At 50.0% G+C, this 144,179-nt stretch overlaps 1 protein-coding gene across 16 annotated transcripts; it reads right to left on the bottom strand.

Moving 5' to 3' along the window:
• Positions 1-43,772: 43,772 nt before the first annotated feature.
• Positions 43,773-140,781, bottom strand: FGFR2 (fibroblast growth factor receptor 2). Of its 16 annotated transcripts, none has more exons than XM_045191334.3 (18): positions 140,281-140,781; positions 136,112-136,397; positions 115,426-115,692; positions 114,483-114,560; positions 104,200-104,369; positions 92,754-92,877; positions 77,262-77,452; positions 74,661-74,805; positions 72,493-72,695; positions 64,808-64,959; positions 61,842-61,963; positions 59,872-59,982; positions 56,921-57,111; positions 51,537-51,659; positions 50,905-50,975; positions 49,114-49,251; positions 47,527-47,632; positions 43,773-44,805 (listed from the first exon to the last, which is right to left on the bottom strand). In XM_045191334.3, the coding sequence occupies exons 2-18, from the start codon at positions 136,272-136,274 to the stop codon at positions 44,641-44,643; spliced, it is 2,520 nt and encodes an 839-aa protein (XP_045047269.2). In that variant the 5' UTR covers positions 136,275-136,397; positions 140,281-140,781; the 3' UTR covers positions 43,773-44,640. The 16 variants fall into 16 exon arrangements, with proteins under 16 accessions (XP_045047269.2, XP_045047270.2, XP_053778132.1 ...); XM_045191335.3 differs by having other exon boundaries at positions 72,499-72,695; XM_053922157.2 differs by having other exon boundaries at positions 74,712-74,805.
• Between the last annotated feature and the right edge of the window lie 3,398 nt (positions 140,782-144,179).

Genomic DNA, 144,179 nt, shown 5'->3' with positions numbered 1-144,179 from the left:
GGGAGAGCCACCCTGTGAAAGAGCCTCTGCATAGAGAATGGCTTAACTCCGAGCAGGGAGGACACGCAGCCTGCACTTCAGCTCCACAGAGACCTTTGTCCTCATGCTCTGGGGTCAGAAGGAAGCCCCGAGGACCATCTTCTTTCACATTTTCCCAACCAGCAGGTTGTGGATCAGACCAACCTTGACCCCACTTCTGACTGGAGGGCAGAAATGACGGTGAGGGCACGCGTGGAGGTGTGCAGAGGTGTGTAAGTGTACAAGCGGATGTGCTCAGGTGGTGAGGCGGGCAAGACCCAACAGGAGCTGAGCTGATGGACAGATGAAAAGAGACAAAGAACACTCATCACTGTCCCCCCCGCTCCCAACCCACTGAATCATCAGAAGTTCCAACTGCGTCACCAACCAAAAGAGGTTAGAAACCTCTAATACAGCAAAAGCCACAGCAAAATGATGCTGAGCCTTGCTGGAACCCAGCTTTGCAGGAAAACCTCATGTACTCATTTGTCTCTGAAGAGTATCCAGTCCCACTTTTTCCATTCAAAGAATTTTCAAATCCATTTCCTTTTGCAAACATCTTCTGAATGGGTGCATCATGTGGAGATTATGCTAGTGGCCATGCTTTCTGGATGTGTGTGTGTGTGGGGGGGGGGGGTTTAATCACGATGCCTGCCCTTTTTCTGTGCTTGAAACAACCTTTTATGGGCATAAGTACACAAGCCAAGTCACAATTTGGCGGTCCCGAGGAACAGCACCACAAGGTACTCACCCGGCCAATTTTGCACCACCAGAAAAAAAAAAATAGCTTTGTACTTTGTACTTGGTACTGAGCTCTGGGATGAGAGCAGGAACGTTCTGGCCTACAGTACCACCTCAGAACCACAGTGCCGACAGCACAGGGGAGCAGATACAGAAACTTGTTTGATCGTCTTCAGTTGCTATAAAACAAAAAAGAGTTCTGATGACCAAGAAACCAACTGGGTCCTAAATACTTGTTGCAAAACTATTCAAAAGGACTTGGATAACACTGAGTTCTAGTTCTTAACAGCTTCAGCCAGGGCTGTGGACATGTGTCCATGGGAATGATGTCTAGAGCCACTCCATGTTAGAGCTAAAAGGAACTTCAAACTACGAGGACCATCATGGTGGCCTCTGGAGAGAAAAGGGGGCGATGACCAGGAGGGGCATCAATGGTGGCCTTGGGGTGCTGGCCTTCTTCGACTTGACCTGGCTGGGTTGACACCACATACTTCCGTGTTTACTTGGTAGAAATTCATGTGTTCTGTGCACATTCTTACATCTATGTTATCTTTTTCTCTTAATTTTTTTAAGGGTTTTTGTTCATTGTTTAGTCCCATCCCTCCATGTTACAGAACAGCAAATTGAGGCCCGCACAGCTGATGAAGGGGCAGATGGGTGATAGAATGACGTGTCCTAACCACCAGGACAGAGCTCTGCCCACCACAGCTTAGCGCCTAGCACGCGGCCTGCTGTGTGAGACAGGTCCACTGCACGGTCCCAGAAGGTGGGAAACTGTCAATAAGGAACTGGGTCTTAAGCTTCATGTCACTCGTAGGTCCCTGCACCACACACACACATACATACATACATACACACACACACACACTCATGGAGCTGAGATCACAGTAGATACCATTAATTTACCCCTGGTCTATAAACCAAGCTGAGCATCCCCTACTTGCTCTGGTTAGTATGAAGGAGTGACCCTATTCTAGACCAGACACTGGTCCTGCCCTTGAAGTTGTTCTCTTCTTGTCTCACTGGCTAGTCTCCTGCTTTCAACACCTACCAGTGGACTCCTTTGGCTTGGGGCCCTACATCCTGCTTTGTCCCCTTCTCCAGTGGCTTCTCTGGGCATCCTCACTGCCATGGATGAGAAAATGCTCACACCGGTCCTGGTCACCCCCTCCCCTGGTCCAGCCAAGACCCACCCATTTCCGTGAGTGGACGTGAGTAGAGGTGGACGGAAAAGAGAGGGGAATCAGCCAAACAATGGATCAATAATTGAGGACTGATCACATTCAGAAACTAAGCTAAGGTGGATAACTTCAAAGTAAAATGTCCAAGATGCTGGACCCCTGGGAAAGACTTCTCAGGAAACAGCATGGATTGCTTAAGAAAGAAAAGAATGGGCCCTGGCCGGTGTGGCTCAGTGGGTCGGGCATCATCCTGCAAAGCAAAAGGTCATTGGTTAGGTCCTAGTCAGGCCACATGCCTGGGTCGCAGGGTTGGTCCCCAGTCAGGGCACATACAAGAGGCAACCGATCGATGTCTCTCTCTTACATTGATATTTCTCTCCTTGTCTCCCTCCCTCCTCCCTACCCCTCTCACTAAAAATAAATACATAAAATCTTTTAAAAAAAGAATTGGGGGCAGAACGGGAGTTGGGAGGCACTGACTGACACAGAACCTCAGAGCCCAGGGGGTGAGCAGAATGCTCCATTGGCTAAGGGCAAGGGGCGTTCACACAGGACCGACAACCAGAGGGAAATCTAGAACCTTCCCCAAGGCTTTCCTACTTTGGCTTTATTCCTCAAACACCTGTCTCCAACTGGGACGCTGAGCTACATAAACTTGAAGTTCCCCTATTGCTCTCAGGATCTCCTCAATTCAACTAAGAAAATAAAACAAAAATGAAAATACCGCAAGCGACCAAGAAAATATGCATTTCCAGGGAAGAGCTTTGCCTGGTGTGGGGGCTCCGTGCCCCATAAAAGATGGATTTCTGGAGAACCAAGAGAGATGTAAGATGCAGAAGGAAGCTAACTGGTATGAGACTTGGGAGTTTTCCATGCAAATACTCTCCTACAAACCTCCTAATCAAACTTTTTTGTATATTTGGGCTTCTTCAACCAGGGCTTGCTTACACTCAGGAGGGTCACCTCGGCTACCAGGGTCTTAAACAGAGTCAGAATATTGGCCCTTACACGTTGGTCTTTATATGCACATTCAGCTTTTTTAAATGGCTCCAGTCCTTTGAAATATCAGGCTAATAGAATCCAGGAATTCACTCCTGACTTCCACAGAGCCAAAGACAAAGGGCCCGATTTTGGCCTGGATTCCAAACAGTAAAATTCAGCATCAGTATTGACACTCTACATTGCTAATTCAACTTTCTGTTTTCTTAGGAATGAAATCTACCAGCCTTTCATTTCTGGGAAGCTGAGCCATCCAACTGAACTTTATCTTGTAAGGGTTAACAGGTTCGAGTCCAAATATAGCAGTCCTGTATACCTATCAAGATTTATTACCTATTTAAGTCCACGTTTGCACTGACATCGTTTTACAGCCTCTGTTTTACCAGGAACCATGCAGACCCAGATACTGTGGTTTTGACGACGTTGATATTGAGAAAAAATATGTTATTTCTCCAGTGTTGCTCTGGAATGAAGTGACCACATGTGAGTCTGTTTCTTATAAATTTAGAGGTTGCTAAGAAGGATGAGAAGCCTGGGCCAGTCCCCTCGTTTACAAAAAAGGAAGCATGCTCAACATCACACCTTGTCAGTGGCCAAAGGTAACGAGAACCTCTGTCTAGAGTGCCTCCCAGCATGCTGCACTGCCCGCTCCACCTCGCCCGTGAAATGCGAAGAAGGGCGTCTGCCAGAGGGGGCTTGTTGCACAGCAGGCGTGTTTAGCTGTTCTACTCAGAAGCTGTATTCAGTATCCTCCACATGGCCCTGCGATAGGGCCACCCAAGTGTGATGTATTGGTACCCGAGACCACTTCTACCCTCCTTCGATGCCTACTTGAGTTGCAGAGGCTAGAAAGCCAAAACTACATTCCCCAGACTCCCCTGCAACTACAATTCCACTTGTGATTTAGTCTCAACCAATCATAATACTTCTGTTGACTGTCCCGACAGATAAGCTTGGCCTTGCAGCCACTTAGCTGCCTGTGACAGTTCTAGGGTCTCTAGCTTCATGGGTGTCAGAAAGCAGAGTAGGGGGCATCCATTTCACTGGTGTGGGTTACAGCAGATGTGGTCCTGGCACTGGTGGAAGCAGCGGTGGCCCCCTGTTCAGGGTGGCTTCTGGACTGCAACAGCCAGTGGCTTCCTTGTCGTAGAGATCCCCCATTTCCTTGGCATCAGCTTTGTACCCTAGATCTGGGACTTGTTCTCCAATGGTCAACTCAGGGACTGTTCCCCAGCCTTTTCAACAATCCTATAAGCCACTGAACACTTTGAGAAAAACAAGACAAAACAAAAAACCCTTTTTGCCTAAACAGCATGAGTTGATCTTGTTCTCTGCAACTGAAACGTGAGTGATACACTTGGAAAGGAGGCTGAGACAGGAATGACTCCCATTTAACCCTTACAGACAGAAAATACGAAGGAAGGCTGAAGAGGTGAAAGACCCCCGCAAATTCCACAGCAGCCGGCACAAGAGGAAGGGAGACACACCTGGCTCCCAACCTGGTTTCGGGATCATCATTAAATGTTCTGAAGTGACAGAGCGGAGCACAGGGACCTGCCTGCCCTCCTAATCCCGACTCTGCCACTTGGAGCCAATCGCTGACTTCTTTGTACCTCGGCTTCCTCACCTGTAAAGTGAGGACGAAATAATCCAAGACTATAGGATTGCTGCGAAGATCAAGTAAGCTAACATGTAAAACGCTGGAATACAGCAAATGTGAGGGGACCCTTAGCTGCCACTAAGGATTGCCCCATCAAGACTGGGAAGTGGGACTTTAAAAAGTGCATGTAAGCGGGTCCATTGACCCTTCCGGACACGCTAATTCGTGTTCAGAAGGGGTGTCAGACTACCCAGGACCCTGCCAATATTAAGATTCAAATGTCCCCGGCAGAGACAGCTGCAATGTAACAGTAAGACCCTACACTTGGAGTTTCTGGTCCTAGATGTCACTCCCTGTTCTGTATCTTTCTACGCTGGTGACCTTGACCTCAGTCTCTTAAAATCTTTGAGTCTGCATTTCTTTATTTGTAAAGCTTACATTCCTGTCTAGCTCACAAGTTGCTCCCAGATTAAATGAGGAGGAAAGGCCTAACACAGCTCCAGGCAGGACATTCCAGTCGTCAGGCTTTCGCTCCATTCAACAGAGATCAGCAAAAAGCGGGACTTGCTGGCTGGTGGGTTCGAGCAGGGTTCGCACAGAGAGCACAGGACGAGCAGAGATGGGCTGGCTCTCCCTCTCCTTTCTCTGCCAGGGTTTCCACACCGGCACGTTCGCTCTCACTAGACACTAATTTAGAGCTTCAGTCACAGAGAGAAACTGGCTTTGATGCTCTCCCTGACCTGGGAGGCCAACAGCCTCGTTTTTCTGGGGACTGAGTCTCCCAGCACATGGAATTTTGGGAAAGTCCTGGGCAAACTGGGACAAGTTGGCTATGCCCCTCCATTCCCAAATCCCAAAGTAAGCGACTGATTAGCACAGCTTGAGTCAGGGGCCACCCGGTACTATCTGACAGTGGCCAGCAGGTCAGGTCACACTAGAACATGTCAGCTCCTGCAGTAGCCATGTGAATTTGGGAGGGCAAGATGTCCCCAAGATGATAAGGGAGGGGGACACCAGACAGAGAATTCCATCAATGTCCACCTTGGACCCAGAGTAAAGATTCGATGAAAGGTCATGTATTTTTGAATGCAATATGCATCACAACAATCCCGTGTCCCTATCAGACAAGGCTGAGGAACTCAGTGGATCTTGACACCAGGAATACAGTAAATACAGTGCATTTGCATGGGAGATCTGGGTTTCAAGGGCAGAACAAAGACTGAAAATAACAGTCAAAGTGCCCATGTACCTCTAGGCCTTGCACCCTCAGTCAGCCCAGTGAGATGCTCCCTTGAGAGAGGTAAGCTGGAACTGATTGTCACCTCTCATCACAAAGTCACATCAGAATATGGACTCACTTACCCTGACTGGGTGGCTCAGTTGGTTGGAGCATCACCCTGTAACTGAAAGGTTGTGGGTTCGATTCCCGGGCAGGGCACATATACCTAGGTTGCTGTTCTATCCCCCAACTGGATGTGTACACTCCCTGGTCGGGGTGCATACAGGAGGCAACCAATCGATGTTTCTCTCTCTGCCTTCCTGTCTCCCCTCCTCTGTCTATAAAACAAGTGAAAAAAATAAATGTCGTCAGGTGAGGATTAAAAAAATTAGAGAAAAAAGAATATGGACTCACTGGGTGACAGTTGGTGGGCCACCCTACACAGTCAAAATAGCTGCTGCCCCCATACCCGGAAGCAGCAGGCAACGTGGTTTCAGATGCTGGACTTCAACGGGTAAGGCCCTTTGACCTGAGAGGGCCCACCGGAAGAGTTACCCAGCACTCAACTGTCAAAAATTAAAAATCATTTAGGTGAATGGAATGACGCATTCATCCTCTGAAACAAAGAGCATTCTAGGAGGGGAGGGGCCTTTCCGTATAGAGAAGAATGTCCCATGGTGATTCTGTGTCATTCATCAGAACAAGTCACCACAGCCAAGGACTGATGCAAACAGTCTCGACAGTGAAAAGCCCGCTTTCCCAGGGTGAAGGCACATTCATTCCTGTCTGAACCATCCTGGGCAGCTGCACACAGAGCAGATATTCAGAGCGACAAAGAGCGGAAAGCTGATTGGAACAGAAGAGCACCACCAACAATCTCGATTCCTTTCCTACCTTCGGGCAATTCCCCCAAAGTTATTTAATACACAGCTGGGTGCTGCTTTTAGAGAAAGGTTTGAGGGTTTGGCTTTGGCTCTTCACCCCAATTTACCTGAACAGGTAGGAAGGAGGGTCCTAGGTATGCTTGCCATAAGCATCTTTGCCACAAGCATTTTATCACATTTTTACGAAATAACTGGTTAGTCATAAGGCAATTTTGCTGTAAAAAAAAAAGATAGAATCACAATAAATAAATAAAAGACAGACATGAAAACGTACATAATGAAATATGAAAAAAATAAATGAGAAAATTTAAAAGATTTTGTTTAAAACGTGTAGATTTGTGGCAATACTGCTCATGCAACCGATGTTATTTTGTGGGGTTTTTTAAGATTTATTTTTTTTTAGAGAGAGGGGAAGGGAGGGAGAAAGAGGGGGAGAGAAGCATCAGTGGGTGGTTGCCTCTCATGAGCCCCCAACTGGGGCCCTGGCCCACAACCCAGGCATGTGCCCTGACTGGGAATCGAACCAGCGACACTCTGCTTCACAGGCCAGCACTCAATCCACTGAGCCACACCAGTCAGGGCATATAACTCATGTAAGTTTGCAGCTGCACCTAAGCGCTGGTCTTTGGTCAACAGGAAATGTGGGGTCAACACTCACCCACTCTGAGGGCTCGCTGAGATTCATGTATAATATAAAAGTGGGCGTAATTGCGGGAACTTCATCAGTGGAGAAATGAAACCAAACAAAAAAACGTTATTTTTCCTTTTTTACAGCAAAAGTGCTTACAGTTAGCTAGTTATGCAGAGAAAATATCTGTAGCAAAAATGCTTGCAGCAAAGATGTCTACAGCTAAGATGCTACTGTGAAAACCCAGGACTTGAGGAAGGAGGTGCGACGTGTTCCTACCCATCCTGGTTCTGATCTGCTGGTGCTGCCTGAAACCTGGTCTCCAATGACACTGCTCCCTGCTCCCTGTGCCTCACCCCAAAGGAAGTCTGGTCATCTTCCACACCTCGTGCGGCTTTGACCCTGGACCCTCCTGAGGCTTCTAGACCACCATCCCTCTGTCCTCAGGTAAACAGGTTTGTTCCACCTTTCACCCCTGCCAGTTCCCATCATTTACAGACCTCACCGTTATCCTGGGAGAAGCTTCATTGTGCTTCAGTGAGCAGCCCTCCTACTCCTTCCTCTGCAGATCCTTCACTTCTTATCTCCATCAGCCACTTCTCCATTCCCATTAGCCACTGGTGGTCCGCCCTGCGGGAAGGCTGTACCTTTGAAACCACAAATTCAGGCATTTCTGTCTCGGATTGTGGCTTCCCTTCCTTTCTGCTCACCCTTGCAAGGACTCCCAATTCTCCATTCACTTGCCCTCAGAGGGTCCCATTGCCTACTGCCCCCCCCCCCCCCAGCAATACACACCTTTCTCCATTATTTTGTTTCCCTCTGTTCAACTTGGGTCTGATGATTTATTCAAACTTTCTTTCAACAACAAGCTAAATTCCTCACTCATTCTTCTCCCTCTCACCAGGCTAAACTTCAACGTCAAGTCCACTCTTCTTCCCACATGTACCCAGACTGCTGAATACTGTTGGGAGTCGATGGCATGTCCAAACAGATCAGTGCCACCGTGAAGTCACGCTCACCAACACCACCGGGGCTTTTCATTCTGCCTGATGATCCAACTGTGTCTCCTCGGGCAGTCCAACCTTCCATTCCTCATAGTCATGTCAAACTTGCATTCCGCAGACTTCCCACCTCCTCTCCCCCTCCTCTCCCCCTCCTCAGCAGGTGGCAGGGAAAGGCTTAGTCAGCAAAGAACGCCCTGTAGGTCCACCAAATCTCCCAGCCTGCTTGTCCTTCCCATTGTCCCCCTGCCCATCTTAAAGGCCACAAGCTATCAACTCATCCTATCACCCAGCACCCACCCTGCATCCTCAACCTCTCTTCCCTAACAGCATTTAAGCTCCCCAAGTCTCCTATATCTTAAAACAAGTCTTCCCTCAGCCCCTTGTCACTGCCAGATGCCACATTTATAGCCTCCATTTATGACCCAACTTCTTCAAAAATAACTCATGTTTCCCAGCCTTTATCTTCAGACCGCCTGAATCATACTCATCCAGGAAGTTTACATATACACACACAGAGAAAAAGAAGCCAGATGCCAAGTCATTGTATGATTGCACTTACATGAAATTTCTAGAAAAGGCAGAACTATGGAATCAGGAAGCAGATGAGTGGCTGGCGGGGCCATGGGTGAGCGAGGACTTACTGCGAGTGGGCACAAGGGAACGCCTTGGAGTGAAGGGAGTGTTCTAAACCTGGATTGTGTGGCGGTTGCACAACTATATAAGTTTTACAACTGTTCATGTAACTGTACACTGAAAATGAGCAAATTCTATAACATGTAAGCTATATCACAGCAAGACCATTTACACATACAGTTTTTCATACAGGAAGCAGAGGGAAAAGGAACCTCAAAAGCTTAGGCCTGAGAAGACCCGACAGGGAGGGCATCAAGCAGGAGTCTGAAAGCAAACAGGAGGAGTCCAGTCCTTTTGCTGGATGAAGATTCCCCAGGCGGGAGACAGGGAGAGTCAGAAGGAAAGGGGACTTAGACAACAGTGGGCTCCTAGGGAGTCCCAAGTCCCCCACTCCCACTCCAAGAATTGACTGTGGCGGGAAGATGAGAAAATCCAAGAAAGATTTGTGGAAGCTTGGAGTGGAGGAACGTATGCCCATATCCTGGGCAGAGCCCTCAAAAATGTAGCCGAACTCCAGCTGAAAACATGACTGTACTGTGTCGGGGTGGGGGAGCCCAGCCTCACCCTAGTGCCCCTCGCCCTAGTGCCCCTCGCCCTAGCATGGTGTGAAAACAGCAGACGTCTCCAGGGTGCCCTGAAGTGGCACCGAGAACCATCACCGCTGCGGAGTCTCAGGAAAGAGAATGAGGACGACCCAGCAGCAATGTCCACGGGGGACAATGGACCATTCAACAGACGCCGGTGTGAATGGGGGGCCTGGTCTCCACAACCTCATGATCTTTGTGCTTCATCTGTCCCTGGATTTTCAGACTCAACCCCTGGAAAATTTTTCCTGAATTGGTAAAGATTCGACTTCTGCCATTCTGGGGTCCAAGCTAGATATCAGATCGAAAGTTTAGCTAAATGGAGGAATTCATTTTTTGGACATTTGAGTTGATGAACCCCTACCCAGAGGGCTGGGCAACACCCACAGGTCAGGCAGAGGGCACGGAGGCAGCAAGGAGACAGAGCATCCCAGCTCTCCCAAGTGAATCAAAGCCGGGAACTTTATTTTTTCTAGATTAATTTAGAGAAATGACATGGGAGCTTCTTAAAGCAACAAGGAGAGTCAGTGCTTAGCCCTGGGGGTTTTCCTTTTCCTACCAGTCAGTGCTTCCTACTAGTGCACAGCTGCTAGAGGGGCGAGTTATCTGGGAGAGATAAGGCAGAGCTTGAGAAAGTGGAGATAGAAGGGGAGCTGGAGACAGCGGGAGGGAAAGGGCCCCGGCCTGGGCCACAGTGGCAGCAAGTCTTACCCCAGACCCAGGGCCCCCAGCCAGCCTGAGAACAGAGTGGCACGTGGGGGTGAGCAAAAGGCACCAGTCTCCAGTGCAGAATCCCAAACCTCCTTCGGCCAAGCTCAGGTGAAATCCTGAGTCCTGAGCAGGTTGCATGGCAGGGTCCCCATGCAGCGGGAGAAATCCAGCAGAGAACAGGCTCTGCTCGCATTTAGTCATGTGACTCTGGGCAAGTTATTTCTCCCAGTGTCCAGTTTCCTCCCTGGTCCCTAGTGGGGACAGCGGAGACAGGGTGACAAGGACAGACGTAGATGATCCATACAGTGCCTTAGGGTTGAAATTCTGATTCCATCTCAGACATGGCAGCCCAGGCTTCCGCGGCCTCCACCTCTCCCTGCCCCCCCCCCGCCCCACGTCTGAAGAGGAGTTTGTGGTAGCATCCCAGACACGTGCCCCTCCCATGTCTGCGATTTCTGCCAGTGCTCAGAGCTGCGTGCCACGCAGGAGACCGCTCCCCTCCGCCCTTCTCAGTCACACAGGCCTGGGGCGGCTGTTTTCTTCCTACGCCTGGTTGTCAAACAGTGTCTCTGGCAGGGCACACACTGCAGATACTACCTTTTCTCCAGGAATACATTGATTAAAACGTTTTTTTTTTTTTCTGAGCTCGAAAATGGGACATTTAACCAAAACGATACAAAATCGACCTGTAGAGTCCCCACTGAAGAAAACAATTCCCCCAGCAAATAATTTCCTTTTTCTCTTATGAGAAAGCATTAGGGCAACATAAATATATACCCCGGGGCTTGGCAATTCATTAGCACTACCTGCCCAGCCTGAAGCCCTGGGCTGTCTCCCCCAGGATGTGAAAAATCAATAAAGGATCAAGCAGAGAAGGATTAGTGAGCAGGCTAATGGCTGGGGAGCGGGTGCCCAGCCCGTAACCCCGACGCCAACCACAGACCCAGCGTTGCAGGGCACACTTCTGGGCGCTTCCTCGTCAGCTTTTTCTCGTTTGCGTATGTGTGTGTTGTTTTCAGGTTCTGGTTCTTTTTCAAAGCTAGCAAATATTTTCTCTTCTTTCTTTCTTTCTTTTCTTTTTTTTTTTTTTTTTTAATACAAACCTGTACTATTCCACTAGGAATAACCACTTATCCAACTGTGGTTTGGCCATTTTTTTTTCTTTCAGACAGGGCAACTGTAACAAAAATTCATACCAGCACAAAGCTCCTCTTTGGCAACACAATGTGTTAATTCCATTCCAGTTGACTCAGTCTGCCCAAGTGGATCTTCCGAAATGGTCTAACACCCACTTTATTAACATTAGGGCTAATTTCTCTTGAAGGGAGTTTAAAGCAGCCAGGGCTTCGATTCTGGGGTTAATTGGTCTGTTTGCCTCGGTTTGTCAGAACTGTCTTTAAAGAACATCTTCAAAGGCTTCTCTGAAACTGGCCCCTGCCTTGTCTGAAATGCCTCAAATGTCTTTATCAATGCCAAAAATGCAGTGAGTGAAAGGGCTTTTTACTTAATTATTTCTGAAAACCAAAAAGGGGATTCCACATAGACAGATAATGAGAACTGACACAGTGAAATTAAAATGCATGTTCAGGCAAAGGAAGCCAGGGGAGCTGAACTTCCAACTAGAGCCAGTTAGCAGAGAGCCTGTCCAGCCCTGCAAGGCCCACTGCAGCAGAGGTAGCCAAGGGAGCTTCATTTTGTCTCTTGGACCAGTTTCCATTTAAAAACCCCTGCTGATTGGGTTGCACAGGTTGCTTAGCAACCCACAGGCCAATAGCATTTGGTTTTAAAATGCCAACATCTGCACAACGTCAGAAGTATAATTTTTAATTCGAACACTTATGGCTACAGACATGGAAGAAAGTGTATCTTTAAAGAATAAAACAATATTTATTCCCTTATACTATCCCCTCCCCCACCCCAAAGAAGTCATGATTTATGATGCTACTTTTCACAGCTGTGCATCTAAAATCCTTTGTAGACTCTGCCTCATCTATTTCCAGTTTCTTTTTGGGATAGAGATAAGAAGAAAGGTGGGACAAAGTGGGACAGTTCTTCAGGGGTCCAGAAGAGAAGTAGAAAAACATGCATTCCACTTTAAATGTAATTAGGAACACTTTAGAAGAGAATGGAAAAATCGTTTGGTCTCCGTTTTGTTGAAAACATGGTCATAGTGGATCCAAGTTTCAGCCCAAGTCGATAAGAATCAGGAGATGTCTCCTGACCATTGTTCCGTGATGGGCATTTGGTCTACAGGAGGGCCTTGTTTACATCTGGAGAACTCAACACTACCTCCCCCCGCCAAAAAAAAATAATAATAACCCACCTGCAACTCCAAAATGAAATCAGAGAAACCAACTAACAGAAAAACTCAGATGCCCAACACTTAATAAAGAGTTAAGTTCATGATCTCCAAGCATGGATCATATTTTCAGGACCTCGGTCTCAATAGCGAACCCGGACGTGCCCGGGGTCTATTTTCCATCTGACATACCTTGGCGATTGCACCTTGCAGTGCTCGCCACTGTCAAAAGTCCCGGGCATCAGTACATTTGCATGCTGTTGGGTAACAGGGCAACAGAAACCCCCCCGAGGGGAATCAGATTTGGAAAGAATAAGGGCAACTCCAGAACAACACCTTTCTTTTAAAACATCCAAATGGCATTGCAAACTGATGCTATCATTCAACTGGCCTCTGCTTGAGTGAATTCATTAGCCTTCGCTCCTTCCAATAGAGAGAGGTCATGTTACCTGCTGGAAAGCAAAGGCAGCCCTAAATCATTTGATGCAAGGAAAAATAGCCAAGACGGTCAGAGCGAGGAGAGGGAACTTTAGGTCTCCGTTAGGGCAGGGTCCCCTTAACCGGACAACTTCTGAAGTTGCTCTTAACCAGGAGTCTGGCTGAAGAAGGGGATTGGTACTTCATTCCGTAAAACAAAAACACACGTACACATTCCCCTCGCCTTTCAGCATAACACTGCTACCCCTTGTGAGGTTTTTGGCCATTGGTTTTTGCCCAGAGCAGGAGATCTGATTACTGTTATCTCTGCTTGCATAACTACAAGTGTTATCATTACCGCTCAACTGATATGGCTGTGTTTTACTAACACAAAGGAAGACTGTATGTACACTTGCCCTCTCACCAGAAGGGCTGGTTTAAAAGGAAAAAAAAGGAGAGAGAAGAAAAGAGAAGACGGGGGCTGGGAACCGAGAGGGGCAGGCCTGCTGAATGAGCCTTTCAGAAAGAATTATGTGATAGGTTTTGTGTGTGTGCGCTTTTTTAACAGGCTGCTGCCAAAGCTAAGAATTGAAAAGTATTCAATGGGCATCATGTCAGAAACACAGTGATTTATTTTGCTGGTTCATTTTCAAACCTGCACTCTCTCCTTATTCCCTGAAATGTGTTTTGGGCCGAATCTTCAAAATAGGAGGAACAGAAGTTATGCCGAGAGCCAGGTTCGGTTCAAGATAAACAAGGATTCGAATATAAATATGACCGTGGCATATCCCTGGCCTCCAAAGAGCCTCATCTGTTTGCCCAGACTGCAGGCGTTTTCTCCATCCAAAACTGCAGGGTAGGAGCGGGGTCCCCTCGGGCCAGCCCTCCCCAGCACAGAAGGCATAGATTATTCGCCCTCCCGGCTCCATCATCACCTGTCATGTCTGGGGGAGGCCTGGTCCTCTAAGCCAGAGTTGGTGCACACACGGCAGGTTTGAGTCTCAGTTCATAAAGTCAGGAGTACAAGAAACGCTACTGCTTCGTTTTCCTGGTGCCATCCAACAAAGCTGAAGCCTTGTCACCATTAATTCCCACTCTTCCTCTCCAGCCGCACCAGAGTTCCTGGAGGCTCACTCAGGCAGGGCAAGGGTGGGAGGGGGGATCCAGCCCTTTTCTGTTTGGCTTCTTATAGAATCCTGTGCCTAATCTTTATTTTTCACAGCGTATTTTTTTTTAATTGAGGTCTAATTCACATAGCATAATTCCCACCCCCTTTATAGTGCACAATTCAGTGGGTTTTAGTATATTTGAAACTTGGGCAACCATCACCTCTAATTCCAGGACATTTCATCATCCCCAAAGAAACCCACCTGTACATAATTTGGAATTCATCCTTTTGCATCCTGTTTTCTAAAAAAGCCCCAAATTGTTCAAGCCTCAAGCTCCATAAAAATTACATTCACCCCCAGATACAGAGATCTCCTGCAAAGCGACCTCCCTAGCAGCCATTTCTACCCCAGAACCAGGCCGCCCTGGAGAGGAGGGGCTCAGATCTCCTGGAACTCGGGTCCCCCACCTGCCTGGGAGGCTGGAGTCCCTTCTGAAGGGCCCAACTGATCCTAATCTCGCCTCCTTCCCTGGGGCCCCTCCCAGGTCTTGATGGCCACTGGGGTCCTATCTCTTAATCTGTTCGTTGGTTTAAACTCAAAAGGCAAGAATTTGCCTCTTTTGTTCTCTGAATTTTGTGTCCCTTCCCTAAGGCTGGGGAGAGAAAGCAGTAGCTGCCTCATCAGAGGTGAGAAAATGACAGAAAATAATTGGTACCCAAACCCCACAGGCTTAACTTAAGCAATTACCACGGTGATACAGGCGGCCCCAGGTTTTCAGAAGTGTGAAGGTGACTACCCATGCACTCCTCGGACAGAGGGGTCCACGTGATGCCAAGTGACCTGGTAGCAGGGGCCCTCCTGGAGAATGATGCCACCTTTCTACATAAGGAAGTGGCTTCTTTATCCATCTTATAAAGGGGTGAGGGAGGCCCAAGGGGTTATGCAGGGGCCTCTGTGCCAGGAAGCCAATGAGAGGGTGGGGCCGGGAGCTGTGAGTGAGGGAATGGTCCAAGGCAGCCCAGGCCCGGGCTCTGGTCTACCCTGAAATCGCCCATTTGGGGCTATTTATTTACTTCCTCATGCTGAACTTCGGTTCACCGCCTACAAATCGCCAAGCTTCAGTGCCAACCCTTTGTGGGATGTCTTCTCCCTTCAGAGCTACGCTTGGTTTGTGTTTTTATTTGATTGCATCTAATTAAAAAGTTTAATAAATAGATAGGGGCACAAAAGAGCCCAGAAACTCCCTAGAATAGCCTAGGCTGGGGGTCTTAAAATACAGGGTCTGGCAGAAGTAACTCCTGCTTGAGTGTGATGGGTAGGGTAATAACAACATGGGTGTAATAATTTATAGTTTTAATTCAAACATTTCACCTAAAATGTCATATGGTGTGCTTGAGTGTGATATTGTTATGGTACAGAATTACATGCTTATGATTTTGTAATAAAAAGGGGGTGTTATTTGTGCCGGACCCTGTATATTAAAAGGTGTGCAAGCCTGCTCATATTAAGAGCATTCCAAATTAAAACTACCCATCTGGTTGTCAAAGATCTACAAGGATCAGCAAGGATGTGGGGAAACACAGTCTCCCCAGTGCTGGAAGGCGTGCCATCCGCTCAGCCTCCAGGGAGAGCAATTAGCCAATCAGTCTCTGGTCCTGCAATTCCACTTTTAGGAATCTGGCCTACAAATACGCCCAGATAGGAAGTGGTTATATACAAGAAGGTTCGCTGTAGTATTGTTTCTATCAGTAAAAGATTGGAACTAACCCAAATATTGGGTCTGAAAACTGGTTAAATAAACTATGGAACAGAATGTTAGGCAGATATTTAAAAGGATGCAAAAGAATGAAGTTGGATTACCTCACACTATGTACAAAAGTTATATCAAAATGAATCAAAGACCTAAAAATGTAAGAGAGAAAACAATCTCTTAAAAGAAAACACAGGGGTAAATCTTTATTACCTTGGATTTGGCAATAGATTCTTAGATATAACAACAAAAGCACAAGCAACAATTTTTTTTAAAGATAAATCAGGCTTTACCAATACTAAAAATTTTGCATATCAAAGGATATTATCAAGAAAGTGAAGAAATCATCCACAGAAGGGGAGAAAATATTTGCAAATCATATACCTGATAAGGGTCCAGTATGCAGAATATGTAAAGAACTCCTAACTCAAAACAACAAAAACAACAAACAAACCAATTAAAAAATGGGCAAGAATCTGAATAGACATTTCCCCAAAGAAGAGACACAGATGGCCAACAAGCACATGGAAAGATGCGCAGCATCATTAGTCATTAGAAAAATGCAAATCAAAACCACAACGAGAACCCACTTCATACCCTCTAGGATGGCTCTAATAAGTAAACAATGGAAAATAAGTTTTTAGCGAGGATGTGGAAAATTTGGGACCTCAAACATTGCTGGTGGGAATGTGAAATGTTACAGTGCATTTGGAAAACAGCTCGATGGTTCCTGAAAAAGGAAACCATAGAACTGCAGTGTGACCCAGCGACTCTACTCCTCGGTGCATATGCAAGGGGTGGAGAACAGGTGTTGGAATGAACTCTTACGTATAAGTGTCCGTGGCAGCATTACTCATGGTAGCCAGAAAGTGAAAACCACCTACACGTTCGTCATCGGTGGGTGGAAGGAGAAGCGAAACGTGTTGTGTGCCTGCAATGGAATACGATCTGGCGTGAGGAAAGAAGAACTGATGCGTGCTACAACGTGGCAGAAACTTAGAGACATGTGTAAGTGAAAGAGGCCAGTCAATTTCCAGTCTGTTACAGTTTGTAACAGTTTGTGTGTTGAAGGCCCTGACCCCCAATGGGGTGATGAGAGGATGTTGGGTCTTTGGGAGATGATTAGGTTTAGATGAGATTCTCGGGGTGGGGGAGGGAAGACCATAATGGGATTAGTGTCCACAAATGAGAAGAGAAAGAAATTAGAGCTCCCTCGCTCTGCCATGTGAGACACAGCCAGAAATGGTCATCTGCAAATCAGAAGCCAGTCAGCAAATCAGCAAGCGCACTAACCTTGGACTTTCTACTTCCTGAATGTAAGAAATAACTTTCTATTGTGTAAGCCACCCAGGCCAAGGTATCTTGTTATAGCAGAGACTAAGAAAATCTCAGAGAGGCTCGGAATAGAACAAAAGGTGCAGGTCCACCTGCCTGCACAGGTGTGGAATCAGCGTGGACTGGGAGCCCAGTCCCCTCAGTTCTGGGCATCTTACCATCCAAGTGCCATTTTAGGGTTAAAACATCAGTATTTTTCATTTAGCATGGCACATAGGTCAGAGCCAACTACTTCACCTGGTGCTCAACTTAAAAAAAAAAAAAAAAAGGGTTATCAGTTTCAACCCTGGAGGAGAAACTAGTTGAAAAGAACTTTTTGAGAGACCAGCAAAGTACTGTACTTTAGGGGCACTTTGAGGAATTCTCAAGGATAATTTTGACCATATGTGATCCTCACATCACGGGATGGCTTTACAACTGGCCCAAGTTAGCTGTGACTCCATGCAAGACAACAGAGCACAGCTGGCTTCTGCACGTAGGAAACGAGAGCCGAGACACAGGGACCGTTGTGTGCACACTAGCCACACTTCACACTTCCCCCACCATGCCCTCCTGCCAGTGTGGGCGGATCACCTCCATTTCCCGGAAGCTCAGGGACGAGGCTGCGTATGCTCAAAACTTACTATGTTCCTGGTGGTCTACACAGAAGTCTCGTCCAAATTACTACAACTCAAGAAGGCAGGCAGTCTTGGCCTCGTTTTACACGGGTGGGGAAACTGAGGCTCAAAAAGGCTAAGGAAATTAACTGAAGGCAAGGGGGAGAGTCAAGGACGGCCCGCAAAGAGACCCACAGCTCTCCCTCTGTCTTCTTCACCACTTTGCCTTCAAATCTCACTGATTATCTCAGCTCACTAGCTTTTTTCCCTACACTAATTTACTCCTTTAATTTACATCCATTGTAGACCCTTCTAGGGCAATTTCCTGTCTGCAGATGCTTGCTGGGGAGATCTTGCAACCACGGCTCCCCAGACCTAGGTTATCTAAGCACTCAGGCACAGGTACCAAGCAGACCCGCCAGGTCCCTGAAACGATGCTAGCACCTGCTGGATCTCTTTCTCCAGCAGCTTCTTAGCCATTCTACTGACACTTCTGGTCTCTTTCCCCCCCACAACCCCTCGCGATGTTCCCGATGCTGCTGGCTTCTGAGATGACCTGAAGCTCTTATTACCTTCCTGTTGTTGATTTCGTGCTGAGGTTTCTAACTCCCCACCGCAGATCCCACATTTCCCTTTGTTTCTCCGTCCTTGGAATCCGAAATATCTCCCAGTTTGCTGCCATCTGCTACCTTAATTAATAGGCTGTTTACCTCCCCTGTAAGACCTTGCAGTGATCCTCTTGGACTCCATCCCGAACTCTGTGCATGTTGCAGGCTCTCGTTAGTCTTGGTTTATAACCCAGCTTTCAATCTATTTGACAGCTCTCATCTCCCAGCCAATTTGAATTACATTTTTCTCATAAGGTTTCATAAGACGCAAATACACTTTTTGGAACCTGGAACAAATTACATCTACTACATTCCCTCTGTCCACTCCTTTTATAATTTGAAGGGCACACACACATACACACAAAAAAACCAATCTGACTTGTTTGATACAAATTATATAAATTCACTAGTTCTTTCTTAGCATGAAGGGCTCGGGTTTTGATGACCAACCTCCCAGACGTTCTCTTCCACATAACATGATGCGCTACCTTCCTCTGACCTCGCTGTGTCCCCAGCCCCTTGTTGGCAGATTTAAACTGCATGCAATGCAATTGTACCCAAATGTATAACCAGATATGAATAAACAAAGTGAATAATTTTATAACTTAAACTGCAAAAAAAAAAAAATCACTTGCAGCTAGTTGCTCAAAATTTAAAACAACCCGTCATTAGATTTTCTTGTTGTTTTTATTATATGAAATAGCCCCTCTTGCAAGAGTTCCTTAAAATGAAATCACCCTCTGTTCTTTTTTCATAGGTACAGTGTAACGACGTGGGAGGGGCAGAGGGCAGATTCCCATTCATCAAACTCCTGCTCTGTACTGAGTCCTGAGTTAGGGACTGGCTGTATAGGCTTGAGTTCAGTGATGAGTTTTAAATCTGGCTTCATCAGCAGCACCTGGGGATTTCAGTAAAGATGCCGACTTCCAGACCTCACTCCTGGATTTTCTAAGTCAGTAGTTGTGGGGTGGGCTCAGGCATCTCTGTCTTTCAGAAGGGCTACAGGCACTTTTGATTACTAAGTAAATTTGGAAAGCACTGCATCCTCAGAGCAGCCCAGAAATAAACTAGTACATCACAAACCCAGCACTGAAGACGAATCTGTAGGATTCTGGAACCTGTCCTCTCTCCAGGATCCCGCAGAGCCTCCATTTTGACGGGAAACTTAATTTTTTGTTGTAATTGGAGATACCACAGCATCATTTCCATGACAATGAATATTTACTCAGCACGGCCAAAAGGCATTTGCTGTACACTCAGGTTCGTAGCTGCATGATTCACAGGAGCCAAATGTGGAAACGACCCAAGTGTCCATCAGCAGATGAATGGACTATTTGTATAAATTCAGCCATAAAAAGGAATGAAATTCTGGGACGTGCCATGCGGATGAACCTTGAAAACATTATGCTAAGTGAAATAAGTCAGACGCAAAAGTACAATGATTATGGGATGCCGCTTCTATGAAGTATCTAGAATAGGCAAATTCAAAGAGACAGAAAGTAGACTGGGAGTTACCAGGGGCTGGGGGAGAGGGAGTGGGGAGTTAGGAATTAATGGGGGCGGAGCTTCTGTTTAGGATGACGACACGGGTGGCGGTGACGATGACACAACATCCCGAGTGTACTTCAGGCCACTGAATTGTCCACTTAGAACGGCTAAAATGGCAAACTTTATATTCTATTTCATCACAGAAGAGCTAGCGAAAGACATTTGGAAGCAATGGGAGAGGAAGCCATACACAGACAGACCCCGGCACACACCACCTGAGGGAGCTTGCAAAGCACGCCCCGAGACTTCAACTCCCCCTGAAGGTGAATGGAAAACAGACTTCTGGTTAACCGGGGGCTCCAGTTGGCCACAGCTACCCTGTCCTTTACTCTTCACTCCCTTTCCCTAGCAGAGAGAGGAGGGGAGCCTCTGGCACACAGGGGATGAAGTGCGCCTGTGTGGCTGGGGCGAGTGCGTTGTGTGGGGCATCAGGAGGTGTGAGGGCAACTCTGCAGTGCCCCCAGGAACAGCCAGAGTCATGTGGATGTTCCTGGACGTACAATGTCTCCCCTGTGAGAGCAGAGGGCCGTGGTGCTGATGAGCTCCCTGCCTACCTGTTTCTGTTAGCATTGCTGTGCTGGCTGAGCACGTGAGCCAAGTTGAGCCAAACGGAGCCCTTCTCCAGGGTTTCTAAAAACTCTACACACTGGAAACACCCCCATTTTGTTGTTGGCTACAAGGTCCCATGCTGCAACCCCAAAGGTACAGGCAGCGTGGCCCTTTGGCATGGATGAGCTTCTAAGGTTGTAGGTGGGGCTGCGGGGAGCTTGAGTGGGTGGAGCCCCCCTCTTCGAGAACCTGCTCCTGAGACCCAGGAGCGGCCCAGCCTGGGGACCCCCTTCCGTTCTGGGGGGCACCCCTGGGTGTTTCCTCTAATGTCTGTGTCTTGAGCAAGTTTCCGGCACCTGCTGCCCAAGGAGTCCTGACCGCTGGGCGCACGTTTGGTGAAGTGACTGCTGGACCTTCTTTCACAAACACGGTTTAGCTTTATTGAGGTGCAATTGACAGCGAAAACGTGTACGTGTTTAAGATTAGAGCCGGATGTTGGGCATGTGTACACATTGTGACATGGTCACCACGACTGAGCTGATTACCGCATCTGGCACCTCACACTTCGTGTGTGTACGTGTGTGTGTGTGTGTGTGTGTGGTGAGAACACAAGATTTACCCTCCGAGCGAGTGCAAGTCGGCCACGACGTTGTAGACCATTCCTGCCGAGCTCACTCACCTTCCATAGCGGAACGTTTGTGCCCACTGACAAACAACGCCCACTCCCCCACTGTCCAGCCCCTGGCAGCCACCATTCCGCTCTCTTCTGCTGTGCGTTTGACTATGTTAGACTCCGCATGGCAGTGAGGTCTTTCTGCGGGCAGCCTATTCACTTAGCAAGTGTCCTCCGAGTCGGCCCGCACTGCCGTGAAGCAGCAGGGTCTCCTCCTTTTTAAAGGCTTCATCATATTCCGGTGTGTGTGTGTGGGGGCCAGGTTTTCTCCATCCATTTGTCAATGGGCATTTAAAATATAAAAAACGGACATTTAACACACGTTTTGTCGTTTTAAATCTGCCAGTTCTGAGACAGTCATTCCATACCAATTTAACCAAATGAAAGGTTTCCCTTTGTGAAGAAAGTGTCTCATTGGAGACACAGGCTGGCCAAAAGCAAGGAGGCTGAGACCCTTTACAGCTCCGGAACTTTCCCATTCAAAGACAAGATGAGGACGGAAGATAGAGAGGGAAGAATTAGGGAATGATGCAAAATAATTAATTTACGTTTTAATTCAGTTGGAGGAGCTATTTAAGGGTATTTTCTCCCTTTCTGTACTGTTGTAGATGATTTATATCATCAAGGAAAATGTGACTGCCTCCTCCAGATCAAAGATACTGAAAAGGATGCCTAGAAAAGAAAATTCCAGGCACATGAACATTACGATCTGCATGCGTCTGCGATGAAAAATGCAACCTGTTCTTTCTGAGAGAGAAAGGCAGCAGGAATGTCCGGCACAGGCCCAGCACTGGGCTCCCGCAGAGGGAGTTACAAGTTAGAGAAGAGATGCAGTGACGGTCAGCCCCCCTTCCCCTGTGGCTGGGACTCTGTTCAGCCAGTGGTGACGAAAGACACGCACTGACCAGGTAGAAAATGAGCAAGCTAATTTACCAGCTCCCTGAAGTCAAACACCATCAACCCAGGCAGGGAAGGGAATCCACCTGAGCTCTCTGGAGAGCCAGGGAAAGAGCCAAGGCTCACAGAAGGACCTGCCTATGCAGCAGGGATGGTGCAGGCTTGAAATCCATGTCAGGCTTTGTTAGAAAAACTTTTTGTCCTCTTTTAATAGTTAACCTGACCCCAGTGCAAGAATCCAAGATACTGAGTAGTCTATTGTGCACCTGGAGAAAACTTTCAAAACCTTAATTACTTACAATCTCGGTTGCAGCAATAATCTCGGTCATGCTGCTCGAGCCCTCCCCCGCCCCTTACAGCTCCCGATGCTGCCCACCAACTTCTATCGCTTATCTGCGGCAGGAGACTCTGTTTTTTATGATTTTAAAACATAGCTGGAAAAAGTCTCCATCTTATCTCGGAGCAGAAGTGCTATCACTTGCCAGCCCAAATATCCTAGTAAGAGTTTTCCCTCTCACTCAGCTGCCACAGCTGTCTCGGCCCAGCCAGACTCCTGCTGAGATAAAAATACAACTCATTTAGGTCAATGATTAAATAGAAAGTTATAATATTACCAATTAAAGCTTGAGCAAAGAGAGAACCAAACACACACACACAACTAAATTCTTTGAGAGGGTCACCACAGTACCTTTCCACCCACAGCACCCCGCCGTCCCCAACCCAAAAGCCAAAAGCCTTATGAAAGCCTCCCCGTGCCTGGTCGCCAGGGTCTCTGCTTTCAGTCACAGAACAGCCACTCATTGTCTCCCGAGCACGTGTTTGTCTGGGAGCCTGTGTGCTCACGGGGCCGAGGAAGGAAACCTCCAGAGTCAAGTGCATCTCCTGAGACCGCCAGCCTCGAAGGTGCAGGGGACCGAGATGCACGCAGGTGAGCAGAGCACACTGAGCATCATTTCTAGTGTGTGTGACTCAGGTGTAGGGAAGACAGGTGACACGTCTGAAGATTGAAGCAGCTGTCAAGCGGGCTCTCCAACCTGGGAACACGCCCACGCCTCTCTCCCCGCCCAGGCGTTCATCTCCTAAAGGACCCCATGAGACTTGCAACCAGGGGAGCAGTGGGCAGCAGCAGCTCGTCCTGGGCTGACCCCCTGAACCTGTCTCCAGGCCCCTCTTTTCTCGACTTCTCAGTGAGCCAAAGCAGCCCTGCCCAGGCTTTCTCTTATTGCTTCTTCTATCCCAAGCCCTCCCCTGTTTCACTGTCCCCAAGTTTTAATAAACATACCCTCAAAGACAATCAGTCAATCAATAAAACAGATATCGAGGTGAGGCATATTTTACAACAGGGTCAGGACTACGGAGCCGCAAGCAAGGCGCCCCGGATGCATAAGGCCCTCACCCTCAGGTACGGAGCCTGCACTGACTGTACCTTCTTCAAAGTGGCACCCTAGGTGACTCTCTGGGCTCACCATAGTCCCAGCACTGAGGCCCCCGGGTCCCCAAGAACAAGGATGGCAGTAACAGGTTCTGTCCTCCAGACCTGGCTTGTTTAAAAGAAGATGGGGGAGGGGAAAGCGTGTCACAGCAAAGAGCTTGTCTGTCTCGGTGGCCCACTAACAGTTCCCGCCCCCCAGCCAGCCACATCTTCTGACCCATCCCACAGCCACGAATGCTTTCCAGTCGGGTTCCCAATGCTAGGAAGTCCCAGGGGGCCTGGGCAGAGAGCTGGGACACTGCCCAGATCTCAGGACAAGAGCCCCTGCCGGCAGACACTTGGAATTCTTGCTTCATTGTGCTGCAGAGGGGCCATTATCCCTGCGGAATGGGCTCATGGTTCTCAAGTAATTAAACAACACCAGGAGTCTTTTAAACAATCCTCTAATTACTAGTCTCAGCGCTAGAATTACACCCTCCAAATCCTCGTTAATGCTGCAGTAGACTATTGGGAGCTGCAGACAATGGGAGAAAGATCCAAGGAGAAGTCTCAAGAGGAACCAAGATGCCTGAGTGGGAGCTGTTCCCCAGTACCCTGGCACCATCAGGGCAGTGGTCCAGGGGTTCCCGCTGGACTGTCCCAGCCCCCAAACCACACAGAGCCCCTGGCTGATGCCCAGACTGGCAGGGGGTTTTTGTTTGTTTTTAAGAGCACTTTTAGGTTTACAGAAAAAAATGAGGGGAAAGTACAGAGAATTCCATATATCCTCTCACCCTTCCCTCTGTTATTTCCCCCCTATTATCAACATTTTGCATCAGTGTGATTCATTTGTTACAACTGATGCACTGGTATAGATACATTGTTATTAGCTAAAGTCATTCGCATTGTAATTCCCTCTTGGTGATGTACATTCCCTGGGTTTTGGCAATTGTATAATGACATGTATCCACCATTACAGAATCATATAAAATACTTACACTGCCCTAAAAATCCCCTGTGCTCCACCTCTTCAGCCCTATCATCCCCCAGCCAACAGGGATGTATTTTGATTTTCCATTCGTTAGAGAAATGTGTATATTTTTCTTTTTCCCTCAAAAATAAATGATGGTAATTCATTCAGGTCATAGGATCATCAGAGAGCTGAGCTCGCACATTCCCGTGAAGCGTGGTCAAGACCACACATGCCTCCTCCGTGTCCCCTGCACAGGGTGGAGATCGCAGCCTCTCGCCAGGAGCCCCCCGGCAGAGCCGAGCCCGCTGGCTGCCCCTGCCCTAACCCTCACTCTGCCCAACAACAGGTGGGCATGCGTGAAGTCCAGACTGTGCTGGAGACAGACAAGAAGTAGCCAGAAACTTCAAGAACACAAAGAAAGGACAAAGCCTATCAACTTAGAGCAGTTTCTCCAAGGATCGCCCAGGTACCCCTCGGGTTTAAAATGATTTTTCTAACAATACTAAAGTGTTATGTGGGGTTTTCACTCTTATTGTCTTAGAAGTATATGGTGGAGTGTTCCAGAGCCTACGTGACTTGTGGTATCACGACCCATAGACCACATAACAGACAGAAGAATCCAGCTGTCTTCTATTACGGTGAACAATAGTTTTGCAAACTATAAAATAATGCCACCTTTTTGTTGTTGTTTTGGAAATATAGTTAATTTTCATTAAAAAGTCATGTTTTATATGTGATGGGTTTATTATTATTTTATGTGAAATAAATACTTTTATGTTTTCCCCCATTTTAATTTCTAATAGGATGTTAATAGATAGAGCCCACGTTAACCAAAGATTTTTGGAATCCTATCATTTTTAAGCATGTGGAGGACTCCTGAGACCACAGAGTTTGAGAATTGCTGATTTATAACAAAGGGTTTGGAGTCAGACCTGGGTTGAAGACCTAGTCCTGCCATTTGCATGAGTTATCTACCCCCCGCCCACAGCCACCACCCCCCCAGGGCCTTGGCTTCTTTATCTGTAAAATGGTGATGATAATATTTACTTCATGAGGGTTGCAAAGATCGAAGACCTGACATAAAAAAAGCAGAAAACACCCGGCATGGTCCCTGGCTAAGACGAGGCAATCAATGAACAGCAAGGGGTGGAGGAGGAAGACAATGTAAAACTTAGTTTCCATTCTCACCACAGCGGGGTTGTTCTCATGTGCGTCAAACCACAGTAAGTAACGGAGGGCCCTTCTCCCTCCCTTCCCCCACCCCTTGTGCAGCAAGAAATGGCAGACTGCAGCTGGTGGTCCTGGAAAGACGGGGGAATTTATTGTAGGTGAGCAGAAGGGAAGGGCATTTCTCGTCTGTTCTCGCAGGAAGTTAGCATGAGTGAAGCCTGGGAAGGAGCAGTGAGCAGTGTCTTTCCACAGATGTGCCCACACTCACGCACACCCACACACATCGTCCATACTGAATGAGCGGAGAGTCATGAGTGACCGCACCCGAAATCAAGCTTCTCGCGCAATCAAATTACCATCAGCGGGACCTCAGTGTGTCAAACCCCACGAACGCACAGATGCCAACCATCTCCTTTGTTGCTTTTCAACCATTGTCTGCTGGTCCAAATCCCGGCCCCACCCAGAGATCTGGACACAATAGGCCTGGGGCAGAACTCCAGCCTCTGAATTTCTATACAAACTCCGGACAAGAAGGCCACTCTGGGCAAGCAGGGTAGAGCTGAGTGCTTCTGCCTTACGGAGCACGCAGTAACACAACTGCTGTGAGCAGAGTTTGCTGCGACCGAGAGGGAAGACCGGAAAGACAATCACAGGCAGTGTGACGGGAAGGAGAGAGGGTCACAGACCGAGGCATCATGGGGATCTCAGTGGGAACCAGAAGGCAGACTGAAGATAGGATAATTCCAGAAGGGTGTGGGCGGCATAAGGGGAACCCAGCAATGGTACAGAAACCACATAACCCTTACCACCCGGGGCACAGTTTCTGAACCCCCGAGGAGCCTAGGGTGCCGAGCCCTTGAAAGGAGCTGGGACCTGGGGTCAAGTGGCAATGGCAGCCTGAAGTGACCTCATGGGAAGGTAGCTGGGGATGGATGTGGAAGGAATCAGTTCCCCAAACTCTGTTGCCTTTCTGTGGTCACAAACCCACTCACTGAAAGCCAGCAGCCCGCTGGTGTGCCCACACAGTCAGCCTCTGGGGCAGAGAGAGGTGGGGAGGGTGGAGGGAGTTCCAGAGGGGCTGATGGACAGTGTCAGCCCCGCTCGAATGCGCAGAGAAGGATTCCGAGCAATTGTTACGTCTGGACTCTCATCATTTCCTGCCCATTCAACTAACAATTATTTGAGCGGGGCCCATATGGGAGCGACTGGGGGCCCCGAGGAGACCCAGAGAGGCTCAGACCCTGTGCTGGTGGAGCTGCAGGGCACAGAGTGTGGGTTATGGAGGGTTTCATCTTTATGAGGCACTGTTAGGGTTTTAACCCCACATCTCAAAACTGGAAAAAAATGGGAAAACCCAAGTCTAAATGCCCCTCTACCCCACCTTCCTCCCATGTACTGGGGGACTTTACTCTGTCACACCCCTCCTCTGTGACAACACTCCCTTTCTCTCTGGGACAGCTCAGCTGACCCCACCTTATTCTAGCACCAAACACTGGTCTCCCCATCCTCGGGCCAGGGGGACCTGGAGTGAGCCCCTTGCTGGCGCCATTCCCCTTTCACATGTTAGGAAGATGCCCATGCTCTCCAGGTAAGAGCCAGGTCAGAGAACGATTTTGTAATTGCCCCATCCTGCTCCTGCACTGTGGGGGGTCATCAAAGAGAGGCCAAGTCCCCAGCGTTTCCAGGCCTGGCTGCCTTAGCGCCATTCCTGCCCCTGCTGCTCCCGGTGGCTGTGTCCCCACCTCTCTGCTCTGAGCAGGCACTCCTGGAAGAGAACAGCAGCTGAGCAAGCCCTCCAGCCCAGGTTACTCTGAGGGAGGGGGACCCTCACTCAAAAAGGCCACTGCCCTCTTCCTTAGGGCCCTGAGATAAATGTGCCCAGCTCCTGGAAAAGGGTGGTGGGCCCCAGGGAGATTACCTGATCAGTTCAAGCTTCTCTGGCTCTGTTCTTGGACTCTAAGCTTCCCTGGTTCTCTTGTTGGATTCTAACTTCATTTCAAGAGAAAACAGCCAAGGACCATAGGTTACTAAATTTCTTTTTCTTTTTTCTTTTTTAACTTTTTGTCATCAAGGTCAGGCTTTTTTTCAAATGGACCATATCAAGGGGTTGCACAATCATAATAGCTAGAAGCTTTTCAGTACTTTGAGGCTTACCCAGTATGTGTCTGTGTGTGTGTTTGTATATATGTATGTTTTCTTTTATTTGATTCTCAGGTCCCTTTTAGGAAGATAGGCATCAGAAGTCTATCCATCTTACAGACCAGTAAACTAAGGCTCAGGGAAGTTCAGTAGCTGGCCCAACGGGAGACCTGGGCTTGAACTTCAAGTTCAAACCTACCACACACCATAGCCACCACATGCTTGTTAAATTCTACCTCTGCAAAGCATAATTTCCACTTCTGATGACTTTGTGGCCCCAGAATGGAACCAAGTAAGTTGTTTGCTTGGCAAGTGTATCAAGAATTTCTGCACAGGTGCAATTTGAGAGTTAGCCTGGAAAGGGAAAGTGGGGGCCAAACACGGGGGTCCAATGGAGAGAGGACACAACTCATCACTGATCCTTACTGTACGTAGGGTGTCCGTGCTGAGCCAGAGCCCCGAGCCGGCCCTGAGCGCTTTCCTCCAGCTCTGCAGAGAGAGGGCTCGAGGGCCAGGGACGGAAAACAGGCCCACGGCCTGGGACTTGGAGGACCACCACCAGGATTAGCAGGTAACTGAGCTGCTGGGCACAGAGCAGCCAAGGCCCAGGTGGGAATTTGCCATTGCCAGGGAATTTTAAATTCTTCATTCTCAAAAACCTCAGCCAAGCCCAGCTCGTGACAGCCCGCCTGACCCCATGTAGCAGGCGCTCCACCAACCCCCGCTCCCAGCAGCCCTGACGGGGCGGAGGAGCAAGGTCCTACGGAGACCCCACACTCTGGTGTGTGCTTGTGCGCACACACTGACACCCCAGCCTCTTCTGCAGCGTCTGTCCTTGTTAAATATTCAAGCTTTACCGTATTTCTCAGGGCGGAGATGCAAGCCTGGGGGTCCCTCAGAAGCCAGAAGGGTGCTCTCAGGAGACCCTGTGGTTAAAACCCTTCACCTACAGCCTTCCACTATGTTTTTGTTTCCTTGTTTCTTCCCTGGGAGAGTGGGTGGATAAGTCCTGGTGTGTCCACAGAGCTGTGCACACAGGAGGGGCTTAATAAATGGTGGCTGGTAGTCTCTTGGACTGTGAGTTAGTTTGATGGTACCACCTCGGGTGTTGCCTTCTACTCTCGGCCTCAGTTTCCCTCTCAAAAGTGAAAAGGTTGACTTGGGGCATCTCTGAGACCAGCTCAGCTCTGACCCTGAGACCTCTCCATTTCTTCCCAAGCTCAGGGACCAAAGTTTGGTTTACCTCCCTCTCGTTATCTGCTGGTCTTTTATGCCCCAGAACTTCAAAGGTTAGAGACCTTGCAGTGAGTTCTCATAAATGATGTGATTGACACCCCTTCCCACCCCACACACCCTGCCGGCAGCATCCCAGTGGGGTGGGGCTGTGCTCTGAGGGAGGGGCCTGAGCCCACGAGGCTGTCATTTCTCAGCCTCCGTCACACTGGCCCATCTCCCAAAGCCACCTTTCAGTATGACCAGTCAGCCTGCTGCACACCAGTGTCCTCGGGTCTGCCATCCTTGAAAATGCAGCTGGGCCGCCCTGGTGTCTGTGAGAGGAAGACAAGACCCACGACCAGAAGACTGAAGTCTGGCAACTCCCCCCACCCCGCTCCCCCAACCCCCAGCCTTGGCGCCTTCCCAGCACCAATCGGACATCATGCTCTGCCCCTTTCTCTCACTCCCAGCATCCAGATGCCCTTTTGGAAACGTGGATGCAATCTGGTGAGACCAACAGTTGGGGTGCCCTGCCCTCCCCAAGTCAAGAGCGGGGCACTGAGTCCAGCTGAGCCCGCAGCGCAGGGTTTCCCCAGAATCGTGAGCCAAAGATAACGAAGCAGGAGGTGGTCGGTGCCCTTGTTCCAGAGGCAGGGCTGGGGACACCGACCACCAGCGTCTCCCAGGCAAGTCGGAGCAGCCCAGGCTCCAGGCCTTTGGCCCTGACTGTTCCACCTTCTGTCTGATTGTGCACCTCTTATTCCACGTCCTATTCTGATGCCCACATTCAGAAAGTTCTATCGGATTCACGCTCCAAACCCCAGGGCCAAGGGGTAGAGACCACACACCCCCAGGCAGGACCCCTACCTCTTCCCGAGAACCTGGCCTGCCAGCGTGGCAAAACCATGGCCTGAGACCTGACTTTTCCGAACCTGTTTCCTCGTCCCTAAAATGGGAGAGCTGTCGACCCGGTGGGCTTCGGGCACGAGCTGGTAAAATGCAGAGAGCACTGAGCACCCGCAGGACATTGAGGGAGGGTCAGTGGTTGTTTTTGTTGTTATTCTGACAGGAAACGCTCCTTGCTTCTCATCCATTCACTCCAGGATGTATTGGGAAGACAAATTGGCTTTGCTCAGATTCCCATGCGCTGGAATCACCACCTGTTTGGTGGCATGAAACGCCGAGACGCCAAGAAGCCTTCCCAAAGTCCCTTTCGAAAAAGGGCTGCTTTTTCCTAACTCGAAACAAGGAGTCATTTGCCAAACTGAAATAGCACATAAACCTTAGAACCCACAGATTTGAGGGAAATCTAATCTTAGCCAAAACTGGCAGGAGTGAGGGGGTGGGGGAGGGGAAGGATGAGTCAGAGATTCCACCCTTCCGAGGGGGCAGCCTAATATGGCATTGGGGAGCCACGAGAGACGACTTAGGTATGCCTGGACTTTCAGACTGGAGCCACGGCTCTGGCCAAGACCCAGCACCCCCCCACCCCCCACCCTCACAGACACACGAAGCGGAGCCTTGGGGTGGTGAGCCAACACGGGGAGCCCGGATCAGGTTGGATGGAGCCAGACAAGAGACCAACGGACTGACCCCTGAGTGATGGCAACCACCACTCCCCAGCCTGCCCGGGTCTAGCTCCAAGGTGGACCTGACTTTCAGGCAGAACGGGGTCCTCGCCCAGCCGACCCCGAGTCTGTGATGCGGCACGTAAGCGTGTGAGTAAGAGGGAGGCGTCATCCCACATAACCTTGGAGATGCAAAATTCATTGTCATCTCTGGAGAAAAGGACCGGGCCGGGGAGGACCTTCAAAAGGTGAGGGGAGATGTCTGTTGCTAGAATAGTTTTATAATGTAATGAAAACACTGGGATGCCCCCTCAAATGGTGTCGGCGGAAGCAAAGCCAAATTCTGGCTCCTCACTAGCTGTGTGACTTTGGGCGAGTCACCTTGCTTCTTTGTGCCTATTTGGAGGATTTTTTTAATCATCTATAAATTGAAGGAAGTAGAAAGGACATTCCTAGACTGGAGTGTTCGTCATAATTATCTGGAATGCTGTGGCCTGGGCTCTGGCTGAGAGTGTCTGACTCAGCAGGTCTGGCAGGGGTAGGACCTAACACATTGCATTTCTAACAAGTGTTCCGGATTCAGGAGTCCCCCAGCACGTGCACAGGGAAAAGAGTCTCGTTGTCCTGACCCCAGCACAGGTCCTCTGACTGAACTGACTGCGGTCTCTTGTCCACTCCTGACCAATGACTGCAGCTGGGGGAGCCAGCAGGTGCTGGTCGGCCTGGCCTGGGGGTCCAGGCGGTAAATCCACGTTCCCAGGACCACGCAGATCAGGAAAACCATGGGGACTGTTGGAAGAAATCAGGCGAGGGAATTGTGCTGGAGGGACAAGCAGCAAACACTCCCACGGTGACACAGCCAGCGCTGAAGCCCAGGGGAGGCCTGCTCCCATCTCTGTTCTTCCCAGCACACCTGGCCATTCCCTTTACCCTCTAATTGAGGGGCCTCGTTTGCCTGACCCTGGCTTCCTGGCCAGGTGGAGTAGATCTGGGAAGAGCCCTAGTTCAGGTCCCCACATCCAGGGAAGACTGTACCACAACACTCGGGACAGGTGAATCCCATCCAGATCCTGCTGGGAAGAAGGTAGTTACCACAGTTCTCCTGACTGGTGTTCCTGGGGAAACATCAGCCCCATGGAACAGTCCCACTGAGTCAATTGCACCCTGGACAAAAGCACAGAAAACTATTGTTCACCCTTGGGCTTGCAGACTGGCCCAAAGTCAGTCTCTGACCTCAGAGAGACTCCCAAATAACGAGGGCGACGGCGAAGGGGTCAGTGGTCCACGTGTCCAGGCAATGTTTGCTTAAGCCAGGGTTTCAGGTTTTAGATGATTTGTTCCCAAAGGCGAGCCAGCAGTTTATCAACCTTGCTAGCAGGCCGCCTGTGGCTTACCCAGGGCTGGGAGCCAAGGAGGTGACAAGCGCAGAGAGATTAAACCTTTGGTCCATAGTCTGAGATGAAATTTGTAGGGTCAGGGACGGACCCGAGGCTTGAGTCCCTGCTGTGACCTTCACCTCAAGTCTATTCCAAGGTTGATCATGGCACTTGACTTGGGACTCATTTACTGGAAAACCCAATAATGTCAGGATTCAGCCAGATAGTAGCAGTCCCAATGCTCAGGTGGCTTGGCTTCAATCTGGGCTGTGTGGCCTTGGGAACTCACATAGCCCCTCTGTGCCTCAGTCTCCTCGCCAGCAAGTGGAATTCTAGGAGTGCTTACACCTCAAAGTTGTCTGGGAAAATTAACACGTTGAAGCACTTGAAATGGTACCTGGTGCATTCCAAGCATTTTATAAATATTAGCAATGACTGTTCAATGCACAAGACATTGATGGAGCACCTCCAAGGGGTCAAGCCCTGTATTAGGTGACAGGAATTCAGAGATCAAGAAAGATCCAGGACCTTATCTTCAAAGTGTTCATAGTCTAGGGGAAGATAAGACTCCAAGAAAGATAAGTCACGATATGACAAATACTCTCCCCGAGCTTTGCATAAAGTATTGACTCCACCTGGAAGAGATCAAGAAAGCCTTCAGAGGGATGTGACGTTTGATCGGGCTGTGCGTTTGCCAAAGGAAGATGTCTGGGGCAAGCCCTTCTGCATACAGAGAACAACAGAGTGTTGATTTTAGGAAAGGGCCTGGTTGTCCATGGAATGATGGCTTCAGGTGACAGTCACACACAGTACCTAAGGGGGACGTGGTACATGACAGGTCTGGAAAATTGATTAGTATGTCATGCTGTCAAGCTTGGCTTTCATCCTGAGACAGCAGAATAAGCAAGACAATGGGATGAAGTGTGACTTTTTAGGACTAAAACTTATAGCAGAGTGGAGGTCTGGCTGGAGAGACCCAGGTGCAGCCAGGCCAGTCAGGAGGCTGAGCCCAGGTGAGAGGATGAGCACACGGGTACGGCCATGTCCACGGCCATGGGAAAGAGGGAGCTGGAGTCAGGGTGTTTTCATCAGGACAGGGGACAGGAAGTGGCTGACCGGGTCCTGGAGGGGAGGGGAGGAACCAAGGCCATGTACAGTCTCCAGCTTCGGAGCCTGGGTGCATGGCCTCGGCCCTGTCAGGGAACACAGGATGCAAAGCCAGCGTGAGGAGGTAGGTGTGAGTGTAGCAAATGGAGACGCACTGGGCGAGTGAAGTTTGCATTTTGTGTAGGCCACCTCTTCACACCTAACACACCAACGAAGTCTTTGAAAAGAGAACGTCAGTAAGTGATACAGAGCATGTTTTCAAAATTTTCTGAGAACAACCATATCAAGACTCGATAACTAAAACAGTCACGATAACCAAGCCAAATCATAAATGCCTACGAAGGCCAGGCAAGGCTCAGAACAAGAGCAGCCAGCAAAGCACAGCCAGGGATGCAGCCTCCTCTTAATTCATAGCTGACTCATGCCCACTCACCTCTGTCGGCGCACGTAAATTAGCACACTTAAGAGACAGCCACTCTGGGCTTCCGCCAAGGCAACTGGGAATGGCAGACAAAGCCCCCTTTTATGCAACCCTCTCTCCATAAGAAAAAGCGAAAACATCCATTTTAACCATGGAAATAAATATAGGAGATGGTGGCTTTAAAATGAAAGGTTGGAAAAAATGTCATGTAGCAAAACCCCAAACCCCAAATGCGGGCTGGAGAGGCGCAGACCGCACATATTTGCACTTCAAGAGTGAAGGATCTTTTGAAAGAGTCCTTGAAATAAAGATTCCCAGGTTCCACTGGGGAAGGACCAATTTTGGTTCAAACACACATCTTTATGGCCGTGTTTTAAAGCCCAGGAAAGTGTTCCTAATGGAAATGCTGACCAGCCTGTCCACACACACCCCCCACCCCCAGCGAGATCTCCACTTTTTAAGAAAATAAGACTTTCCTTTGCAACCAGGTCAACTGGGAGAGAACGCGAGCGTTCCTCCTGGAAAGTCTGTGGGTTTCACCTGGACGTTAGGAAAATAACTTCATTAGGGAGTGGGGTGTCTCACAGCCTTCACTTTCACCTGAAGCCAGCTTAGCTCGTTGACTGAACGAAGAGGCAGAAAAACAGGAACCACCTGTTGTCCAGGCAAGTTGTCTGACAAGCTGAGCATGGGCAAGTCCCACTTGGGTGTCATGGACTCAGGTGCCCACTGAGCCCTAGGGAGGCGCATCAGCGAGCAAGGCCGGCCAGGGGAGGGCTGGCCCGGGGAGGGCTGGCCCGGGGCAGCGCACGAGCTTGGTCTACGGGGAACACAGGCCAATCCCCTCTACTGACTGTGGCCACGTAGTGCCAAGGACTCGTTTATCATGCCCGATCTTGATACTGGGAGACAGGGGCTTGGGCTCCTGTCTCAGCTCTTTGATCAGTGGCTCTGCGTGTCACTGTGCCAGCTGCCCCCTTTCTCTGGGCCTCGATTCCCTCCTCTGTGAAGAGAGGGGACAAGACAAGGTAAACTCTAAGAGCACCTGCCCTTACAGCCTCCGAGTCTGGGCTCTCAGCTCATAGAAACCATTCAACATGAAAAAGGAATTTTCTGGAAAGCAGAGGCCACCTGCAACTAATGGTGAATCTGGGACTTCTGGTCGGGGAAGACCAAGGTACCGTTCTCACAGGTACTGTGTGATTTCTCATGAGGTTTCCTAACCTCCAGAGGGAAAGAGAGCTGATAAATCGAAGGCCCTGTGAGGTATCAGGGATGGGTGGCCTGCAGGGCTCCCAACCCCGGGCACCCTAGCTGGGTCTGCACAGGTGCCGACTCTCAGCTCTGTTGTCACCCCGTCTTCACAGTAAGCCCAGGAGAGGGGCACTCTGGGCCATTGTCTTGCCTGCATTTTGAATATCAGGAGACAGAGGCTCAGAAGTGCTAAACATCTCACCCCAGGTTACACAGCAAGGAGGCAGCCATGGGGAACTGTGGCTGGTCTCCATGAGCAAAGGCAGCCCATTTCTGGGCCATAAAACCCCAAATGGGCCATTATCAGCATCTCCTCACAAGGCTCCTTCTATAAGCCCCCAGGGCCACATAAAGTGTGGGCACTGCCTCCGGCTGGATTGCAGTCTGTCCAATGCTGAACCACATTTCTGTTCTTCTGAAAGACTCGCTTCAACCAGAGCCCATCCCCCTTCCACATAACTCAGCTAAAAAACAAATCAGATTTATCACCTGCAAAGAGAATGGCGTTTTCTCTCTTAGAACCCCAGACGTAGAAAGTAGAAAAAGAGGATGGTCTGTGTGTACCTGACATCTGCTGGGGCCAGGCCTGCCTGGCCCTCCACATCCTGGAGCATCGTGATGTCAGAGAAGACACAGGAAGCATGCCCTTACCTCCAGAGAAATGGAAGTCCTCCATGCCCCGAGAGAACTGAGATTCTCGTTCTCCAAAACCACGTGCCTCGAGCAGCCAGACCAAGCTGGAGAGCCTGTGGCAGGCTCTCTGTGGCAGGGGGCCTGGCCCACGGCATGGGCACTGACCGGGCCCGGAGACACAGCTCTGTGGTGTCCACAGCTCAGCCAGGACCCTCAGTCTGGACACAGGCTTCTTCCGGGCAGACCCTGTGGTTTCTTCCTTATACGCATGCTCACAGGAACCCCTTCCACCTGTACCGTGTTTTTCCTTTCTCCAGGACTTGCCCCAAGTTCCCTGACAACAGCTGTGTCAGGGAGGTGGGGCCCAGACATTGCAGGTGAGAAACCTGAGTTTCAGAGATACTAGTGACTTGCCCGAGGCCACCTGGCTCGCCAGGGCTGAGCTGGGTTTGAAGTCCGGCTCCTGGACTCCACTGGGCGGGGCTGCAGGCAGCTCGAGAAGGCAGGGCTTCTATGGGGAACAGAGAGAACATTCCATGTCCCTTTCTACCTGTGAGGGTGGGGAATAGTCATGATCAGGAGTGATTAGAACTTCTGTCTGGTGAGAAGGGCTTAACATTGAAACTACTCAGGCTAACCAGACCTCTCAGTAGCGGTGGGCCAGGGTGGGGTGGCTCAGGAGTTTTGATGCTTGTCCAATCTCCAATCCCTCAAATGCAACAACACAACAAAACCGTTGATTTACATAAAAGCCTTGTGTTTACTGTGCAAAGCAGCTCCAAGTCAATTCCCCAATTCCCAAACCCCTTTCAAGGCCAACTTCAGACCCTCGACTCCCACTCTGAAGAAATTCTGGAACCATCCATGCCCACACCCTTCCTTCTTTCTTAATAGCTAGCATGCTCCTCTGTAGCCATGGAGCTGGTTAGAACTCTCCTCTCAAGGCGCACTTGGACCACGAGAGACCTGAAATAACCAGGAGGCCCTACGTCACTGGGCCACCAGCACCCTAAATGTTTCGATTGTTCTGCGAAGCTGTGAAAAGCCTAGTCTACGATGGTATCTGTGCAGACACACACTTGCAACCACAAACACCTGCCCCACCGCTGCTCCGGGCCCCTTCTCAGGTTCTCCGTGGGCCCACAGGTGCCGTGTAAATCAGGGCAGGCCAACAATGTGCACCTTTCAAGGGGTGCCACTTACACCCCTGCCTTCTCCCTGGCACCCTCCCCGGCCTTTGAAAGGCTCTAGGCTTTCACTCTGGGGATCTGCCAGAGGCTCTGCTTCCCCAGAGCAGCTATGCACGCCCAGTTTCCTTTCCCAGGAGTCCCCTGCCTCTCACATCTCCTGCACTAGACTAGACTCACCTGCTTGCAGGTCAGAAAAATAAGGGCTTAGTGCTTGATTGGCTTTAAACCTCGTTTAGAAGACAAGGGAAAAGCTGAAACCGGATCCAAGCATTTTTATTACCAGTCTCCATTACCTGTACACAGTTATTGCCTATGGAAATTTTTTTTTTCCTGGATCTGTTTACGTGGGGAAGTTGCGTGCTGATTTATGAAGCAAGTGGTTGTCATTTCAAGCCTACAGCAATCTGACCTTTAGCGATGATTTTCACTCCAGTTATCGGGAAGCAAATAGAAGTCACACTGAGCTGTGTGTCTAGGTGAACTAAGGTGGCCCCAATGTGAGCTGCCCTGGGACTGCCTTTGTGTTCCCAGAAGGGTTCCCAGAAGGATGTGTGCCTGCTCTCTCGCCCGTGAAAATCTTCATGCATGCAAGATCACTGGAGCGATGGAAAATGAAACCTGGCGAAGAGGACTGGGAAGCGAGCCCCCCGCCCCTGAGTGCGGTATGCCAGCCCTGCCCAGGCACACAGAGCGCCATGCTGCAAAGGGACTCCTTAGCTGGAAGAGATCAGACTCCCTTCCTGCCAAACAAGCATCATTCAACTCCGAATGTCAACCTCTCACCTTCCCTCCTTCTGGAAGAACCACATTGTTTATTTAGCCTTTGGTTTGCGGATCTCTGTGGCAACCTTGTTTGGAAGGGCACTGGGCATGTTGCTACACGGAGCTCCAGGGGAGAAACGGCGCCAGGCAGGCCCGTTGAGACACATCACATTGGCCACTAACTGTCTCCAAAAGATTTGAAAACATCCCGCCTGGCCAAAGGGTATTATCTTTTATGACTTTCATCCCAGAACTCTTTCAGGTGGACCCCAATCTTGAAAGCGTCACCCAATTTCAGGAGCTTGTTACCTGCTGCTATGCTTGCCCGCAAGTCACCTGCATGGGCCTGGTCCAACTGGAACATCATTACCTAAGCCAGCGGTCGCAAACTTTTTCGTGAAAAGCAATAGAGGGTAGTATTTTCAGCCTTTGTGGGCCACGCGGTCTCTGTCGTAACTCCCTAACACAATACCTAAAACATACACAATGCATTTGTGAGCTTGCAGCTGTGTGTCAATAAAACTTCACTCATGGGCACTGAAATTTTCACATGTCACCAGATGTATCTTTTTTCTTTTCTTTCAACCACTTAAAAATGTAAAAGCCTTTCTCAGCTCACGACAGCAGAGAAGCAGGCACTGGGCCGGAGTTGGCCTGTGGATCTTAGCTCTCCCACCCCCAATCCATGTACCCCAAAGCAGGATAGGCCCCCACCCCCAACCACAGACCCAGCCCAGTGGCACAACTGCCCTTTCTGGGGTTTAATGTTCAGGCTTGGCGTTTTTCTTTCATGGCTCTGGCTGCTGCTGGGTGACAGCCAGCGACAAACCAGGACCCTCTGCGTTCTGGTCGAATCCAAATCTAGTGCACAGAGCCCAAAGGGCAAGTCTCATGCGGAGTAAAGACGATGCCAGGGAGGGATCAAGGTGTCCGGTTTCCTCTCCTGCTGTGTTAGCGAATACAAAGATACACTTCACCATCTTCCACAAGGGCAGCGGTCAGGGCACCGAACAATGACAAAGGGACTCCCACTGTCTTCTCCCACATAGGCCTCTGCAGGGCACACTCAGGAACGAGAATGAGGGAGGGAGAGAGAGAGAGAGAGAGAGAGAGAGAGAGAGAGAGAGAGAGAGAGAGAGAGAGAGAGAGACCCCTGTGGTCGACCAGAACCCCTATCGACCTTGCCCATGGAATGGACAACACTTATTTCAAGCTCTCCACCCTGTCCGGTAACGCGGCAATCTCACAACTTCCCAAGACTCTGTGGGACCGCCCCTGCCCAATCTGCAACTGGAGCCTTTGCAAACTCAGCGTCGGGCCTCTTCTAACTTTTCCATGTGACATTTCCTTTTGTCATGGCACCCGTTTTGATTTGCTTGTAACAACATCCCATGCAGAGCCAGAGAGGAGCTTCCCCACTCTGGTCTGCTTTTCCTGCCGTGACTTAGACACTTAGCCCAAAGTGGCACTTAGGCACGTGGACCATTTGCCAGTTGGATGGGCACAGTCCTGCTAGTGCTGCTTTGTCCCTTAAAGCTCATATGGGGCACTGCCTGGCAGCAAGTATAGAGCAAACCCTTTTTTTTTTTTTTTTAAGGGAGGGGTTCCCTGGCTGATGTGGCTCAGTGGATTGATTGCTGGCCTGTGAACCAAAAGGGTCACCGGTTCAATTCCCTGTCAGAGCACATGCCTGGGTTACCAGCCAGATCCCCATTTGGGGGCACACGAGAGGCAACCACACAGTGATGTTTCTCCCCCTCCCTTCTCCTCTCTCTAAAAAATAAATAAAATCTTTTTTAAAGAAAGGAACATAACAGGTTACCTATTGTAAACATTATTTCATGACTTTTAAATATTTTGATCATTATTTTTACTGACTTAAAACGTATTAAATGGGTTTTTTTTTTAATAAAAAGAGGGGCAGACATGACCCTAGAGAAATTCGCAACTGACTTGCAATTTCATAAATTTCTTCAGTAATGACAATTGTAAATTACACACACACCCATTTTTCTCTGTGTGTCTCCATCTCTACAACCGTGAGCATGTCTACATCGGCCCACAGGGAGACAAACCGGCTGCAGCTGCCTGCGTGCTTGGGGCAGGCCCTGTGCTCAGGCCTCCCCAGGTAAGATCTCGCTTAAGCCCAAATGGCGGATGTTGTCGCCGCTGCTCTGTATCAGCTTCAGGTGTATGTACAGCGCAGTGGTCAGACAGGCAGAGCCTTTCCGAAGTGTTCCCCTGATTTTCCCCGTGCCCACCTGGCACCATACAGTTATCCTCAATTTATGACTCCATCGGGGTCCTCTGCCCCTTTCCAAGTACGTCTTGCTGAGGATTTTGACACAGGAGAGATCCAGGGTCAGTGCCCTCGACTACGGAACTAGGAGAGGAGAGACGAAAAAGACACAGCCCCAAAGGAGGCGGTGTTCGGAGCCACAGAAAGGAGCTCGTTACCTGCGCACGCACTTCGAGCCTAATTCTGCTCCAGGAGGCGGCTGCGCGCAAGAGAAGACACCCACCACCTTTCATTTCAAAGGTGCTCAGGGGATGCCGGGCCTGTGGGAGTCCCTAAATGGCTGCCACTGACGGTCCCACGTGCTGTCCTCTACAGCACCTCCTGTGACCTCCGAGACAGGACTGGGAGGCCATTTGCAGGAGCCCATCGAGCTCCCTGGCAACCCCGAGGGAAAGAGGACACAAGAAGGGCCCCATTCCAGAATGTCACTTAAGACTGGAAGGCCTCGCAGTGCCTGCCAGCCAAGTCATTTCCAGGCTTCCTGGGTATGAAATGTGAGAGAAGATAAACTTGGCCTTCATCTTCAAAAACATCAAAAAATAAATAACATCCCAATGCAGGCTGGATGAGGAGGGCTCTGAAGTGCATGCATAAGCAATATTGTACTGCCAGTCCCGGCGGGTTGCTCACTAGACTTTATTTGGAATAAAGCTGGGACACGGAGCAGCGATGCCCTCGTGAATTCCAGCCAGGAAGAATCGCTCACCCTTTGCATCACCGGGCACTGCTTCCTCTTCTCCGCCAAGAGGAAAGAGATGGGACTGATCCCCTTCGCAACCCCTCCACTCCGTGAGGCTCCACGGAGCCCTGTTTGGTCTTGTTGGCCACTTTGTAAGTACGAAAGCCAGGCCACGTAACTGAAGTATACCTTGTCCTAGAAAACGCAGTAAGGTATACGTATCTTTGATCCGGGATCTGAATGATATCTCAATGATTAAATTAGGAAGACATTTCACACCCACTGGGAAGGTTATAATAAAAAATATGGACACATAACAAGCACTGGCAAGGATATAGAAAAGTTGCAACCCTCCTACATTGCTAGTGAGAATGTAGAATCATGCAGCCACTTTGGAAAACAGCCTGGCAGCTCCTCAAAAGGTGAAACAGCTACCCCGTGACCGAGCAATTCCACTGTTAGGTAGGCAGACACCCAGGAAGAATAAAAACACGTGTCTACACATAAACTTGTTCGTGAACCTTCACAGCAGCACTATCCCTAATAGGCAAAAAGGGGGCGCAACCCAAATGCCCGACGACTGACGAGTAGATAAACAAAATGTGTATATATCCACACCATGGAATATGATTCAGCGACAAAAATGAACTAGTGGTACCTGCCAGAACAGGGACAAATCTTAAAAATTAGGCTAAGTGAAAGAAACCAGACATGAAACTCCCCATACTGTACAATTCCATTTACGTGAAATGGCCAGAACAGGCAAATCCAGACAGAAGGCAGACGGGCTATTGCCAGGGGTGAGAGGAGGAGAAAGTGGGGAGTGCTTGCTAACTGGTGTAGAACTTCTTTTTCTGGGTGGTGGTGAGGGTTGTACAACCTCGTAAGTACGCTTCTAAAAAATCACAAATGTACAAATTCTTAAGGAGAGAAAACCATCGAGTGCCGTCTGCCGGAGCTGAGCGAAGCTCCCCCAGGCAGCCCTCCGGGTAAGACCAGGAGGCTGGTGATAACCAGTCTCACAGTTGACAAACGAAGGTCCAGACAGAATCCGTGGCTTGTCCAGTATCACCCGGTTGTAAGAAATAAACGAATCCAGTTCTGTCCCAATCCAGCACCCATTGTCTTTCCTGTACTAGTGTTTGTCGTCTTGGCTACAAAAGTTTTAGACCATTTCCCAGCCACATGACCCTCGGGAACCCCAAGTTTCTATAATCTGTCATAGCAGAGACCTCTGTATTGCCCCTCCTTTCTAGAACCTGAGTTGTAAGTTTAAACTGGCAGACCGACTTGTTTCCAGAATTGGTGGTTGGAAATTGGTGGCTTCAATCCATGGCTTGAAGTCTCTGCAGCATGTTTTACTGTAACTGCAGGGTTTTGTTCCCTGGCTGGGATCCAGGACCTGCCCACAGGGTCTGGGGGAGGGATGCTCCCTGAGGGAAGGCGGGATGAAGCGTGGACAAGGCACCTGGTCCCGAGGGACCGCACAGAATTCTCCTGAATGCCTTTCCTCTCTGCCTCCTCATCCTGCCCGAGGTCACCACCAGCTGAACTTCCGGAGTTGGCCCCTTGAACACACCCTTCCCACCTGGAGACGGCAGGGCTGGGCACTGCCCCTTCTGCACCAGGATGCCACCGACTCCATCTCATGTTACCATCCAACTAAAATCCCGTGGCTTTCTTAGGTCTGGGGATGGGGAGGGGGTGGGCATACCCTCCAGGATTCTTATCATGCCCCGCTTCTGTTTATTCGGGTAAGTCTCAAAAAAAAAAAAAAAAAAAAAAAAAAAAGGCCGTACTCCCACCTTCTCATGGACCATTCTGCCTTCTTTCCCTTGATGGCAAATCTGTCCCTCAAAAGAATTCTCAAACTAAGGTGGCCAACAGTTAGTGTAAGATCATAATCTACATTGTCTGCTAAAACGCCATAACCTACCCCTTCAGTCTTAAAAGCATAGAATATACAGCACTGATCTCCAGAGAAGCGTGAACACGGACGTGAAGCCCTGCTTTAAACACACCTGCAGGCCCGGCAAGTCCAGCCTTGCCCCTGGGCCAGGGGGTCCCACAGGTGAAACCGCCCGGGGCTGCACAGTTATCGCCCTGTATACGTGTGATGGAAAGCTGCTTTCACTTATTTTAAAACATCACACACTTTGGGGTGGGATTAGAACCCTGCTCTATGGAACATAAATGCTAGGCAGCACAGGAGCCTGGTAAATGCAGAACCAAGGTGGAAAGCCCTCTCTGGATGGCTGGCAAAGCTCTCCCTCCGGTAACAGCCTCCACCACCACGAAGACCCCGAAGATGACCGGTTTTGATCGCCAGCGCCCCCGTAAGGTTCTGAGAGCGTGGCTGACGTTCAGGACAAGCCAGGCTGCTTCTGTCTCCCTTTGTTGGTGTGGAGACTGGCAAGCAGATACAATAAAACCCTCAGTCACAGATTCGCATTTGTTAACAAGCAAAACACTGCTTCTCTCTTCAGATTCTCAGTGACACGGAAGTTAAGTAATTATTTTAGAATTTGTTCAGGTTGGAATCAAATTCTCTCTGTACGTTATGATGAAGCCCGCTGAAAGGCTTCAAGGTCCCCAGAATCAGGATCTTCTCATGGTCTCCCCTCTGCAGACCTCCACCCTTACAATGCCTCCCGGTTGTAGTCTCTCCCACACCACTTTCTCGCCTGTTCCCCTGGGAGCAGTGGGGGCCCCTGCAGCCCCCAAAAGCAACAGAGCCAGGGCTTGAGCCAACCTCCTCTGATTTCCCATGGGGCCCTATGTCCTAGGCATTGCGGCCCCTGCCAACCCCTCCGGCAAGTCACCCCTTTGTCACGAACAAGCACTCCCCAGCTCTGCCTTTCCCGCAACCACACCGAACAGCACCGAGCCCACACCTCCGAGCACAGGAAACCATTTGGTGAGACACGAGGGTTAAAAAAATAAGCTGCGTGACATTTATTTTGTGTTGTTAACATTAATATCTGTAGAAACATTTTTATTGTCAGTATAAAAATTAACAGGTTTTATTAAATACTTTCTCCAATTTCATTGACACGTAAAATCAGTGTATTCTGCATTCATGGTGCACAGGTACGGCAACGTGAGCAGGTGTTTCGGAAGCAAAACGCAGTCCTTTCAGACGGAGTGAGCGTGGCCCTGCTTTGTCCGACACCGGCGTCCGGCAGGACCTGTTGGTGAGGTCCTGCCAGCAGCGGACGGAAGCAATTCCTTAAAAAGATGGACGTATCCCCCAAACTATCAGCAGAAGAACTCAGTGTTTCCATTTTCTATGATGAGTCGTGAAGATGCTAAAAGGCTTCTCCAACGCCAATAAATCTGGAAGCCATTATCAAAACTCACTGAAGAGAACAGGCTAATCTGATTACTGTGCAACTCTAGGGCAGAAGGCCAGCTGCCGGGGGAAGTACATTCCGCTATGGTCTCAACCAAGGTCCATCCTTGAGGGATGGATTAAGGCATCTTTTTAAGAGAACGCGGTCCCATTTGTCTGGGGAAGTCCAGTTAAAGGTCACATGGGCCCAATGACAGCGCTGCACACCAAAAGAGAAGGCCTGTTCTTTTACAATGGGCGTGTGGGTGGCTTCAGAACAAGAACAACAGCAGAGTTTAAACACCATTCAAAACTTCACTTTCCCCAAATTAGTCATATTCTGTAAATATTTCTCTTTTCAAAGGATCTGACAACTAGTTAAGTCCGAGCAACAGATTAACTAGTCCGACGCACTGTCTGCATAGAAATGCACTTAAATTACAAAAAAAAAACCCCAACAAAACTATAAATGATTAATTGTTTTGTATATTAACCAATCCATTAATAAATTAACGTTATACCATTTTCCCTGAAAGCAAAAGTACTTTCCACCTCTGCCTGGTGAAAGTTAAGAAACTCCGTAGAAGAACAGCATTTAGCAAATAGCTATATTTTTTTTCTTTAAAAAAAGAGAGAGACCAATTTTCTAGGTGCATTGGGACATCCATTTAAAATCAATACAAAAAATAATTCCTTGTAAATATATAATATATATTTATACATAATTTGAATATATTTACATACATCCAGCACCTATATACTGCAATTGTGCTCTGTAAGTGTGTGCTGACATATATTTTCTCCCATTATTACAAAATTCACAAGGAAGGCAAAACAACAGGTTTGCCTTGAGTCCGGCTGGTCCACAGCCAGTACCCCCAGCGGGTCACGGGCGTGCGTGGTGGCCCGTGGCAGTCCATTGCCCCAGAGACATTCCCCTTCTCCTAGTGACGATGACAAGTTTCCCACCGTATAAACTCTTTACATGTGTTCTGCTTGCTTTTCCAATTATTTACTCCTCTGACCCATATATACACGCGGAGACAACGAGCTCCTGGATGAACTGGCCTCCCTGCTCAGTGTTCCCGGTGCCGCCCGCTTGGGGCCGGGGGGTGGGGGCCAAGCTCACTCATGTTTTAACAGTGCCATTTACATGTGGGAACTGAGCAAGGCTGGGCTCGTAAGGCAAGGGGTCCGGAGAGAAAACAGAATCGTCTCCTGAAGAACAAGAGCTCCTTGTGTCAGGGTAACTAGGTGAGTACTGTTCGAGAGGCTGGCTGAGGTCCAAGTATTCCTGAAAGAAGGGAAGAGAGACGTTTTATTTCATCTTGGGTCAGGATAACAAGGTGAATACGGTTCGAGAGGCTGACTGAGGTCCAAGTATTCCTGAAAGAAGGGAAGAGAGACGTTTTATTTCAAACACAGGCTCTTGAGACACTGGCACGGGAGGTGGGACGGACGGGGGCACCCCTTGAAGGTTTAGAGACCCAGCACACCCTGGCTGCCGCAAGCCCCTCCTTGACACCCCAACCCCATTTACTGGAGGCTGCCCTTTCCTTGACAATCCATCGCAGACAAACCACGGACAAGCAGGCACCGGGCTGACCTGTAGGTTCCCCTCCCTGGAGCACAGGGTTCAAAGTCGAGCCCCAGCACAATGGAAAAGCCTAAGACTTGGTTCCCAGGACCCTTTACATAGTTTAGACCCCAAATATTTATTTTATGAGTTACATTTACTATTGCAGTTTCTAGGACAATTGAAGGGGAATATGTCTTCATCCAGCGGGAAATTTCGCAGATGTAATTCATTACTCTCAGAAGCTCTCTGAGTTCGAAATGTAAACAGGTTCACGAAAACCTTGGATACACTCTTGTATGTTAAATCCACAAAGGACTGTTAAGAAAAGTTTAGGAAAATACAGGATGGCCCATGAGCTAAGGGTGGTTTTTAACATTTTTAAGTGGTCAGGAAAAAAAAAATCTAAAGAAGATGACTATCTCATGGCACTTAAAATTATATAAAATGACAAAATCCACATAAAATGTAAATATGAGGGTTCATCGAGCCTCCTTCAGAACACAGACAACATTCGTTTACACGTTGGCTGTGGAGGCTTCCTCGACACAACGCAGAGTTGACTCACTGCGACACAGACCATATGGCCCTCGAAGCTGAAAATATTTACTGTCTGGCCCTTTACAAAAAAGGTTTGCAGACCCTTGCTCTGAAACTACGGAAAGATTTCTCAACAAGGGGAGCTTCGGGGTCTCCCTGCCTCATCCGGGCTACCACCTGGGGGTCTTCGGCTCCCACACAGGGATGCCAACGACCGTCCTCGGAAGCACGGCTTTGCCCACAGCCGGGCAGAGAGTGCAGAGCCCAGAGCAGCCAGCCGCAGCACTATCAGAAAAGAGCCCACAGAATGTTGGTCTCTGTACATTTGAAAAGACAAAAAACCCCACTATAATTTATCACCAGGGTTGGCAAGGGAAAGAGTCCCCCTCCGAGAATGGGGGAGGTGCCAGTTCCAACAACATCGGCATTAACCGCACAACTGGAAACAAACACGCCCACCACATCAAAGAATACTTTTTGCTTACAATGATAAAAATGAAATTTCGTCCTAAATGGAACCACTTTTCTTGAGCATATGGTAATGATTTTCAGAAGGAAAGAAACTTCGATTTTTATATCCGTTAGACAATATGGCATTCTGCTTTTTTATTTGAGGGCGCTGGATGTAAATTTCAGTATGAATGGGCCCACTTTAAATGTAAACATATAAATATATAGCATTGAGCATGAATGTAAGATCATTAAAATGGAGCTTTAGTGATTTCCCTGTTTCTAAATGAAGCCATAAATGTTCAGATCTGATAGGAAAAAATAGGAATATCAGTGAATTCCAAGTCTAGGGTTAAAGGAACTTATACTAGAAACAACAATTTTGGCAGGAGAATAAAGTTGATTTTTTTTTTCCCCCTTGAACTGTTCCTTTCCTTTCAACTTCGGAAGGTCAGCTGTATTCATTTAAATGCAATCTCTCCCTTTATCAGCCACAGTCAGGCTCACAAGATAATGTTGCTCTTATGGCTTCATATCACAACATTTGACTCTTTTTTTTAAAATCCCTCTATGACTATGAAAGGAATTATTCAAAAAGAAATTAAATGTACTGTTGTCTTTCTCAAATATTCAGGCAATGTTAACCTTTGCTGTTGTTCAGGACAGCTGTGGTTGGCTTGGTGTTTTTCCTGTTCGAAGGAACACTCCTCTGCCTCCTCACTCCGTGTCTCAGATTCATTCGCTAACACTTTCTGTCCGTTGCAGGGTCTCTCTGGCCTGGGTGGGCTCATCACCCTCCTGTTTGGGTCACACTCTTGCCTCAGTGACAAAATCTACTCTATGTGCACACGGCTGAATTCAGACAGTGAGTGACAGCTGGTATAGATTATACTTATTTTCTAGAAAATACATATTTTAGCAAAAGGTACAAGTTTTCCCTTACAAGCCGCAGACGTCACTCACTATGAGAAACGGTGTGCATTTACACACAAACAGATGGACAATGCCCAGGCCGCTTGACGTATGGATGCTGGGCGGGCCGGACCTCAGTGCATCCAAGTTCATCGGTGCCCAGACATCAGTGGCTCCCCCACTGATGACCAGAAGCCACCCGAGCTCCTTCCCACGCACACCCCGAGCCTGCAGCTGGACATTTCTTTCGACTCCCTGCTTGCCTGCACATGTCCGCGTGCTGAAGGGGGCCCACCCGAAAGCCACGGTGAGGGGCAGCCTCACGTAGGGCCCTGGGTCTTTGGTTTCGTGAGTCAGAACTCTCAAAAGGCAGTTCTGAGAAAAACCAGGATTTGGGAAGAACACATAGTTTAACTCTGTCTGACCCCCGTGGAAAAATGATAAGCCACACCGCAGACTCCAGTGGGGGAGTCTGCATGTACAAAGCCGACCTGGTTCCCAAGCAAGGACCCCGGGGTTCTGGAAGGAGTGTCTTACCTCATTGGTTGTGAGGGTGAGGATTCGATCCAAGTCTTCGACCAACTGCTTGAATGTCGGCCTCTGGGAGGGCACTGCGTGCCAACAGTCCCTCATCATCATGTACCTGGGAAAAACAGATGCCCTTGGTGAATTAATTTTTTAAGTACCAGGCTCATGGCTACCAGCCAGCTTTAATAGGCAATCTGGAGATGTGCCCTAAATTATGAATATGTCTCAGAACTTTCAGGCAACTAAATTAGAAGGGGGTTGTTCACTTTCCTAAAATAGTCACTGCTTGGTTTCTCGAAAAGGCAATTTGATTTACAAAAACCTCTCTACCTGAAATGTTCAAGGAAGGTGCCTATACCCCCAAGAAAGGCACGTCTCTGTGTTTTCAGTACCACGGGGATCTCTAGGATCTGTGCCTGATACTTTGGGTTTCCTTTGAACAATTCTAGTGGACAAAGCTTCCTCAGTTTTGTTTTGGTTTGTTTTTTAAATGAAGTTTGGAAACCACAACTTTAAGGTACGGTTCTTCTAAATTAATCTGCCATCACTGGGCTGCCCATTCACTTCCTGATTATCTCTCGGATGGACCCAGGTCCCCAGGCCTTAGCTTGATTATGGGTTTCGACAGACCTCCTATATTAGAAAGGAGGCCACAGGAATGACAAGGAGCACAATAAATGCCTTTACATAACGTGCTGTAAGACGTGGCCGCTCATCAGACGTATACTGCACACCAAGAAGCCCTCCTGGGACTACAGATATCAAATCCCCGTGAAACAGTACACAGCAGACCACAGGCTCCGGGATAATCACCCTTCGTAGTGAATCTCGGGGGGGGAGGGAGGACAGAGTCCTTTATGAAGCATCTATTTTGCTGCACGAGACACATGTCACCAATACAACATAACTCCACTGACAGCGCAGGGTAGGTTTTTCTAGAAACCGGCCCACAGTTTAACAGTCAGATCTGGCTAAGGACGGACGGCACCTGGACAAATGTTTGAGTCTCTGCACCAAAATGTGGGTCAAACCACAGGTCACCAGACACTCGTGTACTGGCTCTTAGGAAATGCAATCAATGTCGAACTATCATAGCAGTTCCCAGTGGTCACAAAGAGGCTGCAGAAGCGCCCGCCCTCCACATGCCACAAAACCAGTGACGGGAGGCTGTGAGGGTTCTTTGATCCCAGCCTCTGCCAGGCAGCCCCATGGCTCTCTGGCCTGTGTGTGAGGGAGGGCCAGAGGTATCTTCCTGTTGCCCTGAGGCGAGCCAACAGCAAGGCACAGCACAGTGACACAGGCGGGTCACCCGGATCTCTCTGTGAAGTCAGGGGACCCTGGCCAGGCAGTCTGACACCCTCTGGGATTTAAAGCCCCCTGCATACACCTCAGAATGACGTTCCTCCTCTTAGAATGAGGGGCACGGCTGTCGGTGTAGCTATCTATCTATCTCAGTTCTGGTACTGAGCCCAGAAAGCTTCAGCGATTCTTTCTACAGCATGTTCTGAAAACCGGGGCCTTAGATATCTGACTGAAGTCAGAAGCGTGATGGGCGTGGTGGGCCCACAGCATTTCGGGACAGACAACAGCCCTTACAGCTCATTGGTGCAGTTTGCCGGCTTGTCCATCCTGTGTCCTTCCTTAAGCAGCTTAAAAAGTTCCTCCACGGGAATCCCTGGGTAGGGCGAGCCTCCGAGAGTGAAGATCTCCCACATTAACACCCCGAAGGACCAGCTGCGAAGAAGGGAGAGAACAGAGCGTTACAAACCCGCCGGAGTCCCCAAAAGCCAGACGTGCCCCGTTAATCAGAAAACTCCCATCACTTCCTGTGTTCGAAGGCATGGGACCTGCGCCTGCCTGCAGGTCACCCTAGATGTGTCTTCCTGCCCCGACAGAGCGTCTCCAAAACATGACGACGTTGGGGATGTTCCCATGGAATTTTCCATCAACGAACAATAGACAAGTGATGATGAACTGTCACCTTTTTTCTCTTTTTGGTGGAGGTTTGGGACAGTTGGGGTTTTTTTTCTTCCATCACTCTCAAAGTTATTCATTTCAATTGCGGTGTTAGCAACATGAAGGTGTCAATTCCTAAGCTCCTGTCCAGCTCTTCCATCATCCTATGTGCCAGGAGGCTGTGCCCTACCAGGAGGGGCAAAACTAAGGCCAGCAAGCTAACTGCGTGAGGTAACAGATGCCCAGCGTGGCCAGCAGCGGAGCGCTTGAGGGCACAAAGGTTCCAGACTTCCTGAGGTCAGGCAGGGGGTCAGCCCCGGGGAGCTGGGATGGAGGAGTCCTGGGCTCCAGGGGAGTTTCCTCCAACAGGAACTAAAACGTCTCCCAGGGCACAGTGCGAACCTGAGCTTGCAGGGAGCCACAGCTGGACTTCCTGAGCCTCATTCCGGAGGCTCAAATGCTGGGATGCTCAAGCCGAGAATCCTGCATTTATCTACGCCATTGTGGCTCTGGGAACACACCCTTACTGACTCTATTCAGGTGAGTTTCTGAAATGGAACTGTCCCCGGCTTGTGCAGAGCCAAAGAAGGGACATGGCACACACAGGGGGTGTCCTCACTGCAATGACATACCCGGTGACGCCCTCCTCCTGGGACTGCCGGAGGGGCCCCGCACCCAGAGCCCCAGAATCTGCCCACTCACTCAGAAAATAGCTCCACGGATTGTAACTTTTTATTTTGGAATAAGTATAGACTCATGGAAACCTGCAAAAACAGTACAGAGCGTGCCTCTGTACCTTTCCTCCAGCTTCCCACTACAGTAACACCTTTTAACCAAACTGCTAGATGGACCACTCTAAACCACCAGTGGTAGCCTGACCCTGACAGCACGCTTCAGGGTATCACAGTAGAAACAGTGGATCATTTTCACCACAGTTCTGTAAGGATCCGGGATGCTAAGACAAGATCAGAGGGTTTTCCAAGGACACCCAGAGTGAGCAGGCCCTGCAGAGGCCCCCTGAGCAGCACCGCGTCCCACTGAGCCACCCTCTCCAAGGACAAGCCTGGGATGGAGGGAAACTTTACAAATCACCCTCAGGGGGAAAAGGGTCAGGAACCCTTCATGAGGGGAGTGAAGAACATGCCAACAGCTTGGCAAATTAGACAGCAGCCTTGAACAAGTTCAAGGGGCAGGACTTCAGCTCCGACACCAGGAGCTGAGGGGTTTCGCGTCCCACGTGCTTTGAGGCCGGGCAGACTAGTAACAGAGCACTGGTTCCCAGCCTACCATAAAATCCGCCCTTTCTACGACAGCTCCTGCACCTTGTGTGAACGTGTGGGACGCAGCAGCAGGCACCCAAGAAGGCAAAGACAGAACTCTATTTCTGCAACTGGACCCCGTGGAGAAGCTGGGGGCAAGGGAGTTACTCACACATCGCTCTGGTGCGTGTACACTCTATCGAAAAGGGCTTCTGGAGCCATCCACTTGACTGGAAGTCGCCCCTGCAAATGTGGAAGAAATGAAACAAACAGTACGTTGAAATCAGTTTACCTGGGCAGGCTCCGCCAGCCTGGGCCCTGTTTTACAAGCTGACACTAATCATTTTCCCTGGTCAGCGGTCAGAGCAGAAATAAGCTCCAACACGTAACGTGTCAGGTGCCCAGATGTGGGCACACTTTTAAATTGTCATTGCCGTGGATCCCCAGTATCATGGATCTCCCTGGCACACACACACACACACACACATACCCTGACCGACTTCTAGACAGAAACTGGCCCAGAAAACTCTCAAGCTCTCATCTTCGCTGGGAAAGCTCCTGGCAGCCTGACGAAGGCCCCAGAAGCTGCTGATTATTCTGTACATAAGAGTTTTACAGACACAGCAAGTTTCTTAAATATAGGCTGAATCTGCTCATTGAGAAGAGTAAGGCGAAAGAGCAGACATGAAGGGCAGAGGAAGGAGCCCTCGTTAGTGCTTCTAGCTCTGAACATCCATCACCTTTCTTCCGGAATGTTCTGGGCCACCCTTGCCCCCCTTCCCACCGTATCATGGCCAGACTTACATTGGTGGTCTTTTTGTAATAGTCTATATTGTTGATGTCTCTGGCCAGTCCAAAGTCTGCTATTTTCATCACATTGTTTTCAGTCACCAAAACATTTCTGGCTGCTAAATCTCGATGAATACACTGAAACGGAGGGGAAAAAAACAAAACTCATTTTAAATTGCTTCAAAAAGAAAAAAGAAAAGTATTCATTTCTTATAACATCTTAAGTCAAAAACTCGTATTTCTTTTATAATTAAAAATAAATGTAAAACAACCAAGGCCCCAACCCTTCCAAAGAGCACAGGTGGACTAAGTAACTACATTCTCTTATCTGCAGCCGACCACCGACTCGGGCACCCCCCATACAAGATCCGTATCAGGTTACCATCCTCAAATCTTTTATCCGACACTTGCTCTCCTATCCTCTACAGCCGAACCTTCCCAAGAGCTGGCTGAAGCCCAGCATCACGTGGTCTTCACCTCCTGGCCACTCCTCAAGCGTTCCACCGGGTCCCATGCCTGCCCCTCCTTGAGCTGATGAAGCGCTTCCAGTCACACTCAAATGTCCTCTTCTACAGCCTCGATCTTGCTCGTTTTGAAAAACTGTCCCCACACTGAGTTCCATCCCATCCCTCTTCTCTCCCCACCTCCTCGGATTCCTTGGGCACCCCCTCGCTTCCTCTGCCCTCCGAGACAGAACTGTCCCATCAATATTGTGTATTTTCATACATCCTCAAGGCTTCGATTCTTAGATATGTACAAAAGATACGCATATTCCTTTCTCAATAGGGGCTGCTCTCCTGGGACCCAGGCTGGGGGGATACTGCCACATCGCTGTCCCTTTGGCTCCTCAAATTCAAGGTCTCCTCAACCCTAATTCTTATCCTCTTGGCCTCTGAGAGGTATATACCAGAATCCTCTGCGTACTCCTCCCATGTTCTGCTGACACCCCCCACAAATGCCTCTCCGGTGTGGCCATGCCACTGCATCCCCGCTGCTGATTCCAGGCTACCGTCACTGCCGGCCCCTCACACCCACGGACGGCCACCCTGTCCACCGAACAGGTCCCCTGCGCCCGAACTCAGCTCCACTGTACCTCTAGGCTGCATGCAAGTGGCGTTTCTGAAAATACCGGCCGCGTCCTGTCCTGGTTTGTGTCACGGCCAAGGCCTGTCTTATCCACATCCACACAACGCCTGGCCCTCACGAAGGGCCCAAACCGTGTCCGCTGCACACGTGCAGGCAAAAAGGCGGGAGGGCCTGCTATGGGGCAGCTGGTTTATAATCCCAACACCCACTCTTCGGTCTCAGGAAGGTCTAGCTTTATACCTTCGTTTTCCTTTTCTGCAAACGATGTGCTTTGAAAGCTTTCTGCGCGTTTTAGTGGCACTGTAATTCAGGTGCCAAGATTTCATCCGACGTGTGGTGGCAAGTGGCCCCAATCCTCACCCCCATCGTTGGAAAAGGTATAAACGAGGGAACAAACATCCCTGGCAAGTGCTTTCACACAGGCCCCTGGCAAAGGGTAACGACCGTACAAAGAGAGTCCCTTCAATCACGTGAAGTGGGGCTGATTATTTCGATGGGCACTCTGTGAGATGGCCAGTTAAAAGAGGAGCAAGCCCAACTCTCTCTGAAGCAGAAATCAGGAGATGTTTCCCCTGCCCACCCCACCCCACCTCACATTTCCTCATTTGATATGCATCTATGGCCCCCTGCATGGCAGGCGAAGATGAGAAAGGGGAAGCGGAAAGCCCCACCAGCACACTGTATCCAACCAGAACTGAAGCAGGAAACCCAAGAGCCCCCAGCTGCCACCAGGGGACCCAGTTCCTGCTTTTGGAGGCCTCTCCACATTGAACCTCCAAGCCCTGCGCCCAACTCTCTGGGCAGAGAGCTCTCTGCCGACACCAGCTCTGTGCTTTTGGCAAGTGTGTGGTTGGTAGAATCCTGCCTCCCACGCACTGGGCTCCGACCGCACATTAGGGCTCCACTCAGACACACCACGGCAGCGACCTCCACCCTCTTTTTGGGGAGGACCAATCTAGTGCCCACCTCCTGCATCCCTGGGTGCTAGGAAACACCAACGCCCACCCTCTGGGCTGAGCAAGGACGGACTTGGAACCAAACCCAAGACAAGGAAAATAAAGTCAAGCCAAGTTCCCATCCCGTGCAGAAATCTGAGTTGCTCTCCACTGCGGAGCTGACCGATCTACTGAGCTGAATTCACAGTCACTCCCCCTCAGTAAGGAGCTGGAGAGCTCACTCACCAGGTTTATTTTGTTGTTATTTTCTGCCCTTTCCTTCCAGATGCGGGTCTCTATCAGGCTTTACCACCGGCCACTGGGAGGGAATGGGTGTGGGAAGGCCAGGACTCCTTCCTGCATCTTCACACTCCACCTCCAGGAATAAGCCCTCCATTTGTGGAAGCTGGTTCCCTTCCCAGGGATCATTAGGATCTTCACCCAACACTTCAAACCTGTCCTAGGTCCTTAAGTTGCAGGTGGCCATCAGCCAGGGGCTTTGGAACCCTGCAAAGTCCCAAGTAAACAAGACTGGTTCTTCTTCCCATCCCCTCCTGTTAGTGAGCAAAGCCCGACCCAGGGCATCTCAGGGGTCCTCCCCTCGGACTAGAGAGAGGTAGGCGAGGATTAATTACCTGAGAGCGGGACTGGCGGTGGGGAAAAGGGTGGTGGATGGAGGACCACAGGCCAGGTATGCAACCAGCCACTTTGTAGACCTAAAGTCCCCATCTCCCCGCACCCTTCAAACAACCTCCTCTGTTCCCAGGGCTCAAAACTCCACCCTCCTCCACTGGCTCAGGACACACAGCCCAGTACTCACCACCGGGCTTCAGCCTGGAGCTTCCTGGTGGACACCTGCCCTTGAACGATTCTCAGACATGTTCTAAACACACATCTACATTTCCAATGCCATCTCTTCCAGCCATCCGCCCCCAACCACCCCCTTCTCTTCCTCCTCCTGACAAGCTGCACCACCACCCAATTTCTCAAGCTGGAAACACAAGAGTCGTCCTTAACCTGTTTCTCTCCCTGTATCTAAGCAATCCATTAACTGTCCGGAGAACAAAACATTTCCCAAATCAGCGTACTTCTCCAGTGTCTTTGGAGCCACAGCCCCGGCCCACACCACCATCCCCTCGGAGCTTCCGACCGGCCATGCACACAGCGCACAGCGAGCTGGACGGCACGACCCTGGTCGCAGGACCTGGTCACACAACCCCTTGGAGGCTTCCCACGGAGCAAAGAGGGCCGTCCAGAGTCCTGGCCTGGGCCTCTAAGACCCTCAATGGGCTGGGCCCACCTGTCTCCTACCACATCTCATACCCTCCCCTGCTCCCTTGTCCCAGCACACGGGTCCCTTTGTGGGAGTGCCCACCAGCCACCTTCCCTCCCGAACCACCTGCCTCCCCACTGCTCTGGAGCCCACGTTGGCTTCCTCCACAGAACTTTCCTCAGCTTCTTACACACTTATTTTTATTCCCACCTTTATAGCTGATCTCTCCTGCTGGCACCCACGGCCCCTGCTCTACAAGGTCAAGGCCTCTGTCCATCCCAATCACCTCACATGAGAGCCTGACCTAGGGCCCAAGGCATTCGAATCAGGAAGCTCAGGAATACTCCTGGAGAGTTAATAAAATGGTCAGGCCAGGCCCTTGCCTGTTTGTATCAGGAGCAGCACCTTCCTCCTCCCCGACAGAGAAGGGCCAGGGTGACGGAGACCAGAGGGCCAGAACAGGCAGCCTGCAGAGAGGCAGCCCTCCCCGGGGTTTTATTTAGGAATATTTCAAAGGTCCAGAAAGGGTGAAATGGAACAAGGAATACTCATGTCTGTCACTCGCTTGGTATGCTTACTTGCTCTTTCTCTCTCTCCCCGCCCAACCCCACTACACACACACACACACACACATTTTTTTATGGTGAACCATTAAAAGGGAGCTTGCAGACCTCACTGAGACTTCACACCCACATACCTGAGCGTGTACCTCCTACCTTAACGCGATACCACTGTCTCCACACCCTGGATTTAACACCGACAGTCCTGTTACCTAACGCACGGTCCGTGTTCAGATTTCCCTTGTTTAAATGTCACTCACAAAAGCTGTTCCCCCACCTCCACCCCACACAGGACCAAGTCCAGGACCACGCATGGACACGCGGTTGTCTTTTCCTCCAGAACTGTCTCCCCAGCACATTTTGTCTTTCGTGACACTGACATCTGAAGCCACGTCTTGTCACACATCCCACATTCCGGGTCTGATTGTTCCCTTGTGCCAAAGGCCTTTCCAGGGGCAAACTCCCCTGGGGCACCTGCGTGTGTGCGCACGCCGCTGCGGAACAGAAAACTGTGCCTGCGCTCCCTGATATCTACACACTGAGAGACTTCGCAGGGAAAATTCTGAACGAGTCTTCCACTCTGGACTCCCCTGAAAGTGAACAAAACAGAACAACATAGGACACAGAACGTGTGGCCGCTCTGGCCATATCCCTATGCAGCCACCCCACCCCCACCCCGCCCCTACGCACCGTGTGATCTGGCCAGGGCTGCCTCGCTCGCTTGTGACTGGCATGGCCATGACCCAGCCTGGCCCCCAGGTGACAGCAGGTCCACGCCTGCTAGAGGCTCTCTCTTCTTTGGGGACCTGAGGAATTCCTGAGGCTGCAGTGAGGTTAGGAGGGGACCCCAGCTGTGTCCAAGGAGGTAGCTGTACAACCCCCCCACCCATCCAAATAAGGGCTGACAACGTGTCTCGAGTCATCCTAAATGCCCCCGAGGACATCTGGGCACCTGTGTAACTGCTCTCGGAATAACTCAGATGTTTAGGGTTCCATTGCAAGTGGCATTCCTGGAATGCAGGGGGTTCACCTCAGGGGACCCGGCCCACTTCTGCCTGAAGAGGGTCATCCTGCTAAATCAGACAAAATAAACCCAGCTAATACCCAGGACTCAGTGTTACTAAAATATCCCTTCTCTTGATCTTTATTTTTAGCGTATTTCAGACTCAAAGCCATAAACGCAACACCAGACTTCTATATTCAATGTCTCAATAACCATGAAACAAATTACGCCCCTGAACCAGAAGAATTAAAGGCAGCGTGCCCTAAACCAGCCGTTCTCTACCTGGAAGGCTGACTCCTAGGATGGTCACGCCCAGCCCTGCCTCAGAGAAGAGGCATCTATTCAGCTCTGCAGTGTCACTAAAGGATTACAGGGCTGCTTTGGCTTTTCGCCCCGACGTGAATAATGCAAGCAATATTTTCCAGGTTGCACAAGACAGGCAAGGGCTTGATTTTGCAAATGAGCACGTCCAAATCGCCTGTTTTCTTCAAAGACATTTTAAACTGGAATCCACCCAACCGAGGAGAATGTGAAGAACTCACTTTCTGGGAAGCCAGGTACTCCATGCCTCTGGCCAGCTGGTAGGTGCACGACACCAAATCCTTGAAGGTCATCTGCTCCTCGGGAACGCGGTTGATGTCATAAGAGTATTCCATCCCGGGTGGCCTCCGGGCTCGGAGGTACTCACGGAGGTTGCCCTTCGAGGCGTATTCGACTATGACGTAGAGTGGCCCTGGGGGGGGGGGGGAATGTGAGACAAGCTCCCTAAGGTGGCGAACCCAGAATCTGCCCTTGGTCAGCTCAGCAAAGCAGTTTCATAGTCACTGCAACCCAGGACAGTTTTGTTTTTGTTTTCTGGTTTGTTTTGATTTAAACACACAGAAAAGCACACACAAACAGAACACCTGCTTTCTAATCTCCCCAAAATGATATAGCCAACGATTGGTCAAGAGAAATTAACCAGAGACACTGAGCACCCTTCCCCGGTCACTCCCGTTCTCACACCTGTGTCCTCTGGAACGCAATGGCTGGCGTAAATTTGCTCCTTCTACCTCATTTCAACTATTTTACATGCGTGTATGTATCAATAAACAGTGTATTATTTTAATCGCATAAATGAATAATAAACGTATATAGCTCTACACCACCTTCCCCTGCACGTTACCTTCATGCAACCCAGGTAGGCTGATAACAATAGACCCCCACCATCCCTTTGAAGCCGCACAGAGGCTTCAAACACCTTGTTTCTAATTGAGCTTCCCTTGACGGCCCCTCACAGGTACTGCGCTTTTTCACAAATGGAAGGCCGGTGCAACCCCGCGTGGGGCAGGCCTATCGGTGCCATTTTTCCAACAAATCTGCTATCTTTGCATCACATTTTGGTAATCCTCGCCATTTTCAAATATTTTGTCACAATGACATTTGTTGTGGAGATCTGGGAGCAGTAATCTTTGCTGGCGCCAATATAATGGTTTGGGGCATCACGCCAACATGAGATGGCAAAGTGACTAAGTGTGGGTATGTTCTAATGGCTCCCCTAACCGGCCATGGCCCCACTCCCTCCTCCACCCCGGGCCTCCGTTTTCCCTGAGACACAACAGTATGGAAATTAGGCCAATTAATAGCCCGACAATGGCTCCTAAGGGTTCAGGTGAAAGGAAGAGCCCATCAGGGCCTCAAAGTTCATTATCATCTGATGTTAAGGAAAAGTCGCAGCCACCCCGGCCTTCAGCCACCAGCGCCCGGCCAGTCCCACCAGCAAAAAAATTACAACTCGCTGAAGGCTCACATGATGGCTGGCCTTTTTTAGCAATAAAATATTTTTCAATTGAACTATGTATAATTGTGTTCTAGTGCACACTTAACAGGCTACAGTGTAGTATAAACAGAATGTTTGTATGCACTGGGAAACCAAAATATTCACGTGACTTGCTTCATCCCGGTGGCCTGGAACCGAAACTGTGGCATCTCTGACGCATGCCCGTTCATCCCCTCACATACGCACACCCCACTGGCTTACCCATCCCTACGGGCTGCTTCCAGATTTGGCCATCCCAAACTGTGCACAATGAGCCTTCCCACACACAGCTCCTCACACACCCACGTGCATCCACTTCTCCATCTATGCCACAGACCAGGGGCTGGCACACTACCGCCCACAGGCCAAATCCTGCCTGCTGCCTGTTTTTGTAATTAAACTGTTCTGGCTCACGGCCAGGCCCACTCATTTCTGTGGCTGCTTTCCCACTACAGCAGCGGCCACAGAGCTGAAAATATTTACAATCACCCTCCAGACCTAGGTAGAGAAACTCCCCCGACCCCGGGTACAGACCTAAAAGAGAACCCGCTGAGGCAAAGGGAGGCACTTTCGAGTTTATTCATTATCGCCAGACGGGTTCCCAAAGTGCCAATTAGTCCTTCGATGAGAGAAGAGGGGCTCTCTGCCCCTGAGGAGGACAATGTGTCCCTTCATACCTCTCTCGTCTTCTCAGCTGTTCCAGGGCGCCCAGGCATCTGCTGCCCACAGCAGGACCAGGCTCCCTCAAGCCCCATTTTAAGAGAACTTGTCAACCAAAACATAAGACCTTGTTTTGAGAAATTCCTCCTACTGCTCACCACACAAAAACCTCAGGGGACGGCCTTTTCCCAACACCCTCTGGGTCGTGCCCTGCAAAGAGCAGAACCCTGCGGGCCCTCTCATCCAAAGTCACCAAACACCCACTCTCCCCTGCCCCCCAGGTACAGTCACAAAGTCTCCTTTGTGTCCAGGGCCAGGAACATCTTCCTAGGAAGAGCTGGAAGAGAATCTATATTGAGTTGGCCAAAAAGTTTGTCTAGCTTTTTTTCCCCCCATGATGGCTCTAGGAGTCCTTAGTTGTCTTTAACTTCATTCGAAACAATTTTGTTAGATTGTATCCTGGCAGCTATCATATCAGAGTGCATTTTTTTAAAAAAACTTATCAAAACTGGCGATTTGCGGGGGGGGGGGGGCAGTCATTTTAAGATTGAAGATGGAAGAAAATACCCAAGATATTTGGCATATTGTACTTTACTAATTTCAAAAAAAGTAAAAATGCAACTGATATGCAAAACAGATTTGTGCAGTGTATGGAGAAGGTGCTGTGACTGATCGAATGTGTCAAAAGTGGTTTGTGAAGTTTCTTGGTACTACTGACATTTGGCCAAATAATTCTCTGCTGTGGGGCTGTCTTCTGCATAGGAAGACATTTAGTAGCACCCCTGGCCTCTACCCACTAGAGGCCAATAGCAGGAGACAGCCAACATAACTCAAAATATCCAAGTCAACAAAGTTACTGGTGAAAATGAAAAATGTGTGTTTTATTTCACAGAAAAAACTAAACGGACTTTTTGGCCAACACAATAGACGCACTTGAGATGCCCTAGGAGCAAATCCAGAAGTCCAAGCGTTCCCCAGATGACGTCAACCCTGACCCGTGGAGAATCAGGTGAGAGCATCTTCCCTCCCACTCACCGTCCTGAGTGCAGGCTCCGAGGAGATTTATGATATTTTTGTGTTTCCCAATCATCTTCATCATCTCCATCTCTGACACCAGATCGGAAAGGTCCTTCTCCGTGGCATCATCTATGAGCATCACGTACACAAAACATCAGTGCGGTCCCCTACCCCACCAGCCACCGCTGCTAGCTGCCCAGCACTCGGCTGAAACAGCATGAAATTGAATGTTAGAACCAGAAGACTTTTCCAAACCATTTCCCTCATTTCATTGGTCGGGTGCAAAGGCCCAGACAGGGAAGTGCCCTGCCCCGTGTCAAGCTGCTAATTTGGGGTCAACAGGGTCACAAGTCAGAACTGGAATGAATGCAGGCCTCTGATGTTAAGGCCAGTTCTTTTCCAGCAAATCTCACAAATGTGGGGCATTTTAACTGTATTGTGAAATAATTCCACCCTCTGGCAGACCTGAGATGCCTCAGAAAACCACACTGAACTTCCCGGGGCCCGAAAGCAGCCGTGAGAACATCTGGAGAGGAAGACGAGGCATCTCACATCACCACAGAGCTTCCCAGACCAAGGGCCACTAACTCCAGCCTGCACAGCCCTCAGGGCATTCACAGATGGTTCGGCAAGTCGGGGGGGAGACCCCACAACTGTGTACAAAAGTGTGGATGTGCACACGTGTGCACATGCACGTCCCAAGTGGGTGAAGGCCCGTGCCTTCCATCTCCAAAATACTCAAGCTTTATAAACCTCAGCTCTATCATCTCAAGCAAGAATGGCTGAGATCCTGGGCCCCTGGGCTCACAGTTAGCTCCTAAAAGGTAACAAGTCTCTTCCCATGTGCCTCCCTGAGAGCTAATTCCATATGGAAAAATCTGGGCTGAGTAGAACAGTGAGATAAGGGCGTGGCTTCGAGCCACGTGGCAGAGAGCTTCTGAGGGTCACGAAAGGCAGAGCAGCACGACTGACTGGAGGCTGAGGGGGGACCCGAGCTCCACCCACCTGCACCCACCATGCTCAGCTCAGGGTGTTTTCTCCTCCAGGCTCCGGGGCTAATGTCCTCCTCCATCCTAACAGGGGAGGCTGGCCCAGGTGGAACAGGAAAAAAAAGAACTCCCAGACCTCCCTTTCTAGTATGTCCCCATGTAGTGCTGAGCTCCACAACCCAAATCAGAACTTCTGCTGAAAGAGACAGGAAGCCTGGGCCACCCCCTGCTCACTCCTGGTTCACAGCCAGGGGCTGCTGCTCCCTGGACATGTGGACGGTGCAGGGTTGGATGGGTGAATTCAGAAATGTGCAGATTCCCCACGAGACGGAGCGACTTGTTTCCACGTCCCAGAAGGCTCTGCACCATTGCCGATCCTATTGGTCCCTTCCCAGACCAGTTCCTCCCACAAAAGAGAAGGTAAGCTGTGATCTCTTCTCCCTAAGCCTCCTTGCTCCATCCAAAAATGCCAAGTGTCCTCAGCTTGTCAATGAAGGTCTGGGTCCAGAAACCCACGCACCAACGCTCATCGCGATGAACCAATTACACGTGAGCTGGTGTTTTCTAAGCCCATGCAAATACAGGGTGGGGGAAGCAGGGCTACAGTAGTGTGTGCATGAAACACAGAGCTCATTCTCGTATTACTACTTGCTAAGTATTGCCACACTTTCCATACAAACGACCGTGAGCCTCCTTCTGCCCCACCCTTGTAGGGAGGGAATAAAGAAGCACAGGGAGCTGAAGGACAACGATGGAGGTGGCTACCACGTTGACAAAACTGCATTTTCTTTTTTAAACATGCACACAGCTCAAGATAAATAGTCTGTCCAAGATGCTGATTTATACTGAAAACTCCTCAACCCCTAGGTCAACTATGTGCTCTCTGACCCCCTGCCGCCATAGAGTTCACATGCCACAAAAGGAACATTCTTGATAAGGCTTTCCACCCTTGCCCCACCCCCATCTGTCCCCACCCCCACCCGCCCCCTCCCCACTCACCTTTCAGCATCTTCACTGCCACAGTGACGGCCTCCTTGGGCTTCTCTTTGTCGATTCCCACTGCTTCAGCCATGACCACTTGCCCAAAGCAGCCTTCCCCCAGGGGTTTGCCCAGCGTCAGCCTAGATGCGTAAATAGGAGATTAGCACGAGGCTTCTGGTGAAGGGTGCAGAGAGGGAAATTCCAGAACCAAATGTAAAATCTTCCAGCGGCTTGCAGAGCACGGGGCATTGGTCATATGGAACTAATGAGACGTGGGGCACACGCACGCCTGAGTATTTTCTTAGCGACGTCTTAGAGAATGTCGGTTACTGGTGGGGCAGCTACTAAATTTCACATTTGTATTCTGGATTTATTTTCTTTACAGAAAGTATCCTTGCGGATGAGGTAGTCAGCTTTCCTACGTGCTAACAGGGCGGATATTCAGTATTGTTATACTGAATATTCGTAGTTTAGAATGCCTCAAGGAAAACCTCAAAGCTGTTCTTACTTTTTTGTCTTTCTTTAAAATTGCTGTTACGCAAATACCAATGGGTTTTACGGTCACATGCTGCAGCCAAAACACAATGTGACTCTTAAACGCCTATCAAGGAATCCCTAATTTTTCATGAATGGCAAAAAAACAAAAAATGTGAAAAATCGGGGGAATTTTTTTTGATGTAACAATCCAGAAATCCTTATGACTACCTAAAATTAATAATAAAGAAAATCCAAAGTGAACACAACAAACTAAATTTCTAAGCTCAGAAGCTCTACACACATCCTGTTAATAGCCATATCTTGTCCTTGGGCATTACAGAAACCAAAAGAATGAGGCAGTCTTTGAGATACGTATGAATGTGGTTTTTCACTTATGCAAAGTACTGAGCTGACCTTAGTATAAATAGTATTTATGGTAAGTACACCAGGGTTCGCAAAAGCTGAGCAAGAACTGAGGGCAATGTATGCGACACTGAGGTCATTCCATTTCTACGCTGAACTAAAATTAAATTTAATGTCTTGGCAGAAAACAAACATTTGCATTGGAAAAAATGGCTAATTTATGTCCTATTGCCCTGCTACTACAAGCACAACAATCCTTTCTTTGTGTAACTTCTGCCTCCGATCTAATAAACTGCTCCTAAATAGCCTTCATTCATTGGAAACCTGCTCCACCTACGTTTGCGCTGAATACTGTTTTGAACGCTTAGCACTCAGACTTTCCACACTCGGGGTACCCTCGAGTGGGAGCGAACGGGTCGGCGCACACAAGACTCGCACTGTTGACGGCGCTGTCACAGGTGGCAAAAACTGCAGGCTGAGCCCGAGAGCTGCAGTTTCTCACAACATGGTCCCCGCTCCCCAGCCCAGCCTTGTACACACAGGAGTGTGCGTGTGAACCTGCCCACTTGTGTAATCAAACCAGGGAGCCAGGAGGGCTCACGAGAAACACCCGCTCCTTCCTCTCTCCCTCCACATTCTACAGGTAAAGAAACCATTCCTTATGTTTTCCTCTGGTGCCTCCCTTGGAAATGTTCAGTAAACAAGTCCTGAATGAACGGATGGATGGATGGATGGGTGAATGAATGGTGTTGTCACTATGGTATGCAAAAAAACTGGAAATTACCTCCACCAACACTCTAACAGCATATCTGTGCGATCATCTGGTTCCAGCTTATGGTGCCCATTAATATCTCTACTTTGGCTGCTGGGGGACAAAGAACTGGAGTGGGGCTGTGTGAATCAAAATGACAAGGGCCGTAGACGCTCCCTCTCCTTCCAGAGCTCATCAGCCAGTCTCCAGAAAAGCTTATCTCTGTAGGATTTCCAGACTTGCGTATGAGTTTGTCTACAGTAATTAAACACTCTGACAGAATCTCGGGGCGCTACTACAACGGCAAGACAGAGTAGGTGGGCGTCAGCAAGTCAAGGGCTTATTCCAACTGACTGACCCAGATGTGGAGTCAGCAGCCTCCACCTTCCGTTACCCGCAAGCTGTTTGGACTCTCATTACCACCAGAGGGTCTCAGAAGAGAGCAGACAACCGACCCTTCCGTGACCAGGGGACTTCACTTCAGAAGGTGGGTCTGGGAGTTGGTCCCTGCCTAGCAGACAGAGGCTGGGAGCCCCAGGTCCTTCCCACGGACCCTATGCCCAGCACCATCTCGCTGAGGTCTGCGGTTCAGAGCTCGCAGCTTACCGATACACGAAGGGAAGCAACAGGAGACGCACACTCACAGGATCCGAGAACTGCGCTCCATCCTGGGAGGTCTGTACCGTGGCCTTCATTTTACAGGAATGAAGGCCACAGCATCAGGTAACCAGAGCCCAAAGCACTTGGCCTTAAAGCCAGACCAGGAGAGAAGCAGTTCCCTCCGACGCCTTCGTCAGCAGAGCCCAGGTGGCCACACTTGGACTGAGCATGACTGGGACACCCCTACATCGTCCAATAAGGAAATTGTTATGGGTCACAGGAAACCCAATGTCAGGTACCGTGTCTGAAGCCCTTCAGCCCGACAGGGCAGTAATAACCATCAAAACCAGCAACATTGGGTACAGATTCGTAAGATGACTGATTTTCTTCACCTAATTTCTCCAAAGAAATGAACAACAGAATGGTCATGTTCTCAGTGATCTGAAGGCAGAATGCTGGAACTTTTTAAGAAATGTGATAACCCTCTTTTAGTCGATGTGACTGGGCTGGAATCGTCTAGAAAGTTAGAAAGAACAAAACGCTAATTAAGGTGCCATCCCGTTGAGGGACCAGCCATGCCTTAGAAGCTCCTGCTTGAAAAACTATTTTAAAAAAGAGAGAATCGATTCCTTCCTGAGAGTTGGTTACTTAGAAATATAACCTCACTCTTTTTTGATATCCTCACAGAAAGCCCTTTGCAAGTTTGGGGTCATAAGAAGGAAACATCACTCCGATACCCCCATCTACACCTGTGTCTCCGTCCACTCGGGGAGGTGCCCACAGCAATACTCACTTATCTCTTGGAAACTCCCATTTTGGGTCTTCCGGTAGCTCGTACTCAGAGACCCCCGCCAGCATGGGGGTGTCTGCTGTGGAGGAGAGACGTGTCGTTATCCTCACCAGCGGGGTGTTGGAGTTCATGGAGGAGCTGGACTCAGCAGAAACCTGGATACAAAACGCAAAGACGCAGATGTAATCCTGGCTCCACCTGAGAAGGCTGGACACCGGCCAGAGCCCAGCCAGGTGGTCAGCTCTTAGGAAGGAAGACAAGCAGGGGCAAGCCAAAGTCACGAATTTAAGACCAAAAGCACTATCCTCCCATCTAGGCAGGACAAATTTTCATCCAAGTTACATGTTCCTAAGACCAGGCTTTCAAACATCTGTACACAGAGCTGGATCAAAACATGCCTGCTTTCTGTCCCGATCCTGCAAGACGGTCACCTGAGGACTAGAGACAGCCCCCAAGGGCTCCACTGTTGCCCCTGGTATTACCTGTGCTGGAGCCCCAGGTAATCAACCTCCCCAGGGACCACGGATCATGAAATTCCATACACACTTTCAGACAATCTACCTCCAAGAACCAACTCCAGGCAGGATCTGAAAGTAAAAGGCATTCCAGTAGCTCCCAGTGCCTCTTTGTTCAAGGTCACCTGAGACCCAGGCACAGGGTGCAGGCCCTGCTTCTCCGAAGCCCTTCTGGGAACTGGTTGACATACAAGCCATTCAGTGAAAACTCGACAGCCTCTTGTCATCTTTCAGAAGCTAGTGGATTGGACACGTGGGACGAAGAGTCAAGGGAAAGAAACGCACATCTGTGTTCACAACCACCCGGGAAAGCTCCTCCCCCACCTGGCGGCTTGCGGGGGCTTCGCTGCAGTGTCTCGCTGACCCTCACCCATCTCAGTCTGCGCCTGAGAACATGGTCATTTCTCAAATACACCACCACCCCTGGGCTGGTTCCTACGAAGGATAATGTGTGCAGAACCCACCGTGTGACGGGCCACCTCTGAGGATCCCTGCACAGTCTGGGCCCATCGCTAGCTGCCTGACCACCACCTGACTTTAAACCATGAACAGGACTTTGGCCCAAGACAGTTGGAACATGGGGTTGACCATGACCCGTCAAAGCAGCTCACCTGCCCACCTCGGGTCTGTGACCTGCATGATCGCCAAGGTGAACTGGCCTCCCCAGCTGTGCTTGCAAACCCCATTTACAGCAAGGAGCAAAGACTGAGTGCAGACAAGCAAACTGATGATGAACTTTCATAAGGTGGAGCCTGGACCCTTCCCAGAACACCTGCACTTCCCGGCAAACATCGTCCTATTTGGAAAACCTCGAATCTCTCCTGCATAAACCCAGACTGCTGTTAATGGAAACCTGAGGAGATGACCGAGAATACATGGGGAGAAGTCATTTTACAAATAGGACACTGTCTCAGTAGTAAAATCAAGAGTTGAGGGAGAGGTTAGAATATGTCTGTTTCAGAACTTGGTGGGCCATTTGCATTTTATTACCATGCATACAATTCTTCTGTGTTTTTTAACAAAAACGTTTTTTAGGATAATAAAGACCTGAACTAAGGCATGTCTCCGAGTGGGAAAGAAAACGAGGAGCATGTGCTTAAAATATACTGGATTCTCAACTGGGTTAAAAATGGCGAGATCATTGTTTTCGTCTCTTCCCTGTGTGTCAGGCGGAGCTTTGTGGCGCCTCTGATCCCTGCCTGTGGGCACCCCAGGGACGGCCCCCAGCCGAGCCGCCAGCCCTGATGCGCCTGTCCTCTGGTAACTGTTTGTAAGTGGGACCCCGTGTCGGGTGGCGGCATCCTGACCAACTGTACTCATGGGTGTGATTGTCGGGGACCCCATCCCAGTTCTGAAGCTTGGTAACTTGAGACCGGCCCTTCAGGAAGTCTCTTAAACTTCCTAAAGCTCGAGATTCCTTACCTGTTCACAGGAAAGCGGAACAGTTTTCCCCACACAGCTACAGTGAGATGAAACGCAGTCACACTGCCCAGGGGTTAGTGCTGAGCCTGGCTCTGGCTACGAGCTCCATTAATATTGGCTACCAACATCACAATCACTTTTCCTAGCACCTTTTTAGAATCATGTGCTGCCCAGATTCAAGGGTCCGTATGATGGCACCTCCCTCTGGGGGACTGAGAGCATCTAGAGCCCAGGCCTCTTCTGTATGAGAGATGTTGTTACACCGTGCGCCACAGGGAAGAAGGAAGACCCCCTGGTCTGACAGGTGGCTGCAGAAGAGGCCCTCTGCTCATAGCCAGGGAGGGCAGGGGCTCCAGTGAATGAAAGAGCAAACCCAGGAAATAAAGCGTCCAGGAGCCAGGGGACACAGGTCCTGGGAATGGCCCCAGGACAGAAGCAAAGCTGGAGAGTCAGGATGTCCTAGTAACAGATGCAGCTTGGAGGCAGCACAGAGAAACTGAACATTCAGTGACAAGTTCACTGCTCTGCAGCTGGCCTAGGACCCCAAAGGAGTCTTTGCCCACAACCCCCTGGCAAGAGTTCTCCCACATATCTGCTTCCCCCAAACGGAGGGTCTCAACAAGGTTTTTCTGTGGAAGCTTATAATGCAAAACCTTTACAAACGTGGTTGCCATCATTACTATTAAAATCTAAAAATCGTGTTTATGAAAAGGATTACTTATGGAGATTTTGTTCAAAGTATAGAGGTTTACATTCAATGGACAAATCTGGAAAAAACTTCTGTAACACACACACACACACACACACACACACACACACACACACACACAGAAACAAGGGAGAAAGAGGTAAGAAAATGCCCAAAGTATCAGAAACGACAGCATTCAATCGCCCTGTCTATGGAGGCAGATCTTAATTTCACCTCCATGCATTTTTACTGTGCTTTTAAAACCCCCTCTGGGGCTGTAAAGTACAACTGGCATTCTCTTCACTCCGTGTTAATCGGGGCGCACACGCAGGCCCAGGCCCGGCGGGGCCTCTCGCAGATCCTTCCACAGCTCGGATGCCACTCTCGCCGAAGCGTCTTTCCTCCACACCAAGGCCCCTCGAGGAGTTTCGAAATCCTGTGACTAATTCAGCACTATCCGACTATCACTTTTTTTTTTTTTTTTTGCACAAAGTCATCATCTTCCCTGTCAGATACTCTTTTTCAATTCCAGGGTTTCCTGTTTATCTAATTTAAAAATATTCCATTGATGGTGATAATGAAGTTATTTATAAACAACAAACGCTAACACTCTAAAATAAACCGTCTTCCCACTCCCAGATCCTGGCTGGCAGTTGCTCAGCATGCATTTCAGGCTCCACTCGGCTCCCTCGCTTTCCGGAACCTCTTTACCATGTGCCATAAATCAAGCTTTTAACTAAATGTGCTTTTTGTGTATTTCCACAGTACATATGGGAGATTAAGCAAGGAAGTGGGGTTTTTTTTTTCTCTTCTTTTTAAAGGGCCACCAAGAAACTGTGTTACCTCTTTGTACTCGATCAGAATGAACAGCCAAGGGGGACCTCACGGAGAACACAGCCAGCAGAAGCGGAGATGCCAGGGCAAGGGGTGATGAACGTTTGTGTATTTACTCCTGAGGACGACTGACAAACGCCCCCAGGCCCCATCCAGCCGCAGAAACTGGACTCAGGCTGCGGATCCCTGTTCCCGAACTGGAACGTAAGGCTCTGGACTTAACACGTGTTTCCCCTGAGCCCTGCCCACCACTCCCGTCCAGCCAAACCAAAGGCTCTGCCGGTCTCAGCCAAATGACTGACATAAAGGTTCAAGGGCTTGCTGAGCTTGGATCTGTCTTCCCTCCCTCACAAAATGTAGGTAATTAAATAGTTCATCAGACACTCGCTTTTCTCCCCGCGCAAGTCTCTGCCTCACCCAGGACTCTAGTGAACCTATCGGAGCAATGGCTCCCATGTGCCAGACAGACTGGCTCTTCCTAGAAGATCACATCAGCCAAACTCCAGGTCAATTCTTGGTCAAGTTCTTTCCAAGGCCGAGAGAACGGCCCGCTGGGGGCCAGGCAGGGCGAGGCACCCACAGGAAAGGACAGATTCCCGGTGAAGCCATCCATGACCATGCCAATTACCCAAATGTTTTCTGGAACCAGGCAGCTTTCTTTAGACCATTTGATTGACTGAAATACGGGACATGGTCCGAGAGCACGATGTTTAGCTGCTAGGTTGTAAACGAGCTTCTAGAAGTAAAACTGCCCTTCACGGAACCTGGTGTATTTAATAACCATTAATACACAACCCTGAGAACTGGCTCCTGAATCGCACGCACTGACCCCGCTTCACCTTGGTCCTGTAGGTGCCGCCCTTGGGAACATACTACTGGCCTCAAGCGTTTTGTTATAAAACATGACCTTGACTGCCCTTGATTCTTCTCTGGTTTTCAACCTACTGTATCAGCAACCAAAAGGTGACACTAAAGCCTGAGGGGGGGAAACCCTGCAGCCCTTTCTGAGATGCCAGTGCCCTGCATGCCTGCGTGTGTCTCCTCAGCCAGCAGATGGGTTCCTCTGTCTGTGGAGACAGTTCGGTCTCTACCCTACCCCACGGAAACCTCTGGCCCCAGAGAAAGACTCTGATGTATTCACTGAAAGACCCATGCAAGGAACCCAGCCCACCACATGCCTTTTGCACAAATGCCTTCAGGTCCCCTCACACCCCTCCCCCACCCACCTAACTGATTTGTGTGAAACACGGAAAGTGAAGCCCTGCCTGTAACCCACAGATGGGCAGGGGCTGCTTTGCAAGGGCCACGCTGCCCACTCGCACGCAGCCCGATCTGGGCTGGCTCTTGATGGGCCCCTTCCCATGCCGGTGGCAAAGGAGGGGGAGCAGAGGAGTGAGTGGCCGGCATGTGGCTGGGCCCCGGCACTGCATGTGGGGTTCACAGAAAGATGCCACGTGCCACCCCCCACCCTACCAAAAAGTTGTTTCTTTCTCCAAGTGCCACAGGCCATCGAGAGTCTCCAGAAGCCCACGGTGACTGGGAAGTGATCACAAGGAATCTCTTCAGTACTGGAGAAAAACTTTCGACAAAGAATAAACTGAAATGTCTGTACCGGTGAGTTCAGTACAGATTAGTAAATGTCAGGAAGGAAAAACTCACAATGGAATCAAGAAAAAAAGAAACTTCCCTTGTTCTAAAAACAATTAATTGACTGAGTTGAGTGAAATGCTGTCTGATGCGTGCGTGTCAGGGAGGGGCGAGGGGCGGGGCCAAGAAGACAGAATTCAGACTCCACCACAAATACCTAGAGCACAACCTGCGTGATAGAGGAGGCCGGGCAAATACAGCAAGAAAAGCAGCCTCGTAAATGCCTAGGGACAAGCCATCCTCAAGGCATCTGATTACAGGCTCACCCGTCGCCAGGTTAAGGCACGCTTGGCATCCCTGTGGTATTTTCTCTTTCATCAACATATCTGCCGGCCTTTCTGGGGATTTCATTCCAGCTACAGTCCAATAACCTCTTTTATCCAGATACCTGATAGGCATCTCTCTCTCCACCAAAGGGACCGTGCTTACTGATCAAGTGCTCTTTGTGAAGAGTCGAGCATCCCTTGCGGACATAGAGGAGGGGCTGCGATATGTTCCCCCCAAAACAAATGGACCTCCCAGAGATGTATTCCTCTGGGGGACCAGAATTTGCCCGCCTTCCTCTGGTTTGTATATACAGTCTGATCCCACTGAAACACAGGCAGTTACATTTCAAATGAACCCTCCACCACCCCATAACCTCGGAGCCCTTGGCAAAGGCCCCAGGCCACATCTCACATGGAGCCTGCGGGAGACCAAGCACTCAGAAAGCTAGGACACGAAAAGGCAGGAGAGCAGGAAGAGGAACTCTCGAGTTCCCTGGGGGTGGGAAAGTGACCAGCTGAGGTGGAGACAGACGTGACACAAGGCCCAGGGTTGAGTCAATGGGCTTTTAAGGGCATCTGCTTCTTTTATACTAAGCGAAAAGACGACCATTTTGACAGCGGCAGGAAAAAAATGATAAAATAATTACGAGACAGTGGTCTGGCTGCACCGCTCACAGGTTTCCTCCTGAAGGCAGCCTTTTCCCTGTTCGGAAACAATAATGACAGAGATAGGCACACCACCCCCCTTTCTACCCCCAAGGCCAGGTGCTCATGGTGACGGCTGTAAGAATGGCTCAGCGGCCACCAGAAAGGGAAGGGGGGACAGGGGGTGGCCAGATGACCTGAAGGTCACCTTCAGACCATATTGGAGTCACCTTAGGACTGAACTCTCCCAGAGTGAGGCAAGGGGCCCCATCATTGCGTTCCTGGCCTCAGGAAAGAGAACGCTGTCATTTTAATAATGATAGCATTCCTGGTTGCAGGGGTGTCCCCGGGGACCCCTTTCCCCTCATTCTTACTTAATACAACCTGAACACTCGCCTGCACCTGACATGCACTCCAAAGGCCGCCCTCAGCCTCCATGGAGAAAGACCTGCTTGAAACCTGGCTTCAAGGAAGTCAACAAGGACCCACTCAGGCCGGAGTCTGGAGCCGGGGTTGAGAACGGCCAGCTCCGTGCCAAAACTGCTGCTGCCCATCTGGTCCCTGACCCTTCCTAATGACTCGTCCAGAAGATGGCATGGCCACCTCAAGTGCCGAGAGGCGCACGGCTGGGGTTAACCCAGTTTTTCCAAGTCTATTGCAGAATCACCTGCGGTCTCCCATAAAATGCAGATTCCTGGCTCTGGGGCTGAGACAAAGGACCCTGCAATTTCAACACGCACCCTGTAAATTCTAGCGAAATAAACCACTGAATCGGAGCCAGTGCATTAGCCATTTTACTTGGTGTTTAAAAAGAAAAGAAAAAGAAAGACCTTTTATTGAAACCAAGTTTCAAATTGGTTCGTAAACACTTCGCTCTCACATCTGCCTTTAGCTTCCACGCTGCTGGACAGCGGGCAGAGACATTCCTGGCCCATGAGCTTCGCAGGGCTCTGTCTCAGGCACAGGTCCAGGCTCTATCTTCCTCCATCTCCCCAAAGCGAAGTCAAGCCAATCTGGGGGCACATACAAGCGAAAAGGAACCGCCAAAGCCCAAGCACGAGGGTGACGACAAATCTGCTGCCTATTCAACATGGCAATCGCCCCAGCACCGAACCGCAGCCACACTTGTGGACGAGCGGCAACAACGTAACACACGCATCCAGTTCTATTTTGAGACTCAGAGCAGTGGAGCCAAAATTCAGCTTGGGGGCACAGGTGTCTGACCCTGATTTAAAAAAAATAACTCAAAAAGAACTAGAGTCCCTCCCCTTCCAACCAGTGGCATGCCTGTCTCAAAAAAAAAAAAAAAAAAAGCATTAGATCACAGGGGACAAAAGGGGCCCATGCTTCAAAGACACTGCTACTTTGAGTCTCATCAAACACACAAGGGCCCTGCCTCCCCGCGTTATTTCCAGTCCTGCTGATTAGCCCTCTGAGTCTCACCCTTGCGCTTTCCTGCCCTGGCAACTTGACTCCACTGACCCCACCGAAGCATCAGGGCTCGACTCTCCCAGCTCCAAACACTAATTGGATGGTCACAAGAAAGCACGTTGGAACCGCTCACTCCATGAAGCTCACAGAGGTAGGGGGCATCGAAGCAGAGGCAAAGACCCAAGAGCTGGCTGGGGTGTGCGGGAGGAGTAAATTTCTTCAAACTCTTTATCTACTTTCTGTTACCTGTCTCCGCAAGGGGATGCGCTTGGTGAGCTTGTGCACAGCCGGCTGGCTGCTGAAGTCCGGCTTCTTGGTGGTGGTCTTCATCCGGCACACGATGACTATCACCACCATGCAGGCAATTAAGAAGACCCCTATGCAGTAAATGGCTATCTCCAGGTAGTCTGGGGAGGCTGGGATCTCCTTTTCTCTGACGGGCGCTGGATTGCAGATCACAGGGGTGGAACAGATAAGCAGGCCACAGAGTTAGGACACTGGATTGGTGCATCCTGGCACAACTAAATATCAAACAGCAATTCGCATTCCCAAGGACGGGCTTCCCGACGACTCGGTGCTGTGGAGTGGCACGGGCCTGGGCTGGCTGTGCGCCTCTCCAAAGTGAAGGTGGATGACCCCCAGGGCCCAGGTGGCCACTATCTACAGCCTCAGTGGGCCTCTGCATTCCAGTGATGGTGACGGGTCGGCTGCCACCAGGCACAAAGGGCAGGCTAGGAGACCACAGACATTTGGGCAGAATAGGACAGCCAACCACACCCACAATAACAGGACTGTGTTCCACGATGGTCTCTGAGCAGACCATACTCTTAAATGTGAACAATTCCCACTTTGTTCCTGAAGGGACAATGCCTCCGCCTTATTTGGGGTAAGCGTTTCCGAAGGAAGATGCGACAGGCTGGTTTACCAGAGATGAACACAGTTCTATATGAAATGAAATATTCGTCTAGTAGGTTGGCCCCCCAGAGCATCCAATTTTTTAATAAACAAATGCATTCATTTAATATGAAGACAGACTTGCTTATAATAGAGAATCATTATGTTTGTACCACAAATAGTAATATTTCTTAATAACTATTAAAATTTTTGTGTATCTGGTTATACTGATACATCGCTACAACTTTTAAAGAAAAAAAAAGAAATGGTATTTCGTGTGAGTAAAATTACTCAAGTTAGAACATTCTTACATTAACTTCCAATAAAGTCTGCTCCCTCCTTAGTCCTCAATGGTCAATCTGTATAAGCAGTGAATTTCCAAACAGTATTTTTCTCAAACTGCATTCGTAGGTAATGGGCTAGTACTGTCAGGCACACTGGTGGCGGAGGGCCAACCAGGCACCTGCAGACTGCAGTACAGCCGGTCAAAGCAAGCTCAACATAAGAGGCATCTCACTGTCTCGCAGCAGATATTCACACGGCAGATTCGCGACAACAGGAAAAACAGATGCGATGGTATTATTTAAAGCTCACACATTTTAATCAGAAAAATGTTTGCAAGACAGTCAAAACTCTCAGCAGCACAGCACAAAATGAAATGATCGATTTACTTTTATGACATATAAAATAAGCATGCAGGTAGGTACCGTACTCTAAAAACAAGGCATTAATGGCTGGAGGGGAACAGAAGGAGCTAGCATACCACAGTCTACGCAGTTTCACAATGGCAATGACAAAGAGGCAGATGCATCAAAGTAGACAGTGATTTTCGAGAACATTTGACCAGGATAGAGATATCGGTTAAAGATTCAGACAGCAGCAATATTTAGGCAACAGGGCTTCACTGATGTTGATTTCTCTGCAGGGCGGAAATAACATCAAGCCCAAGAAGGCAAGAGCATGCTTTGCAGTGAAAGCAAACTGACAGCCCATTCTATTGCCACATGCAGCAAGCCACCGATTCCCAAGGTAGGTACCACACTGCTTCTGTACACCCTACTACACGCAGGAGCCTCTCCCCGGGCACCTCAACATCCATCCATCTATTTACATCTCATTAAAAATGGAAAGTGGAGTAAAAATACATAGGGCAGTTTAGCAAAATGGAATTTGAAATGAGTAAAAATTACTTTGAAGTTTACAAAGTAATTTCAACTTCTTAAGAGAAATGGGGATGGGCGAATTTATACATTGACTCAGTGACTCACTGAAAACATGAGGTCCCTTCGGGTTTCCAGGGTGACATTTCACTCGATCATAAATGGGAGTATGGGATCACATTGTAAGTGAATTTCCAAGGCAACATTTCTATCCCTGGGGGATGGTTTTAAACATTTTTTGAAATCTTTATGCAAGGATAAAAGGGGCCATTTCTGAGAACAGAAGCTGTGTTAATTTTACGGCAATCAACCAAGAAAAGGAAAAAAACCATGGAGAGAAAGAGCAGTATATACCTGGCAGAACTGTCAACCATGCAGAGTGAAAGGATATCCCAATAGAATTACCCGCCAAGCACGTATATTCCCCAGCATCCTCAAAAGTTACATTCCGAATATAGAGAACCTCAATTTCTTTGTCCGTGGTATTAACACCGGCGGCCTAGAAAACAAGGGAAGCAAGAGACACGGCTAGAGGACACAGGAATGATTGTGGAGGGGGCCACGGAACCACGAGGCATCGCACCAGGGGCTCCGGCAGGTGCTGGCCGCAGGCAGATTCCAATCGCAGCCCATCCACAAAGCCCACAACCGAGAGACACTGAGCGACATGGAGCAGCTCACCTCCACAGGCCCGTCACCACACCAGCTTCACCACCTAGATAGGCATGCAATCAAACACATGGAAAAATCGACCCACAGAGATCTGTTCGCTGGGCCATGGCTTTGCTCTGCTTTGGCTTTAGGGTGGCTTTCCAGAAGTAGAGCACCCCAAAGTCCAAGTTGGGTCCTGGCTCTGTGGGCTGCAGACCCCCACCTTGAGAAAAGGATGGGCCTGTCGCAGTAACCGTGTTGTCAAAATCCTACAGGTGAGTCCAGGTAGACCCCCTGCACACTCCTCTGGCCCTGTGGGCACCGGCCAGGGTGGAAGGCCGCCTCGGTGACCCGGCTCCGGTTACTTTTATTCCTAAGTAACCACCGCGACGGGTGTTCCATTGAAACAAAATGCAAGAAGGCTTGATCTCGGTGGCCAAGGAACTGGGCTTTTTTCCACCTTTTATAAACATCAGCCTTTGAACAGGAGTCATGACAACCTGCTGCCCTCCACGCCTTCCGGCCGCACATCCACTAAGTGGACTAGCCCCGCATCTGAGACAGCAAGGTCAAAGACAGCATCTGGTAAGTTATCAGTTACACGACCAAGGAAACGATGCCTTGTCGGACCATGCCCGTGTTTCTCTGAAAACTGGGGGTGCGAGGAGGCATGAGTCCTGCTGATCCGAAATGCCACAGACTCAACAGGCATGCAGGTGAGTGTTTCAAACGGCGTCTCTGGGCAGTAATGTCGGGAACTGCGCAGCCCAAACGAGATGTACCGGAAGGAATGACTTAAACACTGGGTGGGGGGAGGGTAACCTCTAGAAGAAATTAGAGCAAGCACTTGGAACATCGTGGGCATTTTTCCATGGCAGCTGGCCTTCCACCAGCTGCATCACCAAAGGAAGATTACGATGGATATACCGAGTCCACAGAGTTATCCTACAAGCTGCCTGCAGTCTCCCAAAGCACCAAGTCTTTCCAGCTTCTATAGCCAGCCTTCTTATTAAAAAAAACAAAAACAAAAAAAACAAAAAACAAAAACGTTGTTACCTTGCTGTTTGGGCAGGACAGTGAGCCAGGCAGACTGGTTGGCCTGCCCTATATAATTGGAGACCTTACATATATACTCCCCAGCGTCGGCCTCAGTCACATTGAACAGAGCCAGCACTTCTGCATTGGAACTATTTATCCCCGAGTGCTGGAACAGACAGAGAACAATATAACGGCCAACCAGGAAGGACTTCCCCTGCCTAGGGTCCCACCACCAACACACCACAAGAAAACAACTTCCATGTGTAAACAGCAGTATGGAAGGGCTACGGGTTTCGGAAGAACAGGGTAGGTTAACAGTGGACAACAGCAGCAACCCGGTGGACAGTGGTGAGAGGCTGTGATTGACACCTAGAAGGGGTTAGCAGTTTCCCCCGGTTAGTCACCTTCTCCGCCCGCTCTTTGGACCCTGAGTGTTCTCAGCTGCAGAGAACACCACGTGAGTGGAGAGCTGTTAGTGGAACCACCTATGGTTTTATTGGAAGGCTGTTCTTTCTAGGGCCTTCTCAATGAGTAGCTCATTGTGGGAGACAGCGTGGGAGTGGGCTAGGACATGGCCCAGGCTTAGCTTGCTATCACCATCCTCAACAGCAAGACAGATCTAAAAAATAAAGAGGCTGATGCTATTAAAACCGGGGCTTGCAAGGAACAAGTAAGAAATGCACGGAGACGTTCTCCTCATGTGACATTTCATGGGCTCACACCCACCTTCTAAAGCTTACTGTCTAAATCGCATGTGAATGAATTTCAAGGGTTAAGGGATTTCTTTGAAAAGGAAATCTACATTTGTTTCCAAAAGGTGGCTATGAAAGTTTGATCCTAATGCCACATTAATGGAAAACAACATCAGCATTAACAATAAACATCGGCCCTACGCCTAGAGTTTACAAAGTTCTTTCTGGCTACTCCCTCCCATTTACCCAGCACGACCAGCCCTGGAGGGGAGATGATATCACCATCTCCACTTTTATGGATGGGCAGCTGAGCCTATGCACCTCCCCAAAGCCCTCAGCGCTGATAACTAACTGAACTATTCTGACGCCAACGCGAGCAGTCCCCTCCACCACCCTGAAGTTCCCTTCTGAATTTTTACTAGCAAGCCTCCTACTTCCCCAATACACTCTATGCCAGCCAGTCAAATAAAAAGATGGTCTTCTCTCAAATTCAACAGGAAATTGAGGAACCCGTGGCCCAACCCATTCGGGAGACCCCCAATCGGGGGTCCCTATGGCTTCAGAAAGTGCTCACCTTCAGAACCTTGAGATAGGGCAGCCCATCGGGCCCGTATTTACTGCCATTCTTTTCCACGTGTTTGATCCACTGAATGTGGGGCTGGGCATCGCTGTAAACTTTGCAGACGAACTCCACGTCGCCTCCGACCACGGTGGAGGCGTTGGCGGGCAGTCCGGCTTGGAGGATGGGCCGGTGTGGTGATCGCTCTGGTGGAGAGAGGGAAGAGAGGGGAAGTGGGGGTGGGGGGGAGATGGGGAGAGACAAATAAATAAGTTGTGTTGTCCAGAAGGCCGTTTGTGAACTCAAGCCAAAAAGGTCTAGAGTCTGCTGGCTGACTCCTTTGAAATAACACGGCCGCCCAATGCAAAACAAAAAACGACTTCAAAGGAGAGACTGCAAGAGAGCCACCCTCGTGAGAAGAGCTCTTATTTAGAAAACTGAGGAAAGAACGTACTATGTCTCAAGTTGTTGGTAGTCCAAGGCCACCTAGTGAACAAGGGAAAAAGTTTTACTTGGACAATCTAAACGAAAAATGGCAGGGGTACGGGTACCTCTCGACTTACGCTGTTGGGGAAAATACTAGAAACTCACCTTGACCTTAAGCTTAACCTCACCAGCAAGAGACAAGACTTACTTTAACGTCACCCCGGATACCAAAAGTGGCTCCTATACACACAGTGTCTCCCGATACGTTTCTAAGATGCTCTGAGGTGACGTTTATCACGTGTGTTGAAAGAAAATAAACTAAAAGCTAAAGCCCAAGGTTATGAACAGACCAAACAAATGGTTTTCTCTCTTCACTGTGGAATTTACTCTCTTCATTCTTTTTTTTTCTCCTCCAGTCATTTCCTTGATAAATATTAAGTGTTACTGTGTGCCAAGTGCTAGATGCACAAGTAAGCAGTCCTTGGTTTATTCAGATGTGGCACCGAATAAAACACATAAAGACACACCAGTTCCCGACTGTTGGCAGTGTTTCAGCAGCCTTGGAGGGGGCCCCCGTGCAGGGCAGGGTAGGCTGGCGATCGCTTCCCACCCTCCGTGGCCTGATCTCGCTCTCTCTCTCTCTCTCTCTCTCTCTCTCTCTCGGAAAAGCTTCTCCACAAGGCATACCCTCCTCTAGTCCTACAAAGGTCCCTCTCTGATGTACAGGTGGCCTCTGCGGAAAACCCGTAGAGGCTACCACATCCTGGTGCGAGAGCAGCTAAAAACAGGGTTCTCAAGGACCAAGTCCCAGCTGTGTGACCTTCTCCACAAGGCACCCTCACTACAAACTAACGGGAACCTTCCTACGTGGCAGTGGAGTCAAGGGCCAACCAACCAGCCCAACCGACCACGCACGTTCACACACATCAGCCCATCCCCACACACCTGTGGGTACCAGCCATCGTCCTTCTCTCCCTTCCCAGAAAGTGGGTACCACTGCCTTTAACCTCCACTTAAAAACTGCCAAGGGAAGTGAAGAGATGTACCCCTGACCAACACGCCAAGGATGTCTCCCCGCTGCCCCTGGCCTCCCTGGGCAATGGCCTGGGAACAGCGACTTAGAATGACAGATATCTAAGCCTTTCTACACTGGAGCCTTTCTGATTAAAATGTCACTGAGTGGAATTTGCTGGACAAGAGCCAGACCACGTGCAAATTGATTTTACTGCATAAGCCTGTTGCTGGTCTTTAAAAACTTTAAAAAAAAAAAACACACACAGAAAAAGAAAAGGCTCTTGCATTCCAGAATCTCCCATCACTTCGCAGACACCTACCTACATTTTCACATTAAAAAAAAAAAAAGGATCGCAGAGCCCTGAAGAAGTCATTCCAGTCTCATCACCCGGATAGGCTGAGTGAAGAACCCAGAAGATGAGACTCCTAAATTCTGCGGGCAAGTTGAAGCGCTGGGATCCCTTCAAACATCACCAGAAACCCTCACGCTTTGGCGAACACAGCATCTCAGGAATGAGCCACTGTGAGCCTCCCGGTCAAGCCTGGAGAGACCAGCTGGCTTAGGGCCGGCAGGGATGGAGGTCTGCTTCCACCCTGGCTGGCCCCACCCACGTGGGAAGCACGGAAGTTAAGTCCATACACACCCTCCTTCTCCCAAGAGACTAAGCAGCACAAGGGGAGCTGTCCCCTGGGCTGGACACTGCCAGCCAAGCTGACAAGCTATGCCTCTGTACCTGTGAAATACGGGGGTGGCTTACTCCCTCCCACAGAGAAGCGAATTTGAGGTCCCCGTCCACCCTCTGGCCCCATTTCCCACTTTCGCGCCCCGTGTTTGCGTGTTCACATACAAATATTCACAGTAGACCTAAATATTTATTCTTAGAAACAAAGGTACTATAAAATCTTAAATGTCATAAGCCAGATCAACGGAATTTCAAACCACATCGCCTTTCTTAAACATACTTGTTTCGAATAAATCTTTTCACAAGCAAACACTGTGCCTGTAATACCGAACCACGATGCCCCGCGAACAATGGGCGCTTTCATACGGCCCGACATCGTGGCCCGCGCCAGCCCTCAGCAGAGCATTGATCACTGAGAGATCCCACTACAGAGCTGCAGTCTTGTTTCACTTGTGCTCAACGCGTTGCTGAGCTCCAGTTATTAAGCTATTGCTATCCGGACTATTTGAAGAAAAAAAATAAATAAAAGTTTGCAACGGTTTAATGCTATTGCATTTGCAAATTATAGCATACCGAACCGGTGCCTGCTTGCAGCCTTGAATTCATCCTTTCAAATTGTCTCACCTGCTACAAAATAACCTCTGAACCACCGCCCTCCCCCCGCTCAGCCCTTTCTCACTTCGGGTACAGAAACCGTAAGGGGGGATCCCTCTGTAATCGAAACCTTACACCGTCTTCCAAAACTTATTACAGCTGCCTTCGGTATAAAATGAAACCTTAGAGAATGTTATTTAAAATGTTTTTAAAAAGTCAGTAGGCCTCATGTTTCGTTTCTCCACATCAGGCTTTGATTTCCGTTGCAACCTTATTCTCTGCCCTGAACATCTTGGAAAAGGTCCCAGGTGCCAGCTTCTGCGGAGCACAGCGCTCCTCTTCCCAAATCCTCCAGTGATCGCTCTTCCTCGGTGTCCGTCAGACCATGCAGAACAGCCACCAGCAATAGGGGATGACAGTGCCTAGACTCCCGTTTTAGCTTCTGAAAAACTAGGGTGAACGTGGGGTACAGCCGGCAGCTGGGGGAGCTGGCTGGGCGGCGGGTCCTGCAGAGGCAGGCAGATCAGGCAGCCGCCATGGCTGGGGGTGTGAAGGTCCTCTAACAGCTAACGTGCCTCCCACAACCTCACGAGGCCCTGGGTGAACTGAACCCCTCAGGCTTGCAGTGCTTGGGGGCAGCAGGCTGACAGAAAAAGACTGGTCAATGAATTATCTCTGGGTGAGAGAATCAAACCCAGAGCCCACTCATCTCTGATTCTTCCATGTGATAACAAAAGTCTCATCTTCTCCACCAGGATTTACAGTTTTGGGCAAGGTTCTCCTACGGCACATTTACCTCTCAGCTATTATAGAAAACAGATTTTTCTTTTTACAGGGGAGTGAAATAAATATATGGCAAACAGAAAAGCTGATGAGCACCTTGTCCGCGTCCTGACTGCAGCTTTTAAAAACACACACTCTGAGTTCTGCAGGTTGCAGATGCACGGTCCCTGGACCGAGGAGGATGGGAACCTTTAAAGCAGCGATGCTAAGGGCCCGGTGTGAATTCCAAATTAAGACAGAGCAGAAAGCAGCCCAAAGGGTGCGGCGGCCGCCGATGGGACAGTTGGCTGCACGGCTGGAATGAGGTTCCACCAAATACATGCATAGTAAACACAGACTGAAGTGCTGGAAAAATATTCTCCCCCGCGTTCTCTCATTCCCTTTTGTCAAGGGCTGCAAACGAATCCACTTTGCTAAAGCAGAAGCCCAGTTGCTTAGAGTCTAAATATCAAGACCTACTCTCTCAAGTCCTGCTATGAGAGAGAGACAGAGAGAGAAAGAGAAGGGGGGGGGGGGGAGACGGAGAGAGACGGAGAAAAATGCCTGAGTGACAAAGAATAAATCATTGTTAATTGACCATTGAAACTTTATGACATGCCAGTCCTCCTCTGGACATCAGCATTTGTTTGCTCATAAGAGATCTACAACTTTTGCTCTGACACAGCAAAGGCCATAAAAAATGTCCAGCTAGCAGAGAGGCAGCATGTCCACAGGCTGGGGAACTACAGCTCCCAGGGTCAGAAAGAGAACCGAGTTCTTAAATTACACCTGTAAATTAATCAAGCCAAGCTGCTGGTTTCCCAGCACACACTGGTCCTCTAACTATCTCTCCCCAAACAGGTAAGCAGTGCTTGCCACCAAGAACAATTTCAAAGCTGCTCTGTTTGGCAAGAAAACACCAAGAGACTCAAGTTGCACCGAGTGCCCAGTATCCATCAGGTAACAGAGCGTCTCCTGCTCTTGGACACCCATTCATTTAAGGAGCACAGAGAACTCTGCCTGCCCTGTCTTTAAATTAAAACCAAAATTTAATTACTGTTCCTCTAAAGGGGCAGTTTCTTAGCAATTCCAAGGGGCCGCACAGAGAAAGAACACTGCAATCTGGGGGACGAGTGAGAACCACCAAGAATTCTTTTTCTAAAAGCCCAGCCCAACCGTTTTTTGTTGTTGTTTTTTTTCTTTTCCTCCAGAGTAGGCGGTGGTTGCTTTTTGTTGCATAAAAACACACTAAACCAGTTAGCAGGAGGCATGGCTATTAGGGGAGGCCCCTCACAGCCCTCTGAAGTTTGAGGATCCCAGGAACCTGCTAAAGACCTCCCGTTAACTACAATTAGTAGAGGGAGTTCATTGCCTTATCAAGCCTCTGCCCAATGCACTCAAAACCAGACAGGCTAATCTAGCTGGGTTCTGAGTCTGGCTTTCCCTAAGCCTTCTCCAGCCTCTGGAGACTGGCACAAAAGGAGATCAGAACAGAAAACGATCAGGAGAAAAAGGCAAAGTTCGGATACAGGATGAGGAGGAGCCCCATGCTTTCAGAAATGCGTCAGAGTACCCATCCCGAGATTTTTGGCTTGTCATCTTCTAGAACAGATGAGTGGGCTGGGATGCTAAGCACCTGGATTTTTTTTTTTTTTTTAAGGAAAAAGGCATTTTTGCAGCAATTGACTGGTTTGCTGGTCTTTCTCCTCCATCCTAGGCTTGGTCTCATCTTGCTCCTGCCTGGACATCTGATTCTGGAAAGTCTTGCGGAATTGACCTGGGAATCCAGCTTCCTCCAAAACACAGGTGTCGCAGCACAGAGAGCAAAGTCTGAGGAATGAGCTTGTCTGGAGCACCTCAAAGTGTCCTCCCTCGGGCGCGGAAGTCCCTCAGTGACTTACAGAGGCTGCACCCTGTGAAATGCTAGAAGCCAAACACCACTGATTCCTTTGTGCTTGCTCGACGAGGCAGGGCGCCGGGAAGGCCGCAGCCGGGAGTCAGAGTGCCTTCCCTCATTAATGTCATAAGCTGTATCATTCGGCTCGGGGTTGAGTGGCTTCTACCAGTCGGGTGTCAATTTAGGTCTTCTTGGGAAAAGTATAGGGGCAAGGTGGTGTGTTATTTACACCCCAAAGGTCTGTGATGCCCTGAGAGCTGTGCCTTCAAAAAGTTACACTGGACCTGAGGACTCCTTGGTGACCACAAATTATGCCAAACATAGGTTGATGATGATGGGGAGTTCTGGGGATAGAGAGTGGGGATGGCTGCATAGCCACGTGAATGTCCTTAACGCCACTGAACCGTACACTCAAAAATGGTTAAAATGGAACATTTTATATTAGGTATATTCTGCCATAAAAAATTTTTTAAAAGAGAGAGAGACAGCCCTGACTGGCATGGCTCAGTTGGTGGGGCATTGTGCCACACAGTGAAAGGTCGCTGGTTCGATTCCCAGTCAGGGCACATGCCTGGGTTGCGGGCCAGGTTCCCATCAGGGCACATACGAGAGGCAACCAACTGATGTTTCTCTCTCTTTCTCCCTTCCTTCCTCATCTCTAAGTTAAAAAGAAAAAAAGTCTTTTAAAAAGAGAGAGAGACATGGCAAAGGTGACAATATGCATCACAGAGTAAGCAAGATATATTCCCAGGGTCCTGGCAAACCTGCCCTCCCAATTAGTTAAGTATATTTACGTTGTCCAGTTTACCAAACGAGAGCTTTGTCTCCCCTGACACAAGGTCCCTCCCTATATTGTGCTTGGTTTTCACTGATGTAAAACTCAGGTGCTGGTGGCCCCAGGCTCCCCCCTGAGGAGATAAGGCAAACACAGCTGAGGGTGGCGGCCTGGGGAGCTGCCTGCCAGAGCCTCAGCAACGCCCCCACCCTTTGCTGCAGGGGGTGCAACATCTTTCAGGAATGCAAGATGTATCAGCTGGTGTCTGCATAGCTTGGGTTCTTCATGGGAAGAGTATTAAATTAAAAAAAATTTAAAAACTCCAGGCAGGAATTAAACCAGCCCTCAGGTTACCAAGGCTGAACTTGGAATTAAGAGTATCTTCTCGCAAACGATTTGCAAAGAAGCTAAAAACCAAGCCTCTGGGGAGTCCTCAAAGACAGCAGCGCGCAGAAGGAAGCTCTTTAGGTTGCAGATGTTTCGCCGATATCTATGAAAAGGATCCAGTTAGTCTATCTCTAGAAATCTGTCCCAGGAAAAACATTCACCCAGATGCCCAACAAAGGGGTGTGTACAAGCTTGTCATTACAGCTTCTTTTGTAACTGGGAAACAAAAGATGTAGCAACCCAAATACCCACCAACAGGGGAATGATTAAATAAATTATACTGTGTCCATGACGTAACAGCACATGGACCACGAATAAGAGTGAAGTCCACACAGAGATGGACAGACATGGAAAGATATCCACAGGAGTACTGCTGACAGGTTTCACCAACTTTTCACCATTTAAAAATAAAAAGCCTTAGTTCCAGAGGAAATTTAGAAAAATCCATCAGGCTAATCTCACGCTTTTTTTTTTTTTTTTTTTTTGCCCCTGGGGTGGTTCAAGCAGAAGCAAAAGCTTTCAGCCCATCTGAGCAAACAAAAAGTGCCTCCCTTTGGTTGCAACCGCAGGAGAACTTGTAACAATAAAACCTCATGTGTTTTCTTAGCGGCAAACTCAGTCACTGAAAATAAGAGGGACTGTAGCAGTCCCAGCCCTAGGCATCGCCCAAAGAGAAGCTTTAAGAGTCACCCAGCTCATTCACACAGGGCCCGGACCTGAAATCCACCCCTCACGGTCCAAACCAATGGGGGGCCCAAGCCAGCCTGCACCCCAGCCTGCTCCCTGCTGAACGGTCGGTGATGCCTTCACACACAGGGTGGTTTTCTTTCTTCTGGCCAAAATGTGAAATGGAAAGGACTAAATCCTTCACCTTTCTTCTGTCTCAGCCCAGAGTATATACTACACCTAACAAAATGAAGGACCCCCTTTTGTAACTAAGGTAAAGCTTCCGAAAGATCCTTCCAGAATAACAGCCCATGTTCTGTGATACAATCTGACCTTTTGATCTGGACACAGATTTGGGATGGACTGAATCCCTACAGGCCTCATTCGAGAGGACCCTACAAGGAGGAAATTCTACCAGGGAAAAAGTGTGATTTCTATCAAGATCCAGTATCTCTGTCCCTACTTGTCACCTTCTCACAGGGCAGCATGCGGTCTTCCGTGCTGTGACAGGAGAGCTCTAAGAGGGGCAAAGCCTGTGTTTCACTTGACTATCAACCACCCTCTAGGCCAGGGGTGTCACACTCATTGTCACCGGGGGCCACATCAGTCTCGTGGGTGCCTTCAAAGGGCCGAATACAATTTTAGGACCGTATTCATGTAACTCTCCCTCACAGCTAATCAAGAGCTTGGCACTGCCGCCGGGTAGAAACAAGGTGCCGAGCAGGATGAAACAAGGCGGAGGGCTGGGTTCCGCCCGCGGGCCTCGTGTTTGCCACCTGTGGTCTAGGCGAAGTACAGGGTGCTGCCAAGATTAGAGAATTAGTCATTACAATACCATCGACACAGATGATTCCCACTAGGGTGCTCGACTCTGTTCTCTCCCTCCAGACCATGAAGACGACGCTCTTACCTCCTCAAGTATCTCTTCCCGGGACAGAAAAACTCCCCACAGCAACACCAGCACCCTCTGCTCAGCCATCAGTTCCCCACCTCCTGCCTGCATGTGACCTCACTGTGGTGGAAGATGACAGTGACTCCGGAAGCCACTGCGCCTGCCCTCTAAGTTGGGGCCACATCCCTATCACAGCATCGGGTCATTTCTGCTCTCCCTTCTCCCTGACGGTGAAATTAAACCAAACACAGAGACCATGAGCACAGCGGCAGGGCGTCTAAGGAAGGGGAATCCATAAAAGGGCACTGGCAGACGGATCCTTTGAAGAGGCGAGAATGTGATGGCATTTCGACATTCACGGTTTAACGGGAGTGGGTGCATCACGTCCCAGGCGGGGTCTCCCCTCCACCCAGGTGACTGTTCATTGAAGCTGCATGAGTGCGTTTACAGGGAAACTCTGCAGGTTCCTTGCTTCAAAATTTGCAGTATGTTAAGACCCACAAATTTCCAAAGATAAGTAACTCCACTCAGCCCACACAGAGAGACATCTTACGAAGTCGTAGCTCATTCCCAGGCACTGTGACGGCATGGCCATCAGTGAATTTACATCCTCACCCCAAGCTTACCCGCCCACACTCTGAAAGCAGCGGCACTCTCTCTGTCCCCTGTCCCCACCTGCATTATTTCCAGGTATGGTGACAAAACTCTCTTCTTACAAAACTCTGTAAGACATTAACTTGTCTGTAACACTTCTACATCCTCTTTGCCCACACCTATGCCAAAGATTAGGCAAATCTTAGCCCCTCTACCCAGCCACCTCAGCCAGGCACCCTTCCAGAACACAAAGCAATCGATAAAGCTTCCTTCCTCAACCGTGGGGCAGAGGGCAATTGATGCTTGCAAAGAACAGGGTTAAAATGCTGATACTGCAGAGTTCTAAGATGCCCCATCCACAGGGGTGGCGTGTGCCCGCTCCAACCCCAGGGGCTGGAGCCCACAGGCCCCACCTGCTCTCAGCGCCTGTGAGGGGTCACTTCTGCCTGGTACCAGTCCTGCAGGAAAGCCCTTATTTGCTGGTGAGTGCACTTTGGGTGACATAACCGCCCAACGGCCAGCTTTTGCCCCCTGGAGTCTCCGCCATGAAACAGGTATGAAAAGCTGCTCTGCAGTAACTAGAAGCTCATTAAAATAGTAGGTACCAAAAGAAGTGCTGAAATCTCTGGAAGAAAGGAGAGGAATGCTCCCTCCTTTAACCAGGGCTGAGCTATGTGCTTGTGTCTCAGCCCTAGAAATCCGAGAGGTCTGGGACCACCCAACGACAGCCCCCAATGACCACGTGGTACTATTATTTAAAAGCACTGTCCTCCCAAAAGGGCTACAAGGGAAGTGTGTTGTTATCACTCCCATCTCACAGATGACCGACTGAGGCTCAGAGGTTCCATGACTTCCAAGGTCACAGAGCTAGCAAAGGGCGGAAAGAGAATTGGAACTGTCCTCCCAAGTCACCTCCACCAGAACCTCCAGGGGGCGCTACCCAGAGTGGGTGGAGACGCTCCAGGGTTGAAGAGGGGGCAGTCGTCAGAAAGAAAAGGAAGAAATGGAGGCTGGAGCCACAGAAGCAGCACCAGGACTTCGCTTCCTACCCAGTCCCAGCTCCAGTTCCACGGTGATGGGGTTGCTCCACAAGCCCACTTTAGAGAGGCGTTAGATGCGACCACTGAGTGGCCTGGCACCTCAACCCGCTGAAGTGGGAAGGCGTTCTGTCTCCCTGCGGCTAGACCTCACAGCTCTCGAGCTGGCTTGCAGAATGAGTATCAGCATAAACACTAGGTCTTACACTCAGAGGGAGACGTGGAAAAGAATTATTTGGCGGCGAGATCATGAATATGGAAAAAGCAAACGAGGCTTGGCCAGGAAGCCAGTAGGTCAAGATGCTTCAAGTTCAGAACCCCAGGGGCTCTGTGGAGCTGAGGCCAGTGACTCCAAGGGGATGCACACGCACTGCAGCTTGGAAGGTGAGGGCCAGGAGGTCGATGCGTGCCAACCTCCGATACGCGGTGCAGTGTAGGTCACTGCTGCCAGCCAGCCACCCCTCACCACACAGGGAAACTGAGGCTGTCCAGAAGCCTCGGTGGGACAGAACCTAGGACACGGAGAGGGGTCTTCCAGAGGAGCGAGGGAGCAGGGATGACCCTAATTTCAACACCTTCGGTAGTAAACCCGCTGATTAATTAACAAGGCCACCTTCTTCTTCATTTACTGAAATGCTACTTTGTGCCAAAGCCAAAAAGGAGTCCAAAATTCCTACTGGAGAAGTGCGGCTAGAGGACCCCAGGCCGCCTCGGTCGCTTTCCGTCTGCTCAGGGATCACACTGCAGCCTTTGTCTGCCCGGGCAGGGGCTGCCCCGAGCTGTAAACAACTGACGCAATTTCTCCTTCTCCGCCCGGGGACGGGCTGCCAAAAGCGCGGTGCCAGGTATCGAGCCCACAGCCGGGCTTATCAGTCAGTGCCTGGAAGGAAGACGCTCCACTCCTGCCGAACACACACCTGAGGGGGCGTCAGCTCGGGGACGAATTCCTTCGAGTGTGCGGGCTGCATCCCATCATGTCTGGAGCTGAGTTGCAGTGCATTTATGTCGAGGGCTAGTTGACAGCACCATTCTGGCGTGCCGCCGAGCAAGCCCGGGCTGGCGAGGAGGCCGAAGTGATCTGCACACAGCCGGAGGGGATGCCTGGCCCTGGGGCGGCTGCCACCCGGCCCCAGATGCTGTCTGCCGCTTACAGCTCTTGGCCCCGGGGGAAGGGCAAATTTCTGGAAAGTTAGATGGATAGAAGAGAAGGCACAGCTGCCCTTGGCAAACCTAGAGGTTCCATTTCCAACTCCACTGCACTCTGTCCCCCAAAATGTCCAGGTGAAAAGCTCCAAGATTATCTTGGTCTCTGGGAATGCAGAGAACTGGGTGCCCCAAGAAGGAAAAAGCTCCTAATTCAAAGCCATAGATTCTATGAGTAAGAAGGAGCAACCAGTCTTTTGAATACTTCCATGTCCCCCATTTTTTTTTAATTTTTTTTTTTAACAAAGAGCTGAACGGGGGCTGGAGGCAAGAGCAGACCTTTTTCGAGTTTGGCTGCAGCAGCCGATGGATGCTGGTCCTCAGCACGGCCAACCTGAAACACAGGCGTCAGCCTGTGGCCCATGGAGCGTCGATCTAGACTCTGAGGAAACCCAGATGGAGGCCCCGGTGCTGGAGCTCCTTCGGGTCCTTAGCACATCGCTTATCTCCCACACCCCCAAACCCCAATTTCCCCAACTGCACATGGGACAAGAGGGGGAGATGGAGGCCAAGTCAGTGAACTTGGAGCTCTCAAACCCTACGACCCTCCCCTGTAAGTCCAGCCGCCCCATCAGTCCCGTAAGGGCAGCCTGGACGACGGCACTGACCAAAGGCGGAAACCTCCGCAGGACACGCGAACGCTGGCCGTGGGTCACTGCCCATGGGTCCCAACATGGCATTCAGTTTAGTGAACTCTGCACTGAGTCTAAGAAAAACACTGAAGATGTCCGGTGTCAGATGGGTAGGAGATATACTGGGGTGATCCCTTTGTAAGCTATGTAAATGTCTAATCACTACATGGTACACTGGGAACTAATATAATAATCTGTTCACTGTAATTGAAAAATAAAAAATGATTTAAAAAAACATTCCCACAGACCTTCCAAAAAAAGCATCCAGGTTTGGCAGGGAGGACACCAGTGGCTGACCACCTAGGTGTCAATTTGGTGTTTCCATCTGTTAAACCTACTGATTCCCCGTAACCATGGTTATGGGTTGAGCTATGGCCCCCAGAAGGTATACACTAAACCTGGAACTCGTGAACACGGCCCTGTTTAGAAAACGAGGTCCCTGTAACAAAGGATCTGCAGCCGTGCTCATGCTGGGGTCGGGGTGGGCCCTGAACCCAATGACAGCTGTCCTTAAAGAGAAAGGCGGAGGCAGGTTTGAGACGAAGAGAGAGGAGGCCAGAGGACGCAGGGGGCAGAGACCGAAGTGAGCATCTGCAAGCCTCACACTGGCCTCCGGAAGCGCGGAGGGGCATGTCTTGGGTTCTCCCTCCGAGTCTCCAGGGGGCACCAACCCTGGGGACACCCTGACCGCAGATTTCTGGCTTCCAGAACTGAGACAGAATACGTTTCTGTTGCTTTGAGCCAAGCAGCGTGTGGTCACTTGTCAGAGCAGCCCCAGGGCCCTGGGACAACCATCGCAGGAAAGAGGGAGTAAGTATCGTCATTCCAACGTCACAGAAGGGGGAAGAGAGGCTCGGGAAAGCTAAGGAACTGTCCTATTCGCTTGCTGCCGCAGAGCGTGGGCTCTGCTCCTCTCTCCACGACACCAGGCTGCCTTTTACTAACATTTGTGAGCCCTTCACGTTTGATACAAAAGGATCGTGAAACCAAAAGTTAAATGACTTATCCAAGGTTGCATCCTCTGGTGGCAGGGCCCCAGCCAGAAGCCAGTGCTTCGGCCTCATTCACTGACAAACTAGGGTGAAGACTTAGCACCTCCAGGAGCCTGCTCTCCGAGGGGAGCCCATTTTACTGTCGCCACCATTACCGAAATGAGGAACTTCACGCTCGTTTTCCCCTGCAAGTAAATGGCTGAAAAGTAATGGTGTCGATTTTAATGAGGATCACGCAAGGCTCCTAAAAGGGCTCCCACAAACCCAAGTGCTTCCCTCACACGCAACAATGGTGTCCTGTTTAATTCCAGAACACAAGAATGTCACTTAAATTACACGGCTTTTACATTAAAGCGCTTGTGGGAATGCCTCGCCGAGGAAGAATTTCAATAAAAAGATCTCACCCATTTCGATGCTTCGTCACATCTGAACTACAAACCTAGGTATCATAGCAACAAAAATAAAACCTCAGAGAATGTGAATTTTCGCTGGTCCGGCCTGACTGTCTGTGAAACAGAGACGTAGTCGAGAAGCTGCGATCACACAGCCTTATATTATACTTGGACCCATGGGCCACCAGCAATTCACGGCTCGAGCTGGAATCCCTTTGCTTCCATTGCTGAGACGTTCAGAATGACTGCCTGCCAACCCTGTGAGTCTGTATGAGGCTCTTTAGCTGACTCAATTCTTACTTTATTGGTGCTTCTCAAAGCAATTACTGGGGTTTTGAGCAAAGAGGAGAGTATTTCACACCTCCATCTTTCCTGAAATGTCTTATATTCTACTGACTTTTGGCTTCCATTTAGAATGAGGGTTCAAGGCTTGGAAAATTATTAGGGTTGAGCTTTAATGGATATTCCCAACCAGCATTGTGTCATTATTGGCTCATGTCTCGCTGGGCGAGCTCCCAAATTTGTGACATAATCGGGCCTTTCTCTGCATTACTCCGTATGCCCTGTGCTCCCTGTACATTACACCACTGAATCATGCGCTCTTTTCAACAAGACTGACTGCCCGGGGATTAACATTAGACAGCACAATTCCATTATTCAGCAGCCCGATTCAAATCCAGGCCTGAACTCCACAAGAGATTTCAGGGCTTCAGAGAGAGATGAGCTGCCAGAAAGCTCAAAGGGGCGGTAGGGTGAGGGGCTTTTGAATGTTTTACATAACAACTCGACCTAAAACCTGCTATGAGCAAGAGCCCCTGGCTGAAGCGGCCGAGCTGTGACTCCAGACTCCTGGAATGGCCTCAACCAACGCCAAGGAATGATTGGTAGGCCTATGAGCAAAGCCGTAATCCCCCAAAACTGCTACAGCACAATTGTTTTATTCCCACAATAAATTACTTGTTTTCGGGACTAGGCATTCAGAACAGTTAGCCCCCCATGTTTCTTTCCTTAACTAGAAATGCTGTCAGGGTCAAGTTCAGGATACACGAGGCCTGAAGTGAAATCTAAGTCCTGTGGCTCTTCGAACGATCGATTTCTACTATGTCGATGCCAAAGTGCCCGTGAACCAGTTCCTTCTCGTATCGGAGGTTACTTCTCTGTGCTTGCTTTGTGGAATCTCCGTGCAGTGATTCCCGCTGAGAAACACACCATAAACACCTCTGTCTTTTATGGATGTCCATAGGACCTCTATTACACGAAAGTCATCTAAATAACCAAGATAAAATGTTACAAATACTTTTTTCACTGAATACTTACATGCCACTGGAACTAAAGACCATATCATGCTGTGTAAGGCAGTTTCTTATGGATTTAATTTACTTTGACTTGATAGGAAATCGAAATGGTTTTCTACTTAATTTGCAGTTTTCCTGAAACTTCAATTAACCACATCTATGTAATCTGGTGAAGCAAGCTTTTGGGAAGTGTTTTAGTGGCTCTGTGGGCAACTCAAGTATCCTGAGGTGTCTCTCTACAGAGAGCCCATAGTCTATTGACGGAGGAAAGCCTTGTTTTTAGACACACAGTGGGCGTGGGCACAGCCCTGCAGGATCACAAAGGGAAAATCCCTTTGGCAAAATGAGTCAAGGTGACCTGTGGGTGGAGACCTCAGAAGGAGTTAGCAACCAGCACCCGGAAAAGGACAATGTGATTGGGTGGCCTACAGCAAGGACTCCAGGCAAGGTGATGAAACTGAGAGTCAGGGCAAATGACAGGACAGAGAAAAAAAATGGCTCCTACCAAAAACCAAAAAAAAAGGTCTCAGCCCAGCATCCCTGCAACGTTGAGACGGGTCCTCCGCCTAGTTCCATATGTTACCCATCTCCATACAAGACAGAGAAACACCCTTCTTAATCGTTTATGACAAAACCCATCGTAACAGGCGAGGCAGGAAGAAATTTGAGTTCCCAGGATATGGGTTATGTGGTCTTAAGATATTTAATTGAAAAAGCACTTTGATAAAAAGGTATTTATAAGCCCGTAAACAGAGTTCCCTTTTCACAGAAGAAACAGCTGCCGTGGACAGACATTGGACTCGCAGTGTCTGATGGCTTTCTTCTGATGGAACTGAAGAGCCCCTCCAGCCAGCGATAAGCTCAGTCATCATGACCGGTAGGTCTATCTTTACTCCCCAGCCAGCATCATACAGTTGCCCTTCTTTACCTGATGTTGCCTCTCTTTCCAAAACAAGTCCTCCTACCGCATAGCCGTGCCCTCTCCCTGCACACGTGAACATTTTCAGAGCAATCTCAGCTTCCAGAACGTCAGCAGGTTTCAAACCATGTCCATTTTCTACATGACGCTTGGGAGCCAAGAGGATCACACAAAACACACACAACCTGGCTTATCAGGAAACAGAACATTGTGAAATGGCAGAAGCATCCTTCTCAAATGACAGCTTGCATTTAGAAAGAAGGAAAACCAGCGGACTCTCCTTAAACCAAATGAGTCGAGTACAGCGGGCTGATGAATAGCTGCCACTCTGGGGCGAGCAAACTCACCAACAACATCAAGGTGGTAGGTGTGATTGATGGACCCGTATTCATTCTCCACCACACAGGTGTAATTTCCTTTGTCGGAGGGGACCACGCTTTCCATAATGAGACTCCAATGCTGGTTTCGTACCTAAAAAAGACCAAAGGAACGGTGGTAATTTAACAAGCTCAGCACAGAACACCAGGTACTTTGCTTTCTTGATTTAAAAAGTTGGGGGAGACGTGGAAGGTAAAGAGCAGGCTCTCCCAGGAATTTGAAGCTTTCCTCACAGTGTGCACTCAGAATGGTGACAATGGTGACAACGACTGGAACAATCATCATCGTCGTGAACGCAGAGCAAGCGGACGTGGACAGGCTCAGACACCCAGGAGGGCGTGGAGTGAGACTGTGAGGGCCACAGGTTTGAGGGTTCCTTCCAGAGGGGCTGAGGGGCCGGGACCTGAGCACTGCACAGGAGCAGAGCCCAGGGGAGGTGAGCTACTGCCCTACTTACCCACTCAGCCCCACAGCACCAAGGAGCCAGCCGCATGGGGCCAGCGCTAGGGAGCACTTTCTGTAGGCCAGGTCCTGCTCGGAGTGCCCCTTCCCACCTCGGCTGATTCAATTCTCCAAAAGGGCCCACAAGGGAGGTGCTGTCATTGTTTCTGGAACCTTCTGGATGGAAAGCCTCTCCTTTTTTCCCCCATGGCCCCCAGATGCTGTTTGGAAGGCTCAAGAAGTTTCAACTCTCATCTCTGGTGGTAGCTGAGTAGATGCTACATATTCCTGAGAAATATACTCAGAATTCCAAATATGGGAGCAATGAATCCTTAGGAAACTTAAGTTGTATGTCCGTCTGTTTATAAACTCCTTGAGACGTTTCAGAGATAAGCGGCACATGTGGAAATAAGGTACTGTGGTTCCTACCCACGGTTCTGTCAACATGCAAACAGACGGGACTCTAACGCTCCCATCTTGCTTCTAAAATATTTTAATAGACTCAAATTTTCAAGCAAGCATGATTTTTCCTTATGAAGACCAAATGCAGATTTCATCTTTTGGGTGTAAGGCTTTAATATTTCTCTCCGATTCCAAATCATTCTTTAAAGGTATTTTGGATGAGACACTCTGGAGAAATGGAAAGGGGAAAAAAAAAAAAAAAAAAAAAAAAAAGCCAGGGCCTGCTAATTTTAACTATCGGTTCAGGAATTCCAACTGACCTTCTGAATGATTCCCCAAGCATTGCAAGTGCTTTCGGCCCTAATCACACAAAACCCGACAATACCAGCAGAGCCTTCGCAAGCACATGAGTGACTCAAGGAACTATACTGGAGAACAAAGCCGTCCCATGAGGGCTCCGTCACAAAAGCAGCTGTCCCCTTGGAAAGCACTATCAGCAGAGGCGCGAGACCGCAGGAGCAGCCAGGGTGCAACCCTCTTCTCGCCAGGCGTCAGTTCCACGCCAGCCGCTACTGCAGAGTGGAGTTCAAAACCAAGATCACCCTGGCCGGGTAGGTCAGTTGGTTAGAGAATCATCCCGATACACCCAGGTTGCAGGTCCAACCCCTGGTCAGGACACGTACAAGAAGACTCAACCAATGAATGCATAACCACGTGGAACAACAAACTGATCTCTCTCTCTCATTCTCTCTCTCTCTCTCTCCTTCCCTCCCCCTTCTTTCCTCTCTCTCTAAAATCAATAAATAAAAAGTTAAAAAGAAAATAAAATGCAACACCAGGATGATAAAACAAAATATTTAACATCAAAAATAATAACAGTAAGACCACCTGCTCTGGCCAGGTGACTCTGCTGGTTGGAGCGTCATGCCACACACCAAAACGCGGCGGGTTCGATCCCTACTCGGGGCACATACAAGAGGTAACCTAACCAAATGATGTTTCTCTCTCACACTGATGTTTCTCTCTCGTTCTCTCTCTCTAAAATCAATAAACATATCCTCAGGTGAGGATTAAAATAATAATAGTAGTAATAATAATATCACTGCTCATCATCGACAGTCTTAGGAAGGATCATGGCGGGGGGAAGGCTGGACTCTTCCTAACAAGAGCACAAGCAATGAATTTAGATGGAGTTCTGAGCAGAGAGCTAGTCACTATGCCTCGGCTGCTGCCAGTCACCACGCTCCCTGGGTAACCATGGAGGTAGTTCCAGAGTCCAACAGCAGGGAGCTGATGGCGGACATGCCTCCTCACTGCCACAGGTGAAGTGTCTGGCAGTGAAGTGACTCTGAAGGCGGCAGACCTGCTCTGCTTTGGAGAAGACCCGCTTTCTACTCCTGGCTGGGCCACAGGCTTGTGGCAGAACCCAAACAAGAGGCATCCCCTCTCAGGAAGGATCAGCACCTTCCATGCAGAAAGTATCCAAGGGGTGTTCTCAAGGAGAAGATGTGGGTGCTAAGTGTTCCTGCGCAATTAAGACTCTAAATCCTGGCCCCTGGGTGCTGCCCTGGGGCCGTGAGCTCAGAGAATGAGAGGCAGTGCTAGCGCCCTGACTCGAGGTGAATGGGCCACAGCGAGACCCTCCCTCTCCCCAGACTCTCAGGGGTATCACCAACGGGACTCCCCTGGCCTCTGAGGGACCAGTCACATGGATGGGCAACTCAGGGGTGAAACCACAGGCCCCACCATCACCAAGCCCCATAATCCTGCCTTGAGCCCTGCTGTAAATATTCAGTTCTTTGAGCCCTTACTCAAATGTCGTGCCCATAAGCCCTTAATCGGGGCTAGCGCCTGTTTCTGGACCCCATCCAAACAGCCGATGTCTCTCTTGCACCTAGATCCAGATTTGGCACATGGAGCATTCCAAATGGAGCTGAACCTCAACTGACAGGGGCGGCATCGTCTGCCTCTGCCCAAGACATTAAATCTTGGCACACGGGGCCTGGCAATACCACTGCCATTTTTAACCCAGGGCCCAGGGGCCATCCAGCCTCTCCCTGGGGCCATGGCTCTCCACGTAGGAGCACTCTGCAAGGGCAGGTGCTCCTGAATATTTACTTCCTGCAGATGCACCACAAGCACTAATAAGTTAACATTTATAAAATTCTTTCTCAACGAGAAACATATTTACCAAACAAAGTGTTCCTGCCCTTCCAGAGACCTTCGTACTCAATCAATATTGCCCCACGCAGGACTGTTAATATTTATTTTCTTCCACCACTGCTCCAGCAGGCTGCCTCGACATAACCGCCAATCCCCAACTTTATGAGCGGTGGCACTTTCCAAACGGGTGTCCTCAGAGGCCATCCCCAAGGGCGCTGCTCGGTAACTTTGGAGGGGACATCCTACCCTTAACAGTGCTGGCTTCAGGAGAAGTGAAGACTACCAACGGTCACTCCATAAAGGCAGAGAGCAAAGCCACAAAGATGCTGGCGTCATTTCAGTAACTATTCAGTGTAAACCTAAAGAAACCACCCTTGCAACAAAAATGTTAAGATCCTCTTCGACGTGTTTTTCTGAATTCCCCAGCTTTCCAGCGCTGTTTTTCTGCCTGTTGGGTCGAATGCGCATAAACCTGCTCCACTTTCACAGAAGAGGAAGGTAACACCCAACAAACATGTGAATAGACAGGGAACCTCGTTAGCATCAAGGAAATGCAAATTACACCAATAATGAGACCCTGTTATTCACCAGCTGATTAACAAAAATTAGAAAGATCAGCGCCACTGAGGACTTCGTGAGGGTGACAGAACAGAGACTCAAAGAGAGAATGGAACCATAAAGGGGAGAAACCCCCGTCTAAAATAATCCGGCAGTGCCTATTAACATTAACAACACACATTTTTTTTTCGACCCAGTCCATTCTACCTCTAGACACCTATGCTGTTGAGAAAATAGCAAGATGCTTCGAGGCACACGGACGAGACTGTTACTGCACCTACTGCGTGGAGCAGTGAAACCCAGCATCCACCAAGGAGTCGTTAAAACGCCTCGTTCATCCTCTAGGAACCGATGTGTAGCTCATTCCAACAGAAGAGCATACGGCCCTTAAAAAACGAGGGAGTCTTATGTTCCCACCTGGTAAGACAGCAATAGTTACGGGTAAATGGAAAAATAAGTGGGCTGCATATAAATACGTATATTCATGATCCCATTTTGTAAAAAGAAAAATGCACACCCGTACACAGCGCCATGGTATGTACAGACCTAAATCCATACATAAGCGTGTCTGTACAAGCAGAGCTCAAATCAGAAAGAAAATGTATTAACATACTTTATGTAATTAAGTGGTAGGATTATAAGTATTTCCTTTTTCCTCATTTTCAATTTCAAATTCAAACAGAAACTTCCCCGCCCCCCCCAAACGATAGTGACCCGAAGCTCCTCGGGCCTCCCTTCGGCAGTGCCGGCTCCTCTGCAGAGCCTGTCGTCCTGGCAGAAACACGAAAGCCCGAGAGGAGAAACCCTGCACCGACCAACGCACGCACAGCCCTTTCCACCCCTGCCCACGGCCAGTCTTTGTGGGATTCCTCCTGATTTTCGTCTGCCAAGGAACAGAATGAGAGCACAAGGCCTCGAAAACTATACTCACTAAAGGCTTTTTAAAATAACATTTCAATGCCAAAACAAAGCAGATCGCAGCGCACGGCCTAAACTCCCTGACTGGTAACACAAAAACTGGATTCCTCAAACATTCCACACCTGTCACCGCAAAGACAAAAGGTGGCCCAGACAGGTTTTTTGCGGAATTCTTTTGTTACCTACACCTTCCAAGGTGCCTGTTTAACCCCCAGCTACCTTCAGGTGACAACTGGGAATGTGGATTTCATTGGTATGATGGCACCAAAACACCGAGGTGAAAGGTCAAAGTTTGGTTTCCACTTTGCCAAAAAAAAAAGTCCAGACATTTCCAAATACCCAGGTGTTCGATCACCAGCCAAACAAACATCCAGAAGCTGGAAGGGAAGTTTCACTCCGTGCCAGGCCAGTGAACGCTGAGCCCACGTGCTGACGAGCACTGCCACAGCCCCGTTCCACAGGGGTCAGGGCCCGGAAAGGCAGCATGCCCTTTCCCCGTGGCCTTCATCACGGCGCCCCTCAGGCCACAACGCAACACAGACCAACTGTCATTACCACACGTAAAACCTCCCTCTCCCGGGGCCAGACCCCAGGGGCCAGCAGCGCCTGGGGACTCCCAGTCATCCCTCCTTGGATATATGCACAGGAACTGGGCTTACACGTGTCCAGGGCCGTGGCCCCGACGGCTGCTTATCACCAACCAGCAGATGGGGAGGGAGCCAACACCCGTTTAATGCTTAACTGCCAAGAAGTTTGCTTTTCAGGAGGTGTCCACCGGACAGGGCGGGGCGGGCTCTGTCTAGGCAGCGGGAGAGACTCTTCCCTGCGCTCAGCTCACGATCCCTGGATCCCTCCGGAGGACACGGGAAATGAACGGCAAAATGCAAGGCTGTTCTGTTAGCTGTCGGCTCCCTGCAGACGCTCAGAAAGGTGCCCTGGGAGCAGAGTGCGCACAGGGTGCCCGCTGCAGTTCCACTCCCAGGTGCAGACCCAAAGGAGCTGAAAGCAAGGACTCAAACAGATGCATGGGCACTGATGTTCACAGCTGCATCATGCGCAGTGGACAAAAGGTACCAACAACCTCAGTGTCCCTCAACAGATGAACCGGTACACAAAACGTGGTCTCCCCGTAGGACGGAATGTGACTGAGCCATAAAATGGAATGGAGCTCTGATTCATGCAACAACCTGACTGAACCTTGAACGTCTTAAGTGAAATAAGCCAGATACGAAAGGACAAGTACCCTATGCTCCCACCGGAGACACCTAGAACAGAGACAGAAAGGAAATATGGGTTTCTAGGGCCTGGAGTAGAGGGGGAGGAGGAATGGGAAAAATTACGGCTTACCGGGTACAGAGGTTCTGTTTGGCGTGGTGGAAAAGTTTGAAAACTAAATGACAAATTTTATGTCATGTATATTTTACTGTAATTAAAAGAGTCCCACATTTGCTCACAACAGTCCGCCTTGGCCCATCTGAGAGCAACACACTCTTGGGAAATGCTTCTCATTTATCATAAGCGAATGTGTAACACACGGACCCGCGTGTGAAGAGAGCTATTTAGTAGGAGCTGGAATACGGTGCAAAACAGCCTGAGCCCAAATAGCAGCTCACACAGCTAGGAGCCAGGTGACGGGCCTCATCTATTATAAGGGGCAAAATGACAGTGCCCACTTCTCTGGGCTGTGCAGGGGACCACGTACACGGAGCACTGGAGGCAGGGGACACAGTGAAGACACAGGTCAATCCATGCTGGTTTCTGCATCCCAGACCGCTTGATCTGGGATGGAAGCTGAAATGTCTTGGCTGAGAAAAAGCTGAACAACATACCAAAACATCGATAAGTACATTAATAGTGACATTTCCAAATGAGCAGACTTTGGGGGTAAGCATAATATTGAATCAAAAGTCTTTAAAATGATATTTAAGTAACCTGGACAATGTAAATCCAATTAACCTACTCACCAAAGCAACCAGTTCAGTTGTGATTATCTTTTCTCAGATCTGCAATATACCTGGAAAGCAAGAGTCTGCACACCAGGACACCCCGCTCTGCTGAGGGGCTCTGTGGGAACCCCAGGTGCCTAAAGCCATGGGCTCCAGTACCAGTTCCACAGAGGGCTTTGTCCTGGGACCTCTCTTCGTTCTTATGCAGTGAGTAATGGCGTGAAAGACGGTTTCTGAGAATACCCTTCCCTTCCGTGCCTAAGTCATTACCTAAGAATGAGCTGGGAATTGAGGTAGTCTATTAATTATCTCAGTCCTCTCCTTGCTTTTCTGCATTAAACTGTAATAACTGTTCAGACTCCCATGAAATATCTAACTATAAAGGTAACCTCTTTATTTTAAAAAAATCTGTGCTATTGGGGAGAAATGGTTAATGCTGCATTATGGTTATGATATTGCGTTAGCCAAAAAATTAGGGCTTTTTCCGTACTATGGCTCTATTAGTGCTTATTTGTCTTTAATTTTATTCAAACAATTTTGTTACACTGTATTGTAACAGCTGTTCTTATTAGCATGCACATTTAAAAAACTTATAAAAATTGGTGAATTTCTGTGCAGCCATTTTAATATCAAAGATAGAAGAAGACGTGCATCATTTTTGGAGTATTATGCTTTATTATTTCAAGGAAAGTACAAACACAACTGAATGCAAAAAAAGATTTGTGCAGTGTGTGGAGAAGGTGCTGTGACTGATCGAACGTGTCAGAAGTGGTTTGTGAACTTTCTTGGTACAACTGACATTTTAGCCAAATAACTCTTTGCTGTGGGGCTGGCTTATGCATTGGAAGATGTTTAGCAGCCCCCCTGGCCTCTACCCACTAGAAGCCAATAGCAAGAGATGGCTGACATACTCAAAATATCCAAATCAATAAAGATATTGGTGAAAATGAAAAATGTCTTTTATTCTACAGAAAAAACTAAATGGACTTTTTGGCCAACTCAATACTAAGTCGGTTTGAGAGCTGGAAGGAATCAGAGGTTCAAGATGATCGAGCCAATTTTCTCATTTTAGGGACAGGTGACCCGAAACACAGTCACTTAAACAACTGGCGGGGCGCACTGTGAGGCTCACGCACTGGTACGATCAGGGAGGCACAGTTCTGCCTCAAGTCAAGCTCTATCATTCTACGTAAATGAGTAACATCCAAGCGCCTGCGCCCACATGCTAGGAAACACAATAATTTGACTCTTAATCACCTAAGGACGGCTCAGCATGAGCTCTTTGATGAGTAGGACTAACCTGCAGAATCCCAAATAGCTCCACTGGTCATTTTAATGAAATAAAACGAGCTTTCTGTCCCATTCCATAATTCTCTTTGATTTTGTTTTGTGGGTTTTTTCTGTTCCCTTCTGCCTTCATTGGCCACGTATGCGGACCATTTCAAAACAAGCTGAAAGGCGATGGATAAGGGCCAAGGCGCCCGATGCATAAACAGGTAGAAAGAGCGAGGCAGACAGATGGGCTGCCAGAGCACCGCTATGGTTTATGGGATGAGATGTATGAAGAAAAAAAAATACCACAGAAATAACACACACTTGTTTGCAGAAACTCTCAGGTCTGGCTTTCTGGAAAAATACATCTTGGAAAACTTGACACCTTGTTCCTTCATTAACTACAGCGGCCAAGGGCGGCAGTCACAGGTGAGGGGCACTGAGACGTCAGACCCTTGCATGGCAACTGGGTCTCCTGGCTTTGGGGGGAGGGCCAAGCAACAGAAACTACCGACTGTCCAAAACGGCCCCCCCTCAGGTCAAATGTGCAGAGGCATGGTTCTTTAAAAGTTTAGGTAGGGAAAAAGTTTATGTAGGTAATAGAGACACCTGAGGGGAACCCCACATCGGCGGCCATGCTCCCGCCTCTGCGAGGTACAGGCCCCGAGGAAGGGGCCCTGGGAGCCAGGTGCAGGCCTGAGCCTGTGGGTGGGTGTCGGTCTCTCTGACCTCCCATGACCTCACGAACTGGGGGTCTGGGGTGGGTGTGGGAGACTGTTAGTGCGGCTTAAACTTCAGGTGACTACGTATTCCCAGGAGATGAGAGATCTCTGTCGTGCCCTTTCAAGTCCCAGAGGCCTCTGGGCTCAATGACGTGTGTTTCCGTGCACTCAAACTCCACCTGTCTACTCCAAAAATGGCTCCAACATGAGGCAACAAGAATGCTTTGGTCATCTGTGCCTCCACGAAGACAGGCTAAAGGTATTCTGCTGACGGCTCCTCATTTTACTTTTAGAACATGGGCACCCTTCATTTAGCACAATGTTGTCATCAGTAATTAAAACAGAACTGCCTGCACCTGTTAAAAATCAAGCAGCGTGTTCTCATTAGGCGCCCGCAGTCTTCCCACATCTTCCCAATCACTAACTCAGATCTGCGAAAAGCTCCTTACCCGTAATCAGGAGGTCGATCCTATTCGAGACCAGTAGTTTCTGGAGGCTCATCAGCCCTTGGTACTTACTTCCAAGGGAGGAAATTCGTTGACCACCAGGGTTTTGACCATTATTCTTATACTTAAGACGTATTTATTAATAAATCGTTGGGATTGTCTCCATTATGTTGTCAGAGAGCGTTTGATGGTTAGAACAAACCCAGAGGCTGCGACGTCTAACAGCGTAACCCTTCCTTTACAACCAGCATCACCTAATGAAATCTTTGTCTATTCTTTCTTCGGAGAAAAAAAAAAAGGCAGCCTTCCAATGTCATTGCACCTGGTCTAAGAACTGAACTCAGAACAAAGAGACAAGTTGCCCTCCTGCTTCTACCTTCCAGCAGGAGTCATGGCAGGCACCTGAAGTATGTCCCCTTCCCAGGGTCAGAGCACCCCTCCCAGCTGGTGCCACACAGAAACTCCCCAACACTTGCTCTTAGAAATTTGCTCTTAGGCTTTCCCTACCAACCCCTGGGTGCTGGCTTCTAGATGGTGATTTTTCAATGTTAAAACAAAAGCCAAAAATTTTTGCAGAAGGAAACAATTCTTTAAAGGTGAGAACTGTGTATGGTATTTCAGGAGAGGGCTGCAGGGGGGTGGAGAAGCCCATGTAACCACAGCTGTGGTAGACAGGGGCTTAGGCGCCGTTGAAGGTGATACTGGCTGAGTTAAACACAGGTGAGAGGAGCGCCACGGAAATCCTTCCGGCTTTCTCACTGCAGCCCAGATCTCTCTCCTACCTGGTTCTGCAGGACCTGTGGTCTGAGCTGAAGCGTCCTCTACTGCACCCACTGTGCGGATTTCTCAGGTGACCCCCTGGGATTCCCATGTCTACTGCTAGTTGTACCCTGGGGACACTTCCTCACCCAGTGACTTGCTTCACAATAGCAAACAGCAAAGTGGCAGGAGGCGCTCCCATGCCTAGCTTCCAGAAGGCTGGTGCGGCTGTCTTCCTCACGCTCTCTCCCCAGCTCTTGCTGCCTGCTCATCCTTGGGAAGCCAGCTGCCGCAGAGAGGCCCCATGGCAAAGGGCTGCGGGCAGCTTCCAGCCCACAGCCAGTGAGGTGCTGAGGGTTCCTGCACCCAACAACCTGCAAGGGAGTGTGGTCCTCACAGCAACCACATGGGTGAGTCTGGAAGCAGACCTTCCCCTGCCCCATGGGATCCCACAGAGGAGAACCCAGCCTGCACTGAAACCCTGATTCCAGCCTGTGGGAGGCCTTGATGCGAAGGCCCGGTAGGACGCCCCTGGTTTCCTGACAGCAGAAGCATGAGATAATAAACACGGCTGTTTAAAGCCACTGCATCTTGGGGTGACATTCCCCAGCGACAGGTAACTAATATGTGCATTTATGTTCCAAATGCACCAGAGAATTTCATAATAAGGTTCCCGACATCTTCTTTGTGTAATAAATTCTTTTTTTTCTTTTTAAAGAGAGGGTAAGAGAGGGAGAGAAACATCAGTGTGAGACAAAAACACCGATCGATCGGCTGCCTCTCCTACATGCCCCAACCAGGGACGGAATCTGTGACCCGAGCATGTGCCCCACCGGGAATCAAACCAGTGACCTTTTAGCTTTGCATGACAACGCCCACCCCACCAAGCCACACTGGCTAGAGCCAAATTCTTCAAGTTCTCCCTTTCCATACTAAATAATTTGGCGGTCCCGCATCTCTCAGTCTGAGACACCCTTCCTCAAGTCTCAGGCTGGAATCCTTCCCTTTCTCTGAGTCTCCCAAACAGCCAACGTTACCTCTCCCTGCAAGTCCACGGTGCAGCGCATGCCTCTGACTCCACCCCCATCAGTGCCCGGACCATCAGCCTTTTGCCTGCCTTCCCTGCTGGACAGGGAGTCCCTCCGAGCTGGACCCAGAGCCTAGGACGGTGCCTGCCACAGCGGGCGCTCAATCAGCATTTGCTGAATGGATGAACCGAGGCCTGAACGGCATCCACAGGCATCATCAAGGAGCTGGCTGTCCATTTCCACCCCCCAGTGAGTGAGTGGTAAGACTACATTTCACCACAGTCAGTAATGGGCTGCTGAGAATCCTTGAGGACGGAAGACAAGGAAGGGAGATTGCTTCTGTCATCTCTGCGGCATTCTCTCTTCACATGTAATATTTCATTCTCCAGTCGCTAATCCAGGTCCCTCCGTTGCTCATACAACCCTGCCCGAACACAGCAACTGTACTTACGCTTCTCAAATTCTGCTGCAGTTTTGGTTTTATAGACTATAAAGCATATAGAAAACAGACTCTCAACTTTCGACCCCTCTGTTCTTAAACACGCCTCATATAAAGAACAATGCAAATGGGGATTGTACTTGCGAATTACCCACAAGCCCAGGCTAACTTTTTTTTAAAAATAGCAAACATGGAAATGATCAATTACGATCATCACTGGGTTGTTTTGAATTCCTTCTAGTTCCTGCTAACTTCTGGAGACTTACAAAATGAATACATAAAACACGTAAGACAAAGGCTATTTTGAAAGCATAATTCTACCTTATAACCTCCAATGCGATGCTCCTGTTTAAAGTCCTTTCCGTTTTTCAGCCACCTCATAGTTGGTGTTGGATTTCCCCCAGCTGGACAGCGAAACTTGACCGTGTTGGCCGCAGGCACGGCGTGAAGTCGCTTTTCCATCTTGTCCGTGTTGGTCCAATACGGTGCTCCTGTTTTGGAAAACAACATTACGATGTTGTTGGACCGAGAACTTCAGTCCCCATTTCTCAACTCCTCACGGGCACGATCATTTTACTCTGTGTGCGAACAATCCGACGCTTTCAAAACCTGGGGGTAAGATTTACATTAGGAAAAATTTTCTGACATCTGATCCAGCTGGAGGCCCCTGGACATGGACTGCTTGCTAGTTTAGGTTTATTAATAGAGGGGAAAAAGTGGCCGAGGTACCTTCTCTCCTTGTTCTTAGTGCCAGAATTTAAATGTGGGTTGAATCATGTTTTAAAAGGCTACTTTATAGACACCGGGACAACACATACAACAGCTGAGGCCTCCCAAAATGAAACATTTTAGATGGCCACACCTAGGAAATGATCATATACACACTAGTAAAAACAAGCTGTGCTCAAAACCCGCGTGAATACATCCGTATCCCTGGGAGCTGCCCTTTCCAGGTTTGCCAACAGTGCAACATCATCCTGGTCAGACAGAAACCTCAAAGGCACCATCACTTGCCCGGCGTTTTTTATGATAGCCACTAACCCAATATATTTTAACTTTTTATATGCAAAGATGTAATTTTCCTCTCCAATGGTGGTGGTGAATGCCGTAATTCTACCACCATGTCTAAGCAGATAATTCCATAGGCAACTACAGATAATAAAATGTAAAGTTCTACCCTCCAAATGGCCCCAAAGTCATACTTATGAATGATTTTTTAAACTTGAGAACGGAGGGAAGTTTATAAATTTGCCAAACGAAGGACAGTTTATCTACACGAGCGCCACAGCGTCCACCTGAGTTACCGCCGTAAACTCTTCATGCCCGCCAACACCGGCTGATGGCCACTATCGACTGAACGTCCCTTATTTGACAAACACAGCCCAAAAAGCTCTTCCATGTTTAACACATCAATCCTGATAATGGTCTGACGAGAAAGGCATTACTGTGATCCCTGTTTGCAGATAGGGAAACTGAGGCACAGAGACATTAATTAATCTGCCCAGCACGACGAAGCTAGGAAGAGATGCAGCCAGGACTTGAGTCCAGGCAGTTTGACTCCAGAGCCCACTGTCTCCACGCCCACTGCGGTCCACTGCTGGTAAGGACCAGCTGCTCCGTGGGCTCGGAACCCACACCCTCACCCAGCCAGCCTGGGCCAAAAGCACACAGCCTTCCATATTCCTGCCCAGAACTTCCACTGAAATCTTGCACAGCATTTAACTTTTCACCTGCGTGTTTCTGCCTTAGGAAGCAGGGGACCAAAATCCCAGGATCGCCCTAAAAGCATCCATTAGCAAGACCTTGACATCCTAGAACATTCCAGACACTTGCATTCTAGAGGCGGGCTCAGAACTGCTTATTTCTGATGAAGATTAGACTAAGCAACAGCACACACACTCCACAAACCAGAGGCAAAAAAGGGGCCTGGGCAGGAGCTTCGTCTCTGACGGGGATTTATTCGGCTCCTACTCCATTCTGTGGGTGGCGCAGCTGGCTCCCGGGGTTAAGGATCCCCTTTCCTTAAAGGCCAGGCTTTGGTGGTAGGATTAGGAACAGGAATAACTGCACCCACAATTCCTACTCCCATCTGCCTCACCCTTGACCTTGAACCTGCTGTAAAAGGTGGCTCTGGGGTCTCTTCACAAGGGCATGCTGTATGTTCTTTCCCTCCACGAAAGGTGGTGTCCACATGACCCAAGACAGAGCACTGTAGGGCAGAATGGGTCACTCATGAATACCAGAGAGAGAAAGGCTTCGGGGAGGGAGGGGGTGAGGGGGCCAAGGGAGAAGGCATGGGGCTGCATTCTCTCCTCGAACCCAGGCATGTCTGCAACTTGGTAGCCCTTTGGCTGCACAAGGCAGCTATTCTGCAGGGTTCACCGGGGAGTACTTGGTTCCTCTGTATCACAAGACACCCAGGCCCTGGCATAGACCAAAACAATTTCAATCACCTTTTAGGTTACAAGGTTCTACTTAGGAAAATCCATGCACAGCCACAGCCACGAAAAAGAAACCATTAAGAGCACAAAATAAATAATGAGCTTTGTCGCTACACAAAGACTGTTACAAATCTGGCCTAGATGAAAAAGCGTACCTCAGGTGTCTGCACACATGTCATTTGTTTAAGTAAACACAAAAGCCTATTCCTATGAATCAGCTAAATTTTCATGTAGCAGTGCTTACAGAGAGCATCGGTTATAGTGGACCTTGTGGAATGTCTTTTCTTTCTTACATAAAAGAAACCAACAGATATGTGCTTACAGACCACTGGGCGTGATTCTGATGTTCCCTGAAACGTCAAAAAGTGGGATTTAGCTGCAGGCTCTGGGAATGCTGCTCTGTTGTTCCCTCGCTGGGCTGAGCCAGGCCGACAGCGAGGCTGCAACCCACACACAGGATCACCCAGGGGCCACGGGCCCGTACAGACCTGGCAACCAGCACCTCTGTCTTGGCACCTAAGGAAGGACTTCAGGGCGAGGGTGAAAGAATTTTGCTGGAATCTCTGGCAGGTGGCCACTGTGCTGGGGTGACATTTCAATCATCACCATTGGGCCCATAAGATCTGCTCGTGCAGCAGGGTCTGGGCACCAGGCTGCTGGGCTACTGTCTCAGAGATCCAGGGTGGGCGGGGCCCTCGTCCAGTCAAAAACATAGAGACAGATCGCCCACAGGGCTGTCACTCAAAACCTGAATTTAGCCCTGGCTAGTGTAGCTCAGTGGACTGAGCACGGGCCTACAAACCAAAGGGTCACCGGTTCAAATCCCAGTCAGGGCACATGTTTGGGTTGTAGGCCTGGTCCCCAGTCAGGGGCGCACCACACATGGATATTTCTCTCCCTCTCTTTCTCCCTCCGTTTCCCTCTCTAAAAAAATTAATAAATAAAATTTTTTAAAAAAACCTGAATTCACAACATTCTCTTTCCCTGAATACCTATAAGTCGTGACTAAACAGAAAGGGCTGTCGAGCCACGTTGTGGAAGTTCCCTGTGTGACAGTGAGGCCCCGCCCCACCCTGGGCCAGTGCTAACGTCACACAGGCTAGATGCGCTTTTGCAACTCAGCCTTCCTCTGACCTCTCAAGCTCATGGATTTTTTTTTAACAGGCACAATGCTGAAAGGGAGGAATGATTTCATTATTTTACAACGGCTCTTCCTGAGATAAACTAGTGTTACGGGAAGCTTGAAGAACCTGGAAGGTGTAAAAAACTAATTACACTGTAGGAATTTTGTGCTTTTGAGTTTCCTTCATCAGTGGCCTCATGTCCTCTGCAAACTTCCCATCTTCAATACTTCCTGCTCTTTCAGCAGCCTGGGCGCAGGGAAATGCCAGGGCTCCCCCAAAATATAGGGCGGCGGGTGAGAAACAAGGGCCAGGCTACCTGGGGAGGCCTTCCTCATACCGAGGCTGGTGAACAGCAATAACCGAGATCTGGAGAAGGGATTGGTGTAAATCAACAACCTACAAAGGTGGAGATCACCTTGGCACACGGTAGGTGCTCAGTACAGATGTTTACTCGACAACTTTATTTAAAAGGAACCTGCAAGCGAAGGCCACATCATGTTGCTTGAAAGAAAGGTATGGCACCCACTTTGTACGCCTTCCCTGGCGTAAGCTCAGGGATCCATGAGCTGTGGCATAGAGCCACTTCACGGAGGAGGAGCGTGAGGTCACCCTCCCATGGCAGGAAAGCGAATTGTACCCAGAAGATAGGTATGGCCCCCTCTGCTCTGACCTTCTCAGCTCTTCTGATAGACTACGTAGCAAAAGAATGATGCTCTTAGTCACCATATACTAATGATGAAGTTAAAGGAACAGAAGCTGCCAAAATAAATAAATAAATCCGGTAATCGAGGTAGAGTACACACCAATCCTCTTCTGTACTGAAACGGCCATGGAGTATGAGTGAGAGTGAGAGACTTCAATACAGCAGACGTCTCCCAGGATGTGGCTGGTTGAACGGGAGACTCATAACCCAGCAGGAACTTCACTCAAAGTTCCCTCAACACAGACTTTCTTCACCACCTCCGCCCCACAGGGGCGAGTCACCATCCCTTTGCAGGGCTGCCTCTGTCACTTACGTAAGTTTCCATCACCAGGCTGTTTCCATACTGAAAAACATTCCTTCCAATGTCTGCTGGCCAGCAAGGGTAGAGTACCTGGGAGGTACACCTGGAGTTGACTTTAGCCTATGGCCTACCGGGTGGATGGGTGGACGGATGGGTGGACGGATGGGTGGACGGATGGGTGGACGGATGGACGGGCCAGATGGACAACTGTTAAAAGCTTTGGCTATAAAATGAGGCAGTTGAACTGAATGTTTTGATAAGGTCCCTCCCAGTCCTAATGCTCTTTCCAGGTATCTATATTCTGGGCAGATATCGATTCTGTCAACAAAGGGCAGGATGAGAGGGTTTATTTTGACCCTGCAATTCAAACTTAATGAGAAAACACAGGCCGCTGAGCCCGCCCCTACGCTTACAAAATCCCCTACACATCTGAACACTGACCTCGACGGGTTATGGTCTCCTCTCTCTCTGAATCAGAAAGAGAGAATCCAGCCCAGCAGCTTAAAGGAAAACATGGAATCATATTACCACTGTACCGAAAGCGACCTCAGTGACCATCTGGCCCAACGGCTGATGTGATCAATGTCACCTAAAAGGTTAAGTGATTTGATCAAGGTCACCCGGCCAGAGGCCGGGCCGAGGCGAGACCAAGTCTCCAGCTCCCTGAGCAGTGCTCTTTCCGCCACTGCGGGCTGCCCTTTGAACTCTCCCATGGTAATTAAGTCAAAAGTTCAAGATTTACGTGAGCTGTGGGCGCTGATGACTGCCAACTGTATTTTTATTGATGCAAAAATAAAAAAGGGTAAAAAAAAACACAGCCCGTTTCAACTCCTAGATTAAGTCTCACAAACTCCCTAAAGCCCCACTAAGGCCTCTGTCTTAAGTCTATAATTAGGGCCTTTAAAAATATCACTAATCAGGACATTTGAATGCTTTGACCCCTGGGTGGAGGGCTGACTCGGAGAGCCCCCGCCCCACCCCCACTCCCCAATCCTCCCAGTAGACCACACAGTTCATTTGTTTTCGGTTTTTCGTAAATTGAGAGAAAACAAATCTAACAAAATATGTAGATGTGAGTGAGAGTGTAATCATGAGGGGGGAGTTGCTTTGAGAAATCTCATTAAAACAACTAACTTGCTGAGCAGTGAAGCATTTGGTAGGAAAAAACATTAAAACAAGCCAGGCAAGTGACCCACATGCAAAATGCCAGAGTCCACTGGGACAACAGTCGCCCTGTGGGAGTTTCCAGGACCCGCCTTCAAAAGAAAACCCTCCCCTTGTCGGCGATGCTGTCTGATGCAGCCCCCCACCCCCCGCGCCCCGAGAAAGAAAAGCTATTCGCTCAAGCCCACTGGCCGGAACCCCACGGCTGGCCTTCCAGTTGAAACACCCAAACCCATTTGGGATGAGCTTCCCATTCCACGAAGAAATTCAAAAAAAACCTGAGAAGACTGTGCACTTCGGTTTTGTCTGTTTGTAATTCTTGGAAACTTCAACATAACTAAGAAACCAACATTTACCAACTTAGAAATAATTTCTGCCAACTGAAAATTCCAATTAGAGCAAAGGTCACTATAAACTATTATCAGCAGATTAATCAATGAAAGGAGTTTGAAATCCCAGGCCAGGAACCTCCATTTTCCCTAGTTACTTCCAAACAAATTGGCCTTTCTCCCTGACACAGGTATGGGCATCTGCTACAGGTCTCAACAGGCATGAAAGCAAAATAGGAAATTACCTTCACTTGCTAGAAAGAACCGCCCCAGCAGCGGGAATCTCGATACAGCTGTGGCGCTACCAACTCCCTCTAGTTAAGAAGCCAACCTGAACTTTCTGTCAATCGTGATCTTCCCAAGAGCTAAGTCTCAAGCTCTTCAGAAACATAAACCACTTACACCCAAGTTAGGGGGAATAAGAATCACTCCCCTCCCAAATGGACATCCATGTCAAGTTATTTGCTGCCAGATAACCCATTAAGACACCTAGAACAAGGACTTGTTAAATTAGGCTTTCCTTTGCTAACGTACAAAATCAGAACCTTGTAAACCCGCAACCTGGACACATTTCGAAATTTGAAAAGGCATAGGATTTGAAACGGCAACTTTCTGTCCGGAGAACGGCTGTGTCACTAAGGGGCATGGGTAGCGGTGTCCCTTCCTGGCAGCCAGGCCTCTAATGACATCACAGGATTGCTCTGTTCAGGGAAATGTCCAGCACCAGTAAGATGTGAGGTCACCAGCTAGTCAGCTGCTAAAATATGACCTGAGAAATGCCTTTCACACCTGGGATGGAAGAACTGGACTTAAGAGAGTGGGGAAAGTTAGATCAATCAAATCAGCACATGCGGGGGTTTCCAAAGCCCGTGCAGCAGGGTGGTGATGGATGCTGTATGTTAAAATGGATCTTGGGGGCCATCAGTTTGGAAAAATCTTGAGAGAGGACAAAATTAAACATGCTTTAACCACACAACACTCCAGAGCTTCGATTGTGCTGGTGGGCACTGGAAGTCTCCAAGAAGGGGTCCCAGCAGGAGGTGGCTTCCAAATCCATTTCAAAATACAGCTCATTCTGGCAGAGAATTGTTGTGCACCAGCTTATTGTCTTAATGCGGATGCCCGTTTTTAATGAGATCCCTCCTTAATGAGATGTATGCGGAGACTGTAATTCTGCAAAGTATTTATTCTCCGTCCGGGCTGGTCCTCACCAGCCAGAAGCAGCCCACTGGGAAGCTGGGTCCGAAACACCACGTGACACCGCACGCGAAGAGGCAGAACACGATGCTCAAAACCGAGCGGCTGCATCTGCTTGTGGAAATGAGGAAACTCGCCACAGGAGCCCATGGGGGACCTGGGTTTCGCTCGACCGACCTGAATATTGCTAAACATTCCTACCGAAATCAATTCAGGCCTTGATGGTAACAGATGCCGGCGTCATGACCAAAATTCAACGACCCTGCCTCCATTGCGGCCATGGTGCCACGCCTTCTGTACTCTGCAGAGAATCTACAAAGAACTCCACCTGGCAGGTGAGCTCACCTTTTGATAGTTAACCACCAAAATGAACTGAACCATCATCGAGCACACCAGCAGAGGGAATAACCGCCAAGGTATTTTCAAGCCTCAAGATACAGACCTGACATCTACCCACCCAGAAAGAGAAAAAAAAAAACTTCAGAAAAGCCCAGCAATGTCCCTGTCAGCATAGGGTCACCAGCGCATCGTCTGTTAACGCCACTGAGCAGGAACTTTCAGACACACCCCAGTGGCATTTCCAGACAATCAGAAGGCGCCCAAAGAATCAAAGTGGACAAGAGGCATTTTCCAGGTGGCTGAAAATGCCAAGAATTCGGTGCTTCTACAATTTTCCCTATTAATCAGGTCAAGCATTTGACATTGGAGGTGGCAAAAATCGTTTTAATGGCAACATCCCCTTCCCCGCCTTGCCAATTACCCTGGCCATGGCATTCCTCTGTCCCCACAGGCCGCAGCTGCTTAATCTCAGCCGCCCCAGGCTGCACCTGTGAATCAGACCAGCCTAATCACACGAACAGATGGCAGAGGCCGAGTAGCCAGCTAAGAACTGCTATCACTTTAAATCACGTCTAATGTTTCACAGGCACCATCCAGAGGCAGCGCCCGACAGCAGTATCTCCCTGGTACAGCTAACACCGGCCCTTAATCACCGCCGAGCACCCCTTTCGGGGCAGAGCCGGTGTCATTCGAGAGCTAATTACAAAGAACCCTGGTTGCAAGGTGAAGGCATGGCGAGTCATTCAGTGAGGGCTGGCATTCATTAAGTGGGGCACTCCGCTACCGGGCCCTTCTGCCTGGGCACTGGGCAGTCGGGACTAGCATTCGGGACGCAGAGCCACAGGCCTGTGGCAGGTGATCCTTCTGATGCACGAGACAGGGCTTCCATTCACTCAGCCTACTTGTTAGGTAGCCACTGCCTTGCTGTTACACTTATTGCTTCCCAAGCATTGTGTTAGGACATCGATCAGGACGAGTGGCCATGGTACTGAGCAGCAGCACAGAGCGGCTCCCAGGCATGCCAACACGACCGAGCTGACGGCACCAGAGGTCTCCCAGTCAACAGTGATGACGCCCACGTGTGGGCGCCACTGCAGAGCTGCAAACAGCAGCGCCAGCCTCTGCACTCCACCCCCGCTGCCCCCTGGGCACTGAATGAGGGGCGCTGCGATGGGGCACACAACAGGCCCACCAGGAGCTGCTTTGCCGTTTGCTCACTGATTCATGAATTTCCCCTCAATTGAACAGGAATAACTCTTCCCTCCACCCTATCGGGGTGTTGAGGGTGCTGACTGAGCCAGCAGCCCGCAGAGAGGGTGCCCAGGGCGGGACCTGGTCCTCCTCACTGTCTCCCCTGCCAGAGCCGAAGACCTAATAAGAAGCGAGTGATGTCTTCTGATGTACCAGGGCCTTATTATTAAAATATAACAGCCTCATTAGAAGGTAGGTACAAATCACAGGGGAAAACACTTTCACTCACCTCATTACCCACTGTTTTATGGGCAACATCTCTAACAGTACACTCCTGTTTGAGGCAGATCCGTACACGTGAACCCCGAAGCCAGGGGTGCTCCCACTTCAGGGCGCCTCACACTCACCCCCACGGTTTCTAATTCAGTGGGTCTGAGGTGGGGCCTGAGAAGTTTCATTTCTCCTAAGTTCTCATGGATGCATGCCAGTGAACCAAGCCCCAAGCTGTCTCCTGCCAGAAGGTAAAGACTACACAAACCAAAACATCTCCCTTCTTGACCAAGCTGCTAGGTCCTAGGAGACTCGGGGACAAATCCAATTCCCAGTAAGAAACACGTCACCGCAGGTGTTTGACAGGATCGACTTTCTCTTCTTCCTCCTAAAAACCCCGGGCCAATGTTAATAACTAGGTGTCTTTATTATGTAGGCCGTGTTCACACATATTTAACTGACTAAAATCCTTTTAGTCAGAGAAAACGTAGAATCCAAATCTAAGCAACAGACGCCAGTGGCTAGCACATCACTTTGGGGCCACTCTAGCCAGGTTATTGGAAAATACAACTAACTCTCTATATTATCTTCTTTACTGAACGTACACTCACAGATATTTTTCTGAGTATTGTACAGATATGAACGCATCTAATCCCCATAACAACCCATCAGATATTGTTATTATTCCCAATTTACAGTTGAACTGAGGCACAGACATTAAATGACTTGCCCAAGGTCACCCAACTTGGAAGTGGTGGCAGGATTTGAACTCAGGCTCAAATCCGTAGCTGCTGCCAGTTCCGAGGAGCCGTTCTTACTCCTCAAGTAAAGGCCACCTATGTGTCTATGCTTGGTATTTGCTGCCCTTAAATAAGCAAACAGCACTCGTGGGCCCCCTTTCTGTCGGCCAGGTAAGGCACACTTTCCTTATTTCTGCTCAGCAGGCGGTAGTATGTTGAAAGCCATGGCTTCTCACCCTCACACCACCCAGGTCCTTCTTGGTCGTGGGACCATCCTCTACATCATAGGATGTTTTAGCAACCCCTCTGGCCTCCACCCACAAGACGCCACTAGCATCCCCACCCCTGTTATGACAATCAAACATGGCCCAATGTCCCCCAGGAAGAATGGTCCGATGTGTCCCAGAGGAGGGAGAAGAATCCCCTCCCACCAGCTGAGAATCACTGGGGTGAGTGTAGCGCCACCCTTGGTTACAGAGAAAACCAGGATGTTATGGGGTTCTGCCACGCCCCCAAATAGTGAGAAACCACAGGGAAAGAGAAAACCAAGGACAGAAAAGTCCTAAGTGCTTTCACAGGAGAGCGGCTTATTGACACGATAAGAAAGGACAGACAAACAGCAGTGGAGGGTATACAGTGACACTGGTTTATTCTCAGAATCGAAAGTCAGGGGAGCAGACACAGGGGAGAAAGGGGAGGGTCAAGGGCAGGGCCTCACGAAGAGTCGACAGGAAGACAGGTTAGAGGCAGGACTTCCCACCAAGCTCTCCTCTGGCGGGGACCTCCGGGGACGGCTGTTACTTACTCTTGTTGTTACTGTTCTCACTGACAAAATCCTCGAAGCCATCTGTGTCGTCCTCGTCGTCTCCGGAGGAGATGGCATCTGTACGCAAAAGAACATACCCGTGGTTGTGTGTTTGCCAAGCAGAAGGCTCCCAGCTCCTACCGCTCAGTCCTTCGGGGCGGCGGCACCCCGGAAACCCACACGCGACGCCGGAGACCGCATGCGGTTAGGATGGTCTCTGCGGTTTCAATTCTCTCTCCACGCTGACAGTTGGTCTATATTATGATTCTCGATGTTTTTGGCTTTCACACTATGTAAACACTCCATAAAACTGGATATACAGAAACTGGGTTTTAAGCTGCAAATGGTATTCAAGTCCCCAGCAAACTCGCAGGGTGAGTGCTATCCAAAGATTCTTTCCAGCAAAACCTTTCCGCACTTGGGGCCCCCTTCGAGGAAGGCGTCAGTCCCTAGAAAAACTCAGCCCTGGGTGGCCTTCTGACCGTTTACTAAGACTGTGAAAACAAAACTTACAACTTGGCCACCAAGAAGGGGGCCTGTGCAGTCCCCCTTAACCGCATGAGAGAAGAATCCAGGAGAGAAACTCAGTTTTAATAAAAAGGAATCCAAAATCCTCAGCATCCAAATTTCAATCCTATGCTCTAAATGCCATGGGTGCCAGTGGTATGGGGGGGGGCTGGAAATGCGTTTTTCTTATAGAAAAGTGTGCTGTCTTTCTTGAAAGTATTATTTGCATATGAGAATCCTGTCATCTTTAATGACCAGCCTCCCTGATACACCAGGTCCCAAGGAAGAACTTCCAAAGCAGATAAATAACAGACTGTGAAGCTCTGTGCCTGACACCCGATGAGCAGGTCCCACTAGGAATTCACCTGCCCGGTAAAGTGCGACCCAGAAAGCAGCTACAGAGAAGAGAGAGCAGAGGGCTCGCAGGCCAACTCACCTGTGACATTCACCATGAAGTAGACAGCCTCACTGTCTACAGTCCTAGCAGCAGTACAAGCATAGAGGCCGGAGTCTCTAGGCGTGGCACCTTTTATCTGCAAGTACTCCCCAATAAGCACTGTCCTATTGTCGGGCCCCAAGTGTACCCCATCCTTAGTCCAACTGATCATGGCAGCGTCTCCCAGCTGGCAGCGCAACTCTAGCGACTCCCCGGGCGCGGCCACGAAAACTTCCGGTTGGGAGATTTGGTATTTGGTTGGTGGCTCTGCAGAAAGGTGGGAGAGAGAAGATGGAGACAGATGGGAAGGAGGAGAAGGAGAGAACGTCCAACACAGGTCAGTGGAGGCCCCTGTATCCCCAGGAGAGCAGTTCTTGTTTGCAAATGGTCCCAGCAGGCTGGCCTCTTCCCCAAAACCCCCGCGACCCCAGGAAGCCAGGAGTGGCCCTCGGGCACAGAGCTGAGTGTCGGAAACAGGAACCAGAGGAAGCCCCCAGCAGAAGCGGCCCCACTGAGTTACCCCACACTGGAGGGCTTTAACCACAACCCCAGGACCCCGCAGGGAAGGCTACAACTGTACAAGAAAACTTATAAGTCAATTGCCGGGCCAAAGCCTGCCTTCAAGGACCTGCAACGCAATCCTGGAGAAATTCCCTCAGTACGGAATTTTTTACGTGTCAGACGTGCGTTTTACAAACTTTTTCATTCAACGTGACTGTATGACTGTGTCCACACAGGCACGCACACACCGACTTACTGTTTGCCTGTCGTCACAAAGCCAGGCTTCCTAAAATGCGTCCGACCCAAAACCAGCGGGTCCTTCCACAAAACCGCCGCCTGAGTTTCCGTGAGCTCGCAGGCTCGGAGCAGAGCTTTGCTGGACCGAAGACTGAATTCTGTGCCAGGTGAGCTGGGGCAAGCCATTTTTTTTTTAACATGACAAAAACCTAGAGCCCGTAACACCAGAAACAAAATGAAAAATGCCCCAGACAGCAGGGAGGCGGTCTCCATGGTGCGTAGTCGGACCCTGAAACAAATCCCCCAAGAGCACTGCACTCCGACACCACCCCCCCACACCGTTAAAGGTTCGGTCCTGCCCACCTCCACCACACACCCTGGGTTCCAGCCCCCTCAGGCCTCTGCCTTTGTCCCTTTACGGCTACTGCTTCCTTCCCTGCCTCCCTGCTAAATAAACCCATTTCATCCTCCAAAGCCCAAATCCCTCAATCCGTCCTGGTAAGGCTTGCTACCAGTCACCCTGACCCAGAGGGAGGTGGATCACCACCTCCCTGTCACTGAGGAGACACCAAGGCCCAGGAGGGAGGGAGGGCTCAGGTCTAGTGGCCATCTTTGTGCCCCGCCCTGCCCCTCCCTCTCCCGGGGTCGTCCCTGGGGGACACGTTGAACACAACCCCAGTCCACAGGTATGCAAGGCAGGATGACACTGTGCACCCTCTGTGCGCAGACAGAAGGGACCAGGAACCTTTAAGGGGAACAGCCAGAGCCGCTGGCTGGGACCCACGCGAGTCCATGAGTCAACGGGCTCTCAGTCCTGCGGGTGAGAATTGTGAATGGCACCTGAAGTCCCAGGTCTGGAAAGCACAAAGGCTTCCCGCGTCTGGGACGGCTCCAAATCTGGGCAACATCCCAGCTGTTTGTCCTTTGAGTGTGGTCTGCACAAATCTCCCAAATAAGATGGAAACAAAGCCGCTTCGTGTCTCAGCCCCACTGTTGAAGGAACAGCGAGGGCTGCACACCCCTGATGCTAGAATCACTCCTGACCACCGCCATCCAGAGCTGACACGGGACGGCCAGGGCTCCCCAAAGGGGCACCTCCAAAGGCATACACCCCAAGAAGGGCCAGGTGTGGAAGAGAATGTGAACATAAAGCAATAACCCCAACGAAAGGGAGAAAAGAGAAGTCAAATTTAACATGGACCCACATGCCCCCAAACAAGGGCAGAAAGCCCAACAGACAGGCAGGTTAAGCTTCAAGTTTGTTTTTTCTCATTGAGCAATTATTTACTGAACACCCATTATGAGCCACACCTTATTCTGGATGCTCAGGCAGCAACCAGGAACAAAAATAGCCCCTGCACTTAACAGTCCCTGCAATTAAAGTCGAGGAACTTTAATTCCACTGGGGGGAGGGGAGCAGACCGTAAATATAAAATCTGCAAAAAATAGAAGGTACGTGAGGCGGTCGTGTAAGTGTCAGGTAGAACACAGCAAGACGGCAGCGCCCCTGGAGAAGGCGGGGGAGGGCCCCTTCCAGAAGCGGAGCTGGCAAACCGCACCCGCCCCGACGGGCACACAGCCACGCTCATTTGTTTCCCTAATGAAAATTGTCTGTGGTCATTGTGCCGGGCTGCTGTTGCTTTACCGTGGCAGAGTGGAGCAGCTGCTTACAAAGGCCTCAAATATTTAGGGTCTTGCTCTTTACAGAAAGTTTGCCAGCTTCCCCATTGGATGGGCAGGGAAGGCTTCGCCAAAGAGAAATGAGGGGCAAAGTGCCCTTCAAAGGATGTTGCTGGGAACTCAGTTGGAAGGTCCTCAGGCCACGACCCCCGAGGCTGTTTACGTCCTGATGCAACTGAACTGAGCAACTAACAGATATCTTTGAACTCTGGGTACTGGGCGGCAAAGGGAAAGGAAAAGAAAAACGGGGACAAAGGGCAGGAGACAGAGGGGGTGGGGAATGACCCCAAATCTCAGACCATCTCCCAGCATCCCTGAGTCACAGATTCATACAATGTCAGAAGTGACGAGGCCCCAAAGGCCACCTGGTCCAACCATTTCAATAGCTGGCTCAAGCAAAGATCAGATGTCATTTGGGTCCCCCGATTCCAACAAGTAATTATGGAAAAGCACCCACAATGTTAGAATGAATTTACGATAATTAGCCTGGGTCATAAAATAACACTTATTAAAACTACATCATGTGATTACAAGTCACCGAGAATGTTATGGCATCTGCTTTCCTCTGAGTCAGAATTGGTCAGCAAGCCATTGCTGAGCAAGGAAGCAGGTGGACACGCATAGCAACACTTCTCTCCCTTACAGCAGAGACAGGGAGCCGCGCCACCAACCTGCCTCCATCCCGCCTTGGAGAAGGAGAAGCCGTGCCCTCGCGTCAGGGAGAGGTACAGGAATGCGCTACGATTGTTTAAAAAGGAGAAGAGAAGCAAGACACTTGAAATTATAGAGCAGGAAAGTCTCTCCCGACAAAGGTGGAATTGTGATTTCTCTGATTTTAAAGAAAACCATTTGATGAGAATCTCCTCCTGCACCTGAAGCAGGTAAACCACCAAGTCTTGCTGAAACCATGTGCCTGAGACGCTGGGCCAGCATGGCCAAGAGGACAGCAGCCCCTGCAGAGTGAAGAAGGTGGGGGGCAGGACCACGTCTTTTTTTTTTTTTAATTTAAAGACTTTATTTATTTTAGAGAGAGGAGAAGGGAGGGAGGAAGAGAGGGAGGGAAACATAGATCAGCTGCCTCTAGCACACCTTCAGCGGGCATCTGGCCTGCAACCCAGGCATGTGCCCTGACTGGGAATCAGACCTGTGACCTTTTGGTTTGCAGGCCAGCTCTCAATCCACTGAGCCACACCGCCCAGGGTTGGGACCACATCTTGTAAGAACCCAACTAGCCAACCAACACGAACCTGATCTTCCAACCTAGACCTCACTGGGCCCATGAGAGTCACTATCACTGTCGTTCTTCCAGGCTGAAGATGCTCACCATGACCTTGAATGACACTCCTTTCAGAGGACAACCAGGGAATACTTGGATTTGTCCACCCACAGACACAATGTTCCTGGTGGGCTCCCATCTCGATGGCCTGGTAAGCGGACTTGATGCGCTAAAATGGTTTTTATTTCCAGTAAAACCAGGTCAAAACTGTTACCTAGTTCTCCAACTAGAAAGATAAGCCTCAAGGACAGTAAATAATTCCCCAAAATATATCAGTAAGAGAATGATGTTCCTTGGCAAAACTGAGCCAGTAACTGCTGCTGCGGTGAATTCAGAAAGCGTACGCTCGCCCCTCGCCTAAGTGACCATTTCACAAAAGGCTTATCTGGGGGTCAGCGGTGTTCTTGGTGAGCCCAGCAGAAAGAACCCCGCAACAACACCATGCCTCTTAGGAGGACTTCAAGGGCATCTTGGGGGAAGATGGCCGTTGAAAGCAACAGAAAGGAGGGGACGGGAGAAGAAAAGGGAGAGAGAGAGTCAGGAAAGGCAGGTGGGGTGCATAGGGGGAGGGGCAGAATGCCACCACAGTCCCCTCCAACACCACCCAAACTGCAGGTTCCCGACTCAAGGACAACTTAGGCCACGGTGCCAAGAACACATGCATGGCCTGGAACCTGAACAGCTCAGGGGAGACAGTTTTGTCCCTGCCCACTCCCAGGGCGGCCATTCAGAGCTCTGGTTTCTCTTCCGCACCTGAATCCTTCAGGTGACGTCCCTGCCCACTCCCAGCCTATGCAGCGGATTTCCCTGCCACCGCGCCAAGACGAAGCGCCGGCCCCCTCTGACATCAGCGATGCTGCGATGCTCTGTCTGCCTGACCCAGCAGCCTCCCTGACTTTGACGGCCTCCCCTCCACTGGGGCGCCCCACCTGCTACGTAAAAGATGACAGTGGACACAGAGTGAAGTGCTCCCTGGGAGATTTAAGTAATGCCTTTTACAGCATTAATTAACATTTCCTGGATTTACTTTTTTCTGGTGCCATGGCATGCTTTTAACCTTTCCAGTGCGGGGAAGCGGGGAGAAACCCCCCAGGAGCGCACCTTCTGACAATTCCCTCAGCCCTTCTTGCACAAGGAGGGAAGATTCCAGAAGCCACCTTGCTACACAGCAAATGCTCTTTCCAAGGCTTCCACAGACAGACGGAAAACACGTTCCTACGTACCTTTCATGCTATGAATTGAAATTTGAAAAGAAGCGGAGAAGCCGGAACACACACACACACACACACACACAGTAGCGCTGGACATTTGTCACTGTTACCTAAGATGGCTAAACAAGTCCCTTCGGGGATCAGGGTAGAAGAGGTCATGACCTCATGTCTTGGAGTGATGTCACGCTGATGTCACTAGCTACAGGCTGCACGGATCTTCCTCTGCGTGAATAAACACAGGGAAACAAATCCTTGCCGCGTGTGAGCAGAACTCGAGTGACACCCAGAAGGCGGCAGCTCATGTGACTTCACTGCACACGCCCCGCTAAGCGTGAACGCCTCACCAGTGTCACCCCGAGACTACCGCAGCGCTGGGGAGAAGGCTGGAGCAGTAAGCTCTTTCAGGTAACACTTTCTGTTGCCAAGCCAGCGACAGCAGTACTTCACACTGTCACTTTTTATAACGTTTGCCCATAAACTTTTCCCGTGTGGTTTTTGAAATGGCGCCCAAATGCAAACAGAGAACAGATGGGAAACCCGCGTCCGGCCTGTCCAATCGTTTCGAGGGGAGCGGACGACAGGTTCACACTGTTAGGGATTAAAAGGCAGTTTCTGCCAGTGGGACAATTCTCTGTCTGCATCGCATTTCACAAGTTAAGCCTTTTCTGGGCGTTCCTCGGGACGGTGTCTTTTCAAATGTCAAGGTTAATCACAGCTAAGAAATGGGGACCCCAGCTTCAAGGGTGGACTGGGGTCACCCCCAGAACGCATCCCTGGAGGTACCTCCCTCTCAGAAAGTCAGGGGTGTTCAAGCCCTCAATACATTCCTGCGGAAAGGGGAAGAAAGGGAGAAAGTGATAGAAATCCAGAGAGAGATTCCTAGCGAGGATGGGGTGGGGGAGAGGCGGGTTGGGAGGGGAGAGGGGGTGAGGGGGAGACTCCAGGCAGGTGCAAGTGCAGCCGAGGTCCGTCCTGGTAGGGGCATGGGGTGAGCCTGGGGCTCTCGGCACAGCCGGGGCTCCCACGGGAACTCTAGCTGAGCATTTTGGGCAGGGGCTATAAGGTAGCCTCGGTTTCCCGGCGCCTCCCTGATCTTCTGCCACCCGGTGCAGGAGAAGTAAACAGCGCCGCTATGGGGCTGCCCGTGTCCTGACAGAAGAAACACAGGATGAAGCTGCCAATGTCACTGCAATGTCACAGTACGTGAAACCCATGGCAAGGAAGTGGTGGTGGTTCCTGTCCGCTCCGGGGAACCTGGACTCACCCTCCTGGTCTTCGAGGTGGCCTGCGGTGGCCACGCCACAGTCCTGCTAAGAACTTTTCAACTGGCCGGCACCCAATTTTCTGTCCATGGGAGTGGAATACAGACCTCTCACGTACATGGCACCCCTGAAATCGAGGGAGTCTGGATGGACAGACAGACAGACAGCCAACCGGCATTACAGCAGCCTGTCAATGTCTTACAACATCGGGGCTTTGGGAAGAGAGAAACCCCCACGTTCCACGGGCACGTTTCGGCCTAGCTGGCATCAAAACTTGCCAACAGAAAGAGAGAAAGCTAAGGAGGTGCCCACGATCACGTCGGCAGGGACAGCCCCCGCGTGCTCGAGCTCAGGGGCTCTGCAGACACACAGGGCAGTGGAGGCGGAGGCAGAGCTGGCGGCTGCAGCCCGGGCATCTGCAAAGCTCCCCCTCTACAAGAACAGACTTGCAGGAGGAAGAACCCTCACATCAAATGGAGGCCTTATAAGGCATAGGTACTACTTGTTCCTCAGACTCCACGCAATATAAAAGATGAAAGGTCTGTACCTCGAGCGATACTGCCAGCAGAAGGACGGGGACCAGAGAAAGTCAGAGCAATGGAACGCAGGTCAGCGAGCGGGCTGAGCGGCTGCAGCTCTCGCTCCCCAACCAAGCGTCAGGGTGCCCTGTGGATACATGTCGGGACTTAAACCCCCCTCGTCCGGATCACGGCCACCTCTGCCACGGTAGCCTGACTGTTCCTGAAACGCCAGACTGGCTCCCATGCCTGGTGACTGGGTGGAATTAATGGCTGACGCTTCCAATATGGTAACCATTACAAATTACATATGTAGGCACACCCATCATATAATTCAGGTCTGTCTTTGAGAAACATGGCAAACAGCTCTTCAGGCTTGAAGAGAGAAAATAAAAATGTAGGAATAGTGTCGTGCCGAAGAACACACTCATTTGGGCGGGGGTCACCAAATAGTCAGGCCCTGTTTGGTCAGCAGCCCGCTCCCTGATTCTGATGTTTTCGGCTGTTAGTTGCTGTGTTCTCCAAAAGGGCAGGGGCGGGGGGGTGGGTGGAGACACAGTGAGAGGGAGGAGGGAGAGTGAGAAGAGGAGGGCAGGTTCCCTCCCTGGTCGCAATACTGGCATCAAACACTCAAATTCACAAGAGCAAAATTCCCACGGGACCACCAGGACGCAGGGAGCGAGAGAGCGCCGACTGCATAAATCCCTCGATGTTCCTCACTTTGCTTGAGCAAGAACTTCAAAATTGACCCCTTTGTTTGTAACGCATTTCCCAAAGAGACGGGCCATGAGAGGACCTGGGGCCCAGGACGCAGAACGTGGCGCTGAAAGTTCCATCAGAGGGGCCCCTGCCCCCAGGTGCACAATGAGGGGCCTAGCTGCTTGGCCGCCCCTTCATTCCTCCAGGCCTGAGCCTCCTGCCTTCTAGAAACACAATCGCCAGACAGGGAGGAGGAAGCTGGCAGTTCTCAGATCTTCAGGGCATCCTATGGGACACTGTCCTAGGGGACACCTCCTCATCAGAAAGGCGGCCCTGCCGACCTACAGGGGCCACTGGGAATCTCTTTTGGTACCCCAAGCAGGAAGGGAGTTGGGGGGTGGGGTTTGGGCCTCACAAGGAGTCCAAGGAAGGAAGAGGATTTGCCTTGACCTTTATCAACAGTCTTCAAGGTCAAGGGTAGCCTTGCGGAGGTGACTGAATACAGGCGATCTCTGGTTCTGAAAAGCTGACCCTCTGCCTCAAGATCACTCGCGCCCCGTGAGCTCGATGGCAGCGCTCTGCTGCCCACACTGTGGTCAGCCGCTCGTCTCGACAGACGCTGCTTCGATTCCCAAAGCTGTTCCCTGAGCCCTTCATGGACACAAGCGCTAGGACTCCAGGCTCACTTCGGTCCCCTCCCTGTTGACCCTTCCAAAAAGGCCAGGACAGGCTGGGATGTCAGAAGCATACACTTAGAACAGACCCAAGTCCCAAAGGTGCCACGTACAAATTGTGTGACCTGGGACAAGCCCCTCAACCTTCTAATCATGTCATAGCTCTTCACCTGCAAGCCAGGGGCAGTAATAAACGAGATTGCTCACAGAAAGCACCCAGCACACAGATCAGCCATCAGGAGGCCTCCTGGCTGAGACCGTCAGTCCTCAGCTGAAGCAGGCTCAGCACAGGAGAAAGCAAAGCCAACCGGCAAGGCCTTCTCTACGTGGAAAGATGGAGTGTCAGGCAACAGGAACCTTCTGTTCTAGAGCCTCACCGTGGAGTTTAGTGCTTAACTACCTGGTGTCATTCTCTTTTCGGGGCGGGGTGGGGGGGAGCATTACAAACAGGGGCGAATCCTGGAGGTCTCGTTGCCCCTCTGGGCACCTCCTTGCCTGTCCAGTATCTGTGGACATGCGCAGAACTCCACCCCAGCTTCCAGTCCTTTCCCTGAGCACTGCTCTCCTCCTCCATCCCTGCAGCTTCCCCACCCGCCCCTTGTCAATGCCACTCAAGCCCCTGCTTGCAGGTTCATTTTCTACCTGCCCCAGGGGACGTATCACCTGGATGTCTACAGAGAGTCTTATCCAAAACAAGCAAGAGACCTTCAACCTCCTCCCCCTCCTCCTCCTCTGGCCTCTTGCTGGAGTCAGCACAAAATATATCCATCCAAGCTACCAGCAGGCTCTAATGCCCCCTCTTTTCCCTCTTGCCTAACATCGCGTCCGTCCACACATCCGGGCCCCGATTAATTCTACCTCTGAAGCAGCTCTCAAAAGCAAGCAAGGGCAGGGTCTACTGTCTGCTCCAGACCTCCACCATCTCGCCCAATGACCTCCACAAGCCCCATGGGTCCACCATGGGCCACCAGAGTGGTCCACCATTCACTGCTGGAAAGTGAATCTAACCTCTACTTTAAAAAAAAAAAAAAAAAGGAAAGGAAAGAAGAGAAAAGGGCACAGACCCCTGCACGTGCTGGCAGGGTACAACCCAGGAGCATTGCCCACACTAAGGCCTTGGTTGCTGCTGGCCCCAGATCCGCCCCCACCCTCTCTCCCTCACATCCCGGGTTTGCCTGTCCACACAAACACTATTCCCTCTCCCCGCACCTCCTGTTCCGATACTCCCTGCCTGGCAGGCTCCTATTCAGCCTTCAAAACCCAGCTCAAATATCGCCTCCTCTGTGAAACTTCCTGATTCCCATCTCTAAGACACCTCGGTCCCTGTCTCTCCATCCAGTACATATACAACCAAATCCAGTCTTCTTCCCTCACCTGCCTATTTATTCCAACTGAGGGCTTCCTCAGGGGGCAGGGGGTGGGGGGGAATCCATACCGCACTCTCAGGCTTTATTTTGCATAAAGACCACCTGGCCAGTTTGTCAAAACTGTCCTGGTGCCACTTCCGAAGTTTCTGGGCCGGCAGCAGTGGGGTGGGGTCCAGGGTGCTGGCGTTTCCACAAGTCCCCAGATAATGCTGATGGCACCGGTTCAAGGGCCACATTGTTTGAAGGTCAGCGGCAGCATCCAAGGACAAGAGTCTGTGATGAACCCCGTCAACCTGGGTGGCCCCTTCACATCGCTGAACCTCAGAGTCCTGGTTTACAGAACAGGAAAACACCGGGGGGGGGGGGGGGGGGGGGGGACACTAGCCTACTTCCAGTCAAGGTCACCACAAGGATGAGCCCACAGGCTCCCTGGGAAGGCCTTTGTCAACCTTAAAGTGGGAGATACATCTGAGAGGAAGCACCCTTCCAGGGTCACTTCCGCCAGGGTCCCCCGCCTGCCTGCAGCTCAGCCCGGGCCAGGGCGGGCTACAGATTAATACTAAGTGATCAGCTGACTGTTTTTCCCCAACCACATGGGAACCTCAATTTGCATTCCTCTGACTTTAAAACATGGTTTTCTTTCAAATGAACAAGTCTGTCACATCCAATATATGCACGTTACCTAAGCGGAGATTTCTGGAATGTTCCCCAATGGAACTAAACATCCAAGGATCTTGTGAGACTCGCCATTACCAACACCCATGTACAGCACCTGTTTGACTACTTTACTAAGGAAAGAGGCCTGTGGCTTGTTAAATGCCATCTACTATTCACCCCTCCAGCAAATCTGAGATAGCATTTGGGGGGGGGGGGCATGTCAACCCCCAGAGATTTCCCCTGAGAGCAGGATGCCAGCAGGGCTCAGAGGCGACTTTGCACAGCCCCGCAGCATACAGGGAGTAAACCTGAGCACCAAACCCCAGAGGGGAGGTGGCCAAGAGGGAACCCCAGAGGGAAGGGGCCTCACACAGCCCACAAGCTTCAGGACCGGGATTCCAGCACGTGGGCTGCTCAGCCCGCTGTCCAGGAGTCGTGCCCCAAACCAGCAGTCTGACCACATTCCAGAAGCAAGTTTTCAGGGACCTTTCCACAGTTAGTGTCACCTGTGGCTCCTAGAAGCTGCTGCTGGGACCAGCTCGCCTCCCTAGTACTGGCATAAATAGTCAGCCCTGGCCAGTAGCTCAGCTGGTTGGAGCATCATCCCGATACGCCAAGGTTGCGGGTTCAGTCTCCCATGAGGGCACACTGAAAATCAACCAATGAATGCATAAATAAGTAGAACAACAGATCAATATCTATGGGTCTCTCTCTCCTGCTTCCTCTCTCTCTCTAAGTCAATAAACAGTCCACCAAGGATGTGTACTCAGTGGACACATTTCCCCTGTAACTCCCTCAAAGGTCAGACTGACGTCCAAACCCTTTTTAACATTTTCCCCAACCCTTGGAACCGGCCCCTCTTCAGTAAGAATTTTCTGAATAAATGAATACTTTTAAAGTAGCCCCGGGGACAAAAGAAAAGGGAAGGGGGGTTAGAGTTATGCCAGGAGGGCAAGGCTGCCTCCTGCTTTTTCAACTGGGGAACTTTGGGGCACATTGTTCAGCCCGTTTACTTAAAGGGCTAGGCCTTTCTTCTCTCTGCGGGACCCCGTCCCGACGCTCACTCAGAGCCGGCAGATGTGCCCCGACAGGTCCCCCAGCCGCATCACAGCCATTTGCAAATGAAGGGACAGCAGCTGGATGCTGAGAAACAGATGGCCCTCCTCATTTGAATGGGTTTGATCTGGCAGCTCAGGCCTCAGCGAGTTTGAGCCTGGCCACGTGCTCAGGCTGAAGGCCGCAGACGTGGCCTGAGGGGTCTTTAGCGAGCTGCTGGAACGACCTCTCGGAGAGGTTTCCCTGCATTGAGGGCAGGCAGAGGGGGCACCTTCCCAGCTGGCTCTGCCCTAAAGGGCCCAGAAAGGCAGGTCGAAGCCACGGGGATCGCTGTTCTCCCGGTGATTTGCAGAGAAAAGGAAAATTCCCCCTGGGGGAGTCCTGAGCCAGAGGACTGAATCCACATTAATTCAGGAAGTTCCAAATTAAGATAGGCGCCACCAGGGCTAACCTTTCCCCCCTGCCCTGGGCCCCCTTTTCTCCAAGAGGGAAAAGCTGCGAGAAACAAACAAACTTGGAAGAGCCCCTAGCTCTCAGCGGGGCCCCTTTCAAAACCCGCTTGAGGGGCTTCTGACCTGGGAGGGTCCTCCAGACTCCTGAGCATCTTGGTTGGCTTCCCGTGGACCTGGCGTGCCTGGCCACTCTGAGACCAGGACTGGGCACCCTCTTCTCCAGAGGGTCCCCAGGAGAGGCCTCCAAGAGGCGAGCTGAATCACTGTGTAGCCCAGGTCCACCTGGCTCCCCTGGCCACCCTGCTCTCAGACCACCTCCCTGGCCTGGCAAGAAACTGCTGCCCCAGGAGAGAGACGGTCAAGGAGGAGGCTGACATGGCACATGCAAGTGCGCGCTGCCCATGACCACCTGCTCTGCTGGCATACTGCTAAGGGCGGATGCCTCTCAGTAACAAGTGACAGCAGACTGCAGTGCCATTTCCCAAACTGGGCACACTGGGCACTGAGCAGCTGGTCTGGCTGGTGCTGACTAGGGCCGATGCAACGCGGTGAGTTTGCGGAAGTATCAAGGCAGGCGCCCACCTCCTTGAAGACCAGCTCCCTGGAGGCACCCATAAAAATTTTTAACATGGCACAGACGTCCCGCCCACCCAAGCCTGGCCTGGCCTACTTCTTCAGGCTTCTCTGACACCCCTCCCTCCTCTTCAGCACACTGACCTCCTTGGGGTTCCCTGAACCCCTGTATGAGACACACCATGTTCTTCCTTCATAGCACCTTCGCCTGGGATTGGAACTGGCCCTTGTGTCTGCAGCTATGTGACAAATGCCTGTGTCCCCCACTCAAGAGGACTGAGACTTCTTGGCTTGCTGTTCTATCCCCACAGGACCTGGCCCAAAGTAGGGTCTTGAAAACCTCACCTGGGGGAACAAACTCAAAGAAGCCACAGGAGTTGTCCTGCGGTCTGAACAGCATGCTGTGCCAAAGACCTCGTGGTCCCTGCCCATCTCTGGAAGCTGTCACCACAGCAGGACTGCGAGGTTAGGAGGGAAAGCTGCCCTGGCTCCTTCCAGCCAAACGTTCTACAGCGTCCCTCCACGCCGGCCCCCTGCGCAACACTGGTGACCCCTGGGTGTCTTCACTCACCGTGCCAGTGACCCAGGGCAAAGTTCACAGACTCAACCAGCTCCCTTCCCCCCACTGCCGCTAGTTAAAACCACCCTGTTTGCATTTTAAAAATTGTTTGGAGGAATTGTGGGCATTGCCCCTTCTGCCCTCTCATTCTTGGAATCTTCTTTCCCTTCCTTTTTTCTTGCCTACTCTCTGACACCAGAAAGGCCAGGTGTGCACTTGTCATCTCCGTGGCTCCAGGCTGCGGGAGCCCCAGGCACACGGGTCTGTGCAGGTGGGCCCGGGCACAATCGCAAATCAGAAATGCCAAGGGAAAAAGCTTGACATGGTATCAGAGGGACAATCAGAAAGGCTAAACTTTAGTAGGACCCAGGGCAAACCACCAGATGCAACCGGGACAAGGAAAAAGTGGGGGTGACCTGCCCGTGTTCCGAAGAGGTGGCTTATGAGCCAACAGCCAGAGACCCGGCCAGCCCTCCTGTCCTGAACTCGTGCCATGTGGCTGAGCCTGGGTCACTACAGGGGCCTCAGAGCAGTCTGCAGCACAGAGGACTGGCTTCTAACCAATCAGCTTCACACCACTGGAGCCTGTTCTAGAAGAATCACAAAGTGGTGATAATTGGAACGTTTTTATTGCCTGTGATGTTTCTTCAAACATCTTTAGGGGAACAGGGTGGCTATGCTGGGGGGGACAGGAATGACAGATTTAGGAAAGAGGGTCACAAAAGACCCTCCTGCTCAGGAAAGAGGAGGAGTCACACAGGAAACTTGTTGTACCAATAAATTCAGCCGAAGGCCTGGGCCCACACTCCCTGACTGTGGGGTCTTGAAGGAACCATGTCATCCCCAAGGGCCTCAGTGACCTTGCCCGTTAAAGGGGACTAGAAATCCCTGGGGTCGGCTGGAATAGTAAAATTAGAGATGGTACATGGCGAAGTACCTAGCACAGCGTCTGACACGGAACACACTTACCGTGTTTGCCGTGTATAATGCGCACCCACAGCTTTTGTGCGCATTATACACAGGATTATGATGCCCATAACTACACCCATGGTATGAGATCATTGTGTCCATGTATAATGCGCATCCTTATTTTTCCCCTCAAAAATTTGAGCAAAAAAGTGTGCATTATATACAGCAAAGTACGGTTATGAACGGTAAAGAGAGTTACCGTTGCCATCAGCCTCGTCCTCCCAAGAAACCCCCACGGGGGTACAGCAGCCCCTCCCTCAAGTACTGTGGGTCCTGGAACAATTTCCTTGACCTTCCTTCCATGCAGACTGGAAGCCCAGTTCTCTGTGCACATGAAAACGGCCAGCAGGCTGACCAGGGGAAGCCAGTCCCGGCAAAAATAGCAGGGACGATTGCCACATGCCATGGGGCACCCCTCACTGGCCACCACCAAAGCAGAGAACGCTACACCCACCTCACCCCCCACCAGTCCCACAGCCTTCTCTGTATACGTCTTCCCAGGGCCTGATGAGAGTCCGTTGGAACCCTCAAACAGAAAACTCTTCCCTTGCCAAAATACACTGTTCCCCAAGAAGTATGTGTCCCACTACTATTGTGTAGCTGCAACGGACTCTCTTCAATGGGGAAGAAAAATATCAACTCTGAACCATGTGGACAGCAAGCAGCAAGGCGACCACCCTTCTAAAGGCCAGGCTTGCAAACGCCCAAGATGATAGCAAGAGTTGAACAAATCCAGGGCCTAGAGCTTATTTTTATTTTAATTAATGTAAATGTAGATTTATCTTTGTGTACTGTAGGGCACACACCTTTGAAAGGCTGGTTTTAATTCCTGTATCAGGTTTTACCTTGATAAGGAAAGCGGGGTAGGGCTAGCGGAAATTATCATTTACTGAGCACCTACCACAGGCCAGGGCTTTACATGCCATTTGCATTTAACCATTATATTCCCCCTTCAAGACAGATATATTATCAGCATCGTGGTTGACAAAGAAAGGGAGGCTCAGAGAGGTTATCTAACTTGTCCAAGGTCACAGCACCAGGAGAGAGTGGAGAGAGGCAAACGCCACTTGCCCAGCTCCAAAGGCCAAGTTCCTTCTGTGAGTTCCTGAACCCAAAAAGCACATCACATGCCATTCAAAATGACTGTATTTATTTGTATTTTTTTTTAAACTTCAGATGCAGAATTTAGGTTAATTTTACAAGGGATTCTTGGTCTTTTAAACAGTTGAGTAATTTTAAATTTGAAACATTTATAACATCAGGATATATATTCAGTTCTCTTTCAAGGCAAGGTGTTGTGTAAGTCCCACCAATAACTGAATCTGTCAGTATTTTCCTTGTAAGCTATCGTTTGACCCCCTCATAAAACATGTTCACCATAACCTGAAATCCTACATGTTTCTGCATTGCATTCAGACTTGCCATTCTTCGGCTGGACAAGGGGTTAAAGGAAAGAGTATGCCGCAGCTTGGCTCCCTGACGCACTCAAGTCAAAACGAATCTGCAGTTTTTAATGTTCAATTCATAGGAAGTGGCAGAAGTCCAGAATGGGGCGTGGTCACACCCAACGTGGGAAAACGCCATCGTGGGACAAGTTTCCCCGAAGCGAAATTACTGAAAACCTACAGCGCACCTATTTCACTTGACAGGTGCTCCTCAAGGGTGACCGGGGTCTGTCCCCAGGATTAAATATCCTTTTGCATGAATATAAAAAGGGTAAAAGCCTGAAGTTGACGTCAGTGGAGGCCTGCAAACACCACACACCACTGGTGTGGCTACCGTTTTAGACTTCCTATCATGCCCTAAAAAAGTGACCTTGGATTTCAGGCAAAAGCATCTTCAGGACATGCTGGCCCATCATCAAGAAGAGCCCAGCAGCTTGCTCAACCAAACTTCTCTCAAGAGCTCAACCTCTGGCTCCCTCCCCTACCTCTTCCTCATATTCTCTCAGCCACCAAGGCCAGAGCTACACCTGGCTGGGTCACTCCACGCTTACCTGAGTAAGCAGGAGGAAGTGGCCAGTCCGTGGAGACCCTAAGGCCGCCAGCAAGCCTTAAGGCTTCCCATGAAGATAAAACGTTTTCCCCCAAATGGAACACGGGTTATACATAGATTTAAAAACTCAAGTTCAAGAGCCCCTATTCAGGTCAAAGCTGAGTCCTTAGGGGTTTGCTCATCTTGGATATAATCATCAGAAACCCATGTTCTTGGCTACGGTCAAACTTTCAGCCCTTTATACATCAGGCTAGACGTTCAGCCTTAGATAGCCTTCAACACCGTCACCGTCAGTTAAAAGGAACTGCACTGGGAAGGCAGGACCGGGAGAAGGAGGTGGAGTCAGGGTGTGGCCGACCTGGTTAGCAACAGCCAGCCTTTCAGTGCCAGGAACGCTGGGAGAGCAGGGCCATCTGTGCATCTCACCTGGAGATGGCAAAAGTATAAAAACAATGCAAAACCTATGGCCAAAGTCATCCTCCAAGGAGAACAGGGTAACAGTAAAGACCACGGGCATTTACGCACAGCCCACCGGGTCACAGTCATCTGTGGGGCAGTCTCAAGCATTTTCAAAAATGTAATCTCTTCACTGCCTACCACGCTAAGTCCCCTTGCCAGGAATCCAACTGGGACTGTGGGAAGTGGCACACCAGCGGCATTTCCTACAGTAGTCTAACACACTGGCGCCCCATGACCGAGTTCCCACCCTTTCCTTTAAAGGTTACACTCTGATAAAAGGGGGTGGTAGCCCTTTAACAACTGCCCCGGGGTAAGTAAACACCCATACAGACTGTAAACTGGAGGGCTGCTAGATACATTTTATTGAGAATGTGAACATTAAACAAAACTTGTTTCAACACCACTTCAGTTACTTCGCGACCATGTAATTATTCATTAAGTCTAATATTGAAAACACCTCATATTGGATGGCGCTGGTTATTGGAATCCTCACCCTTCACTGGGTGGGGAAAAACGTGGAAGTCTTCGGTTATGGCCGAGTCGGGGGCTGGTCCCATAGGAGGCCCTCGATGTTTGAAGGGGTTAAAAACAAACAGACCAAACACAGGCACACCTAGTTTGGTCGGAGGGAGCGAGGATAGAAAGTATACAAACATCGGTTCCCCGGGCTTGCCAAATTTTTGCTCTAGGAGTAATATTAAACACGGCGCTTTGTCTATGAATTGTGAAATACTTTATATACTAATAAAGAATGTGTACCTCATTGTGTACTTAACTGCATAAGCCTGCATTTGGTTTAATTGACCAAGAATAAGCCCTTGTTCCTAAGCTAACTATTGAGTTACAGTCAACTCTTAAACATTAACACTCACACTGAGGAACAAAGATGCAGATAATACAAAACAGAAGATTATTTTAAATCATTCACTCTTGGTATGCGGATATATTCTTTTTTCTTTTCTTTTAACTTGCAATTAAATGCGTATGGCTGATGTTGTGGCATTTACAATACTCTTACAAAGGACATACACCATACTGGAACAATCGGACTTGGGGCGGACTCCCTGGGCACCCCCTCACTCAACCTCTCTGCTGTTAAACTTTGGACCAACTCAGGTTGGTCCAGGACAGCATCCCCTCATAGAAGGTTGCCAAAAAAAACTGGTTTAAAAAAAAAAAAAAACATGCAAACTACTTTCTTCCCAGGTTGTTGCTTTCCAGAATCACACTTTGTGAAGGGTGGGAAAGTAATTAAGGGTTTGGGGTTGGAAAAGCCCTTTTATTTTGGCTCCTACTGGGCTGGTGTAAACAAAGATATCATTAATGTCAACAATGACTTAATTAACCCGGAGTAGGTGACAAAGTCAGGAAGAACGGGAAAGTAAGACTCGCCCCCCCCCCCCAGGGTAATCAAGCTTGACTATCCTTTGAATAACTAGACTGTTAATCAATGGGAACAGTACTTGGCATTGAGGGCTACCCTCCATAGCCTCAGTAACTGAGTTTTCACCCTCCAGCCGGTCCCCTACGATGAATGACCAATTGCAAATATCCATTTTTAATTTGGAATATTAACAATTAAAATCTTCTGTTTTCTTCAGACAGTTGAGTAGACCAACCCTACTGTTACCGTTTCAGAAAGTGTCCAGAAGACAGATGACGTGATATGGTGATACGTGACAGAATTAGCTACCGTACAAGGCCGAGCTGACTGGAAAAGGGTCCGCCAGGGTAGGGCTCAGCCTCCTTCCTGGAACTTGCTCACATTCTTCTCCGGACACATCTTCCCCTGGTCCAGCCCAATAGGCATTATCTAAACTAAGCTTCCAAATTAACAAACCACAAAGTCTTCCAAGATGAGGGCTTGCACAATGCAAGGTCAAGGTTGAATTTATTGTTGACCAAAGCTACAGTTACAGTACCAAGGAGGGCATAAACGGATGGGGCCGACCTCTCCCCCACTCTCTGCCCCACCCCCGCCCCAGACTCAACATCACCACAGGCTAAACTGGAAGCACCTCGGGCAGCCTGCTTCCAGTTGTTACTAACTCTTTACTCATCAAAACTGATTTCCTTCCTCATCACCTCGGACACCAAAGCACAACTCCCGCGATGGAAGAACTCATCTCAGGGCTCCTGGGGGCTGTTGCCAATACTGGGCTAGCAGACCCGCCAAGTGCAGACCCTGTAGGAAGCAAACACAGCTGCCTGGATACAGGGAGGGCCTCCTCCATCACACAGAACTCGCATTGCGGCCACTGACAGGAAGCTCGCTGGGGAAAATGATGCAGACTTGTCCGGAGGGCTTTTACTGGATACAGGGCCCTGGGCTAAATGCTCTTTCTGCTCTAGCTACCTTTTGAGGAAGGTAGTCAGAAGGCTTCTGAGGATACTAATATTCATGTAACATCAATAAGTGGGCCCTAAAGATCATCTGATCAAACCCTCCGAAAACAGAAAGAGAAACTGAGGTCCAGGAGTTTGTATGTTTTTCCAAAGCTGCCTCTTTGCAGGGTTTTATACCTTCCACGAAACTATGAAAAAACTTTTTTTTTTTTTAACCTCTCACAACCCAGGATGCAAATGTCATAGAAACTATGAAACCGGAAAAATGCACGGAGGAACTTCTGCAAAATGCGACCTAAAATTTTAGGGAATTCATGGGCCTTTCCCCGACCCCTGAAGCATCCTCAGGTCCCAGGTGGGGAAGACCTGCTGTCAACCATACACTGCTGGACACAAATTACAGAAAGAACCGGCCCTGCCCACTGCTTCTCCCCTCTGCCTCACCTCCTTCCTCCTGCATGCACACGCACACTTTAAACTTTCTTCAATAATTAAATACGATAAAAGCAGTCCTCCAGGACCATTTTACACTTTATGTTGAAATCAGCTCCCAATAATGCTGGCCTGAACGTCTAAATGAGAAATGACAGTTCTTTCCTAACCTGGGCCGTTGCTGGGCTCGCACTGTTGGAAACCCCAGCTCAGCAGCCTCCATGTGCACCGAGACGCGCTCAAGGGAAAACTAGCAATTAGGGAAACATCCATTTTAATTATTAGCGAAATTAAAGAAGTGCAGGCACGACGTTCAGAAGCCAGGAACCTCTTAAGCCCTTTGAAAATGCACCACCATTGCAGATCGAATTTGTGCCTGTGTCACAGCAAATGTCACGAGGAGGGAGTCCCATCGGTGTCGCAACTAGAGCCTGGGACACTAACTCTCCCCAGATCCACTTCCTGGAGACACAGAAGCCACTGCGCTGTCACCACACCCGTTCATTATAAAACCTCCCTACCTCTCTCTGTGTGAGAAGAAGGGCGCCGGTCTCCCTTGCGATCACTTGACCACTTTAGGCGGTTAAGTGCCTCCGTGTTAGGAAAAGATCTGTCCTACCTGTCACAGGATTCACGACTGGCTCGCATGGTGTGGGCAGGGCTCAATCAGGACCCTTACCTCCGACAGCAACCTGACCCTCCTTCCCATCCCGTCCTGGACCGGCTCTCTCGTCCTCTTCCAGCCTACCTCCCAGGGTGCATTTCCAGAAGCGCTGAGCTGACCCCAGACCACTCAGGACCATGGCGGCGCCCAGAACGAAGCAGGCCCCAGGTGGGCTCTCAGCACTCAGGTTCATTAAGTGGCGATGAGTGCTGAGATCTGCCGTTTTATTCTCGGATTACCACTCGAAAAATAACTCAGCTACCAATATTCTCTGCTGATGACAGATTTCCACACTGCACCGAGTAGAGGACCGGCTACCGTCCGCACGAAAGGACCTGGGAAAGCGGGTCCAATCGGCCCAGCTGAATGGTCCGGCCTCACTCTGTGCTCACACCTGCCCTTGGGCCTTTCAAATTGAATTCCCAACACTGACCCACCCAATGCGTGCCCTGCTGGATCTAGAAGTTCTCACAGGTGTGGGAGACACCCAGGCTTGCTTTCAAATTTACCTAATAGAATTCGCCACTCTATATGACGTATTGCTTAAGTGTTATGAATCACAGTGACCTCCTCAAAAAAAAAAATCTTAACATGTCAAGTATCTCTGGGCTGAACTTCAAAAGCTTGTTTTTGTCCGTAGACAATGAAATGAAAACGTCAGCATATCAGATGTTGGCAATTTCCCTTAGTGGCTCCTTTCGTGGGGAAACGGCAATTCTTTACATCGTAAGCGAGACTCTCCCTTCAGTAAGGTCTCTACTACCGCAGGGAGCGCCAGCTGGCCCTGACCACACACGTGCCCTACCACAGCTCTCCTGGGCGCTGGAGACAGGCGGACTGCCGGCCTCCCTCTCCCAGCACAGAGAAACGCGCACCCTGAGAAAACACTACAGCCAACACTCTGCCTGCAGTCTGACATCAAGAACCTTCTCTCCTAACCCGACTTGGAGGAAGAGGAGCGACCCCTCTCCCTGGCCTAGAAGACTCATTTCCAGTGCAAGGACGGCTGATTCTAAACCAGGCCTTGACCTAAGTGCCACTTCCCCAGACCAATCCCAAAACCAACATGGTACTCGCAGAGTGACGTTAAATAACTTACCTTCCGGCTCTAATGTGGTATCCTTAACTAAACTGGAGGGCCGGGCCAGGGACAATGTTGCCATGGCGACCACAACCAGGCAGACGAAGCGGCCCCAGCTGACCATGGTTACGGTGCCAATGCCCCGTCCTCTTCCATATCTCCATGTGGACGTCAATCCCATCTGCACACTTCCCCTACAAGCATGGACTGCCAGCAACGCCTTCAGCCTGCGGTGGGCTCAGGGACCACGGTGCTGCCGCTGCCGCTGCCGCTGCCGGTCTTGCTGCGGCTTCTGCTGCAGCCTCTAGAGGAAAGAGATGCGGCGAGTCAGTGCAGTCCTCCCCAATGCCCGTTCATCAAACCCAAGTGGGCTCAAGCCGGCTTCGCCACTATCTGAGAATGCCTCCCCTCCTCCGCACCTCCGAGTCCCAGGTGTCTCCACCACACAGGCCCACGAAAACGAGTGAGGCTACTCTTGGTAAAAGCATACTGTTTAGGAACAGAGGTAGAAAGCGTAGCGACAGGGCAGAGGACACAGGACACAGATCCGTGTGGCCACATCTGTTAGGCAGTGTGTACTCTCTCCTATCCCGCATCGCCTTCACCGCCCTCCAAAAGCAGAAGCCATGTGCCCTCAGTTTCAAGGGCAACTAGAAAGCGAGTTAACAATGCTCAGGTTGGCAGAACCAGCCTCGTTAACTTCCTTTAGGCCAAGTGGGCTTTAGAAGGCTGAACCCCGTGGGGAGGCTGCTTACAGAATTATTTCTGCGGGGGCTGGAGCTGAGCGGACTGCTCCACCCGCACTGGAGCCCGAAGAAAGGAGGGCAGCAAAACATAAAGAATCCCAGGAAAGCTACCAAAAATTCCCACCAGTTTGCACTTGTCAAGATTCATTTTCAAATGCAGAAACAGTTTGCAGTCTTTCACCAAGCGGCCACTTATGGGGTAGACACTGAACTGCAATGCACTCAAAGAAGCTGATCTAGAGAGAGATTGGAAGCCCGAAATCCCCTTCCACTGTGACCCATGGCAGCCCAGGCCTGGTGTCTGCAACCTACACGGAGTGGGTTAAAAACGGAGCCTAGGCGAACTCTGATAAATAATGCAGGGGTTATTAATGATGATGCTATGTAAATGACTGTCGTAGTATGCGATTGGGCCAGAGACTTTCAATATGCTAACCTATTGGCTAAAATTCCAGAGTAGAAATTTTACAAGGGGGCGCTCAACATCCTAGCCTTCTGTTCACCCATGCAATCCAACGGCAAAGAGAATTTCCCAAGCTTAAAATATTCAAAGAACTTTTACATTTGTTCAGTATCAATCACTAGCCGTAGAGCCGAAATGCAATGACTTTAGCGAATTTGATTAAAACAATCAGGTTCTGTGAACGCTATGAATGAACCACATTTTATAAGACGGGGGATGGGACGGGATGAGACCTTTAATATAAAAACCTCCTCAACCCGTGCTTTTTGCATGCCAGCTTGATGTTTCAAATTATGAGAGAGGATTTCGACACTGCCTGTGCCTCCCCCAAGCTACGTAAGAGAAAGAGCTGCTTTTAGCCGCAACTAGAGGTTAAAATGGTGAGGAAAAAGAGGGTGCCGCACCATTTTCAGGGGGGGAAAGCCTCTGCTTCAAAGACAGTACACGTGAAAGGGTGTGATTCCCAGCAAAAGTGTGTGTGTGTGTGTGTGTGTGTGTGTGTACACGCCCTGTGTTTTCAGATAGCTTGCAGGATTTTTTTTTCCTCCCAACTTTTCTTTCCTCTTAAAGTTAAAAGCCTCAAAAGATAATCGCGCATCTATTTCTACATACACGTGGGAGGTAAGGACACAAACATTCTCCTTGATTTACTAAGCATTTCCAGAATGCATGGGAATTTTCTGCCTCTGACCACTTCACCCACAATCTTAACTCCTAGCAGATTTCAGCCCAGGCTGCTGCCCCAGCCCTGACCCACCAGTCCCCTCCCTGGAGGAGCCTTCTCTGCTCTCCGCGGAGGAAGGTGGACGGCGGCCTGGGCTCCACCTCAAGCCATTCACTCATCCCATTGACTGCACCAGAAACTGGAATTATAGCCATTTCCAGGTCCAGGCCCCACGACAGCCCCCCTCTCCACGCCTCCGGAAGGCGGAGGCCTACGGTGGCAGGTCTGCACAGCGCCTCACCGGAGTGGACGAAAGCACGGAAGGACCTCCTAGATGGGATAATTAGGTCCCGGGGCTCGGTGTTGGGAACACAGGCCCAGCATGCCGCTGGCAGCCACAATCCCGGCTTCCTGCCTTCAATACCATAATCCTTCCTGGAGTCTGAGCCTCAGTGAAAGCCCCAGCGTGTTTATTTTTCCCCTTGAAAGGGAACTCTCTTCTCAGCCTGGCCGTGGGAGGAGTTGCCATCCTCCAGTGATGGATGGCTCTTCATGACCACCCGCTCCCCTGGTCCATGTTCACCTCAGCACAAGCCTGCCCCCCGGAGTCAGGCAAAGTGGCAATCGGGAGCGCCTGAGTGGGGAGTGGTCCCCACGCGGGGTCTATCCTGGGCTCCTCAATTTGCCAGAACATTCCCAAAGTCGTCCACAGCTCCAAAAAGGCAAGCCAACACAGTGCCCGCCTTCATTCGCTTCTACCTCTAAGCAGGTATCTGTCTGTCCACCGGAGGGCTTGCCCATGTGGAGCTCTCCTGCGCTTTGTTCTTGGGAGATTTCACATCAGGAAAGTCAGCAGTGCTGGGGGGCGGGGGGTGGTGCCCAGGTCCCCCCAGGGCGCAGATCTATCTCCAGGCTCAAAGTCTCCCTGGCACTGCCCTTCTCCCCACAGCTGAGCAGGAGAGGGAGCAATCAAGGGGTCTAATGGGGGGGGGGGGGGCGGAGATTCCTCAACAGACTGAAATCTCAATAAATACACAAACTATATGCGGACCCAGGATCGCAGTCGCGGCTCTGCTAACGCTGGCAAACCCGTGCGAACTGGCGGCAGCTCGTCACCACCACCAACTCGGTTTCATTGTAGCATTTCTTTCATTTGTTTGCCTGGAATATCCTGTTTTTCCTCCCTTCTCTGGGCGCTAAAGAGCTCAAAGAAATCTGCATTTTAATTGACATTCCAGGGAAAGGGAGAGGGGTGCCTGATTGCTTTTCTATTCAAACTAAACAGGCTTTTCAGATGAAAATGAGTCGAGGCCAGAGGAAGATTTACAGGGATTTGGGACCAAGGGGACAATAGGGTTTTAAATGTTGATAGCGTTGCACACCAAACACATAATGGGTGCCCCGAGTGTGAAAGCAGGTTTGCCTTTATGGGCAGGTTTTATTGAATCGAGCGAGAAAAAGGAAGGCCCGGAGAAGAGTTTGCAAGGGAGCGGGCTGCGAGGGGACCTAGAAGCCTCGTGGTCCCCGGGCCGGACCCCTCCACCAGCCCTCGGGCCGGGAGAGTCGCTGCCAGCGTCTCGCGGGGCCCTCGGCGGATTCCCCAGCGCAGCCGGGTCGCTGAAAGAATGAGCGCGCAAGTCAGAACTCGCCTGCGCTTTCGACATCTCTGAGCGGCAGCAGGCAGCGAAGTCGAAAAAGTCGGTCCAGTTCGCCCCCTAGCCCCAGGCGCGCTGCGGTCGAGGGGCGCCCGGCACTGAAGTCGTAGAACCGAAGCAGCCCCCGCCCGCAAAGGTGCCACCCCGAGAGCATCGCCAACCCTACGGCGATGTCGCCCGCCCAACTCTAATGATTCCCTCCCGGAGAAAGGTTCCCCGCCGGGGCCTTGATGGGACAGGGCGGGCGTTCCCCGGGCACTGGAATAAGGGACCCGAAGATGCCCTTCTAAGCCCCAGACCTGCGGGGCTGTGCCACCAGCGAGGGCTGCTCGTCCGCGGGCTCTGGAGTCGGAAGACCGCGCCGGGCCGGCTGGACTGAGCCTGAGGGAGTTTGACAGAGAGGGGGGCGTCAGCGGCTGGGGCAGATGTCAGCATCTGGATGGGGGTGGTAGAGGTAGAACTTCCCAAACCCTAGCCGTCAGCACGCACCCAGCTCCCCCATCACCCATGCAGCCAAAGAGGGAGGGACAGGGAGCAGCTTCCAGTGCCAGTCCCCCGCGCCTTCGGCTCCGGAGAGGGTGCACCCGGCGTCCCGGGCGCCCACGGCGCCCGCTCTCCCCTCTGGCGAGACTCCCCGAGGCACCCGATTCGGCGATTACCTTGAATGGCAACGCTCCTCGGCGATCGGTTCTGCCCCCGCGCCGGGCGTGGGTCAGGATGGAGCCAGCGACAAGCTCCGGGGAAACTCCAAAAAGGAAAAAGTGGTTCTGGGGTCCTCGGCGGCGCCAAGACTCCGAGGCTTCACGAGAGCCCCAGGCTGCGGAGGAACGCGGGCATGACGCCCGCGGGCTGCCCACGGATTTGGGGAGCGAGAGGAAGAAAGGACTCAGGCTTGGCTTTTCCTCCACCAAACTTTGCTCGCAACTTGCGAACGCTCAGAGCGCGCAGGAAAGCTGCGGCCTCGGGGCGCCCGGGCCCCGCCAGCCTGGAGAGAAGTCGCCGCGCCGAGCGAGCTACGCCGCGCGCAGACCTCGCGGCGCCCAGCTTTGTAGCAGCCGCTCTCGCTCGCTCGCCCGCTCCGCACCCGCCGCCCGCCCGCTCGCTCGGCTCTCCGCCTCGCTCTCCGCCGCCGCTTCGCCCGCGCCGCTGCAGCCGCCGCCGCCCCCTCCCGGCGGGTCACGCCCCCGCTGAAACTCGAGCCGTTTCCTGGACCGCGGCGCCCGCTCTGCCAATCAGCGCCGCGCGCCCCGCCGCCCCGACTCCGCGCGGCTCCAGATGCCTAGGAGCCGTCCGAGACACCAGCGCGGAAGCCTAGGGGCCGGGCCACGATCGGGACGTGAGATGCGGTAGCATCCTCTGTGAGTCAGGCCTGGTCCCTTCCCGTTCCCGTTCCTTGGCAGTTACGCTGACCAACGGTTTGCCGGTGATTGCGTTACGTTGTTTAATTTCAAGTCAGAAAACAAACGACAGAATGCATGCCCTAACCCTAAAGAGACTAAAATACCTCGACAGGGTGTTGGAGGGAGAAATTTAATGCAACTGAAACTTTGGGAGGAGAGGGAGCAACTTGGAAATGTTTGCAGGACATTCACTTTCCTGTCCTTCCAAACAATAGCAATGAGAGAAGAAACGAGTATTTATGTGGGCCCGCCTGTGGGCACACCGGGTAGGATATTCTTTTGAATCAGCACCGCCCGACCACCCGGCAGAGCAATAGTTTCAGTTTCTGGTGAGGAAACTGAGGCTGAGAGATGGTAAGTAATGTATCCAGGCCCACACAACTGATTACTAGCAGAGCGTGACTGTGAATATGACTCTTAGAAAAAGTCAGAAACTGCCACCAAAAGTGTGTTGTTTAGTAAAATATATCTGGATTAATAAAAAGAGATTCGAACGATTCTAAAGACTCAATTCTACTCTACACAGCTGAATGACAAGCAAGTGACTTTCCCTCTCCGAATCTTATTAATAGATTCTTCAGCTGAACTCCAGGCTGTAACTGGTTAAATTTCCTATTTCCATTTACCTTTTCCCTTGACTGTGTCTGTGGGATAATTTATTTTTTTAATATAATTTCTCTCCCTCCTCTGTCATCTAGCTCCTAAGTAGTCATGCTTAAGTTCAAGACAGTATAGATTTTTTTTAAAAACCTTTCATTATTTTCCCTCAGAAAAGGTCCTTAAACCCAGAAGTGCTTTAGAATGCTTTTGAGGCCTGCAGGTAGGTGGAGCAGAGAGAACCAAACGGGCCTGGGAAATCGGCTTTTCCTGCACTTACAAATGCAGTCGTCCGTGGGTCAGCAGCAGCACACATGTCATAGCATTCCTGAAAATATCTTTTCAAGGTGAAACATCACTAGAAAATCATTCCACTTCATGATACATCATAGAAAAGGTGTTACCTAAATTACTTAAAAGCCGGGAGTGTCAAATCCATTGAAAGGCTTTAAGCAAATGGACATGAACTTATATTTTTGGAGATTTGACAGCACAGATAATAACAGTCGGATTCTCGAGCAAAAGTGTCAGTCTGTATGATTGGGAGCATGTGTGGTCCAAGAAGACCTGAGGCAGTCTCAGACCTTTTCATTAACGGACACCTCAGCCAGGGGACCCTCAGCTACCCTCTGCCACCTCGGTTGTTCAGAACGTACAACCCTTTGACAAGTTCTCGGACTCTGGGTCACAAAAAGAGATGTGAATGCCCGCCTGCCCGGAAGAGAGGCCGGCCCTCACTCTCTACATGCACCACCAATGGGAAACTCGAGTGTCTCGGGGCAGATCCCTTCCCCTCCTGGGACAACATTATCCATTGGCCATTGAAAATGCTGTGAGCACATTCTCACATAAATTACCGGTTCAGGAAGCCCTCTTGCCTGTGCCCAGCCACCAAGAGCTTTGTGTACCCTGAATAAAAAGGAAGCCTTCCCCTGCAAATGGCAAATAAGAACTATCGACGTTAATGTCCAGGCGCAGTCTGTAGAATTTATTCTTCACCGGGAAGAAAAGACACCCATCCATCACGAGCCCCTTTTCCCCTTTCAGAGTGTCCCTTTTTAAGGGAGCGCGGCCCACAACAGCAAGCTCCTCAGTTTGGAGAAAAGCAAAAGCATGTTTGGAATTTAAAAAAAAAAAAAAACCAAAAAACTAATTCTGTCATCATATTTAGACTTCAAGTAACCTCAGAGGGTCTAGGAAGGCTTTCGCACCGGCGAAGCTTCTGAATGAGAAAATAATCTCTTCACAGTTTTTTTCTCTTCCCTCTTCAAGTGGCTGGAACCCCTTGTGCCGATGGCCTCCCGTGAATGGTGTTGCTAATAAGCCTATTAATGAGCTTCCACGGCCGAGTGTGAATAGGTAAATAAGCCCCAATCTGTTGAGGTTCAGGGCCGAGGGCAGAAAAGCCAGCGAGAACTAAAGGTGACAGTTTGAACTGAACTGTGAACACCAGCACCAGGTTTCAGCTGAAAGCCCCGCCAGACAAGGCCACATTCACAAGCCCTCCACCCCCTACTGGGGACCCTTTTCTTCACAATTTTCTTCCCTTTACAAAATGTCCTGAGTAGTCACCCCCCCTTTTTTTAAAGCCCTCAAGATGCCCTTTTTTTTTTTTTTTTTTTTTTTTTTTTTTACTCTAGTGATGATACAGCAATGCATGGGAGAAAAATGACACCCGGCCGCCAGTGGTGCACAGTCCCCAGGGACCAACTGTGTCCCAGCCCACTGGTGATGGGAGGGGAGCAGGGAAGGGGTTGGGGCCTGCACCTCTCCCCTTCATAGATTTGGGGATTCTTTTTTAATAATTTGTTTGTTAATGGGTGGCTGTTCCTTCACCTTAGATGAATGAAGGCTAATTAAGTGCTAATGAGCCCTTCTAATGTGGTTCTGAGTTCGCTGCACAGCTATGACTTTCAAGCTGTAAGCTACATCTCAGTAAGGTCCATGGCACAAAAGAAGCGTTTGGAAGGAGAACTACGGAACAGTCCAAGGGTTATGGTGAGAGTCGGCACTCCTGGGAGCTCATGGCTTCTCACTGAAGCGGGGTCATGGGTCCCGGCACTGAACGTCACCGGCGATTCTACACCTCGAACTGAATCTCAAAGCCTGGAGACAGAGTCCTTCTAGAAGTCCTGCTTCACTGTGAGGCGAAGGGGCTTTGGTCCCAACAGACGAGGTGTGGCTCCCTTCAGTCGATGGTTGTGTGACCTCTGAGTCTTCCATTTTCTCAGGGGTAAAATGCGGAAAATAATAGTACCTATTCTGAGTGAACAGGATCACAAAGAGGATTAAGTGAATTAAGGTTGGACAAGACTTTTTTTATCCGGATGCCCCTCTTGGTGCTAAAGAAACTCTGGCACACGGGAAAGGCCACATGTTTCCAATGATTATTATTAGCTCATTATTATTCTTATTATTCCTCCTCCTGGGACCACTGGAAGGACGGAAGTGGAGACCCTAGAACCCAGTAATGCCACCTGCATATTATTAGGGACCTGGTTTTAAGAGTGTGGGGCTATTAACTTCTGAATTGCCCATCCCCCGCCCCGCCCCTCTGCCGC

Source organism: Desmodus rotundus, chromosome 4, assembly GCF_022682495.2.
Source record: "Desmodus rotundus isolate HL8 chromosome 4, HLdesRot8A.1, whole genome shotgun sequence".
Classification (NCBI taxonomy): Eukaryota; Metazoa; Chordata; class Mammalia; order Chiroptera; family Phyllostomidae; genus Desmodus; species Desmodus rotundus.
Note: the sequence above shows the minus strand (reverse complement) of the source record. Positions and strands in the feature narration are given on the sequence as shown.

Bases quoted from the DNA above. Each gene is read 5' to 3' on its own strand.
- FGFR2 (XM_024555526.4), bottom strand. From the start codon at position 136,274: ATGGGATTGACGTCCACATGGAGATATGGAAGAGGACGGGGCATTGGC. The intron at 61,964-64,807 runs GTGAGTATTGCT...TTACGCATCTAG, and splicing joins TGGGAGTTTCCAAGAGATAA to GCTGACGCTGGGCAAACCCC. The intron at 59,983-61,841 runs GTGAGTGGGGAG...TGATGCTCATAG, and splicing joins GGCAGTGAAGATGCTGAAAG to ATGATGCCACGGAGAAGGAC.